The sequence below is a fragment of the Pholcus phalangioides genome, unplaced genomic scaffold (assembly GCF_987345545.1).
Source record: "Pholcus phalangioides strain wild (caught in Gottingen) unplaced genomic scaffold, Ppha-v1.0 ptg000029l_1, whole genome shotgun sequence".
NCBI classification, from domain to species: Eukaryota; Metazoa; Arthropoda; class Arachnida; order Araneae; family Pholcidae; genus Pholcus; species Pholcus phalangioides.
The window spans coordinates 280,755-395,262 of NW_028301619.1; the positions used below are offsets into that span (position 1 = coordinate 280,755).

Below are 114,508 nucleotides of genomic sequence, written 5' to 3' on the forward strand. Positions count from 1 at the left end.
TGGTTTGCTAATTGGTTTATATATCTAATTTCAAAGCAAATAATGTATTGAGACTTCCTCCAAGATTAAACCAGCAACAATTAAAGGTAAAACCAGCAACTCTTTGAAGGTTTTTTAACCGATATCACATGTTTTCTATTTATTAATAGGTCTGCATCATCCCAAATAATTTCATTGCACTTTTCCTACCCTGCAAGACAGGGGCGTAGCCAGAAATTTCGTTCGGGGGGGGGGGACCACTTTCATTTTGGGGGGGGACCAAAGTGACAGAACAATGGATTTGGCATCTTTTTCCCTTTTTTCGGTCATTTTCTCACATTTCGGGGGGGGGGGGACCAGACCCCTAAGTCCCCCCCCCCCGCTACGCCCTTGCTGCAAGAACAATGCTCTAAACATTAGAGAAAAAAGAATCCAAAAGCGCGTATGGCCACATTTCAAGCAATTTAAATCCTTTTATTTGAGACTTGCTGCGCTTGCTGATTTCTCAGAAAAGTGCAATAAATTTTCATGTAAGTGTTCACTTTAAAATGTCCATAACCGGCTCAATGCTTCTCTTCGTATATGTCAACCTAAAGTTTATGGTTTTTGCGTTGATAATACGAATGAAAAATTAGTTCAGAGACGCGTTTTCACAATCAGCAAAAATAGCGCGGATTTTATATATGGAAATGATGTCCAAACATTCCAAAAATTTAGAGTTCGAGTCGAAGTAAAAATGCCAAATAATTGAAATTGTTCGTTGCGTAAATAAAATATTTCAAAGTTGAAAATTATAGGGATGAATCTTGACCGAAGTCAAACGTCTTATAAATGTGAGAGTCATGTAAGTGAGACTTATAAATGGGGTCTCACTTAGTCTCGAATTGCGCGCAAGTGGAATTTAAAGACATTTACGCACAACTAAGCCCCTCTTGACCTTTCTTCTTTTTTCCTCCCCTTTCTTTTTTTTATTTCCATCCTAAAGTTATGCATCAAAAAGCCTATTGGAGGTAGCTTGTCATCCAACGACACATCAGATTTTCATGATGAATGTAAATCTCACCGCATCGAAGTTAAAGTCAACAAACCGATAATTTTCTTATTTGAAATCTGATTATTTATAATTTCACATGGGTTTGAAATTCTGATAACAAATCATTATATATTTAAAATTATTTAAACTCATTTTTTTCTTCAAAATTAACAGTTTTGTCACTGCGTACATGTTTTCTCTGGAACGAATAGTTCAAAAAAAATATTCTAAAATTTCTTACACTTATTATTGTTATTACACTGCTGGCCACCGTAAATGCAACACCCTGAAGGAAGCATGCAAATAATATGAAATTTACAACATGCATTAGCGGAGGTGAGATATGCAAATGATTAGAATTTCAGCGCAGACGCACTTCACGCGCGCCTGTGGCGCCACTTCAAAGCGCTATTTAAGGCTTGGAGATTTCGACGATTTGAAGTACGCAATAGTGTTTTTCTTGTGGTTTTTTCAAAAAAAACGATCAATTATGCCTCGTAGAAAACAGCGATCATCTTTTGATCAAGTATCCGGGTTCGACAGAGGAAGGATAGTGGCCTACCGAGATTGTGGATTATCTTTCAGGGAAATCGGTAGTCGTGTTGGACGAAACCAAACAACTGTAATGCGGATATGTGATCGTTGGATGCAGGAGGCTACGACGGACCGACGTGTTCGACCGCATCCACCTCAGTGTACCACTTCACGTGATGACAGGCGTATTGTGCGTATGGCAGTGACGGATCGCTCAGCCACATCACCAACCATAGCACAGCACATTCAGTCTGTACCGCATCATCCAGTGTCTGCGCGTACCATTCGACGCCGTTTACAGCAGAGTGGTCTGTCCGCAAGACGTCCATTGCTTCGTCTACCCTTGACGCAGAACCACAGATGTCTCCGCCGCCAATGGTGCGATGAAAGAAGGATGTGGACGGCACAATGGAATGAAATTGTCTTTACTGATGAGTCACGCTTCTGTCTGCAACACCACGATGGTCGGATTCGAGTCTGGAGACACCGTGGAGAGAGGATGCTGAACAGCTGCGTTATGCACCGCCACACTGGTCCTGCACCGAGTATTATGGTATGGGGCGGTATTGGATATCACTCTCGCACTCCTCTAGTACGCATTGCCGGTACTTTAAAAAGCCAGCGCTACATCTCCGAGGTGTTGGAGCCAGTTGTCCTTCCTTACCTTCAGGGCTTGCCCACAGCCATATTTCAACAGGATAATGCGCCACCACACGTGGCACGCATTGTCCAAAGGTTCTTCGTCAATCGCCAGATTGAATTGCTTCCCTGGCCAGCTCGCTGTCCGGATCTTTCACCGATAGAAAACATGTGGTCCATGGTTGCTGAACGATTGACCCAGATTACATCCCCAGCTGCCACACCAGATCAACTTTGACAACGCGTGGAAGCTGCTTGGTCTGCTGTACCCCAAGAACACATCCAAAGTCTCTTTGAATCAATGCCGAGGCGTGTGGCAGCGGTGATCTCCAACAATGGCGGCTACTCTGGCTACTGATTTTGGCAGGAACCACACTTCACAGAAGTCTATAAATTTAATCATTTGATGCTTGGTCAACATGTTATCTACAAAATAAATATTGTTGCGATATCTCTTGTCTTTCTTGGTGTTGCAATTTGGGTGGCCAGCAGTGTATTTTAAATCGGATTAGGACTAAAACATCAACCTTTATTCTTGATATATGCAGATGTGTCAACTTTTGGAATCCAGAAATCCTGAGATTTTCCCGAGGGGGGTTACCCCCCCCCCCCGGCACTCATAGACTTAATCAAAAAAATTCACAAATTATTATTTTTTTTAATCAATTAAGAAAAAGTTCCACTTTCCCCAAGGCAGGTTCTGCATTGCCCCCAAGCAGAATATAATTCCATGTCAGTCTTTCCATGCAGAATACAGAGAGAGACTCATCTACATATACTGTTCATAAAACATAAGTGTTTCCGTTCGTGGATGCTATCAGTGATTGATAATCTTGGGTATATCAACTCTTTTAAACGCTTTATATAGTTTTATTTTCTTTTTGAAGACATATGTAATCGGGGGAAACAATTTAAAAACTTCAAAATACAAAGCTGCAGACGAAAAAACTTGTGTTTACCGCACGACTGTAAATAGAATAGAATAACGATTATACAGGAATTTCGGCAACCAAGGTCATGCCCCTGATAAATGATTGCCGATAAACGCTACGTAAACAAAGAGTCACATCTTGCACACGTGCACCTCGTGCACGTGCCAATGTCTTGAACAAGTAACATCCATTAAATACCTTGGCGTTCATATTGATCAAAATTTGAAATGGAAATCGCATATTAAATACCTTCAAACTCGGCTCCGTTTCATTTTATATAAGCTCTATCATTTGAAATCGTACATTAATAACCACTTTCTTATAACATTCTATTATATTCAATGTTTCATTCATATTTAATGTATGGTCTCTCAGTTTGGGGAGGAGATTATCTAACTAATATTAAGCCTATTATTTCTCTAAAAAAAAAAGCTATCAGATGCATCACTAATGATTATGTTACCCCTCTATTTGATCATTTTCATCGATTAAGAATTCTCCCAGTGCGTTACCTCTACTTTTATAAATCCTTATTAATAATAAAAAACACCAATACTCCTTACCTCTTAACGTATCACGTACTTCTGCTCGTCTAAATGCCATCTACTCACTGCCATTAGTTCATAAAAATATTCTTAAAAAGCACTTTTGCTTTCTGATTCCGAAATTCTATAATAATCTACCCAGAGAAATCACTGAAACTACTGCATTTACTTCCTTTAAAAAACGCCTCAAACTTTACCTGCTCGAACTCATTAACATTGAGTCTCCCATTCCTCTAACATTATGCTTAATTAAATCATATCTTTAAACCACCTTCCATAATCCTGTACAAATTCATGTGTTGGCTCCATATTTATTATGTATATCGTTAATATGTTATTAATATTTTTTTTTCTTTTGTGTATTTCGGGTCAATATTAAGTCTATATTAAGAACTCATGTTGATATTATTCATATGTAATTTTTATAGCACCTCCGCTGTTGCATGAGAATATCCTTTATTATTCATATTGCAATTTTTAACATATTTATTTTTTGTTATACAATTTTTATCTGTAAGTACTATCTTTTTTGTATTTTTTCCCATCATATATCTGAAAATAATATCACTGTACTATATTTTTTAAACATATTCATTGTAACAAGCAGTATGGGACATTTGTCTCCTTGGTTGCCAATAATATCATATAAGGGGCCGTTCAAGTATTACGTAAGCAAATTTTTAGCTATTTTTGATCCCCCCCCCCTTGTCAGCAAAATTTCGTCATCAGCTCTGCCCCTCTGAATCCTAACTCATATTTTCATAAAGGGTAAGCATTATCCAAACCCCCCCCTCCCCCTTGTCATCAAAAGTCAGCAAATCGGAAATTCCCCCCCCCCCTCATCGATGATGACGTAATACTTGAACGCCCCTAACATGTATTCACACAAATTGTAAAATAAATTTGAAACTGAAATTGAAATTGAAATCTTTGCCAGTTGCTTAAATGCGGTCACGAAGACTTTTTTTATGGCTGCTCGATGGAAATGACGATGGCTGTCCTCTATGGGTGTTTTCCCTAACGACGACGGCAGTCATTGACGTCACGACAACGTGAAAGCTCGCGTAAAATCTAATTTTCTGCCAAAACCTGGAGAAATTTTAACAAATCCGGACAGTGGGAGGAAGGATGAAAAATCCGGAGTCTCCCGTCTAAATCCGGAGAGTTGGCAGGTCTGTACATGTATTATAATTGAAAATGATGGGAAAGGTTAAATTTTCAAACTTGTGACTCAATTGTGTGGCTACTTCCTCGTTACTACCTCGTCTGTATGAAGAGAATAAATATAATGAAACTACTTGCTACCATTTTTGGCGATTTTTATCATTATAAGAATATGTATTTTGAAAGCTACAACTGAAAATTCTGAATAAAACTACGCAAAAACTAATTTGTAAATAATACAAATTTCATTCAGTACAGTAACTTGATAGCATTGTTGCCGTCTTCAAGCGCAGTTTGCATTGACTGAAAATAATTTATTGTATTTTTTACAGTAATTAATTATGTTTATTTTGCTTCTTTATTATTTTCATAAATTAAAAATTAATTAAATTGAAACACATTTATACTTCAAAGAATATTTGAATAACTGTCTTCTAACGGGAAAACGGGGCTGGGGGTAGGGAATTAATCATGGTCGCAAGGGGGTCAGGAACGAGAAATGGTTGAAAGGCGGCCATGGATAAAAAAAGGTTGAGAACCACTGAATTAGACCAAGAGTGATCAACCTTTAGGCGAGTGTGGGCCACTTCACTGATTTGAAAACGTGTTACGGGTTACTGTATACTATCTGTAAATGTGCCTCGAGTCACTTAAGTCATCTGAGAATGTGCCGCGGGCCACTTAAGTCATGTGGTTATGTGCCGTGGACCACTTGGGTGATAACGAAATGTACCATAGGCTACTTGAGTGATCTAGAACTGTGTCACGAGTAACTTGAGTGATGTGGAACTGCATCGCAGGCCACTCAAGTGCTCTGGAACTGTGCCACACGTCACTTAAGTTATCTGTAAACATGTAGGGGTAAGCAGTTCTGCAACTAGGGGGGAACAGGCAGGTCTGGTGACCCGGTGCCAGACCAGAGGGAGGGGGGTGCGAATTTCATCCTTTTACCTCTCTTTCAACATTACAAGGGGAGCCAAAATGCGTACTTTCCACGGCTGAAAAAGCATCGAGTTGCGGCCCCGCACTTAAGTGATTTGTACATGTGCTGCGGGCCACTCAAGTGATCTGTACATGTGCTGCGGGCCACTCAAGTGATCTGTAAATGAGCCACGGATCATTTAAGTGTTCTGGAACAGTGCCGTTTGTCCATGGGCAAAGATACGGGGGGATACGGATGCCCCCCAGCGTCAAACGTAAAGCCAACTGATCTAATGTACAGGGTGTTTTAAAAAGAATAATCCGATTAAAAAAAATCATAACTATTCAGCTTTTATAATCCGTTTTGATCGAATAGTGTATAGGTACAAAGAGGGAAATCTCGAGTTTCACGCAGTTGCCGACAGGTAGCACTAACGCTCTTTCTTCGGCTGCCACTTCAGTGTTTGTCAAGATGGCGACTGCACAACAGAAATCGTTTTATGTTCCAAGCTTCGCGAAGTGTGAGTCCGTAACAACTGTTCATCGTGCTTTTCGTCGACAATACTCTGGTGATGAACTTCCTACCGCTAAGAGCATTAGGTATAAGCAATGGTATAAGCAATTCCGTGACACGGGTTGTCTGTGTAAAGGGAAATTCCCTTGCCGTCCCCGCATGTCAGACGAAAATGTGGAGCGCATCCGACAGAGTCTTGCACGTAGTCCATAGAAATCCAGTCGTAGTGGATGTAAACATACTCGCAAAAGTTTGGGACGAATTTGACCACCGTACAGACATATACCGTGCATCCCAAGGTGGACATATTGAGCACCTTTAATTTGGTTTGTAAAAAACTTTGATTAGTCATATAATATAAAATTAATCTTAAGTGTCTATGCTCAATATTTTTCGTAATATACGCATTTCAAATCGGGTGATTCTTTTTGAAACACCCCATATTTGCGTATATATGAATTGACAACAACATCATCATTATCATCATCGTGCCTCCCCAGACTTTCAAGTCTATCTCCGCCTATGCGTTTGTCACAAAAGTAAATATGTCGCGGGTCACTTGATTGCTGTGTAAATATGCCATGGGTCACTTGAGTGCTGTTTAAATGTGCCATGGGCCACTTGAGCGCTGTTTAAATGTGTCATGGGTCACTTGAGTGCTCTGTTTCTGTGTAATGCTTGTTATGTATAGTGCTGTCATCTGCCCCCAGATTTTCTAACTATGAGTGAAGTGTTATGATTGAATGATTTATCGTTGTAGGACTGTTGCTCTCTATGGCGAGACTTTTTAACGGGGAGATCGGCTCGCATTTGCGCCTTGAAGTTGGGAACCACAGAAAACCAACTTCAGCCGACCACCACTGTGGGGTTCGAACCCGGATCCTCGCATCACGAGTCCGGCACTATAACCACTCGACCACCACAGCGGCAAATCTGTAAATGTGTTCGGCTCGTTTAAGTACTTTGGTACTGTTAGACGGGTCACTCAAGTGATCTGTAAATGTGCCGTTTAGTTAATTTTCACAAACTTAGGTTTAAGGTCGTGGACCACATCAGATTACTCTGAGGAACAAATTTGGCCCGAGGGCCATAGATTGAGCATATATGAGTTAGACTGTAAATATCTATATCTATATACAGAGGAATCTCCCATAACGGTCATTCTCCGTCAGCTGACACTTCCCGTTAACGGATACTTTTTTGAATTACGTCAACGAACCTCAATGTATTTTAGTAACAGATACTCCCCGTAAAAAGCGAACAAAATTTTCAATCCCCAGCGTGTCCGTTGTCGAGAAATTCTACTGTATCCGGATGAACTACAAAAATCACGTTTCAACAGTTCAGTGCAAGGGTGGATGTACCCCTTAACGATCACGGACGATATATCTCGTATAAATGCAAATGGGAGAAATTCATTCTAGCTCTCCCTGTCTTTTACCTCTTTTCTCATCATCGCAAAGGTTTATTGTAACCGTATTACGGAAGTCCCCCCTCCCCGCGTTCTTTCTATAATACTGTTTGGTGATTCCCCCCCCCCCCCATATATAATGTATCTTTCTACTATATATTTATTAGAGAGAGAGAGAGAAAAAGAGAGGGTAAGAGCGAAAAACTGAAATATATACTGCCACAAATCTTTTTCCCTTTTCTGTTTCTAACATTCGAACAAGGAAGCCAGTTTTACCACCGATACTACAAATGCAGATGCTCAAAATTTGTTGCCGAAGCCTGTGCATCAATGGGTTAAAGCCATGGCGTTATAATATTTGCAATATACTCTATTATATCTCCATGTGGTTAAAGAAACGCCAGCTTCAGTAGTGTGTTTAGTCAGTGTTAATGTCAAGGCCCCCATGGGAGGGCAGGGAGGTCTAGTGCCCCAGGTGCTGGATCAGAAAGGGCACCGAGTTTACTGTTTTTATGTTCAAAATCGCAGAGGGGGCACCAAAATGGACACTGGCCCTGAGTGACAGAGTAAGTTTTCATTTCTAGGTGTCGCCCTGGTTAAAGTGAGATAAGTCACTGAGATAGAGCGATTACATGAAGCAAGAAATTATTCCGCCACCTCTGAATTGCTACTTCTGAAGGAGTAGAATGAAATTTCTCTAATTGTTTATTTAGTACCGCACGTACTCGAGAAGCGAGGCGAAAGAAAGAGGCCACTCAACGAGATGCGCGATCTGAACAAACCAGTTTGTTTTCACCTACATCTGCTGATTTTCACTATCTGCTGATTGGTCCGTTTCTCCTTTTTTTTTTTCTCTTTTTCTCTCCTGTGGGTGGATGATCATCCTCACACCCTTACATTCCAGAATCCCTCTCCAGACATTTTCTCTATCCTCTTTCTCTTTTACTATGAATGGGCATCTCCTCCTCCACCACTATGCATTTTTTTCTTCCTAATCGCAATTCTTGTAACTCGTACCTCTTCGCTCCACTATGTGAGCCCAGCCTTAGGCTATTCTCTCTCTCGCTTTCAGCTAGTGTAAATATGCATTTAGAGAAGCCCTATTGACTATTATTTTTTAGAACATAATTTCCCACTTATGAGAAGAAAAGAGATGGGCATACTTTTTTCGGGATTTATGGAAGCCAGAAAACTTTCGAAGCTCTTCAGAGAAACAGAATCTAAGTTCTTGAATTTCCGACAAAGAATCGCTTGGAGGTTTTCAGGGTAAATGTGTGTAGGAGAAAGTGGTTGTACAGATGCCAAAATACGAACACTTCTGTATATTGTTTCATTTATAATGATGCCCAAATGGCTAGGAACCCAAGTAAGTGATAAATGCTCTAAAAGGACGTTAGTCCAGTTCAAATGCGAGTGAAGCAGATGGATGATTGTATGAGAATGGGAAGAAAGAGATTTCAATGTCAACAAAACAAATTTAGCATCTGGTAAATGGTCATAAGCCGCTAGTAAGAAATGGTTTGATACACATCGAAAAGACTTAACCTGAGAAGACTGATGAGTCCATATGAGCAAACCAAGCTCCGATAGCATTTACTGATGGATAGTAGGCCTCATAAGAGATATATTTCGTTGTCTTGATGCATCTGTTGGCAAAATTATGGTATTATTGAATTTTTTTACAATTTTTGCAGGTTTCATTAAAATGTCATATAATGAAGCAAAAACTTAGATTCATTATTGAAATCATAGACATAAACGATATATTGATAACTAGGGGTTAGATAGTAAATATCGATATTTTTAGCGATACTAGAGAAATCACTCCGAGCCGATATAGCTGAAGCTACTAATATGAAATTTGGTGAGTAGTTTTATTTCTTGACGTAAAGACTCACTAAAGCCCCGTTTACATGGGAAACAAAATATCCCGGGAAGTTACCGGTAACAAGGATTTTCGCTACAACCCGTTTATATGGCGTTTAGTTCATGCCAGTATTCCCCTCTTCTTTCTGGAAGTCGCCACTGCTCACGTCTGTTGAACGGAAGTGATTGGTTCAAGAATGCTGACGAAGGAGATAACGGTAATTTTTGCGGCACAAAGGATTATGGGAGAGGAGGTTGGAATCACCCGCGATCATTCCACAACAAAGATGGGTCTCTTTTGACGGATCTCCGTCCCTCTATTTTTTCCCCTATGAGTAAAAAAAGCTGCCATGAAGGCTTATGAAGGGGTTCTTCGAAATTCGACGCTTAAGGGGGATCATGAAGGAGTTCAAATGTTACATAGAGAAATCGCACCGAGCCCAGATCACTGAAGCTACAAATATGAAATTTGGTCAGTAGTTTTACTGCATTAGGTAAAGACTCACTAAAGCCGCGTTCACATGTACAATAAAACATCCCGGGAAGTTCCCGGTAACGGGGATTTTCGCTACAAACCGTTCACATGACGTTAAGTTTATGCCGGTAATCCCCCTCTTCTTTCCGGAAGTTGTCACTGGTTACGTAGGTTGAACGGAAGTGATTGATTCAAGATGGTTGACGAAGGAGCTTATAGCAGTTTTCGCGGCGCAAAGGATTATGGGAGAGAAGGTCGGTGTCGACCTCCAATCCACCCCAAGAAAGATGGGCTTTTTTTGATGAGTTTCTCTCCCACCTTTTTCTTCCCTACGAGGGGAAAAAAGTTGTCATGTCGGTAATTACCACCAAAGCGACCCCCCAATCTTGCACATGTGAACGGGGCTTAAGAAGGGGTTTTTTTTTTCCTCGAAATTCCACCCCCAAAAAGGGTCACAGGGGGGTTTAAAGGTTATAAAGCCGAAACCGCTGAAGTGAAAAATATGAAATTTGGTCAGTACCTATTTTTATTTGTAATTTATTTATTTACAATAACCCCAGAAGGCATGAAATGCACTTATACTGGAAGAAGAAGAAGAAAAAAAAAATAAATAAATAAAAAAAAATAAATAATAATAATAATAATAATAGTCAGTACGGGAAGGACTTCGCATACGGAGCCAGGTCGAAATCCCCAATAGTGGAAGCAAATCTTGCGTAGGAGCCACATACAAGTTCTGATGGAAGACTTCCATATTCTTGCCACACGGCATCTATATCCGTGGAAAAAGCAATCCCTTCTAGCCATTGGTATTCTTATTTGGAAGCGATGCCTACGTAGGTTAACTCGCCTGTCTATGATCTCAAAGAAAGGCTCTCTCGATGGTAGATAAACAATTTGGTGGACTAGTTTGTAGCACATCTTCAGATCTGCAGCGATTCTACGCCATTCCAGTGAGTGTAAACCCAGAAATTGAAGTCTCTGACAATAAGATAGACCGCTCATGCCAGGTATTCGTTTAGTAAACGACCTCTGTGGCTTTTCGAGGAGCTGTATGTCCTTGATTTTGTAAGGGCTCCATACTTGCGAACAGAACTCTAGAGTCGGGCGAACGTACACACAGAAAGCATATGACAACGTATGCGCATCACATTTACGGTATGCCGTACGTAACATATATGAAATTCTATTAGCTTTGCAGACTATGCCATGATAATGATCAGTGAAATCCAGAATGCGGCTCATTGCAATACTTAAATCCACGCATGTATCCAATTTCTGTAACGTTTCATTACCTAGTTGGTAATATTCAGGATCGGTGCGTCTACCTAAATGCATTGATCCACTTTTTGATGATGAAATAGGTAGCTTATACTGACAACTCCACTGGAAAAGTTGTTGGCATGCAATTCTTAAGCCCCTAGTGTTTTCCACTGGAGAGAATAACTTCACGTCATCAGCGAATTGCAATAGAGAGATGGGTGACACAGCCTGAGTAATATCGTAAGTGTACAAAGTAAATAAGATCGGGCCTAACACCGATCCCTGGACAAATCCGCTTGGCACCTGACATTCTCTAGACATCACGCTGGCTACGCGAACCTGATGAACTCTGTCTGACAGCAGTTCTTGAATTATCCTCACAACTTTATCCGGAACCCCCATGCAAGCTAGCTTCCTCAGTAGTAGCAATCTGTCTACTTTATCAAATGCCTTTTGGAAATCGACGTAAATTACATCAATCCCTTGTCCAGAGTCTATAGCACTCTCCCATATATCATGACAAATCAACTGCTGCACTGGTAAGGAGCGGCCAGGAATGAAGCCAAACTGAACTGAGGGGATTAAGCCCATATCGTCGGCAAATGGAAGTAACTGATTGACGATGCATCTCTCGAAAATTTTGCAGGATATATCGGTTAACGATATCGGGCGATAATTATTCGGATCTGGCCTGGAGCTTTTATTCTTATAAATTGGACTAATAACTGCAGATTTCCAAGAGCATGGGATAGACCCGTAGTCATAGAAGGATGTGAATGCATGAAGGATGCATGATTCAGAATGTAGAGACATACTGAAAAGGGGGACAGGAATACTGATTTTTCAAAATTCAATCCCTAAGGGATGTTCAAAGGTTATATCGAGCAACAGTGGCGTAGCCAGGTTTTGGTCAGCTGGGGAGCAAACTTCGAAAAGACGCGATTTTTTTTTTGTTCCTGCTTTAGGAGCAAACTTAAAATTATGCATTATTAGAAAGAACTTTAAATTTTTTTAATTTAAAAAATGAAATTAAATTTATTTTCTGTTTTCAGTCTATGTTACTCTCAAAATTAAATTAAGTACTTTTCAACTGATAATTTAATTTTTTAATTAATTAAAAAAATGTAAATTATATTACGTTTTGTGTACAAAATAGAAACATCAATCTCCCAAAAAAAGTGGAAAAAAATTTAGATTATAAAATATAAAAAAATGAAAAGAGAATAAAATAAAAAGGGAAAATATATATATATATGCTCTCTTTCCAAAATTAATCCAAAAGATATGAAAGTACGGAACAATCTTCATGCATCTATCCAATAGCTTTCACCATGCTGCACTCTTATCGTAAGCACATATCACATATACACTACTATCACACAATCGTATATGTAACTTCCAAAACATTTTTCTATAGAATTTCTAACAAGTTGGTGCATGCTAGAAAGTTCTTTCTTATATTATGCGTGACTATAACGTATCTATGATGTCATAGTTATGCGTGGTTTGTGTTCGAGAAGTTTTGCCATCTGTTTTCTATATTAAACGTAAAACTGCTATATGCCTGAAGTTTCGTTTATGCAAATGCCACGTTGAAAGCCTGCCTGCTCTCTGCGGGAAAACTTTTCAAACGAAAGACTGGTTAGCATTCGCACCTCCAAGTTGGAAAATCGAAAAAAACTCACTCCAGTCAACCACCACTGTGCCGTTGGTAGGGTTCAAACCTGGATCCTCACAATATGAGTTCATCATAATGCCCACACAATCGAACAGTGGCTATACTATGCTACTAGATTGCAGACGCACAAGCAAAGGGTGCCATGAATCCAAAAAGGTGTGGAATTACCGATTAGGAATTTCAAACGAATTGTTATGCACCGGATTTTTGTAGTATGAATCCATAATGTTTTTAAGTATGTCTGAGGCGTATTAGGTGTTTGAAATATCACTGTCCATCTTTCTAATCGAAATGAAAGAAATGAAAAAAAATCGACACCCAGGCCTGGTCCGGGTACCTCAAGTGCAAAACGGCTTCGTGAAGATGAGATCTCGTAAACATTTTCGAGAGTAAACTCGGAAGGCTGAACTGGTAGGGGGCCTCAAAAAAACCCTTTTGATGCTCGGAAGACGGCTCTGCGTAGACCACAATGTGTTGTTGTGGGAAATAAAAATAAATAAATAACGCCTGTAATTCTGCTTTAAAAAGCGATGAGTATATACGGAGTGTCCTGTAAGTGCTAGCATGGCCTTTATTTCATCAACCGTCTGTCGTAGAGGTATGATTCCAATTTAAAAAATGCTCACCAAGCGTTCAAAACTTACCACCAGTTTTGAGAGTGAAAATACAGCGTGTAACAAAATTTGAAAAAAAAAAACCTAAATTTTTAGGCGGTCCCCGGGCTCTAACTTCCAATTAGAAAGTTATTGTCCTGTATCTCCTGAGGCCAACAAAAAAAAAAACCCATGCTTCTGACAGCAATATTCACTGAGATATTCGAAATCGAAAAACGGAGGAAATTCGGGGAGAAACAGCTTTAAATGCGAAAGAACCGTTTTACCCGCATTTAACGCTATTCTTTCTTAAATTTCCTCCGACTTTCGAACTCGAATATCTCAGTGAATATTGCTCTAAGAAACACGGATTTTTTTTTTGTTGGCATCAGGAGAGACAGAGCCACAACTTTTTGACTAGAAGTTAGAGCACATGGAGACTGTATAAAAATTTAGACTTTTTATTTTGTTACACACTGTATTTTCACTGTCAAAACTGGTACAGATTAATTTTTGAACACCTGTTGAGCATTTTCTAAATTGGAATCATACCTCTACGATGGATGAGATAAAAGCCGTGGTAGCATTTACAGGAACCCTGTATAGTGCATTTATATTATTTTATTTCAGAAATATTCAATGAATATATACTCAAAGTGCGCGTTGCGCTCGTGGCTCTTAGATTCATCGCCAACACGTGTTGGTGTATTGATACGTGCATAGGCGTAAGCAGAATTTTCTGCGTTATGCCAGTGCCGTCTTAACGCATGGGCCTACCCGGGCCTCAAGAGAAGAGCGCCTCAGAAAAATGAGAAGTAGTTGAATTTTTCGAGAATTTGGAGGTAGAGAGAGAGAGAGAGAGTATATTGTCGTATAATATAGATAACTGTAACTTCCTCTCTCATTCTCTGCATTTCAGAGCGCTATTGACCCAAGATTAGATGTTTTTTATTTCACTCACCCACTTTTAAGAAAAACCCTTCCAGAACCCCCTTTTGTGTTTTATCTTGGGTTTTCAGGGCTCAAACGATCACAGCAGTTTTCCATATTGTTATAGTCTATGACACTGCCCTATACACAAGCTAGTAGCTCTTGCGAAGACACCTGCAGATAACGTGGCATTTCTAGGTACTCTAAATCCAGCTAAGTCTCCTATACATAATTGTTATTTCTAGGAGCTCAAGCTCTACTTAAAGCACCCAAAGAAAAGGCGATACTTCTTGGAGCTTGAATCCTAGCCTTCATAGGTTCAGTGGTCTCTCAACAATAGGTTCCCACGCCTAATTTCTTCAAAAGGCACCAAAGAATCAAAGCTTTTGGTGGCCCTTCACAACAGAACGAGCATTTGGTAAACGCCATATCCTAAAACTGCGGCACCCATGGAAGGTATTTCTAGGAGTTTCTAGTTTATTCTAGTTCTACTTTTCTTCCCTGCTATCGATAGAACGATCAATAGCAGGGAAGAAAAGTTACAGCATGAAGCGGGCAAGATTTTGTCCTTTAATAAAGGTGGGAACAGAGGCTGATCTGAGCATGCTTTCAGATGAAGAGCTTGAGAGCAATTTTCAAAAATGGTAATGAAAAAGCTTCCACTTCTCTTTCGTCTACTCTCAAATGAATGTACAAGCCACTGTGAAACTGCAAGAGGCGCATGTATAAAAATGGAATTTTTTTTCTCACTCATTTTCTTGGTCATTTAATGAATGCTCATTAGTCAATGAAGGTAGAAAATGAAAAATTCTATTTTTTTAAACATTTATTTTCTCTTTTTTTTTTCCTGAGATCAAAAGTTATTTAGGAGAACAGGTGCCAATGGGGGCAAAGTTTTGTTTGAGGGAGCAATCACTACTCTGCCCCCCGGCTACGCCACTGTCGAGCAATCATAACTGAAGCTATAAATATGAAATTTAGTTATTTGTTTTATTTTATGATGTAAAGACTAAGTAAGGAAGGACTTTTCGAATTTCTCTAAGGGAGGGGGGGGGGGGGGGTCATAAGGTGCTTCAGAGGTTATATGGGCAGTCATGGCGCCTCAGCAGGGATTTTTCAAAATTCGACCCCTAAGGGAGTCATATGGGGGTTCATAGGTTTCATAGAGAAATCACGCCGAGCCGAAACCGCTAAAGCTACAAATATGAAATTTGGTCAGTATCAGGGCCGGTCTTAGACCTAGCGGCGCGTGGTGCAAAAACAGTAGTCAGCACCCCCTTCCCCAGGCGCGAATCCAGAGTGATGTGTCACAGAAGGCATTTTTTGCTAGTCATTACTGTCCCGTAAAATACGGGACAGATTCATTCTACCATATTATCAGACTCTTGGTGTGGTGATCGTCCCCATCCCCTACCTCACACCTCTTGGTTGGATATTAAAGGACGAAGACGTCAGAAAAACTTCTTCTAGAATGGGATTACTGCTATTTAACTTGTAAACAAGCATAAAAACCCAGCTTGTTTGATTTAATAAAGAGATTTAAAAACATAAAAAAAAACGAAACGTCACACATTTATGCAGGATACTCATCACAAAGGATCTATCTTCATACTTATTTTAATTGAGTTTTTTGATAAAATTCGTGTAGTGCACGCATCGCGTATGGGCTAAGATGATAATAAAAGTGGTATTTCTGCATGATTTCTTTCATATTTATAAAACTTATGTGAACTGCATTTGAAATTATCCCTTTCAGACCCAATACTAAGGAACGGAAGGGGCAGGCCCGTAACTATTCTGAGGCAACTTAAGCGGTTCCGCAAGCCGAATGGCGGTGGAGGAAGTTAATAACTCTTCCTTTTTCTGAGCATAACCATTTCAGGGAGACTCCGAGAAAAGACTTCCCCCGAGAAAGCACGCTACGGCCGTGGGGAAGGGGCAGGGCCATCTTAAGAGCATCATAACCCCCCCCCCCCAAGCCAAGTGGTTTTTCTGAGGCCCTACCGAGTAAATTCTAGAACATTTTAACTAGATCTCATTTTCGTGAGGCCCCTCTACTCTTGAGGCTCCCGGGCCGCTCCTGGGTGGGCCCCATGCGTTAAGACGGCACTGGGAAGGAGTTGTTTTTCTCTCTGTAGAATTTCTTTTTTTAACCTCAGGGACTTCAGCTTTAATCTCAACGATAACGCACAATTCTTGAAGTTTGGGCTGAACATCCCTGAGGTTAAAAAAAAGTATACAAGGATGACGTCACTCTCCGCTACCATACGAAGGTTTTTTAACAACTGGCTGTTGCGAAAATATATTTTTGGAAAGAGAGAAAATTCATATTTCCCTGCGGGGAATCAAGCCCACGTTCTTTCACATTCCGGGTGAACGCCCTAGACCACTAGACTACAGAGGCACCGAATCTCACAATCTTTCTTCGGAGCTCGTGTACACTGAAAGGGACCGTACATGGACTGCGGGACCAGACTCAGGCCAAGCTCACAACTGCTGACGCTGCCACCAGATGGCGACTTATACAAGGATGACGTCACTCTCCGCTACTATACGAAGGTTTTTAACACAACTTTTTGTTGCGAAGATATATTTTTTGGAAAGAGAGAAAATTCAACTGCCCCTGAGAGATTCGGTGCCTCTAGTTTTCCTATTTTTTTTTTTTTTTTTTTTGCGTTTCCACTTCGGATGTAATGACCCTCCTATAAAGCGAACAGAAATGATTTTCTGTAATTTCTTTCACCCTTTTACGCCGGATTTGGCGCTCCTACTAGAAGGGGTAGAAATCATTTCCCCTAAAGGCCCGTTTACACGACGCAAGCGCTTTAGTTGGTAACTTAATTTTTAGTTGCCAAGTACGATACAATGTATGCAGACGATAAGGGCCGTTTACACGGCTTTAGTTGACAAGTGCGCAAGTGCAGAAGTGATTTAGTTGGTAAGTCAGATAAGAACGGTTCTATTTTTTCCGGTTAAGTAGACGTATGCGCATGCGCCAGTGGGCGTGACCTGCCGCGCTGGAGGGGTCATTTTGCTCTCTCACGGAGGGGTTTATTTTGATCTCAAGCGTGAACCTGTTCATACTCCGTCGTCTCCAGAAGTTTCGCCAGAATTCCGCGGAAATATTGGATGGTGAGGTGGCCAGAGGACACAACCTTCAAGTTTGTTGAAAAATATCTTCGCCATGAATGTTTGTTGAACTATAGAAATGAAAATTACCTTAACAAACAAGCTAAAAATTATTCGATGTTGGAAAAAGCTATAGAATATTCTGTCGACGTGATGTCAGGAGTGTAAAAAAATTGAAGATTCAAAAATATATATCGGGTGGGGAGGATTTATATATTAAAAACTGGAGGGGGGTTTCGAATATTTCTCTCGTCCAGAACGAATTTGCTGCCATCTGTTGTAAAAATACATGATCAAATATTTAACATAAAGATGTCATCTCTATAGATTAAATTAAAAAATAATAATGATTTCGAAAATTTGGAAATAATTTTTGTTTAATGAATTTTTATTATTTAATTTTTAACCCTTAGAATTTCCCACGAATGCCAAGAATCTTCTCCAGTATTTTCGGCTTTCATAATTTATCTCCTCTTCAACTTCGATTAAAATATCATATAATCGATATTTACAACTTGGACGAGAAATAGAGAAATCTTATATTTCTTCTCGATGACTTACATAAGTTTATAATATGTTGTGTATTCTTTTTTCCCCTGTGGCGTCATCTCTCGCCCCCCTTACGTGGGTGCAGAGGCGAAAAAAGGGGACAAGCGAAATGTTTCCCTTGCGTGACCTACTTCTTGCTCAGTGTGTTGCTCTCGTGCAAGTGAGAAAAAAGTTTCCCCTTTTTTATTGAATAAATTTATTTAAGTGAATAAATTTATATTCTTTAAAAAAAATATCATATAATGTGGCTCTGATCACAGTATTCGTAAGTTCTACCTGATCATCTTCATCCATCGTTACGAAAGCTATGAGCTTTAAAAAAAGCACCTCTCTGAATGCCAGATAAATAAAAAATTATTACTATTATACTCCCGCGCGTTGTGCGTCTGTCTCTCTCCGTGGATTTGAGTAGACTGAAGCGCGCATGCGCTCACCTCCGTAAAAATTATCCAATGAGCGCCTACTTACCACTTATCGTGTGGACAGTTTCAAGAAGAATCGGTAAGTTGAAATTAAGTTACCAACTAAAGCGCTTGCCTCGTGTAAACGGGCCTTAAGGCCCGTTTACACGTTGTTGCCAAGTACGATACGATGTATGCAGACGATAAGGGCCGTTTACACGGCTTTAGTTGACAAGTGCGCAAGTGCAGAAGTGATTTAGTTGGTAAGTCAGATAAGAACGGTTCTATTTTTTCCGGTTAAGTAGACGTATGCGCATGCGCCAGTGGGCGTGACCTGCCGCGCTGGAGGGGTCATTTTGCTCTCTCACGGAGGGGTTTATTTTGATCTCAAGCGTGAACCTGTTTATACTCCGTCGTCTCCTGAAGTTTCGCTAGAATTCCGAGGAAATATTGGATGGTGAGGTGGCCAGAGGACACAACCTTCAAGTTAATAGGAAAGTCTGGAGTGTCGGGGGACTGGCCAGTGATCGGGGGCACTAAAGTGCATGGGTTTTCTCGTGTGAGCACATTTTTGTTTCTTCTCGTGTGACACAGGTAGGAACAATGCCCAAGTGCAGGATCCCTATTTAAAATGGTCAGCTAATCATAGGTTTTAATTCATTCATTTGTTTTCTTAAATGCTTTTTTTTGAAATACTGTACTATATTGGAGATTCAATTTTGCGTTTTTAGTAAAAGTAATACAAGTCTGGAAAAAAGAGGCATGAAAGGCCTCTGGCTCAAAATCTTTCCCACATCAGAAGACACCTTCAATTCCTGTAATACTCCCCACAACACAGGAAAACACTTTTGCTCTCGTTAGCAGAAAAATTTGGTGACCGAGGGGCGATTCCTCCATCATTTTTATTTTTTGCGCCCCTTCTCATTTGAGGCTTAAAAAAATTTAAGAAAAAAAGCAGTTTTGATTCCAGAGTTGCCAATAAAATATTTGGAAAAAGTGTTACCATAAAGCAGGGGTGGGTCACCTTTCTGTTCAAGGTCCAACATAACGGTCAGCTGAAGCATCATGTATTAGCCACACCAGTAAAATGAGAGAGAAATGGAAAACTCACACATTTGTACACGCCATAAATACTTATAATATGGCAAAACACACGGGCAATTTAGTCGCTAATTTTACACACACACACGCGCTGTGGACATTGTATTCCATTTCATCTTCAAAGCGTATTCATTGTTTATTTGGTTGAGTTCCCAGTAATGCATCAAAAATTAGTTTCTTCTGCAAATTATTTCATCAAATCTATTCATAGTTTGAATTTCTCTCATAAATCAAACACTTATTCCAATTTTTTTTTTCAATTATTATTTTGGCAAAATAGGCAATTTGCCAAGCGGGGTGGCAGAAGAAATAGAAAAACAAATTGCCCATGTGTGTGCCAAGTTTTATGAGCATTTTGTATGTTTGAAAAGGAGTATGGTGATAACCAGGACCCTGGTGTTGGTGACATTTGCTGCAATTTTCTGCTTTTTTTCACTGTCGGGACATAATTTTTTTTTTTTTGAGTTCTGGGACAATTTTTGGTATTTTCACGATATTTTTTCACTTTTCAAATTTTTTGACGATGGAAAAGATTGAGAAAATCATATGAATACTGATTGCATTGAATACTAATGAAGAAATATTCTTGAATTTCTTGGAAAATAAAATAAAAGATGCTTTCTGGCTTCCTAACCATAGGCATGCATACACAGGATTTCCTCTGAAGGTGTGGGGGGGGGGGGGTTCATTTTTCGTTTTTTACTGGAAAAACCCTAATCCCCATCCCTCCAGTACGCCAGTCATGACCCTCCCCCCCCCACATCTAGCAGCATGGCCCTCTGATCAGATTCTTCACGGGACTCTCAATACTGAATTTCTTGCAAAAAAACAAAAAATGATAAAAATCGTCTCATGCCCTCACGTCGGAGCCCTGTCAGCCCCACCCTTGTGAGGGCCATAACGCCACTGTTTCCTAATCGATTCATGAATTATAACTCGTTTATTAGAAAAATTGCTATTTTTTTTATGAAATCTAAACGAGAGAGAAAAAAAAATTTCTACATGATTTGGTGCGCCGAAAGCGCTTTCTTTCGACATTCGAACATAACCGGTTCTTCAAGAGAACTTTGTTTCATTATTTTGATGGAATTTTTAAAAAAAAATGTAGGGCTTTCTTTTTAAAGTAATTTTTCAAGATTTTTAGAGCAACAACATCCGGGCCTTGGTGATAACATAGTAAATTATTTTCGTCACTAACAATAAATGAATGCAGGTAATTTTCTATTTTTGGAGAGAGAAAAGCTCGAATAATGATCACAAATTTGATTTAACACCTTGTAAATTATTAATTTTAATTTGATTATTTAGTTTTACCTTGTCGGGCGCAGCTCTTGGCCACCCCTGCCGTAAAGCATGAAGGAGAGGGAGAGAGAGAGAGATATCTCGAAAAAATTTATTATTTCTCCCATCTACTCTGGGCTCAGTAAACTCGCCTCGGGAAGAGGTTCAGTAATAATACTTAAGTTAAGAAATATAATCACTTTTTTTGTTCAAAACAAAAAAACATATGTAGTGAATAACGTAATCTTTTCCCCTAACTACTAACTGATGTCCAACGATTCTCTCAATATTTTCAAATTTACCAAAGTACCAAATTTGAGTTTTCAAAAGAAAATTGACAAATATCAATTTAAGTTAATCAATAAATCGGTATCTTCTAGAGCTCACAATCTGGTTCAACGCCTAGTTCGTTCGACGCGTGGAATCTGTAACAGGAAAGAATTTTTCTTTCTGGGGAATTTTTCTATTTCTCACAGCCGGTTCGCGCATAGCAGCGATTCGCTATGCAAATGAATGGAGCGTTTTCCCATTCCGATTGGTCCAATCACTACCGATTACCAGAATCGTAAACACCAAGAAATTTTCCCTTTAGTCATTCGAAACCTGAAAACTAAAAAAGTTGAAATTTAGGTTTTTAACCAATCAGAAACGACGCGGGATTCCGGAATCGGAAACACGCGTGCACTATGTCCATACCCTTAGGAAGGAAAACGATTATGTGATTTTGTAATGTTGTGGTCTAACGCACTAGCCAAGATTGCGAGGGGAAGGTGGTTCTAGGGCAGCAAATAGGGAAGGCCGGGGGGAGGGGTCTGGTGGTCCGGGCGCTGGATTTAAACTTTATCCTTTCAGCGGGGGAAACGGATGCTGGATGCTAAAATGGACACTGGTTCTCGGTGATAGCGTAAATTTTCGTTCCCAGTTGCAGCTCTAGGTGGTTTGATTCCCCTCTGAGGGATGTTGATTTTTCTTACACCATTCCGTTTATCACCTAAGATTAACTGCTTTTTAGCGAACTTCAATCTCATCATTGCGTGTGCTCACAAAAGATGATTAGAGCAGTATTTAGTTTCGAATACACTGCATGCGGACTTATTAATATTATATTTACTGGTACAAAAAAGAGAGCGTAGGTTGATACCAGGAAGGGGTGCAATCAGCCCCACTCTCTCTAACACTATACATATCCTCGGTGGTTCACCCCTCCCTCGTTCGAGGAGTCTGTATCCGCTTATGTGTAAAAGAGTTTTAAGTACGTAGTTCACAATTTTTCTCTAAAGACATTCCTTTTACCACACACATCTCGGTTTATCACTATTCTCTTCTGCCAATCTGTTAAACAAGAAGACCCGCCCAACTGGAGCATCATATACAGGTAATTTACAAACATTGGATTCTTTGCGAGCAAAAGACAAACAAAAATTCAGGGTTAAAATCAATAGCATTATTAACACGCAATGTAAAATATTTATCTCACAATTCTGTTCAAAACTTCATAAGATCCTAGGTAAGGCTATTGTAGTGGACGCCTTTAGGTGTCAACCCGTACGTGGGAAGGGAAAACGTGTGGGGGATTTGGCCTATTCCTTGTAAATGAAAGTACTTTTTGAAGAATGATTTAATCTGATCATGAGCTGAAATACGGGGGGTGCGCATGGGGGCATTGTCCCCTCCCCAGTGTCAAAGGTGGAGTCATCTGATCTAATGTATATGTGTATATATGAATTGACATCATCATCGTCGTGCCCTCCCCCAGACTTTACAGTCTATCTCCGCCTATGAATCTGATTCTGAGATGTGCTTACCGGAATCTCTGAAGAAGTCTCCAGGTAACCTTAAAGATATTCCGCAGTCAATATCTGCTCGAGTAGCACCAAAATTAGATTTGAAGCTTGTGCGTATTCCAAGTAGACTGGTAGAAATAACGTTAACCCACCTTCCTGTTGTGTGACACATGATAATAGTTTTCGGGTCATTGTGGAATCTCTCGATGGCTCCATTAAATTGGTATGTAGTTGTAGGCATCCTGTTCGCACCCAGCAGCTTTGTAAAACATCGGAAAAATTCAGATTAAAATTCGGAACTTCTGCTCGTAGTAATGCGTTCTGGGACAACAAACTGGAGATCCAATTTGCAAGCAAAGCAAATGCCACAGTTTCAACAGTCTGGTGGGAGACCGGAATAGCTTCTGGCCATCGGTCACTGCAGATCGCAACTTAGCCATTCCTTTTGCTTGATGGAAGTGATCCCATATGTGAATATGGACATGCGAGAACCGTGCAGAAGGAAACCCAAAATCATCAATAGGAAAACGTGTGACGACCAATTTTTGATCGCCGATGCAAGTTTTGCACCATTCTTTGCAGTCTTTTTCGAAAAGGTTCGAAAAAGTTGAATCATCTGCGAATCATTTCAACAGTGGTTTTGGCACCAGGGGCGAAAGATTATGCACGTACTGTATCAAAAAGCACAGGGAAACGTTGAGATTTAACACATAAGGTGTAATTGAACCAGTGGAAAAGTCGCACTCTGTAGTCACTTTAGCAGTCCTTGGGATTACAAGCGAGCAGTATCTGATTCAGCAAATCGAGAAAGAATGCGTTTCTCTCTCTAGAGTCTTATACAAATTTTGAGAGGAAGATTCCGCAATAATCGCTCACATAAGACAAAAATTTTGCATTGAGCACTGAGAAATCACATAATGAAACTTTGCGGCATCCGCAGCCTGCCTACCGTGATAAACTGAGATACGACTTGTAAGAACCGTAATTCAACGCTGGCGTCACAAAATGGAGGAGTATGGAATGAAACACCTAAAACTTCAACCTCAATCAAATGTTCAGTCTGACTTCTAGATGCATCAGAATTCGACATAATGAAAGAATAGAGATAACAGGCTAACTCCCGCGACGGGGAAACGGTCCGACGAAAGACAGAAAACTTTCACTCACCTTTCGAAATTAGTCGAAACTGAGTGTAGTCGAACTCGAATTGCTCATTGCCCATTGTACGAGTACCGTATGTAATCATACTGTAACAATCACACTGAATACAGGTGTCCAATGTCCATCAATATATGAAAGTGGTGCAGAGTGTAAACTGAAGTAACAATCCTCACATAGGTAGCACGCAGACATAACTCCAAGTGGATGCAAGGGAATAGCATAAATAAAATAACTATTTATTCATTAACAAAAAGATATATTCTATGCAATACGAACACATAGAAGTGACATCATCACGGATCCGCAAACGGATGCATTCTGTTCTGACTAACAACCAAAAGAGTGAAAAAGGCACGCACGAGAACGATACGTTGACAGATATACGATGATGACAACAGCGCCAACATATATGCACATTCACCGACAGCGCCATCACAGATCTTCATCGAGGTAATGCTTCCAATTCTTTATGTTGTGTGTTATTAGTGGTTTTCCACGCTCTTTGTGGCGTATATCGAAATCATTATTCTTAAATTTTCGAAACCAATCTTTGCAAATTGTATTCGATGCAGCATGCTCAATGTAATCATACTGTAAATTTCCAACAGCAAACAGTACGTACATGATGAAGTTTGTTTTTTTTTTTAAATAAAATAATGAGGAGAAACTTCCTGCAAATGATATTTTTTTCTGGCGCAAAACTCAACATTTTTAATGAAGCAAAAAGTTATTGTTTGCGCTTTACACAGATGTCTCATACTACACTGCTCAAAACAATTAGGGGAGCAAGCAAAAAAGTGAAGAAAACCGTGCGAGACAGCCACGTATTGGCATACAATGGCTAGTACACGCGTATCAATGCGCAATACAGAAAAAGACGTAAAAAAATTTGGAATTAAGCTTTAATTCTTTGAAAATATGGAAAAAACATGAAAAGATGATTTAGGGCAACAATTTGGTTACATGTAATCGATAAAAAAAAGTACTGTTTAGACATGATGCATGAGTTTTAATAGGGCGTGTGGTCTCCTCGAACAGCTAAGACTGCTGCACACCTGTTTGCCATGGATGCGATGAGGTTATCGATCAGACTTTGGGGAATACTGTTCCACTCCTCAAGAAGTGCAATCTGCAAGTCTCGGACAGTAACAGGCGGCCTTGGTCGAGCAGCAATGCGTCGTCCGGATTCGGGTCAGGAGAGAACGCTGGCCATTCCATACGCTGTATTGTTTCAGCTTCAAGCATGTTCTCCACTAGACGAGCTCTATGCGGTCGGGCATTATCATCCTGGAAAACAAAGGAATCTCCAATGGCTCCAGCGTAAGGGATGACATGAGGTCGCAGTATCTCGTCTGCATACCTTCGGGCCGTCAAAGTGCCATTCCGAATGATACGCAGGTCCGTACGTCCGCCTATGCTGATTCCACCCCATACCATCCAACCAGCTCGTCTGTATTGTGACCTTTCACGAACGAATGCGGGGTTATTTCGAGTGCCCCTGTCCCTCCACACCAGAACACGTCGGGTGTCACACTCCAGACTGAATCGGGACTCGTCTGTAAACAGCACTTGGCTCCAATCATGTTGCTCCCAATCTCGATGTTCAGCAGCCCATCTTCTTCGGGCCGCACGGTGGCGTGGGGTCAACGGAATGCAGACCATTGGCCTACGTGCGTAGAGCCCTCCCTCATGAAGCCGATTACGTACTGTTTGGCTGGACACCCTTCGTCCTGTTGCCAAGAGCAACCGTCTTTGCAGCTGCGTAGCATTCTCTGTTCTGTTTCGACGGGCTGTTAACCGTATATACCGGTCATCAGTTGCTGTAGTGGCGCGTGGCCGACCTTGCCCTGGTCGACGTCTAACATTTCCTGTTTCTTGGAATCGATTCCACAGCCTTGCAACAACACTTCTGGCGACTCCAACAGCGTCCGCGACACTACGTTGTGTTTGCCCGGATTCCAGTCTGCCTATAACACGCCATGCCATGGATTCCGGTAAATCACGTTGTTGAGACATCCTCAAGTCACTTTGTCTCAAAAAAAAAAATACTGCGCAATCGAATTTCACAGTTACGGCAGTAAAGCAGACGTTTCTGCAACATCCCGATTTCTGCCCTTATCTCCTTTTTCTGGTTTTTGACGTCATGAACTTTGATTTGCATATGAAGTTTTCTTCTTCCGTTTCCTGCTAGGCTTTAAATTATGGATGATTCATTTTATGTTACTTATCGGTATACATCTTTGCGTAATTTTGTTAAAACCATGTGCTCCCCTAATTGTTTTGAGCAGTGTACATACTAGTTATTAAAGGTTGCTGTCAAACCTTTCAAATACACGAGTTAACAGATTCATGTGTGTATGCAAGCAGTACTATACGAACACCATTTATTAAAAAGAGCAGAATCATATTTATACACCCAATATACAGTAAACATAAAACTATAAATATTATCTAAAATGTTAAAATACACATATAATTCCACACCTGAAATACGTGAAATGCAGTCAAATTTCTCTTCGAATCGCAATGTCAAAATTGTGTGCACACACTGCCGTAATAAAGCGGAGATTTTTTTTCATTTAAAGAGTACAAAACTAATTAATACTCCTCCCCTTCCCCCCAGAAGGGAAAAAATGAACTTGAGGAAATTCTGCGCACCCCACTGCATACACATCTAAATCTAAATACACTGACTATCCTAGTTTCTTGACCAAACACTTATTTGTCGATGTTTCTCTTTCAGTAAATATCGCTAACAGTATGTGATGTATTTGGCTGTTTAATATAAAAGCTTGAATGACAAAACAATAAAGGTTGCTGACAAAAATATACACACGGCACCTACATAAATATTCCTACAACACTTCGAAACGGAATTTGTTATTCACTGTCACACCAATCTTTGAAACCGAGTAGTCGCATTCCGACGTTGGACCACCATGTAATGTCTCTAGCGTGGCATGTAAATGAAGGAGAAGACGTAATTTTAAAATAATTTAAAAATTTAATTACGCTAGAGAGAGAGATATACATACAACAATACTTATATTTAACAACTGACAAAACAAGGGCAGCGCGCGCAGACAAAAACGTATGATATCACTCGTAGCCACTATACCAATACCGTCTAGAGTAGATTAGGCCTCTCATTTATGTTATAAGTGTGTATGAAACAATACTCATTTGAAAATTGAGAGCTAAGGGTGGGAGAAGTACATGGTTTTTCGGGAAAAAATTTAGAAACGCGGAATATAAGTGAATTTCAAAGGTGCGGCAAAATTAGAAATACGCCCACGAATGAAATTTGATCTGAAAGAATGACCAAGTTCTCTCTGTGCATGCAGGTTGGAATAAAGTTCGAAGTCGTCAAAATCTTTCTGGCATAAAAAGGTAAAGTAAATTTATTAACATTTTAGTGAGATAAAAACTAATTGCAGTCACATGGAAATTAAAAATCATCGTTGCAACATGTATAAATCGGTAAGGAAATGTGACGGGATGAATAATCAATGAGGCTTTTCGAATAGACGTCATAATCATCATCACTCTGAGGGACAAACACTAGAGATTATAGTTTTCCAACCTTTTTTGTCCCTTCAGAACTGTTTTTCTCCCATCGCCTCTAACCCATAGGATCCTATGTTATACCCGTAGCTTCTACAGCCCCCCTGAAACTTTCCATCGCCCCCAAGAGGGCGTTAACGCCCACGTTGGGAATCACTGCACTAGATGATCCCCATAGAGATCAATGTTAAAATTGCTGATTTTAGCGTAGAAATGCGGAAATTTAGTGAGGTTTCCCACCACATCCATAATTTTAAAAATTGAATTGAATTTTTGATTTTTCGAAATATTGAGTTCGCTTAGAGATACGAAGCCCAGAAAATTAAATATAAAATAATGAGCCAGATCCACTTTTGAGGTAGATATCCATGCAATAACATTGATTTCAACTTTTTATTTATATCTTCTCAAGCGCGAAAATGAGAATATTAATGTCTCCGTATTGTCTTATATTATCCAATTGCATCAATCCATATAGTTTAGGATGTTTTGAAATTAATTATGGGCCAATATAACTTACATTGAAGAAATTCTGCAGCTTTAATCCAGTATTTTTTGAAGGGAAAACAGGCAGATCGATATCTTGAATATTTCAAGAAAATTTTCAAAATATCTAGCTCCTATTAAAAAAAAAAAAGATTCATTTCTATGTTTCTTTAATTTAGAATTGTTTCTTTCATGAGTCGCACAGGAAGTCGCCATATTGGTTACCTTGTATGTCCCTCAAGAAAGACGGAAATATCACGTGATCCAAAAAGCCTCATGGAAAAATTCCTAAACCACTAATTATTTTGAATATGTCGATTCATAAAATAATTTATTTCATTAAAAGTTTCTGATTGAATCGTTGTCATTATTTTACTGTTCCCACCAGTCACCTTCGTCAAGTTACCATTTTTACATTTTTATTGAAGCTTTTCATGCGTAAAAGTTTCGATGAAATTTTAAAATAACTCAAAAAATAATGTTCTGTTTTATTGATCAACGTGTAATCTGATCAAAACGACAGCATAAAAAAAAAGATTGAACATTAAACACTACACACTTAATGCACTTTCCTCAAAAAATTTGACTTGATGGTGAAGGAGAACAAATTATCACATTTTGGCAAAAAAGTATTGGTTTTGGGAAAACAAATTTTCCAATTGATGTCGCTTCCCTACAGGGGCGTAGCCAGAAATTTCGTTCGTGGGGTGACCACTTTCATTTCGGGGGACCAGTGATAGAGCAATAGATTTGGTCATCTTTTTCTCTTTTTTCGCTCGTTTTCTCACATTTCGGAGGGGGGAACAGACCCCCCAGTCCCCCCTCGCCACGCCCTTCCTTGGCTATATATAACGTTTTATAAATCTAGTGATAAATTTGCCAATATGGTGGGGCGAATGTAACACAAGGTTAACATCACTCTACATACGAAGAGGAAAAAGCGCCAATCGTGGAAGAAAATAACTGATCTTGGCTTTTAACGGGATTGAATATTTCAGTTCAATTTTCAAAAATCCTGCAACGCTCAGCTGAGGAAGAATTTTACTTTCATTGGTTGTGTGGTTGCGCGAAATCAACGCGTAACTATATATATATATAGATAAATATTTTCTATAACATTTTTTTTATTACGCCGATAACATGAACAGAGAATTAACGATTAGGAACAACTTAGTACATAGTACATCGTGAGTGAGATAAAGAACAAGAGCATAACTGGATCAGCACATCGCCTTTTATACATCCGGTAACATGACGTCATAAGTTCAGTTTCATTTGCATGATTGCGATGATGCCACATTGTTGTTTGTAACTGACCGTTTAACTGTTAAAAAAATGACACGTCACAAAAATTCAAAACGTTATAACTCATTGATCCCAAACTCTGATCCCAAAACGCGTAAGCACTTTTCCATATTAGTTTTTTCACAAGGAATCACGTGTAATTATTGGGTGGTCAATAGTTACCACCCTGTATGTATAGTTTCTACAAATATTTTTCTTAGAAGAAACTAAAGAATAGCAGTTTTTTTATAACATTTGAAACTGGATCTCATAAGATTCAGAGCGTTCTAGAACGTACTAAAGAACAGTTATTGTGCGTAGGTGGGCGTGGTTTTCATTTGAATTTGGTGAGAGAATTTAAATTAGAAAGGTAAATTGGTGAACTTTTTGTTTATATTCTAACTTAATAAGATAAGAAGCAATAACTGAAAAAAAGAAGAGATTAAATAATGGGAAAATAAGGCCATATTTTTATGTTTTGTAGGTCATAAATGGTTGCATATTTTTAAGATTTTTAGACATGAAAATCAGAGACCTACTAATTAGCAACATTATTCATCATTGACATGTTTTTTGGCGATCATACTGAACAACAATGAAACTGCGTCCGACACGAAAATATACAAAGATTTTGACCTGCTGAACATTATTATTACCATGAAAAAGTTCTATCGGATTTTTTTTCGGAGATATTACCATACAGTGTTGAAAAACTGCTTCACGAGCGATGTCTGTGGACAACAATGAAATTGCCGACATGAAAATACCCAATTCCAAGTGGTTTTGACCGGCTGAGAATAGGAATATTACCATGAAAAGTTCTATTGGCCTTTTTATCGGAGATGGTCATGATAAGAATCTATGAACCATAGTGCTGTAATATAGTAATATATTTGTGTTTCTCAGTTTCTCTATGTATTTTTGCTGTGTTTATACGTATTTTTGTTGTGCTTTTATGTATGTTAACATTGCATCTATATGTATTTGCGAGGTTTCTATATATTTATCTTGAGGTTTTTTGCATATTTATTACTTTTTCAATGTGTTTTAATGCATTTGTATTGTATTACTGTATTAAACGTGCATTTATAACAAAACAAACAAACCAAAGTCAATCCAGCTTTTTTATGGTCAGATTCGTGTTCAGCACACCGAATTACTGTTTTTATTCAGAACGCCGAAAATTTTTTCAAAATTTAGTGTCTAGTGTAATCGGTGACTTCTCGTATTTTCCCGTATTCGAGATCACAATTCTCCATGTACAGTCGAATCCCGTTTTAACAAATACCGTTATAGCGAAAAAATCTCGTTTTAACCAACACTTTTCTAATCCCCCAGATAATTTTTCCTAGGAACAATGCAAAAACCTGGAATACTTTATAACGAAATTTCGTTATAACGAAGTGATTTCCCCGGTCTTTTGGAGTTATAACGGGATTCGATTGTACTTTTTCTTAAGACATATGGCCAGCCTAAGCTAAAGGAATCCGAACATTTTTACTCCTTTACATTATTGTATGAGCAATGGATACATTTTTCTTTCCTCCATGCCGTTATGTATAGGGTTACCAGACGTCCTCCTTTTGGATGTCATTTCAAGCGTCCTCCTACGTTTCGGAAAATTCACCCTTTTGTCGTCCTTTTCAGATTTCTGGAATTATTATTTTCTTAGAATTTTTTTCCACTTTGATTGCAACAACTGTTTCCACACTTCATTGACATGAGCAGAGGCGCCGACATGAAGAAAACAGAGGGGCTGAGAGGTGATGGTCGTCCCGTATGTACGGGACTCAAGCGCGTAAGTAGGATGGGGATGGTACACGTGGATTGCAGGGACCGCAACTAGATGCTTGGTCACCCGGGGCAAGCCAGCACCTCCTAGAGATAGAAGGCCTCCGCAGTCTGCTTGTGACGTCAGTAAGTAGTCCATTTTCCCTTAGAATATTCAGGGAAAAAAATCCCTGTTCATCGTTGTGAGGAAAAGAAATGATTGGGCTCAGAATAGGCGATTTCTAAGTCCCACATCTAACCACTATGTGGTATTTGTGAGCCAATCAGGAAGATTCTACGACAAAATAAGAAGAAAGGAAATAGAATGCTGTGTTTCAAAATGTGGCAAACTTGCTAGGTAGTCGAAATGGCGTTTATGGCAAACAGTGCAGAGGCCTATCTCTAGGAAGTGCTGGACAAGCGCGCATTTTGACGGCTACTTGTAATGTTGGAGAGGTTTCCGAATGACATTTGCGCCCCCTCGGGTCCAGCGCCCGGGGCACGGGACCCGCCTGCTTCCCCCTAGTTGCGTCCCTGTCCTGTGCATTGCAGTTTTTTTGGAAATTATTGGGGGGGGGGGGTGTGCAGAACATGAATGTTTTTTCCATTGGCCAATAACGGGAAATTCCCAGAATTTTTTCTGTTTTGTTTTTTTTGCGATTTTGTTTGTTAAGAAAAAATCATTGTAGCGGCTGGTTTTTTTTATGTCAAAACAGTGGCGCCATCTGTTGTGAAAATTATAAAAATGGCGTCACTGAGGGTGAGCGCGCAGGCGTCTTCCTTTCTCAGTATTCGAACAGTTTTTTGATCAGTTTTAATCAGTTTTTTCACACCAAATTCTGACGATGCTAAGAAAGGGAGAAGTTATGCATGCAGTTCCCTTATTGTGCAACAGATGGCGCTACCATTGTATCGTATCACGGCTTTTAAACGTTTAGTCAGTTCGCACCGAATGATGGTAACTCGTAGGAAAAATTGGTCCACATGGGAAATTTCTTGGCATTTGTGGGAAATTTTGAGAGGTCATCAAGCAAAAGAATTTTTGTTGAAAAAAATATATAAATGCAAAACACACACAAATGCTTTTCTAGTGTAAAATAATTGACATATTTCCACTGATAGATGGCAGCACAAATTTCGGAATGTATAGGGGGAAATTTAGTCAGAAATTTTGCTTGACGAGGTTACCATCACTGTTCGCACCGCGTCGTTGTTACGATTGTATCTGGGTAATCAATAATCAAATTATTGTAATCAAGTACCAATAAATAGAAAACAGTAAAACAACTGTTTTTTCTTTCCCACATAATTGCTTGGAGAAAATGTTCAATCTTTTCATTTTTTAAAATTCTATTCTAAAACGGGACTCTCCCGAGCTAAAAATCCTGCATTTTTGCTATTCAGCCATTGTTAGGCGTTAGAACCAATATGAATTACGATATCGTTTTAATGTAAGTTTGATAGATCCCTTGAAAGTCTTTCGGAAAAATAAATTTGAATCAGGTAAACTGATCAAGAACTGAAGGCGAGATGCTTTTTTCGTCGTACATTTGCCTTCACTATAGCAAAACAGCTCACATGTACAAGGATCACAGCGAATACTACGGATCGATTAAGACATTAAGGACGGAGTCATTTAGCATATACGGGGAGGGGGGGGGGTTGCCGCTGTGGTGGTCGAGTGGTCATAATGACGGACTCGCATCGCGAGGATCCGGGTTCGAACCCCACAGTGGTGGTCGGCTGAAGTTGGTTTTCTGTGGTTCCCAACTTCGAGGCGCAAATGCGAGCCGATCTCCCCATTAAAAAGTCTCACCACAGAGAGCAACAGGCTTACAACGATTAATTATTCAATCATTACACTTCACTCGTATTTAGAAAAACTGGTGGCAGATGGCAGCACTACACATAACAAGCATTACACAGAAACAAACTTTACGTCAGGTTTCACTACACGTACACACAAATTCCCGCATGTACCAATTCGTTAGAGGTTCCGCAGAGGAATATGAACGAGGTACATGTGTGGTTTAGTAGTAGCATATACAGGGTGATCAGCGAATAAGCCTTATTTCAAAATTAAATATCTCTACAACAAAGATCAATAGAATTATGCGGTAAACGGTAGGTTTATTAGCAAAACTAAGAATGTTGTACAGAAATTTCGAAAATTTAGTTACAAAAACTGTTAACAGATGGCGCTCCGCGCTGAAAACTCTTTCTCTGAAAGGAGTCTAAAACAAAAAAAAAATAATAAAGTCAAGTAGTCTTTGCAATCAGAACACAATTTTTTCAAAATGTTCATCGTTCGTAACAATGAGGTGGCGTAAACGAACAATGAAATTTGACATCACGTCTTGCAATGTCTCAACGGAAATGGAATCACATGCAACACCAATCAACGATTCAAGCTCATCCAGAGTAGCGGGATTGTTTCGATAGACAGTGTCTTTCAATGCGCCCCACAGAAAGAAGTCAGATCGGGAGAATATGGAGGCCAATCTATTCTTGTGTCAGTAAATTTCGGATAATCTAACGCAATTACTCTATTCCCAAAGTATTCATGAAGAAAGCGAAAAACTTTATCTGTTCGATGTGGTCGAGCCCCATCTTGCATGACCCAGTCGAAAGCTGGTCGATCTTCCAACGCCAGATGTGTGCTGACAAATTGTTCCAAAATTGTAACGTAACGTTCAGTAGTAATCGTTTCTCGCACGAAGAAGGGGCCGATAATGCCTCTGACGCATACCGCAGCAACTTTAGGCGAATGCAGTGGTTTCTCTTCACACAAATGAGGATTTTCGGAACCCCAAAATCTCCAGTTTTGTTTATTTACGCATCCAATCAAGTGAAAATGTGCTTCATCTGTGAACCAGATGCAGCCCCCCCCCCCATCAAATCCTTCGTTGTCGATCATTGTGCGCCAGAGGCGCAATATCGGCCCCTTTTTCGTGCGAGAAACGATTACTACTGAACGTTACGTTACAATTTTGGAACAATTTGTCAGCACACATCTGGCGTTGGAAGATCGACCAGCTTTCGACTGGGTCATGCAAGATGGGGCTCGACCACATCGAACAGATAAAGTTTTTCGCTTTCTTCATGAATACTTTGGGAATAGAGTAATTGCGTTAGATTATCCGAAATTTACTGACACAGGAATAGATTGGCCTCCATATTCTCCCGATCTGACTTCTTTCTGTGGGGCGCATTGAAAGACACTGTCTATCGAAACAATCCCGCTACTCTGGATGAGCTTGAATCGTTGATTGGTGTTGCATGTGATTCCATTTCCGTTGAGACATTGCAAGACGTGATGTCAAATTTCATTGTTACGAACGGTGAACATTCTGAAAAAATTGTGTTCTGATTGCAGACTGCTTGACTTTATTTTTTTTTTTTGTTTTAGACTCCTTTCAGAGAAAGAGTTTTCAGCGCGGAGCGCCATCTGTTAACAGTTTTTGCAACTAAATTTCCGAAATATCTGTACAACATTCTTAGTTTTGCTAATAAACGTACCGTTTACCGCATAATTCTATTGATCTGTTAACAGTTTTTGTAACTAAATTTCCGAAATATCTGTACAACATTCTTAGTTTTGCTAATAAACGTACCGTTTACCGCATAATTCTATGAAGGGTTTATTCGCTGATCACCCTGTACATACGCTCTGGGGGAGAATTGTCTTCACAGCTTAGTTGGTCGAGAACTCGTTCGGCGCACGAGACAAGGATTCGGGTCTCCGGGAGGGGGGCGGAGATGTTTCCCCCCCCCCTGAAACACCGATCTCTTCGTGTTCGGAATGTTTTCTTTTAGCTGTTCTTGTGGTGGCACCATCTTTTGAGAAATTAGGAAAAGCGACGTTGCAAAGGGTGCGCGCGTCCTCCTTTTGAGTTTTCGAAGCTAGTAACCCTAGCCTTCACTATAGGAAGGTCATTGTAAAGGCAGCTCCACCTACGGACCGATTACGAAGTACGGAAATGTTTGTCAATAGCGGGTGGGGAGAACACCTTTCAGCCTGTCTTGCAGAATGATTACAAGGAAAAAAGTGGTCAAACCTTACTTAGCTAAGGGCGGTATTCACCGACATGGTTTAAACCTGCAGTTACAATTTTTGGATAAGAGATCAACATAGATTGGTTAAAAATCTAACCAATCCATGTCGATCTCTTATCTAAAAATTGTGACTATAGTTTAAACCATGTCGGTGAATACGGCCCTTAAGAATGCACAAACTTTCAATGGCAAAAAGATTAGTCCAAAATAACTATAAAAACATTTTTTTTTCTCATGTGATATTGGTACATTCCGTTCTTTACAAAAAGTGCTAATACTACAGAATTATGGATAATGTATTATTCAAAGTGGCATCGCCTGTAACATATGAAAATATCCGAACACCAATTTACCAAATTCAGATCATTTTTTATTGATATTTGGCTCTCACGCCCCACCAGAACCCATGCTCTCGCAGTAACAAATGAAATTTTTATATCAATTAAAACAAGGTGGTGTCTGAGCTTCACAACTGAGAAAAACAAAATTCATATCGGAGGAATATAGTCTCGTGTCAATATTGCATGTAGCAAAACTAATGTATGACTGCAAACATTCAGGAGAAAAAAAGACATTTTACAACTCGTTTACTGCTCATACTTTTATTCCTCTCATTATCATGAAACTTCAATTTCATATAAACGTAGCATTTCTCCCACTTCTCAAACTTTGCAAGCAACCAAAGTGCTGAAGAATTAGCACACAGTTTTAACTTATTAGAATTTGAACATGTAAATATGTGACTTTATGCACATAAAAAAAACACTAAATTGTTTAATTATAACTCAAGCTACAAACATATATTGTTTTAATTGTTTTCTACAATTTTTACATTGGATGATTTATTCAGCTATACAAACTTTCAACATCAAGATGCGAACTGATGTACATGTGAATTTTTTAACTGTGAACTAATATCACCGATTTCAGTAGCCCAGCTTCTCCAGTCTTCGATATCTGCCAGCCACATTAAATCAGCAGTCAACACAGTTGAATTTTTATCCAAGTGAATATGAACAAAACTTTCACAAAACAGGAGAAATGAGAAATTTATGAGTAACTTTTCCACCTGCAATACATTAACACTTTTACACAATTTCTTGATCTTCAACCTGATCATGTTAAGTAGCAGATTAGACAAAATATATACCCATAGGTTTGAATAAAATTCATGTATTAGGAAACAAGTGAAATCTTGCATGTTTTACAATCTTCAATGATGCAATGGAATGAACACATTTTAAGCTGACCAAGAAAATAACACTGAGATTAATCAGCATGCTTTACACATCCATGAAACATAAATTAAGCATTCTTTATTTGATTAAATACAAAAAATAATTTAAATTCCATAAGACTGACAAATCTAAAGGCTCAAACAGGTTAAAAATAAAAGAATCAACTTTACTATTGTGGCAAAACAAGACTTGTTCAGATGAAAGTGAATATAAAAAACTTTTTGAGTACAAGTATTTTTTAAATATAACAAATCAATGTGACTAGGAGAATTAAAAAAAATTTTTAGACCCAGCTACTAAAAAGAGTTTCATTTCTAAACTTATAGGCACAGATAATGGAAGTAATAATCGCAGAGCACAATTTTTATTTTCTAGATTAATGGTGGCCGGCACAATATTAAAATACAAGTTCATAATGCTTTATGTCTAAGGCTCTGTATTTTGTGTATTCATATGCGAAATACATTCAAAGTGACACCAGTTTGAGCTTTCAACATCATCTGACCAATGCTGAAACCCATTTCTTTACAAATGTTCACAAAGAAAATCTAAAACCACCATTTGATGGAGTAAAAATCAATAGCAAGTAAAAATTAACATGAAAAATTTCCAGCCAAAAGCCAATACTGCACTCCATACACTTAGATGACCCTTGAATGAAAACAAGATTATGTTGGCAAAGAAATTCAAGCATTTCAACTGATTAAACATTGTATGTAAAAAAAAGTTTGACAAGAAAATTTGAGTAGGTGTTTGCATACAGGCTTTTGGCCACATTAACAAAAAAACAAAACAGACAATAGTGCAAAAATGCAAAACATAGCATACAGATATATCTATGGCTGACAACAAGGATTCTTTTTCCGTATATCAGGACTATCTGTTGGAGGAAGGCTAACTGGTTTTATGTGGTCACCACCAGGAGATGGGTCATTTTCTGCATCATTCCTTATTTGCTGTTGTGATATTATGCGATAGATTTCTAAAATTTAATGAAAAACATTAATATAAAATAAAACAGAATAAAAAGAAACTCACTTTTTAAAAAAATTAATGTGATTCTCATGTATTCCCAAGAGATCCATATGATCAATCCAGGGAATTTTGTTACCGTTAGTAGATGTTCCACGCTCGAACCCAGACCTGCACAGTTAGAAGCTAGCTTCCTAACCACCAGACTGCCAGTCAATTGGGAATAGGAGTTATGATTTTTACAGTTTTAGAATAGATGAATTTATCAAATGTTTCAACACTTTTTTGTTCGAAATTTTAATTTTACCATGCAACATCTTAGAATCTGGGGTACCCAAGCAGAGATATATATGGATTATTGGGAAGAGGGATACACAGAACATTAATGAATTGGACCGACTGATCCGATTTTTTTTTTTTTGACATTTTCATGATAATCCCCTCCCAACCGCTCTTCCAGTATCTCTCTACTTATGATCTGGTAAATGTTTATTTGTAGTAATGTAGTCATGGTTATTTATCTCAAGTAAGAGACTAATTACAGTCCTATATACTAAAGCAAGTGTTTTTATTTGGCTGCTACACAATAAAACAAAGTGAAAATGCGAAAATATTCAGGTTGCACCTGGAATTTTTTCTTCGTATTCATAAGTTTATTAAAATTCATTTTAAGACAAAAAAGAGTTAAGTGGAAGAAAAATCAAGCAAAATATAGCCAATATCAACCACATAAAAAAATGTATCGAAACACTTTTTTCATTTTGAAATGGAATTTGTCCCCCCCCCTATACAAAAAATTATACTGGGACATCATAATAGTTATATGCCCCCCTAGACAAAAATGATACACTGAGGTTTCTTACTATATCACTACAATTGCACAATATTATATAACAGATAATGCTTCATGTATACAAGGGCCCAAGACTGCCAGGTTGTGCTCATGTATCAAATTTAGCATAAAAATCACATGAAATATTAAAGGAATACAAAAACATACAAACCTGTTAGAACTTGGTGAAAAGCAGCTTCTACATTAGTCGTATCAAGAGCTGAGGTTTCTATGAAAGACAACTTGTTTTTCTCTGTAATATATAAAAAATAGAAATATTCATAAAAAATTTATTAATCGCATACATTCTTTTTATTGACATTTTTTTCTCAGGGAACTTATTCCTTCCTTGTCATTTATTCCTAAATATATTAGGTGCAAGAACAAAATGCTTTACAACTTGAAGATCTCACATTAAAATAATTGCCCCGATCAAGTTAAGGTTTTTATTGAATGAATCATGTCTTCAACCTACTTCTGGCTTATCCACAGCCAAGCTCAGATGCATAATCTCATTCTGGCACATTCTGAGTGTAGTTTGGGACAAATTTTATACTGGCCAAGTCTTATTGCTTGCATTATTTTGTATTTTACCCATCCTTTCTCTAGTCAACAGATAGCAGCACTACATCAGGGTTTAAGCTACGGCTGCATTTTTCGCAAAATGCGAAAGAAAATCTTAGAATGCGAAAGTGGTAGCCACTTCCACAAAAATCCATACAGGAGGTACGGAACGAGTAGACATCCAACCATCACATTAGCATTTTGCTAAAGCTTTTCTCCATATTTTTGCTTTTTTGCAAAAGGAATTTTTTATCTAGCTTAAACCCTGCACTACATATTACATGCAAATGAATTTTTTGGATCATTAGCTGGATCTTCGGATTAGGAAATAATGCATATATGTAGGATAATTAAAATGTGCTGCTTAATGTAGAATAAAACAAATTCTGAATTTTTTTTGACAAACTAATTCCAATGATCCCAGTATTGTGAACACAAACTATATATTTTACAGGATAATTTCATTCCAATAAATTAAAGGTTTTTCCTCAGTTAAAACATTTAGAAAAAATTACATGCCAATTATACTATTATGCAGACATGCCAACATTGGCTTAAAGCTTGTCAGTAGTGATAAATGTTCGGCTTTGCCATGAAGGGGCTACCTCCCCCCAGGACAACATAATTATTGTATAATAAAAAATAACTCAAAAATGTAATTTTTAAAAAAATTTTAATTCAAAGTTCATTAAATACTGTTACGATCTGTAGGCGATAGATGGAGTGATTTGTTCGATGGCTCTCAGAAATATTGAAATCGGTTGATGCCAGTTTCGGTTTATCGGATAGGGATGCTATTGGTGAGAACATTCCAGAAAGTCCCGCCCCTCCAGACATTGGTTCAACCCCTCCGTACGGTGGCGCTGCCGACTAGGAAACTGTAAATAGAATTTTGTGGAATGCTCTATTTCTCAAAGTTTCTGTCGGGGTTACATTTAAGTTAAATGGGCCGCTCACAAGATGGCAGGCTCAAAGAGACTCGAATAGAGATTCAATGAACAGTCAGTTGTGTTTAAACTTTACGAGAAAGTTGTTAGCTCTCTGATTAGCTTGTAGATACGTGTAAATTGCTGTTCTGTAAATAAATCTGTGTTTGTCCATCGAAACGCTTCTTGTTTCACAATCCCGAAGTCTTGTAAAAAATTATCTGGAACTATTTGGTGTCAGGAGTGGGGTAATTCAAGGACTTGAATGGTGAAGACAAGAAAGATGGACATGGATGAGATGCGAGAACAGCTGAACCAACTGACGTCTGTGATGGCCCAGATGAAATCAGGCATCGAAGAAATCCAGTCAACGAGCTCAGCTATGAAAGATGATGTCACCACCTCCATTGCCACTTTCAACACCTCTATCGCTGAAGTGAAGGATGATGTCGCCTCCGTTAAGCAAAACAATGCCTGCGCCCTTGCAGGTGTGAAGGAAGACATCGCCACCGTTGAAATTAGAGTGGACGGAATGGTCGACGCCGTAAAAAAAGAACTCACCTAGGAAATGAATTCTGTCACGGATCGAGTGATTGCGGTCGACGAGAAGCTCTCAAAGAAGATACAAGAGCTAGAAAAGATAATTCGAGAGCCTACATTCTCGGAATTGTTCTCTCACGAGGGTCAGATGGCATGGAGACGACGATCCAGCTTCATAGAAAAAAAGCACATGGAGATGCCCACGCCCTGTCAAGAGGACAGGGTCCACAGAACCGTCGTCGTTGCCAAGGCAGAAGAGAAGTGCGGACCAGTGAACCCTATAGTGAGACAGATAACATCTCAAGTCTTAAGTGACGATCCTTGGAGCGACGAGAGCACCAGGAAGGCCCAGCTAGAAGATCCCGACATACGACCGATCATGGAGTTCAAGGAATCCACCAGGGGTAAACCAATATGGCAAGACGTCGCTTCTTCCAGTCCAACGACCAAGAGATACTGGGCGGTATGGGACTCTCTGGAGATGAGAGATGCCGTGCTGTACCGCAAGTGGGAGTCGGGGACGGAAAGACGTTCAGGTGATAACTCGTCCTGCCAAGGAGCCATGTGAAAGATGTGCTGAAAGAATTGTACGAAAGCCCGACCAGTGGACATTTCAGCATGATTAAGACTCTCCAGAAGGTCTGTGAACAATTCTGTTGGGACAAATCTAGGACTGATGTGCACGAGTGGTGCAAGAATTGCGACGCCTGCACCGTCTGCAAAGGAATCGCCTCTAACATCGTATGACCGCTACCGAGGACTGCCCACGAGAGCACCGGATACTCGCCATCGCTGATGGGACAGGACTTTCGCCAGCCAGGTGATCTGATGTGTCAGCAAACGATAGATGCTGCTCTTTCACCGGAAGAACACGTCCAGGGACTCTAGGAGCACCTCGAGGACATGCATGGAATCGCCAGACACAGGATCCACATCGGCTCCGAAAAGATGAACCGCTACGATATGAGGGCCACATCTCATGACTTCAAGGAAGGGGACCTCGTCTGGCTGTGGAACCCGAAGCGCCGGAAAGGACTGTACCCGAAACTTCAGATGTCATAGGAAGGACCCTACAGAGTCGTGAAAAGACTGAACGAAGTCGTAGCTCCGATACAGAAAACGCCATCTTCGAAGTACAAGGTGGTCCACTTCAACAGACTGGCCTGTTACTACATTGACAACCCGCCGAACTGAATTGTCGGGACGAACAATTCTAAGAGAGGGGCAATGTTACGATCTGTAGGCGATAGATGGCGCAATTTGTTTGATGGCTCTCAGAAATATCGAAATCGGTTGATGCCAGTTTCGGTTTATCGGATAGGGATGCTATTGGTGAGAACATTCCAGAAAGTCTCGCCCCTCCAGACATTGGTTCAACTCCTCCGTATGGTGGCGCTGCCGACTAGGAAACTGTAAAATAGAATTTTGTGGAATGTTCTTTTTCTCGAAGTTTCTGTCGGGGTTACGTTTAAGTTAAGTGTGGTGCTCACAAGATGGCAGGCTCAAAGAGACTCGAATAGAGAGATTCGATGAACAGTCAGTCATGTTTAAACTTTACGAGAAAGTTGTGAGCTCTCTGATTAGCTTGTAAATATGTGTGAATTGCTGTTCTGTAAATAAATCTGTGTTTGTCTATCGAACCACTTCTTGTTTTGCAACCTCGAAGTCTTGTGAAAAATTATCCGGAACAATACAGTACCTCAGTGGCACTGGAACCTGGGACTCTGGCTACATGAGTATCCCCTAACCTCCCGAAATGATGTTTTCTGAAGTCACCAAGTCTCTTAATAATTCATGAATATTCAATGTAATCCCAACGTGCATACACCGTTGTGGGTTGTATGTACAGACGTCTAGCAACCCTAGACCTCCCATCTGTTCTCTGCATATCAGAGCTCCTACAGCAGCTACAACAAAGCATTCCTTCAGACACAAGTTCCACGAGCTCGACCATGCACTATGCAAATAAAGCCGGGTCCGGACCCGCTGCACTGAACCACTCAAAAACCTGTTTTTAGGCCAGCGTGAGGGCGGTTTTGATGGAAAACAGGTTTGGGTATCGAGTAGAGCCAACACTTACGTAGCTCTAGTTCAATGCGGCCGTCCGTAGAAACTGGTCAAACCATAGCAGTTGACAACTCTATTACGTTAAAAAATATCAGATCATAAAAATACGCAAAAAATTATTTTTTTCACCATTAAACACAGGACAAGGTTCCCAGCAAAATCTGCTTGATCATTTATCTGACCTGAACTCTAAAAGAAATAATGAAAAATATCAACATTCTAAATTTCGAATCATTGTTTTTAGAGTTTTTTTTTTTTCCCCCTTCGCAGGAATTTTCCAGATCAAATATTTACATAGTTCCCTGACTTTTACAAGGGTCTTTCCCAAGTCTTTTACATTTTCCTTGATTACTTTTCATTTCCCTGACATTCCAGGTTGCTGGGAACCCTGCAGGATAAATTGAAATAAGAAAAATTCTTGGAAGAAAGGCCATAAAGATATGGTTGTCATGGAATACAGCAACAACCTATCACAAGAAAAAACTAAAATAGACTGCCCATAAAAATATGGTAGATTGAAATATGGATATCGATTACTCCCACCCAGCTTATATTACCTTTTGATATGGTATCTATCAGGAGGGAATTCATGACAACCAAAGGCATGCATTTACAACCCCATTAAATAAAAAAACTCCCTGCAATATAACAATCCAAATTATCCCAAACTAAACAAAACTAGTGTCCCAGAGCCAAGCGATTGAATGACGGTGTAGCAATATTTCATGATCCATCATTGATCCCATTTAGGATCTTAAATACATTCATGATACATTCCAAAGAAAACATTTAAATATATTTTATAATATAATGTAGTTGCCAATTACATTTCTTTCTCTTTTATCATACCATGTCACCTGATAGTTTAATTGGACCAATTAAGGATACTTTCAAAAACTATTTTCAGCAGGAAAAATGATTAAAGTCAAATCATTGATAGAAAAGCAAGTAACTGAAGATGAAAAAAAGTAGTTAAAAAAACATTATATAAACCAACAAACAGATAATAAACCCAGTCAATTAAAGATGCATATTTATATACCTGCAAAGGCCCTGGCTTCATCTGTAGGAACTGCACGTAAATGTCGCAAATCACTTTTATTACCTACTAGCATTATAACTATGCTTTGATCAGCATGATCTTGCAATTCCTTCAACCATCGTTCTACATTCTCATATGTTAAATGTTTTGCAATATCATATACCAGAAGGGCACCAACAGCACCACGGTAATATCTGAAAAAATTAAGTACATTATAATACAGTATATATATGTATAGTTCTAACAAAATCTTGTGCAATCTCACTGTAACCTCTTCACACCTGAGTCAAAACAGACTATTACAAAATTTTTTTGATTGTGTTTATGTCAAAATGTCCTCTAAAAAGAAAAAAAATTAAATGTATTTCTGAGGTCTTAACTTAAAAAAGATCAAAAACTATTCAAAACCAATAAAAATGAAGTACACCTGAAGCGAAGAGAATAAGCTTGACAAATTTAAAAAATATATAAATTCAGGTGCCAGCTAAACTTCTTTGGAGCCAAAAACAAGGTTTTTTTTAAAAAGTCTTAGATAATTTTGCAACAATAATTTTTTGCAACTTTTTTTGAAGCTTCTTGATCAAATACTTTAACTGAAACAAGCATCATATCAGGCTTTTGAATTTAAAAAAGGGTACTTTTTGGATGCAGATTTCATGCATTAAATCTGACACTAAATAGATGCATAATACTCACGCGCTGGTAATTGCTCTATATCTTTCCTGTCCAGCAGTATCCCAAATCTGAGCCTTGATCGTTTTTCCATCAACTGGAATGCTTCTGGTAGCAAACTCTACGCCAATTGTACTTTTGCTTTCTAAACTAAACTCGTTTCTGGTAAATCTTGACAACAAATTTGTCTTCCCAACTCCGGAGTCTCCAATCAATACCACTGCAAAATATTGTAAAAATTAAATTTGTGACAAAAAGTGACTACTATTTCAGTTAAATTTTAATTTCAGAAAATTTGTTAAGCATTTAGTGTTTCTAAGATTAAACTTTTGATCAGCAATCCAATAGGATCAATTTATAGATACAGGTATCCCTTTTTACAGTCTCCCTTTATGCAATTTTGCTACAATGAAATTTTGAAAAGTTGATTTTATAAATCAGAACCTGAGAAATATTCCCTGGAGTTCGATGTTATTTCTGAAAATGGGATTAGAAACTAAATATACGTAGTTGAAATGACAAAATCCATTGTATTTTACGATTTGAATGAGGCAAATGTGAAACAAACACTCAAATCCAATTTACCAAATCTCTTTAATCACCATCTTTTGATAACATTGACAATGCTATCAGAATTTTAATCAAAGAAATAGATTTCAATAAAACTATAATTGTTGTGTCTTTACAAGGGATATTCAGAAATCTCTTGCAGTTAGTTCTCTTATACAAATACAAAGCCACAACAGGTAAAATGTCCAATGCGGTGGCTGAGAAAAAGTTGCCCATAACAAATATGGATGTCATATTTCAACAATGAAATTACAAAAACTAGAAACAATATATATATATAATATAGGTTACAGTATATATAAACAATATATATAGGTTCAACAATGAAATTACAAAAACTAGAAACAATATATATAGGTTACATGATAAAATATTATACAATGCTCATAAAGAATAGTTATGGTTGTCTTATTCTAAGTATAGATAGCTTCTCGATTTACCCCGACATGTTTGTCGTATGTCTTTCCAAATTTTTATGACAAATGTATGAAAATATGAACAGCTAAAATATTATCCACTGTATTGAAAGGGGCCTCAAAAAAAAAAAAAAAAATGTAAATTCCCATAACTTGTGTGGGATCACATGACCTTTATTCCTTGAACTCAAATTATATTACGACTATAGGACTATCCATGACACATAATTGTCATGTTTTAAATGTTCTACTTCGACAAATTCATTTTAATCCACTGCAATTTGCAATAGTGGTTTATTTCCAGCCATTGGCGATTTTTCAATAGTTGGAAGAAAAAAAAAAAAAAAAAAATCGCAATTTTAACAAGAGTTGGCAACTTTGCAGACTTTTGGTATTATTTTTAACAAAATGAAAGGTTCCACATTTTCCCATATTTGGAATTCAAATACCCTGCATTTTTCTCAAGAAATATGGTCAGCTTATGTAAACGGGGATAAAATCGAATTCCATTCATAAGGTTACCAAAGAAACGTCTGATGAGAGAAAGAAGAGAGTTCTAAAGTATTTCTTTTAACTACTCTAATACGAGATCTCATCCTTTTGTACGGAAAGAAAAATAGAGTTATTAAATAACCGCTTCCCTTACAAGCGATTGGCAAGAAGTTTGGATGGCTTGTTTGACGAATCAGTGATAAATATGGTAACCATGTCTTTCTATAACTTAACCACATGTTAGTAAACGGAAGGAGATGAGAAAAAAAGAAAAGGAAAAAACAATATAATAGATAAGTGTATATATGAGATATACTTATCTATATTATACTCTTTTATCTGTTACACTTACAGAGTAGGTACAAAGTAGATTTCTCTTTTCACACTCACCTACCTATTCTTTCGTTCTTACATGCATACAGTAGAAGAGATATATCACAGTAAAAAAACTTTTTCATAGGGTTGCAACAAAGCTTCACGATGAGAGGAAAGAAAACAGCATGCCTGAATTTATTGCACTGGCGTTTGGACGCAATATTACGTCCTTGATCGTAAAGTGGTTAAAAGTTCTGGACTGCCAAAATTAGATATATGTCCAGGAAAATACGGGTCATATGGTCACAGCCCTTTTATCTAGCCACTTTTTATTTCCGTTTTTATCCGCGGGCATGAAAATAACTAACCGAAAAATGGAAAAAAATCAGACAGGTTTAGCATAAAAAAACACATCGGCATATTTCGCAAATGCACCACTATTCCGCGATCGTACGACTTTTTTCAGTGAAGAGCCCTATTACTAAAATCACGTCGCTTCTTGGCTTTTAAACAATTCCCATTACCGTAATTAGGCGCATTTGTGTGACGTCACGACCGGCAGAACCGATTCCAAACAAACATGAGCTGCGCGAGATTATAAAGGAAAACGCCATAGGACGTAGGCGAGTCTGTTTAACGCTTGGCTTACAAGGTACTGGCGAGAAATTCAGATGATCTCTATTAGACGAATGGGCGAAAAATATGGTAACCGCGTCCCAACCTAACCGCACGTTAGAGAAAGGTAAAGTACGAGGGAAAAAAACAAATGAAAAGAAAACAGTATATTATACTGTTTCCAAGTCCAAGAATATGATGTCACTCCGCTATCCATACGAAGGTTTTTAACAGCTGGCTAATGCGATGATATATTTAGGAAAGAGAAAATTCAACTGCCTTGCGGGGAATCGAACCCACTGAAAGGAGGTGGGTTCGATTCCCCGCAATGGCAGTTGAATTTTCTCTTTCCTAAATATATCTTCGCATTAGCCAGCTGTTACAAACCTTCGTATTACATACAGGTAAGAGGGATAAGAGTAGTTATACGAAGATCTCTTTTGCTCATACGTAGGGTGACCATACGTCTCGTATTTACCGGGACAGTCCGGTTTTTTTAAAAACTGAGTTCACTTGAATTCGTTACCTCTATCAAAAACGTTGGTACAGGTAATCTTCATAACTCATTAAGTACGAGTTTCACGAGTGGACATCATTTTTAGTGATATATATATTTGTATTTTCTTTGAATATTATACGTTTTGTATAACACTTCGAGTGTCTTACTAACTCACCAGTTCGAGTTCCAGAAATTGAAGTTTAGTTCGGCTTTTTCTGCTGGCACGAGGGAGCTCCCTATTCGCTACCTATTAACTTTACCTAAACATCGTAGGGCAGTGGTTCTCAAACTTTTGCCACCCGTGGCTTGAATGCCTAATTCTGCGGCTCCCCATAATAGTTTAGTGGATATTTTCACTTATTAAAAAACACTTTAAAGCATAAATAGGCACACAAATGAATATCTCCAGCTCGCCGCGACACCTCTGACGAAGGTTGAAGACACTCCTAGTCAAAGCCGCTTGTAAGTACTCTTAATGCAGCTTTGCTCCTAGTAGACGCGACGCACACTTTGAGAAACACTGTCGTAGGGAAAGAGCATTTAGTTGCCAATAACTCTAGTAGTCTTGATTGTGATTGAGATTGTGTCCCAGAAATTTTTCCAAGCATCCGAAAACGTAAAAAAAAACGTATATGCGGTTTCAAGGATTTCAGTTCACAATTGATTTCATTAAACTGGACGGCCCGAAAAAAAGTTGAATAGATTTTTGAGAAACAAAATATTCAGACTACTCGAATCACCACAAACGAACTCATTTGGATTATGTTTTCAAACTTGGAAAGGGGGAGGTCCGAAACAGCTATTTGGGGCGTTTATGACAATTTTGCGCCATAATTGGCAATTTCGCCGTAATTTGGCGATTGTTTGGCAATGTCCGTATTTTTAAACCTGAAAAACCAGACACTAATATTCCTCTGGAACCTCTAACGTATTTTTAAACAAAATTTTCCGTATTTTTCTCCAGGAAATAGTCAGCACACTCATACGTATATAGTAGAAGGATAAGTCATATGTCGGGAAAAGGGCACTAATAATTGTATAGAAATAAAGGAAAGGTAATAATAACTTCGTAGGGTTACAACAAAGCCTTATGGTGCTGAGAAGAAAGGAAAGAAATTAGAGCTTGTTTAACTTTATTCCACTGGCATTTGGACGCAATATTACGTCCTTGATCGTAAAGTGGTTAAATTATTTTTCTAAAAAACATGATGAGACTTGTGAGCTCTTGAAATGAAACTTCTCTGGCGAACATGCAATGTGAAAAATATAATAGTTCGTGCCTAATTATCTACGAAAGCTTTTTATTTCTCGCATGCTATCTGTTTACTCGCATTTATCCTAGTAGCATTCATGCACTTGATTTCTGCATTGAATCCATGAATCCAGCAATCATTGATTCCATAATTGAATCGAACAAACTATTTTCAGGTCCTTCCCCCTTCCTTCCATAAAAAAATGGAGTGTTTTGTGCCCGATTGTAAACACTTCAGTGAGAGAGATGATTGCAGCTTATACAGATTATCAAATGATGCAAGCGTGAAGTAGTGGGTTAAAAATATCGGGAGTGTTTGAGTCTTTTACCCATGACACATTTTTTGAAGTTCAAATATATTTTCACAACCAACATGACAATCATCCATTATAAAAATCGGGAAGAAAAGACGTAGTTTAGAATTCGCCTTTCCTCTGCCTAATTCTAGTGAAAAGAGGGTTTTTATTAAAACTAAAAAAATAACTTAATTTGCCATAAAACGGGTGACCGCATCTGCGCGGTGATCGTTGAGAGGTTTCACTATATTAGATATATTAAACCCAGAAGAGAAAAATACTTTCATTCATATACATTTTACAATACAACATGTATTGTGTAATGTATCTACCCCGTATACAAATGAAAATTATAATTTTCTTGCGACTTTGCTTATTTGACCAAATGAGCTTTGCTGGACTCTGTTATAGTAATACCAAACACGGTTCCCACTGCATAATTGTGCCTTAAAGGACAAACAATTCACTATGTATCAAGGGTAACGACTATGTTAAATAATAAATAAGTCGAAGTACCTAGCAATAAAATTAGGCCATTGGCGGTCACCAGACTAACAAAAAATTACACATGAATTTCTAGGCACAAAGTTGGGACCACTGCTTTATAGAATAGGACAAAGAAAATTTCTTTTATTTCTCCAGCACCAGTTGCCCACAATTGCCATCTAAACCAAGATCTATGGTAGATTATGAAATGATTTTCTTCCATAACTGAGAGGTATGTTCTTAAACAACTCAGTAAGAGGACCCAGTTAAGGTAGCTATGTGTTTATGCGGTCACTATGGCACTACCTTTCTTTCACAAGTAGTAGTACTTAAAAATCATTGACAAGAAGCGAGCCAGTTTTGAAATCATTAAACCTCAATGTTCTTTGAGGGCACTTATGTATTCAGGTGGTGCTGTGATTTGTTTCAAATAAATTAGCAAATCTTTGGCACTTATTTAGCGACTTTGACGATTTAAAACTTGTGGCGTATTTAGTGACATCATTGGCGATTTAGGTTATTTGGCGACATTAAGAAATAAATCTTAGCCGATCGCGGGAATCTCAAGGCCATGATTTTCGGGAATAAAATTCGGGAAACTTGCAAAATGAAAATAGGAGTTTCTCGGTAAAAAAAATCAGACCACTTATTTGGTGACTTTTCTAAACTTCCGGGATCTTTCCCTCCTATCTTGACTTTTCCATGATGGTAGGCCTAGACATCCTGATGCAGGGCCGCAACTGGAGGAGGGCACCGGACCAAATGGGGTGAATTTCTCCCTTTAATTGCTATAACATTAAGGGGGGCATCAAAAAGCGTGCTGACCAAGCATCTAGTTGCGGCCCTGCCCTGACGTAGCCAATACAAGGTGTCCCAGAACTCTACCACAAAATGGAAAGTGATTGTATACGTCACGAAAATTTTTCCAATAAAACCTAGTTCCCTTGGGAAAAATCAGTTGTGAACAGTTCCAATGGATCGCAAATGACTTTATTTAGAGTGTGGTGGCATGTAATTTAAGTGGCACCCGAAAAGGGGGAAAAGGTGCTAAAATAATTCTTCGAGAAAGTAGGGAAAAATATTTCACTCACTAATACCGTTGAAGAGCAGGTAGATTATTTCCCTTCAGTAATTTCCTGCGAGACTGGAAGAAACCTTTTCTCTCACACGTGTACGAAATTTGACGATCCTCATAATACTGTATAAACAAGATTGTCAAATTTTGAAGTGGAATGATACACGTATCACCCGTAATAAATGGGTGGCAACCCTGGGTCCAATTGCAAAAATTGTGTAATATAGCCACGCTCATTTTGGCGGTAGAGTGCTGGAACACCCTACATATATAATATAAGGGTGTGAACATAGTGCGTCCGTATTTCCGATTCTGGCAATACGCGTTTGTCTCAGATTGGTTAAAAACCCGAATTTAAACTTTTTTAGCTTGAAATTCGGGTTTTTAACCAATCGGAGACGACGCAGGTTTCCAGAATCAGAAATACGGACGCACTATGTTCACACCCTAACCTGCCAAGTACATTGGAACCTATTTGCTGATGCAAGAGAAAAAAAATACGAGGTGATGGCATGTGTATAGAATGATCTTATCCTCGACAGGGCTGAATATGTAGTATCGCGCCAGTGTTACATGCCTAAAACAAAGGATAAAATACTTCACCATTAAGGCTGAAATCCACTCGCGAAAGAAATGTTCAAATATTTGAATCGATCGAATAAAACAGAGCGCGCTGTTGTGGCAAATAGATTGAAAACTTGACAGCCGTGGGCCAGAGGAAGTTTGACTACCATGATACCGGTCGCAAAAGCCTTTTTCCCCCTAACCGACTCTACAAAAAACACGTATCAATTTGTAGGATACGGAAGCACCCCGCAATGCAGTGGTGTGGGGGGAGGGCATTCTCTAGGGTGATCAAAAATTTAAAAACAATTCAAAGTCGTACATGCTTCGATTTAAAATGTTACTTTTCGAAATTTAAAAACTCATCTCAGAGGTTTCCTGTAGGGCGGTAGTTCCCTGTAGGTGTTAGACGGCGTACTCCCCTGCCGCAATAGTAGAAGGAAGTTTCGTGTTCCCCAAAAAGAACTACCCAAATGATATACCATACTTGAGGGAATAAAATCATGTCTAAAATGGTAAAATAGTAATTCCACGTGGTCTGCCACAGCAGTTCAAGTTCTAGATATCGGAAAATCGTATCTCAGTCTCAAGGGTATTGCGAACGTGAAAAGGTTGTGAATCCATGTTCTATTTAACTAATGACTCAAATAATCGTAGAACTCGATCGAAAAAAACAAAAATTACGAATGATTCTTTTCACCATATTACAAAATCGCATTATCAAAAATTATATTAGATAATCAAAGAATGTAAAAAGTGTTTACTACAGCATACGCTGAACATATTTGAATTAAAAATTTCTCAACCATTATTTGAAACACACAATACTGTACTTAACGCAATCTTTTTTTATCAACCTTCAATAACATTCCATTATATTTATTGCGCATTGTTATCGAATGAAAAAAGACCTCGCATTTTTATATCGTAACCCTTTAAGAACGCAACTCGATTTCGTAATATTTCTTCCGCTGACTGAAGTTCTTTCGAAAAAAATTGAGGATTTCAAAAAAATACAGCCATCTTTTCTTTGTGGCATTGCGTAAGCAACTCTACATCACAGTTGATAAATGCGTCCCGTAAAATACAATATTTTACGCGTTACTTTATATTTGCATTCTTTTCAGAAAGAATGAGCTTATTTTCGGGATAAGAATAAGTCCTTAAAATGTTTTTCGCCACACTTTCATCTTCAGCTGTTGGATGTCTACAAAAGACGCTAAAGTGCATCTGACTGTTCATTAATTGAACAATTACACTTCTCGCTTCACTCCAATTAAAAACTTTGGAGTACGCCACTTCAATGTGCGTGACGTAATAGTATACTTGAAACCCATTTGAATACTATCCTCGAATGCTCATACCATAAAATAAAAAAACCATTCACATGAATGCTGACTCTTGGAGAGTCAAGGACCCTGTTATCTCAAACTAAATGAGTTCTAAATTCAATTCTTCGTGACCAAACTCGGTGTCAAGACCACAAGACAATTACATAATTTTTCTCAGTACAGTCAAACCTCTATCTAGAAACTGACGGGACCGAAAAAATTTCGAGATAGAGTTTGAGAAAGTTTTTAGTAGGAAAGTGTGGCGTGCTTATAAAACACGCCATAAATGGCTAAAAATTCGATTGATAAAAACTAAAAATACCGTACTATATTTTACTATATACTAATGAAATTATTGGTTAAGTTAAACAATGTTCAATCACACTGTGTGCAAATATATTAATACAATATAAATACATTCAAATTTTTTGTTCAATTCAATTTCATTTACATACCTTATTTAAAATAATCCGTACGCTTAGATGGATGCATAATTTTTGCTCTTGGAGCATTTACAGTTCCATCTATACTAGCAAGAGCTGCAAATATTTCGGGCCATATCTTCTCAATTTGCTTCAGAAAATGGTGCAGAGTTTTTACAGCATGCGTTTAATCATTTTTTACTGTTACTTCTTCCTAGTGCATCTGGAACATCTGTATTTTCGTTACCCGAGTCAGCTATACATACAGTAATAATTCCAGTATCAGTCAAAGTGCTGCAAGTTTGTAGTGAACACAAAATCGGAAAATGAAATTTCTAGCTTGAAGTGTATAGTAATGCTCCAATGTTTTGAAATTTCATTTTCAAAATTGTTCTGAGAATCGTTGAAATTCAAGTGAACCTCCACATCTGATTCTTCACTGAGATGACTGATTCCAAACCCGCAGCTTTCTTGAAGCAATTTTGAATTGTCTGTTGGCCGGCTTCCAGAATCGTTACGTTTGACTTTCTTACGTTTAATGACTTCGTAACGTTTAATGCTATGCTGAACAAGTCATCCACATGGCATTCACCCCATGTCAATCATAGTATCCACCTATGATTGACAAGATCCATGAACACAATGGGTTGTAATACAAATAATTCTTTATCAGTTTCTTTCGCGTCCGAAGAAAAGCAATATTTGCACGAAAGAAAAGGAATTTCCATGTTTTCTTTTTTACTATAATTGGGCTTGGCCTTCGAGATAGTTTTTCGAAAATTACTTCGAAACAGAGGTGAAAACGCATTGATTTAGTATATTAAATGCAAGGAATTTCATTTTTCGAGATAGTTTCTCGAGAAATAGAGTTTGAGAAAGAGGTTTGACTGTATAACGAAAAGCTCAGTACATACAGGTGATTCAGAACTTTTGGTAAAACATTTAGGCTTGGGGGTGATGGGAACAGAAGTAAAGAAACAAATAAATGCAATAAATTTCTTATTCACACTGCCGACTTTTTGACCGACTGATGTAAAAAAATCGGCCGTCATAAACTTCGAATTACTTGGCACGCTTGAAAATGTGAATTCGCAAACCATAACCATAATTGGTAAGCTGGGGTCCCAATTGCCACTGCAGTAGTGGCCCATACCCACTTCATCTGGTTTCGCCATCTGCTCAGCGAGTTTGCGTGAAGCCATAGCGTTTTATGCAGACTTATTGATAAATATACTTTTCTTTCGAAAGTTAGAGCCCTTAAGGGCTTTGCATTAGCAATAATTGATTTACTCGACGCATGATCATTCGGTAGAGGATAGCGCGGACAAGTGACTGCCAGAGTCATCTCAAAGATATATGATGTGTCCGTGTTGTTTTAAAATAACTGCGTAAGGAGGGGGGGGGGTGTTAAAAATCGGAGTCTTAAGGGTCAACAGCGCATGTACTGTTATCATTAGGCATTTTACATTACATTATGCGAAAATTGAAAAATATAAAGAATTATTTACATAGCTATTATCCACCAAGAAAATAAGACTGGGGACTATATTTAGTTTATTTACATTGGCGACCTCTCTCTCGAAGGGTAGTTTCTTGTCCAAAATTTTTTGCGTATTTTTGTTAAAAAGGTATTTTTATGTGAGAAATTACTAAAAAAATTACGTGAAATTTGAAGTATTTTCACTCAACAAAGTTTAGAAGAGTAAAACCGAACTTTGATGCTTGAATCACGCTATTGGCGAACACTGCGCACACATACTTCCAGCACAACTCACTTATGAAAGTTTTTTTAACTCGCCATAGGTAAAAATGGTACTGAAATGCCGACAATGGCGATAGACTGGGGTTGGGCTTGGTTATAGTTTTATTAAACGGCAAACCCTTTAAAATTTAAATATTTTCTACAATTTTACAAGTTAGGATGTTTAACACTAGGTTCACCGGGCGGGTCATTTTGACCCGTTTCGATACAAGAGATAGGTATTTAAGAAATTTCGGTAAACCTAGTGTTAAAGGCTAACATACAAGATACGGTTTTGAACAATACCTATCGCTTTAAGCAATACGTACTTGCGAAAACCTGAAACTGATTCTAACCTTGAGCTCAGTATACAGTACTCTCGCTAATCCGGCACATATCGGACGAGGGTGTGCCGGATTACCGAAAGTCAATTGAAAAAAAGCCCATTTAAATATAAACTGCGCAATGAAATTTTTTTTTCTCAAATGCTCGAAGAATACTCGACTAAAAACGTCGGATTACTGACGGGCCATATTATCGAAAGTCTACTGTATTTTAGCTTTTCTTGACGTGAGAGAGAATACGTCTTTTAAACCTGACGATACTGGGAGCGATAGCAAAAAGTTGCGTGACGAAATTCTTTGAACTGTTACGATCTGTAGGCGATAGATAGCGCGATTTGATCGATGGCTCTCAGAAATATCGAAATCGGTTGATGCCAGTTTCGGTTTATCGGATAGGGATGCTATTGGTGAGAACATTCCAGAAAGCCCCGCCCCTTCAGACAGTGGTCCAACCCCTCCGTACAGTAGCGCCTCCGACTAGGAAACTGTAAGATAGAATTTTGTGGAATGTTCTATTTCTCGAAGTTTCTGTCGGGGTTATAAATAGTGCGGCGCTCACAAGATGGCAGGCTAGACAGGCTCAAGGAAACTCGAATAGAGAGATTCGATGAAAAGTCAGTCGTGTTTAAACGTTGAGAGAAAGTTGTTAGCTCTTTGATTAGGCTGTAAATACGTGTAAATTGCTGTTCTGTAAATAAATCTGTGTTTGTCCGTCGAACCGCTTCTTGTTTTTCAACCTCGACGTCGTGTGGAAAAATTATCCGGAACAGAACGCTCATATCTCAGGAAGTACCCAACGCAAGTCAAAAGCAATGGTATCGTCGAATGCACATTGCAAAAGGTGCATTCAATGAGAGAAAAAGATCTCTTCGGTTTTAGTATCTCTTCCCATCTGGGTACAAGACCCGCTGCCCCGATCCGTAAATTGTTTTTCTCACTATATCTCGAGCAGTTCACAACTAAAATAAACGACATTGATATCGTTTGTTAGCTATTCTAAAGACAAAGCCAATGATAACTACCACGCGATTCAAGGCACAAAACGTATTCACGTCAAAATTTGCCGCGTGTCTATGACACAGCCTAACTCAATTTTTTTTAAGATGTTAGAGAAAATGGGCTACCAGGATATCTGAAACAAAGGGGAACTGGACCCATTTTGAATAAAAATTTCAGATGAGTGAATGTCTAAATATAGCTGTAAAAGGCTTTGTAACTTTGTGTACACGAGATTACTGGTAATCAACAATTCCACTGATTCTTGCATTCTAAAACAAGATTTTTAACAATTTCAATAGGCCAGTGCTATGCATCAAAATAATTTGTGGAGTTTGAGATTTTTCTAATGTGTAGCTTAAAAAAGAGCCAAGTCATATGCAATGTAAGAAACAGGCGATCAAGCAGAGCAAAGAGTTGATGATTTAGCTGGGGGTTCTTAAACTGTGCGCCGCGCACCCTGGTGCGTCGCCAAAATTTGTCCGAGGCGCTGCAAAGCGACGGCCCCTGACAAAGGACAAACTGCTCTGGGGGAACAGCTGGTGGGAAAAGTTTGAGAACCCCCGATTTTGCCTATATGATTTTGAACTAAACCCCCAAGTTCTCGATAAGGCAAAGTATAATAAGTCAGCATGCCTAGTTGGTACTCTATACCAGTCATTTCATATTATATAGGCCTATTAATGTCTAATGCACCCCCCCCCCAGTTATGTGTGGCTCCGAGTCAGGGTTGTAAAAACCAGAGTTTTTTTTATTAAAAAAACCCAGCCCGGGCGGGTTTTTCTAAAAAACCATTGTTTTTGGAGAAAATGGGAAAAATTGAATTTCCTTTTTCCCCACAACCTCAAAATACTCAATTTAAACATGTATGTACAGTATTGTGTAAATCTTATATTATGTCTAAATATACATTTTGGTGCTTGTTAAACTATGTATTTGATCAATAAAACTGACCATACATTAAGGAATAATTGTTCACACAAACACCCACTTCTGCATAATTGTATCTGAACCTTGAGTTGTATGTAGAACTGCAGCAAGAAGATTGTGTTTGTGGTAAAATAAATGAATTTTGGATAATGAAAATTCTGAGAAATCAATATGGTGCCTGAAATTTTCTCTCCGAATTTTTCGAACCCTGCAGAAAATGCATCCAAAATTCTCCTGATCTGTCAAAAATAAAACCTTTAGCTATGTAACCAGAACCATAATGTTTTTTTTATTGAACCCAAACTATCAGGAGCTAAAGTCACATGCTTCTCTCTTTCTTGAATTCCTCGCTGTTGAATATCCCTGCTTCATTAAATTAAATTCTGAAATATTTTTAAAAGAGCAGTAATAATTAAAAAATGATCTGGTTAAGAGGAGGTAGCAATCATTCTGAGGATTCATTACTCTAGAGGTGTTTTCCACTTGTCCGAATTAGCCATTTTTGTTACCTTAAAACTATAGAATAACGAATTATCATTAAATACAAATGTCAATATTATATATATATATTGAATATTACTTTATACAAGACAATCTGTCATGTATAGCAACAGACCTACAGAATGCCTTCATCTGGCTGACGATTTTAACAGGCTAATTTTCGGGGTTGGGCTTATGAGCATCTTGAAAAATCAAGCTAAGGCTTATTTTCTGGTTAGGTCTTAGCTTCGGAGAAAAACTACTTTTTGTTGTGTTTCACTTGGTGTTCATTACCAATGTTCAATTTAAGAATCCCACAAAGTTATTTTCTTTTCATTATGAGATAGTTATTGTCTCTTGATATTTAAATTATGAAAGTCATGTACCTGTATAAAAAATTATAAAAAAGTAATGCAAACATGTAAATATTTTTTGAATGAAAATTCAGTTTACATACATTGGCTTATTTCTTCACAGAGGCTTCAATTTATTTATACAAGGATTTGTTGTGTGTGAAAAATTATTGTATATTATAAATAAGCAATTTCTTTGGATATGTTTACACATATTACATATCTAAGTTCATGGTTACATTTTCTGTTTGTGGTTTCTTGTAACATTTTAATATGTGAATCTTGCACCTAAATGCTTGCATAAAAAAAAAGGGTAGAATTATAAAAACATGTTTGATTCCAAGAAATTATCACATTTTTGCTCCCAAAAAATCTTAAATACTTCAAATATACATATTCTAAACACTGCACTATGTAATTTTTGGAATACATAAACCATAAAATAAAATTTTAACCTGAAAGCAATACATTTTCGTCAAAAACAAGCAATTTTCCCAAAAAAACCCTGCGTTTTGGGCTAAGAAACCCAGTCCCCCCCGGGGGGGGGGGGAGAAATGGGTATCTACCCGGGGAGCAAATTTCACAACCCTGCTCCGAGCAGCATCAAAGTTCACAGAATCAGCTCATGAAATCAGTAAAAATGCAATTTTGTAATTATCTTGAAGCTATAGTGATTCATAATTCGTTTAAATTTGTTGGTTGCAAATATGTAGAGGGGCAAAATATACCCAGAAAGTGAAAGAATGCAGTACAAGCGAGTGTGATAATTCAAATAAAATTTATTTCTTCATCATTATTGCAGAGTTACAGCAGGCTCAATGTTACGAGCATTTGTTAGAATGCAGAACTAACAACGCTGTTGCACCGACTGTCAAACATTCTGGAAAATGATTATCATTTCACATAAGTTGCCAGCAGCAACTGATAATTCTACTACATGGTTCATGTCACTGTCAGCTGGAATCTAGTACACAAGGTTTTTATGGCATCCTACACAAAGAAATTAATTATAGATAAAAATTGTTTAAAGAACAGCAGTTTTGGTCAGAGCCAGCAGTGCTGCGAATGCTCAGTAGCCACAGTAATTTGTGGCACGGGTCCAGGAACCTCCAGAATTGGTTAGAAGTCAATTTCCTACATAAAACTCAAGACGAGCACACACAGGTTCACAACACTTCCTATGCCACTGCATGAGCTACTACATCACGAGTATGCTTGGGACCATACGTTCCTACATGGAATCTTGTTCTTATACTATTCCAGACCTCCCTGCCAAATTCAAAAGATGAATTCTGAATCACCCTGTATATGCTGTAGGACTAGCTATTTTTTGCAACATCTCAGACTGAAAAGCCTTCAAAATCATATTTTATCTCTAGTAAAAAAACCTTCCAGTGTAAGAAAAAACATTACGTAACTTTCAATGCTACAAAATTGAATTAGTCAAACCCACTTATAACAAAGTTGGAAAAAACACTGAATTTATTCATCATACGTGAACTTATATCTATACTGGCTGAAAAACTTATGCGTTTGAGCAAAATGAAACAATTTAAATGCACGATACATATTTTCCAATATAAGTTGACTATTCCTAAAATAAGTAGAGATTATACTAATCAAGGTCAAAATGTGTTAATAAAAATATTACTTATTAAATACCCAATCCACCTGGCAGGAAAGTGGTTAGTATGCTATAAAACACATAAAAGCACGAAATAAAATAAATGAAAAAATTTGTTTCTTTCTCCATGTTATGATTGCGAACGTTGAAAGTTTTGAGTTGAAATAATTTATGTCTAATAAACATGAAAATGTGTTTCTTTTGCCAAGCGCCCAGTTACGGGAATGGTTTTTGTCCCTCTTTTTTTCGAATCATTTAAAAAGAGCTTTTATGAATCTCTCCTTGTAGATTTCCAGTTCATCTGAAAAAATCTTCAGTTCCTCTTTGCGCTTTTCAAAATCATTTGATACCAAACTTCAAGGCAATTCAGAGAGAATTGCTTCATTAACTTTTTTTTTTCATATTTGCCTTTCATACAACAAATAGCGCTTTTACTCTTGAAATTCACAAAAAATCAACTCGCACAGGCCACAAAGCAGAATATGCTGTAATCTGTGATGTACATTGCAGAACAATCAGTTCTAGTGCAGAACAATCTGAAAGAATTTTAAGAAAACACTATTATGTAAAAAACACTATTATGGGAACTTTTACTGCAGAACATTTCCAGTCAGCCGAGGGCTTGTTGCAGAACAATGCAAAACATTCTGCTTTGGGACGCACAGGATACCACACATCACAACCAATGTCCAAATCTAGCTAAAGATCAGCAAATAAGCATTAAAAGTGTTTTGTGATTCTCGGGGAAATAACCTGTCTTTCCTTCCTAATTAAAGTTTTCAGCAAACAAAATAAGGTTTAACAGAAAAATAAAATAAAAATAAAACAAGAGGATTTTACAGTAGCCTACTAACCACACATTGCAGAAAGGTAAGTTTACAGATAAGACATGGGTAAGATCAGTGCCATAACTAGGCAGGTGCAACCGCACAGGGCCCACTTGGAAGGTGGCCATTTTGGGCCCAAGAATGGGTCAGAAGGGGCCTGAATGCAAATTCTTGCACAGGCATGGGGGGGGGGGGCATTGCCCACCCCAGCGTCAAAGGTGGATTCGATCGATCTAATGTATATATGTATATATGAATTATCATCATCGTGCCCCCCCCCAGCAATAATGACATTGCCCCCCCCTAGACTTCCAAGTCAATCTCCGCCTATGTGCACAGGAATGCTAGTTATGGCACTGGGTAAGATTACAAAGACACTCGTGAAAACTCATTTTGAAAACCGGTTGAAAATTTGTTATAGACATACTTTACTGAAATAATGTCCATTGTAAGCAATCAAAATAGCATAGATAAGTAAAACAAAATTCTCAGCACATGGAAAAACTTTGTTATAGGCCTATGAAATTTTGTCATGTCTATGTTCGTTATAAGCGGGTCTGACTGTACGATTTCTAATACTCAAATATCTGAGTGAAACTTTAAAATCAATTCACAAAATGTTACGATTACAAAATTCAACTAAAAAATAATACATCTATTTCAGTTTATTGAATGGTCCAGCAACAAAACTCACACTTAACTAGTCAACTGGGTATGGTGAATGTGTATCATAGCTTAACAAATCTGAAAAAAAAAATTGGGCAGTAGTCAAATTTTTAAGGAGAGAAAAGCATTTTTTTTTAAAGTAAGCTTTTCCTAAATAATCGTTTTTCAAGTGACCCAGGACTTGATAATCTACTTTTCAAAGAATTTTACATTGTCCTCAGTATAGGACTGGGCGATATTGAAAATTTTACATCATGATACATCGTCAACGTTACATCACAACATAATGATGTATCGATGTATGCAAAGCTGCCACTCAAAAAAACTAGAAAAAGTAGGACAAGGGGGACCACCACCAAAGATTGCATAATCAGTCTTATAGGGGGTAGGGGGAGAGAAACTCGAAATTTTTTTTTTTCATTCAGTATCCTATAAGACTAACTGCCGCCAATGACGAATGACTTGGTGCCAAAAACAATAGGCCTACTAGCAACCACAGATATAATTCTCTTTTCTCTTCTCACCATATACAGGTATATTGTGAGAAGATTAAGGAGTGGGTGGGCATATCACTATTTCGTAATCAGTCCACTACATTGTTTAATAAAACTATCCGCAGAATAACATAGCACCCGAAGGTGCCATGGCACACCATTTAGAAATCAAAGCCCTGCCATCATCTTCAATATAATTTAATTTGAAATATATCTCACGACCCTATCACTGGCATAGGTGGGAGAGAAGAGGTACGCCGAGATTGCAATGGTGTTGTTTTCAGTAAAAAACCCCTTGGAAGAAAAGGAAAAGATAAACCCCTCCTTGAGAAAATTCAACATGCATTACTGCCCCTACCTACCAGCAGGACCGTCTTAAGAGCATCATGGGCCCCCGAGCCAAGTGGTTTTTCTGAGGCCCTACCCGGTAAATTCTAGTAAATTTTAATCAGATCTGATTACTATGAGACCCCTTCACTCGATGCAAGGGTGGGCCCATGCGTTAAGACGGCACTGCCTACCAGTCACTGACAGATTAAAAGAAGATACGACCATCTCTCCAATGAGATAAAGAAAAAATTTAATTCTTGGGGGTATATCCCATACCACCACCACCCCACAAAATTACATTAATCAGTCACTGCTTCCGGTGCCATGGCACACTGTTTGGAATCTACTAGAGTATAACTATTTTAACAAGCTCACATGAAGGTGAGGATCTATGGGGTGGTGATCACCTCCCCTCCAAGTGAAATGCAATGTTACATGGCATTATGATATTGTACTCAATCCATTGAAAATTACCTATAGACGTTTTTGATTAAATAACAAATTCAAGAAAACTTCGACTGAAAAATGGGAACTCAAAAAGTCAGGATGAAAAAAAAATATGGGACAAGAAACAGGACATACGCCCACCTTATCCAGAGCGACCAACTTCTAGCAATTTGTAAGATCCCCCAACAGCAAGCTCTACACAACCCATGCTCACGTGTATGTGTTGAAACAATGAGCAAAAAATCTGAAAACGTGCATTCTAATTTATGCGAGGCAGAGTTCAAAATAACTGAATATTTTCCCCCAAATCCAATCATACCCACTAAACACTAAATTTATAAATTTATCAATATTTCTCTTTATTTCCATGTCTACTCCCTCCCATAAGGAATGCGCTATATTGGCATCGTCATTTCAACTTCGATGTTTAATATCAATGGAATCCAATGTAAGAACATTGTAAGAAGGTAATGGCAAAGCGCACTCACTATATCAGTAATATCAATGTAACATTGCGCAAGCGCACTTGTTATATCGACATCATCATTTCAACTCTGATGTTGTTACGTCGGATTCCTCAGATATTAGACATTGAATTAACGATACATCGTCGTGTTGAAAATTGGGATATTCATGTGGACCTTACATCGGTGATCCGCCTTACATAAATTAATACATCGCCCAGTCCTAATCATCAGACTAACTTAATGATCAGACATAGAACAGCTTAGGCACCAGTACCAATTTTTTAATGGTGACCTGCTTGCTTGGGATTTATCAAGCCCAATCATGCAGATTTTCACAAGGAGTCCAGCACATATAAATTGAGCACCCACGTGGCGCAGTGGTAAGATGTTCGTCTTCCAGTATGAAGTTGGCAGTCAGTCCATGGATTCGATTACAGCCAAAAGAACACTAAGAAAAGTTCTTTACCTATCAAGCCTGGGGCAATCACTGATAGATGGCACCTTTATTTCACACCCAACTACACTATTTGGAATTTGCCATGTGGCGATATATGACCGGAGTTGGTGTGCAGTGAAATAGCATATATAAATGATAAAAACAGTCTACAAGGGTTAAATCGGGATTTGACAAATTGCAAGCGCCTGGTTCCCATGGCAACTAGAAAAATCACTATTGGTGCCTAAAGTTTTCTGTATGTGATTGCTAAATAAATCTATATATAAAGTAATATCTCTATTGCGGACACTAGTGGGACAAAAAAATTATCCATAAAAAAGGACGACAGTTAATTATTTGGTTTGAAATGCATATTTTTATTATACAAGGGGAAATTATTATTTGGCCATAAAAGAAGGGAGACCACATCTGAGGGATGTCTGTTAAGAGGGGTTTTACTGTCAGAAATGCCACTGACGTGTTATAGCACGTAAAATACCTAATCGTGCTGCAAGTGTGATTGTACTGAATAAATTTTTCCTAACCAAAAAAATAACCAAAGTGGAAATTTTGGATTTTCATCAGTGTCCCAATTCTGCCCTCCCTCGAATTATTATCTACACATTTTAGTTGCTTATATTCATTAGATATATTATATACAATAAGTTATATTTATATTATATTACTTTCCTATATTTATAGAAAATAAGTAATAAATATTATAGCCAGAAAAAAAATATCTAGTCAATCCTGCTTATAAGGTTGTTTGAAAAACCATGATAATACGTTAAAAGTGGGAAAATACTTTAAAAGGAAATCATAATGAGAATTAGAGTTAAGACCACGAAAATAAGTCTTACTAAGCGGGAAAACGATCTAAGTTAAAAACGTTCTAAACGGGATCGACTATATCCTAAGAATATACATGAGTTTTCCAGCAATACTCAGAGGGATTCAGAATTCAGCTATATCAAACTGCGACTTCTCCTGACTAAATTACTACAGTTACACGACTAACACAATATTCAAGTAGCGATCTATAATTATTGATCTCTAACTGATAAAAAATCTTTCCATAAGGCATAAACATTGACGTACGCAAAGAGGGTTTTGGGGTTCTAACGCCCCCCCCCCCTTTAGCCACGATTATAGTGTTATTTTGCAGGAAAAAATTTAAACCCCCCTCAGAAAGAAAAAAAATGTGAAAACCTCCCTCGAGAAAATTCTGTGTATGACTATGATGGGCATAAATATAACTGTTCAAAGTTTATTTCACACTGCAGCAAGTTATAACTATTTTTGAAAAATTAAAACGTAAATAAAGAGAGCAAAGCAACTGCCTCACTGCAAATAGTGAAATGAATGGTTCTGAAGAGTTTCTTGGTGATTTCCCAAGATGGCAGAAGGGAGGAATTTAGGGCTGGGACGGATTTCGAGCACTTTTCTCTTATATGAATTGGGAACATTAGCGATTTTTTACGATAATTTGCCAAGGCTGTCATAATGACGTCGAGTTGCCATATTTGTTCTAGAACTTTCTTTTTCAGGATACCAGGCAGCGCTCTAGTTTTTTTTGTGGTGTTTTGAATGATTTGAAAAACAGTTGGGAGATTATATATACGGAAGGAAGAGAAAATGATCGGATGTAGTGTGGGGGTCGGATTAATTACTGGATCTCTCTCAGGTTGTACCTTTATTACAATATTTATTCCTTTTTTCTGCATACAGGATATGCCCCTGTATACTTTTTATTTATTTTTCTTATTTTATTTAAAAGAATCTGGATACCCTGGTTTTAATTTACAATACATAGAATATATTTATACAACATACAGGGCCTTTGTTTATTTAAGAGTGGATACCTTATATTGTTTTGATGTTTAGTCTTAGTGATATTTTCATTATAATTATGCTGGTTGGTTTCAGCATTTTCATGTTTGATTGAACGTCAGTGGCACCCTACAGCTAAATATCATATTTATTAACCCAGAAATAATTTATAATGCAGATCTTATTTATGTTTCTACTATTATATTTCTTGTGTGTGATATTTTTCATATTTGAATGGGCTTTTATTATTGTTTTGTATGCTGGTGATTTTTTTTTTTTTTTGGCACTAAAACAAACGACCTTGCTGTCTAACGGCCTTGGTGACTTTTGGTCGGGCCATCTGACATGTTTGGTGCCAAAAAAGTCGCCAAGATGAACAGTATATCAAAGCTGTTCCCAAAAATGTTTAGGCACCAGCCGAATTTCTTAGGAGTTGAACATGGTTTTTATTAAAGAAACATGGTCCTAAGCAATGTTTTTTCAACTCTTCTGGAGCTTCATAACTTCTCATGTTGAAAGACATTATGTAACAATAAAAAAATTTTGTGTTATACACTGACTCCAATTTAACAATCACATGCAAAATTTTAGGTGCCTATACCGATTTTATAATACGTATCATGGTGACCTAGAACCTGGGATTTGTCAACCTTATGTACACCTATTGTAAAGAACCACTGCCCTGTATCAAATGCCATTATTTCTTCCCTGCCTACATGAATGGAATGGTCCTTAACCTCTTGTGCTCCATGAACCCTTCATACCAATAAGACCACGGAACCCCTTTTGCTAATAAGACGAAGACCACCCCTTTACAGAATAATATTCGGTACATAATGTAAAAACATTGTTTTCTCATTGAAGCTCGCAGACCCCTGAAAACTACATAGCAACTCTCAAGGGATCTGTGAAATCCTTGTACAGAACCACTGGCCTACAACTTTGATCTAGGAATATCAATGATGTAGGAATGAATTAAAGCCAATGGCAATACAAATAATTTAGTTTAAACTTGATTACTTGATGGAGTTGCTAATACAGCGAGACCTTGCTACACAATGATACTGAATATATTGATAAATCCCTTAACATTATTTTACAAGTCGTTTGAAAATATGTATAGTCTAATGTGAATATCCCTGCTGACTCTTGATATAGCGATAATCTCTCTACAACAGAGGTCTTCAACCTTTTTACAGTCGTGAGCACTGCCCATACCCATCAAAAGAAGAGCACCCTTACGGCAAGTTTAACATAAGAATGCATGAAATCAGGATGATTTCAACCCTTGAATATAATTTACACAAGATGTTTAATTGCAATGTTAATCAAGTGCTTGCGAGCACTCTGGGTGTGGTGCTCCCGAGCAACAGCTTGAAGATGCATGCTCTAGAATATTTTATCTCACAGCGTCGATATCAATATCCATAAAGTATCATTATATTGAAGTTTCATTGTAGTTTCTTTTCTAATCGAAATTAAGTTTTATTGAAATTCAGTGGAGTATTATTAACTATCATATTACTTTATTAACTATCTTATGTTTAATCCACCTTCAGTACTTTTGAAACACCGATCTTTTAAAAAAAAAAAAACAGATCTACAAGTGTCAACAAAGTGCACTTTGCCACATTTAAAAACCAAGGAAACAATTCAATGTATCAGAGCAAAAATGAAACCTAACAAGTGGCTTAAAAACTCATTTACTAAATTATACATTCATATAATTATATACATAACAGCAAGGATAGATCTAACCCACACCCACTTTCATTAAAATGCTAACAAATTTCAAAACAATTTTTTGTGAAAAGCAACATATAAATATTAAAATGCTTACCTTTAAATAGATAATCGAATTCGTCGTCTTTGGTGACCATTTTATATTATTTTCCCTATTACAGTTCCTTGGAGGCTTTTTTTACCGGATAAATAATTAGCTAAAAAAAACGGTGGAAAATCTTTTTCGTGACGAGATTCCGTCCGTCACCACACGTTAATTTAAAAACCACACTTCTAATTAAAAGCAACTATAATTATTATAATTATTAACTGATAAATCTAGGCGTTTGAGCCAACTTCCCTAGTTACCACCAATTTTTGCGTCACCGTAACGTAATAGATTATTTTAGTTTCCTAATATAATATTGCATTGCTTTTCCTTTTCGCACTTTCAAAAAATAAGTGTACAACGATATTCGTCAAGGTAATTATTTCCGAACTTGAAAAACCTACAACCATGGCAAAATTTTATTCAAATTATATACCAATTATCACGATAGAAACAACAATATGGCTGCTCACGAACGAAATGCCACCTCCCTGTTGCTGGAGCGCCACCGCCACCAACTAAAAAAAAACTCTTTGGACAAGAAACAAAAATCTAATCTCAATACTTGATTTTATTATACAAAGCTTTCAGCTTCTGAGACTGTTCTTTTGATCACAATACCGAAAGATAAAAGAAAATAGACTGACCATATTTTCTCGGAAGAAATATGGGAAATCGGAATTCCAAGGAAAATACGGGACCGTTGCAAATTATCACCAAAAATGACGCCACAGCCTAATATTGTTAAAATCACGGAGAAATTACCGATGGTAAGAAATGAAGCACTACTGCAAATTGCAGTAAATTTAAATGAATTCCATGGAATAAAACGTTCATCATGACAAACAAAAGAGATCAACATTCTTAGTTATACTAGTAGACTCTCGACTATCAGACCCGCGACTATCCGGTCTCCATACTATCCGGCCTAGTTAAAAATTAATACATAATGATTCCCCGTGATACCAAAGCTGCACAAAATTCGGTTTTGGTGTGTATTTACGCAAAATCGACCATTAAAATCACCCGCATTGTGCTAGTCACAGCTCAACACTGGTTTTGGGTAGGTTAGAGCCTAAGTGGAGGGGCATTGCGTCATGAAAGAGGGCTAAAAGAGAGAAGCTGTTATTTATCAAGAACTTTTAGAAAAAAACTAAAAACTGTGAATTTTAACTTTTAATCTTAGGCCTACCTTTTGATATTTGTGTAATCATTTATCAATTAACAGTCAAATAAGTTTAAATAATTTTTGTAAGAAACAGTTTAGTTTATGTTGAAATGGGCTCATCAGATTCGAAACAGAGAGGGGCACGCTTGCGCACGCACCCTTAGTAACATCACTTCTCTTAATTTCCACAACAGACAGCGTCACTATTCTGACCAGTAGAACTGGCCACAACAATAATTTTTTTTCCAACTGAAACAAAACTGGTAAAAAAAAGTAAAAAAAAAAAAAAAAAAAATTGGGAATTTCGACGGCTAGTGGGGAAAAACCACTCATATCAATGAAGAGGTACATGTTTCAAAATGGAAAAAAAATTCCTTGGGAAAAAAAAAATAATAATTCCGAAAACCTGAAAAGAAGAACAAAAGGGCGAAATTTCCAGAACTTAGGAGGATGTCTGGTAACCTATGTTGAAAGCGCATGTATTCATACTGTTCAGTGTACATGGTTTTATGTTTCCGTTTCCTGCAATCAAGTTAGACATAATACACACGGCTATCAATTCTGGTTTTACTTTGCCTCATATATCGCGATATTTTGAGAAAAATCGAGAAATTAATAAACTTTTCCAAATGCACAGCCTCATATCTTTTTGAGTACAGACAGAATCAGCGGTTCGCCAATAACACTAGTCTGCAGCCAAAAAGCTTCCGAAACAAAAGTAGCCGAATATTACTAATTCAAGGGTGCTGAACAAGAATCTGACAATAAAAATTTCAAATTGGGTCTAGTTTTTGAGATAAAGTGAAAATTAAATTTCAATGGTAATAGCATAAGTAGCATGAAACATAACACATCGCATTGAAACTGCGTTATAAACAAAAATAATAAATAATTGCCAATTTCAGTGATTTTAGGGTGATATTGGGGTGGCAATTCCAAATCTAGGATTGGTTTTGCCGAACTAGCTCTAGTTTTTGGGATAATGCATACTCTTAACAATGGGATTTATATGCTGCTTATGTGTAACTACTGAAATGTAATTTTCCATTTATCTCAAAAACTAGAGCCAACCTGACAAAACCAATGCCAAATTCAAAATCAGGAGCCCCGATATACCCTAAAACCATTAAAATGCCTGAAGAACATGAAAAAATATTTTTTTGTTGAGCAGTGTAATATTTAGATATATACATTTTTTCTCAATAATGCGTACACATTACAAAAAACCGTAGCCAATTCAACTTTTTCTTTGTCATATTCGTATTCATCACATTGAATTAATTAGGAAATGGCTATTTTCATCTCGGAAGCAGAAAATTTTTGAAATTTTGTAGACTAGTGTAATTGGTGGCCGAGGAACTTGAGGCATCACGGTACACATTCGCGACAGTACTGCGCGTTGGTTTTGGGTCCGGGCTGGCGTTTTTAGTGTTATAATTGTTGGAATTTTGTTCTTTCCGCATGTAATTCTGGTTGTACTTTGTCCTTATATATCGCGACATTTTAAGAGAGAATCAGAACATTTTCAAACTTTTCAAATTGACAAACTCGTATCTTTTCGAGTTTTTGAGATACATACTCGAAGTACAAAACGAGTTGTAAAACATACATTCCTCTTCAAAACTGTACTTAATTCACTTGGATGGAATGATTAGTCTCAGAGATATAAAACCATTTATGGACACGTGTGTCGAATTCGGAATATCGAAAATCATTTGTTCACTTTGCGCGTGCGCATTTGTCGACATCCGGTGACGACGAATACAAATACCGTATAAACATTCACATCATAGGTGTGAACTTGCATCCGTTCCATGGGCCAGAACCATTTCTTTGAGACTTTTGACGATCGGTCAAAGCATAAAATTATGTGTGAAACAAAAACAAAACAAACCGTATAAACATTCACAGCATTGGTGTAAACTTGTATCCTTCCCATGGGCCCGAGCACCCCCCCCCCCAACATTTGCCAAAATCTTAATGGTATCCTGTGGGAATATTAGGTTCGAGCCCCACCCTGTCATTATGAGACTTCCCGATATTTTTTGTGTGGCACCTCATAATATTTTCAAGAACTTCACGCCTGTGTTAGTTGGCACCAATGTTTGTTATGATCTCCATATCTCCATATGTACCTATGTAAATATAAGGCTTGAGGTCCCCCTCCCAATATTTTTGAGCCCTCGTGATGTTTCTAATAACTGGTTGCCTGTGGCTAAAAACATTCATTGAAGCATTAATTTGTATGCACATCCACAGCTAAGCCACCACCTGCGAATTTTTAACCATGGAAAGAACCATTAATCAAAGAGAATAACTTCGCCTGAGAAACTATAGAAAAATATTGACAACGTGATGAGGACAAATAACAAAGTACAAAACACCGATATATGCTTCGGACGTTACTCATGGGTGCCGTTATCAAGGTGGAAAAACAAACACGTTCTGTTCCAAACGAAAAACGTGATCAGCAGAATGGAACACGACAACCATACCTACCTATCACGAGTTATCCATAGGAGAGGGACCACGACAACCATACCCCATCTATACATATAAAATAACATGTCCTTGACTGGCTGATTCATCATCGAAGAGCAGAAACCACTCAAGCTATGAATATGAAATTTATTCAGTAGTTTCATTTCGAGATTTAAAGTCTCACTAAGAAGAGGTTTTTCCAAATTCGATCCCTAAGGGGGTCATAAGGTGGTTTAAGGGTGACAGAGAGAAATCACGCTGAGGCGAAACCGTCGAAGCTATAATCATGAGATTTGGTGATTTTAGTTATATATTTATATTTGGTTTTATTTTATGACGTAGACTAGCTAAGAAGGGGTTTTTCTGAAATTCGACCCCCTTTGAACGGGAAATCTTAATGAGAATTATACTTAGTGGTAGGACCATGAAAATAAGTCGTACTAAGCAGGAAAACTTTCTAAATGGGGACGTTATAAGTGGGTTCGACTGTATATTGATTACAGTGGTGTTGGTTTGGTGCTGTGTCAATAAATTCAGTGTTACTTTCGAAAACAAAAATTTCATTTATTATAGCACTAATCAGGGCCGTCTTAAGAGCATAATAGCCCTAAATACCTGTGTCTTCCCTGTCCCTCCCAATACCTGTGCTTACTAGTTTATTATACTTACTCTTGAAATTTGTAAAGAGATCTTTTCAACGCGAGACCCCCCTTTTCATTTGAGGTGCTAGGGTGGGCCCATGTGTGATGGCACTGGCTCTAAATGCAGGGCCGCAACTAGATACTTGGTCAGCCGGGGCAAGTACGCATTTAGGTGCCCCCTCGTAATGCTGAAGGAGAGGTTAAAGGGTAAATTTGTGCCCCCTTGTCCTGCTCCCCCTTAGTTGTGGCCCAATGTCATCAATCTATTCTCCTAAAATCCCATATTTTCGAAGGGAAAAACAGCCCAATTTTAATTTTGTTTAGGCGCGTATACACTAGCGAGCCGATCTTGCAACGCACGACCCCCTGCAGCGGTTCTAATCCGCTCGTGGGTACACAAACTTCCTTTGTGTTCCTTTCTTTCCTTTGTATTCGTTAAAAAAACCGATTCCAGGTGGGTCCAATGAAAACAGCTGTAGAATCGTTCACAACACCGTACAAATTACTGAACAACCGATTGCGAATGCTTTCATTGCATTATCCGCGCGCTAATGTAGCCTATACGTGCCTTTTCATGGACATGAATGAATCCAGAAAACCTACTGGAGTTTTTTCCCTTAAATTTTTCGTATGACAATCTCTAAAGAAGGGGATCAAAAGGGAAAAAATAATGAAAAGAAAACCAACCTGAATTTGGCATGTACGTACAGCATTTGTTGTGCACGACAAAAATATGAAATGAACATTCACAAATGTTTGTCGTAGTTATCATAATATAATTTATATGTTATACATACTATCTTCGTCCATGATTTTAGTAAATACTACGAATTTTTTTAACTGAGCTACGATGAAAAAAACTGCACATATTTTCAAAAATAGGGTCGCGATAGAAAAATTACTCTAGTGTCCTAGTGTCTCTCTCAATAAGGATCCTGAAGAAGGCCGTAGCGGGAGAGGGGAAGGTGGAACAGAGTATCCGTCAAACCGAAAGATACCCTGCCACATCGCCATATGGCAATATCGGCTCATTGTCCTCACGGACTGGATATACAGGGTGGTAACTATCGACAGCCCAATAATTACACACGTGATTCCTTGTGAAAAACTAATACGGAAAAGTGTTTTCCGTTTTTTGATCTGACCCATAATTAATGAGTCATAACGCTTTAAAAATTGATGACGTCACTTAAAAATCCGGCAAAATTCACCAAACGTACACCAAATGTATAACTTGGCGTTTTTTTTAAACTGCAGAACGATATAACCCTATACAATCGAGAAAGTAAACCAGTTTTTTTCCATCTTTTGTTGTGTTCACACTTTTCAAATTTTTAAGTGGATGTTAATTATTACGATTTTATATAAGGTTGCAGATGTTTTTGAGTTCATCCATAAGATTAAAAAAAGATACTGCCACCCCGAAAATTCTGAAATTTTGCTCAAATGTGTTACTCGCCATGTTTAGTAAAATGAACTTCGGATTTCGAAGTTAACACTAGTATTTTTTGAAACGAATATTGAGATATTGAATATTTTCTCATTCAATATTTACGTCCAAACGGATGCAATTTTCTTGGATTTCTCTAAAGCTTTTGACAGGGTGCCCCACAATAAACTTCTACTTAAGCTCCAAAACCTTGGCCTATGTGATCAACACCTTAAATGGGTGGAAGCCTTCCTTACCAACCGCAGAACCGTTATCTCCTTCAAGAGCCAGAACTCCATCTACCACACACTACACAAAGAATCTGACCACGCATTTCTCTAAAATAACCTCAGTATTGTCTCTGACTGGTGCTCGTCCTGGCAACTTCAAAAACAGTTTTTATGAGAATTACTCACAAAAGACTTCCCCACGTTTCTTCTTACACTATCAATAACTCCTTGATCACCGAAGTTTCTAATTATAAATATCTGGGTGCAATTATTTCTGCCTACCTCCGTTGGAATCTCCATGTTGATTGCGTCTTTCACATAAGTGTCTCCATAAACTTTTTTCTTCGTCGGAACTTCAAAAGCTCCATCCGTCACCTCATACATCTCTGCTTCCAAACCTACATCCTTCCTGTACTCTCATATGCCTGTGAAATCTGGGACCCTCATACTCTCTCCAATATAGACGAATTAGAATCTATTCAAAATAAATCCGCCCATTTCATTCTAAACTGTTAGTCATCCTCTTCCTCCGTCACTGAAATCAAGCGCCAACTCAATATGCAACCGCTTTTTACCCGTAGATATATCTCTCAGCTATCTTTCCTTTTTAAAATTCTTCACGGCCATTTTCATATTGACACCTCGAATTTTCTAATTCCAGCTTCATACTTTTCAAAAAGAATTAACTATTCACAAAAATTGAAACCCATCTTTGCATCCACAGATTGTTTCAAATTTAGTTTCTTTCCTCGTACAATAACCGACTGGAACAACCTCCCGCCAAACATTATTGATTATACAACAGTATCCGATTTTCTTTGCAACATCAATCGTCTCTGTCTAACTTCACCTCCGCATTTCCTTGTATAGGCCTCAGCCAATCAATATTGTATAAATAAATAAATAAATTTAAATCATTGAACAGAGGGTCCGGTTCCCCCTTCTTGAAATGTGAAAAAATGGCGGAAATTTATGGGAAAACCATAGTAAATTATATTGTTTAACCACTTTGGTTCCCACCCTCGAAACACCAGTTGCCTCCTCTGAAATATATTTCTGGCTACGGCCCTGTCATGCGGTCACCCAAGTATGAATGTCACAGTTTGAACGTCTCAACAGAATTCACCAGTTATTATACATACTGAAACGACCGACTAGCTAAGGATGCCACCAGCTTACCTAATGCGGATCAACATGTACTACCACGTAGCCATGTACAAACGAACTACTTTGACAGTGGCAAGTACAATGGGATCGTAGCATCAGGAAGGATAAATACGGCATCCAATGACGTGACGGCTGGAGTAGCCTATATACGGTCGCGTAAAAAATTATTATGGCTACGGAACAAGGCCGGTTTCCAGCTTATTACAATGTTTTAAAAATATCTAATAACGATGGTTGCGATTGTAGTGAGGTCCGATCTCTTCACGGCATTACTTAAGCCAGCGGTTCCCAACCTTTTTCAGTCCACGTACCTCCAGCTGGTTCGGTTCTTTTCCGCGTACCCCCAACCCCGAATCCTATAGAATTCCTCCCCCCAATCCGTTTCACCCATTACAAATTTCGAAAACTTCAAAAAAAGGTACACGTTAAATTAAATAGTCAATTTTTTTTCATTATTTAGCTTTTTTATTTTCCAAGTAAGCAAACAAACTAACACAAAGATTGGGGAAAAAATTTGATATTTGGGACTGTATTGAATAACAAAGTTTGAAAAATTAAGATCAAAAGAGGATAAATACAAACTCAAATCCGGAGCTGCGTTCAATTTGCTTCTATATTTATTTTTTATGTAAGCATACGAAGAAAACGTCCGTTCAACAACCTCCGTGCTAACAAACGGCAACAAAAACACTATTTCTTTTCTAAAAAGTTGAACGTAATCGTCACCGCAGCAAGCCCATAAACTGACTAGGTCAGTGTTTCTCAACCGCCGGGCCGCGGCCCAGTACCGGGTCCTGACCTCATTCATACCGGGCCGCGAATGATCAGCCGTTTCATTTCTCTTCATTCAATTGCCGTTAGTCTTGTGTTTGACTGGGCCTTCCACTCACAAAAATGAATGAAACTGGGTTGTGGGCTTGCCAAAGTTGAGAACCACTGTTCTAGAGCAGTGTTTCTCAACCGCCGGGCCGTGACATCAATCGTACCGAGCCGCGAGAATATATTCATTACTTTTTCATTTTTCAAAGTATTGTATTTTCACGAATAACTAATTGGTTTATTTCACTATAATGGTACGTATTATTTTAGTTTTTCAGTCTAAAAATCATACAAAGGAATGTAGCGGCGCATGCGCTACTTCGATCTTCGTCTATAAAATGAAGATCGTCACTATTCTTGTGGCCTTTTTACACTTAACCTTCCCGCTGGTCGGATGCTGCTAAGAACTAAAGATTACCATAATAAAATTAAGAAAGATGATAGTTATGAGAGATTGGTGTGGAAAATGAGAGAAATAGATCCTCTAGCGCAGCGGTTCTCAACCTTTTTTGACTCGCTTTTTAGTAAAATAATTCTATGGCGGAGCCCCGTTTTTAATTATTCATTAAAGTTACTGATTTAATTTTTACTATTTAAAAATATTTATAATTGTTTTTTTAAATTTTAATGGGTTTTTTTTTGTTTTCCTAGAGCGGCCGCGGAGCCCCTGGAGAGTGCACAAGGACCCCAAGGGCTCCGCGGAGCAGCGGTTCTCTAGCGAACAGAGACAGTGTTGTTAAAAAAATAAACAGTTTGCGAAGCAATTTCCGAAAGGAATTGAAAAAGCTTTGAGTAGGTATCTTGATCCATTCTGAGAAAATTATGCCAATCTTTTGGTGCAAATCTCAATTCCTGTAATAATGTAACGTGCGAATATTGTTGCCTTTTTTTTAACCAATCTTTGCACCACGTTACCCGTTTTTTTCTTTTTTTTTGAGTTAATGACTTTCAGTGCCATAACCAATCCAACTACACCCAAAGCATCATCTGTGGAAATCATACTAGAAAATTCCGAACTTTATAGACTATGAAAAAATCCGAACTGATCAAAAGACCGCGAAGACAGAGATCGAAGAATGAACATATCCCCACAGATTGTCTAGAACCGGTTCCAGAAGCTTGAATATGTTGAGAAAGAGAAACCTGCCGAGCGGATCACAGAGATCGTAGAGGCTATAGCTCAGCTCATGTTTGGGCTGAGCGAGGAACAAGTGGCAGCAATTCAGGAGAATCTGACCACAAAACGATCCTGCAAAACTTTCTCCCTTTTTAGGAAGACGCATGAACTGTTCGTGAGGGCTAAGAAGATGACGTCGGAAGGGGAGAAGATCAACGCCCGAACAGAGCTGATCGACAACTTCTACTTGATGACTGTCATCATTGATCCGACCCACTGCGAGATAGTTTGCAAGAGATACAAACAGGCGAAGAAGGAGCCGGAAAAGCGTGCTGAGGAGACCGGGAAACCCATCTTCTCGCCGGTCCCTTTCCCGCCATCGGGAAACTCTACGATGCTGGAAGAAAATGTGGCATCTTCAGATGATACCCTCACTTCGCCCACCTTTCCCAGCGAACCAATAGAAACGCCACCCAATGAGGAGGTCTCAGAAGCTCCGCCTCCAGCTCTAGCGGACCAACCAAAACGCAGCATGGTCGCAGAAGACGCAAGGTTCCGCCTATCTATGTCACAGCCAATGGTAAATGGAGGACACTGGCCAGGGAACTAGACGCACTCTGCCGTCAGACGATCATCTTGCCGTCACCAGGCACTTAAATGAAAAGGGAATCGAGTTTCACTCGTTCACCCTAGAAACTGACAAACCCGACAGTTATGTCGTAAAGGGCCTAGACCCTTCTTCCTCCAATGGGGACATTGGAGGAAGAAGGGTCCTCTCCTTACAGGAAAGCGGTCATGAGGCGATCAAGGTGCAGCAACTACGTAGAAGACGGGATGGAGCCAGTCTGCCCATCTCAAAGCCGCTTGAAAGTTAAGACTCTTAATGCAGCTTTGGCCCATCTGGAGGGTAGATATGCCGAAAATCCGATTCCGCAGCGATCCTGAACCTTACGACTCTAGACAAACTTCAAGTTAAGGTGGAGAAGTTGTGGCCCAGAGGAGCAGTTACGCATCATGTGTTATAGATGCCAAACGTAGGGCCACCATTCTTCGGGATGCTCCGCACCTGAGAGATGTGTAAAATGCATCCAGCTACATGCCACTAGAGACTGTCGAAATGTACGAGGGGGTCAACAAACCCCAGTGCACTAATTGCAAAAATTTCCGCACAGCGAACTATAAAAAATGTGAATTTTCTCCATACAGCAAAATATACAAGCAAGCTGAGAAGTCGAAACCCGCTCAGGGGCCTCCATAGAGCAGCGAAACAGGCTCCGAAGCTACCAACATCAGCCGAAATCCTGGAAACAACCGAAGCTGCAACCTCTTACTCTCCAGATATCAGTCTGTACGGTTCAGAAATTGATCCAATGGACAACTTTCGTCTAGCCTACCAATATGTTATGGCTAAACTAACCGAAGATAACGGACTTACGCATAATGAAGCTTTCACACAGGTACGACAAGCCATCTGCAGCATCCAAGAATGGGTAAAAGCAGCCTTATCGACCCCTGGTACCCATGGAGATGTTGAAGGAAAGGAGCTCCGAGAAAAGTATAAGCAGAGATTAATTCCTAACAACTTGTCTCTCTCCGGCCGTCCCCCTTCTATTATATATTTATTTACCTATTTTTACTTATTTTATTTTTTCTTCTAGTAAAAAACCCAAAAATCTCCAAAAAAATTTTGAAAAAAATAAAAATTTCCTCTATCTCTTTCAACCTCTGGACTTTATTTTTCTATTATCATTTTTCAGGTCAACAGCCAATCATGAAACGGCGAACTCTGAGCCAATGGCCTCATTGGTCTCGGGGTATCTTTTCGTTGCAGGTGCTGACAGGACTCGGCGGCATTTTACTTGCGAAAAATTACGAGACGGCTGGAGCTTCAAATTTTAATTTCCCAAATTTGTCCTTACGCATTATACACACGGACTTCCGTGGCCCATACCTAAGACTGGGAGAGCGGTCATTGAAAATTGTGCCGCGGGACACCAGCGAATTCAATTCAGCTCAGCATATCTTGCTCAACCTTAAGTGCAGCCCTTCCTTGCTGCTAAAATTATCTTTGCGCCTAACGATCTCAATAGCTTCGCGGTTTAGTCGGGAGCAAAAGCTGGTTAGAGAGTGACCAGCTTGGTCGGGAGTAGAAATCGTGTCACGCAGTGTCTTGGAACTGGATGTCCCTTAAAGGCATGTTCAACGACAGCAGATTTTTCTGTTTGCCCCAGGTGGCAGTGACATTAATATTCGGCAAAGAGAACAATCCGGATAAAGCGGTTTTTCCGCATTTAACGTTCTTTCCAAATTTTTTTCAATTTCTTGAATTAAAAAAATATCTGAGTATTGCACTTTAGAAACGTGGTTTTTTTTTTTGTTGGCACCAGGAGAGACAGAGCAACAACTTTCTAATTGGAAGTTAGAGCACTGGGAACGTATAAAAATTTAGATTTATTTTGTTACACTGTATTTTCACTCTCAAAACTGGTACAGGGTAATTTTTGAGTGCCTGTGGAATAATTTTTAAATTTGAATCATACCTCTACCATGGACGGTTGATGAGATTTGTATTTCCCATTGCTTAATGCATGAGAAGGCGAGACCTTATTTCGGTGTACCTGAGACTGACAAGCAGAAGAATTTTGAGTGATATTTTCAATTTTTTTTTTTTCAAGTTCCTTGGAGCTGAAAACCAGAACCAAGGCATACCATCCACAGTTTAATGGTTGCGAGAAGAAAATTTTCGTTAATCAAAAAGCGCCATCAAGAGCCACACCGATGTCCCACGAGCAGTTCTTCCCAGTTTCATGCTGGGAATACACGCAAGTTTGAATAGAAATATGAAAACTGCATCTGCAGATATGTCGTATGGATGTTCACTCCATTTGGCTGATGAATTCTTTCGGAACTCTTCCAAAGATATAATTGACATTCTTTCGCTCACTTCATAGCAAACTTTTTTGGACAGCCTGAAACCTTATATGCATCCAACTCCCATGTCAAGACACAACTCAAAAGCATGCTTTATACATTAATCTTTTACCAGCCAAATTAAGATTCCAATTGATTTTCTAAATTTTTTGTTATTTGCTCTTCTGATCCTTTATAGTACGAGATATCAACCATAAAAATTCATGAAAATTTTTTTTGTCTTGTATGGTTTCTGGACTTGCTCATGTCCACACAGAAACATTAAAATAAAAAAAAACTAAATTTTATTCTTCCTTAAAAATAGGAGATTTAAAAAAAATAAATTTATGGCATAAATGTGCTGAAATGAATGTTTGTTTTGCAAAGTAAGTTTGGAATCTCATGCATTTGTTGAAAAAAATAAAGTGCTTTCATGTAAGAAAAATATTTTTTTATAATTAATAAAATCCATGTTCTCAATTGGGAACATTGGCTGTTAAAAGGTTAAGACCTTCCAATAGTCAAGTACCAAGTATTTGTCAGAAATTATGCAGTTCGTCGACCAGCAGCCATATTAAAGGTTCACATTGTAGACTTCTATACTTTATAATGGCGAATAAGCACCTATTTTCATTGACAGGCTGAGCTGCCTATGCTTAATGATCTCAATACTTAAGTTCAAGAATCTGGTGACAAATCTAACAATGCAGTGATTACACACTCTGGTAGTCATTTTTGTTCAGTTGACAGTCTTTTTTTTCCTGATCAGTCCACTACAAAACTCAAGGGAAAATATTTGTGGTGGACTAACTGTAAAAAACACAGTGAGCTGACATAATCAGTACAACCTAAGGCACAGGTGGCCACCAAGTAATCTTAATTTATAACAGCCTTAAAACCTGAAAAGTTTCAATAACCTTATTTCACATTAAGGTTCTATAAAAAACAGAAGTAGAAAATGAATCGATACATTACTCTATTCAATTTAAAAAAAAAGAAAGAAAAAGCTTTATTTTTGAAAAAAAAATATACAGGTATAAATTTCAGTTCTTAAAAAAAATCATGTGCGATAAATACAAATTCATAATGTTTGGCTTCTCAAAGATTATACATACTTTGAGCAAATCACAAACTGACATAAAATTCTCCAAGTCAATTGCAATATTCAGGATTGAGCGTTAAAGAATCCAAGCTTCTTTAAATTTTTAGCAGTTAAAAATATTTTGTAACCAATGTAAAATACTGTTAAATTCATAGCGACAAAAGTTGAGCAAAAGTCCAATATTTGGCAATTTTAATAGAAAATGGAATGCGAGAAAAGCAATTCCGTTTGAGCTCTCAAATAAAACACAACCCTCATCTTGGAAACCTTTAGATTTTCAATAAGAAAAACATTTGTGCATTGTATGCAAGAATTAGCTTCATCACACATTAATTCAATTGGGGCGAAAAAATCTTTTGAAAAGAAACTAACTTGGTCCAATGGCACACTTGAAAGTTACAAACATTAAATGATAACAGGTATGCTTTAACTGGCTTGAAACAAAATAATGATAAAATAAATGAAAATGTATGGTAAATTTCTATAATATTAACAGCAGTTAGTAAAAGTGCACACATTATTTCATTTGTCCTCACAAGATTCAATTTTGTTCTTTGTGGAAAACATAATTCAAATATAACCAATTTTTTTTTATTTTCATTAGATCTGGTTAAAAGTGAACAGTAAAACTTTTGAGATTTGATTCCAAGCATCAGAATTTGTCAGAAGTGAAAATTTTTTTTATGGAGGTTCTCTCAAACAAATTTCATGATTCTGAAACTTTAAAAAACTATATGGAATGATAACTATTCATATGAAAATTTTGATGGCAATAAGATTTTTTTGTACAAAGTCATATATGATCCATTTCATACTGAATTTATAATACACTTTCATGAATCTGAAACAGTGGAATAACTCATCAGAACAACAAAAAAAAAAAAAAACAAGGCAAAAATATCACAAATTGGATCTTTTCCAACTCCTCTAAATGTTTGGCATTTCTCTAGCCATAGACACTCATAGATTTAGACTTAGTCAGTTTTTATGCTCAGAGTTATCAGAGTAGTTTTACAAGGTCAGAGTCATCCGAGACAATCAAACCAACAAAGTTCTAGTCTAGAATTATTGGAGATAATGGAATCTCTGCAGAAATCTAATACATGTCAAAAAAAATGTATTATAAAGAAAATGATTTGAACAAACGTTTCAACTTCTCCAAAGTGAAAAAAGCTGTACAAAAATTTACACCAATAAAAAATATGTATATATAATGCCCAAGTAATTTTTAATTAAGTTTTCTGAAAAAAAAAAACTATATATGGGACAAAAAAAAAAAAAAAAAAAAAAGACAGTTTTTCATATTTAAATCAAAAACAGTTTTTATAGCACAACAGTTTTCTTTCTAATTGGAAATAAAGAAAGGTTACCAAGGTTTTTTAAAATGTTGCTCACAATGAATGGCAAACAAAAAGATGCCAAAATCCTTTTAACCTGAGAATTTTGGAATGTTAAATGCAGAAACTGGAAATCCCTATAATTTGCACCAATTGCACTTTTTTTTTCAATAACAGATTATAATGCACACATATGTAGTTTTCAATTTCATGAACTTCTTGCCACACATTATATCTGAAAATACTAATGTACATACTCTTATCACTAAAACAAGAAATAGTTTTCTCAAAATGCATAAGAAATTTCTTCCAAACATATCTATAGTATATTGTTTACCATATACAAAAAAAAAAAATAATTTAATCACAAAATTTTTTGTTGAAAACTATTGCTTGTAATTAAAAACTGTTAGCCTTTTGTGCTCAACTTTACAATGTTTCATGACAGTTATGTCACATTTACAAACAATTTGCTCACAAAACAATACTTTCAAATAAATATTTCTTTTTACATAATCACTTTGAATTATTAAAAAAAAATGGCACATGTGCTGAGGGTTCAATAATGATTTTAAGGTGAAAGACATAACTCCCATTTAAACTTTCTATGAAGAATTCAAAATTATTAGATACACATCTGATATTAAATTTTAATTTATAAGTAACAAATGAAGTAACACAAAATTTATTATGCATAGTGATCATTATCAACACTGATGAGCGACTAGAATACAAAATCACCAGCTCAATGCTGTAAAAAATGCAAGATGACTGGAAATTCAAAAGAAAATACCATTTTGACTAAAATTTCTAAAAAATAAAGTTAGACCCTTCAATCTTTCTTTCATTAAGATATCACTGAAAGCATAGTTTTAAAATTTTTCGCAGCATATTGAAGCTGGAGAAAAATCCACACTTTAATGTAAATGAAATTTGAAGAAACACAAGCATGTTTTGTTATTCAAATCACTAAAGATCTTGGAAAAATTCCCATTGCAATGTAATCATTCAAGATCTGAAACAAAATAACAAACATTAGAAGAAAATAAAAAAACACTCATTCTTGAGTTAATTTCCAGTCCATAACTCCCAGCAAAATTGCATCAGTGAATAATGCGATGCTTATTCTTGGATAAAATACACTTCATTACACATTTTCAATGAAAAATGCTTACTTTGAAATATAATAAATGATTTTCATAAAATACCATATAAAGAGTTCATAGCACACACAAACAGGGGTGTTATAGCATTTTACTGACAAACCATTGATCCCAGAGGTATACTCACGTGATGAGAGAAAAAACATAGCTAATCCAATAAAGCTACTATACAAGGTGCATAGCTACAAGCATGCACCACATTTTACTGCTGAACCATTGATCCTAGAGGCATAATTCCAATTAGTAAAAGTATCCAAATAATGTGTAGAACTCAGATGCATCATTCATGTTGTAAGGGGTTATATAGTTATTAAAATAAAAGAATTTTTATGCAGACACCCTGTGCTCATAAACCCAATAAGAAAGTTGTTGCCCTGTCTCTCCCGAGGCCAACAAAAATTTTTTCCATGTTTCAATAGCACAATACTCACTGAAATATTTGAACTGAAAAAAAAAAAAAATTGAAGAAAATCCTGTTTTTCCCAACTTTCTCCATTTTTTGAATTCAAATATAAGAATATTGCACTTGGAAAAACAGAACTTTTTTCCTTGGCCTCAAGAAAGACAGGGCATAAAAAGTTATACCCTAAAAAGTACAAAAAGTTAATTTTTTTTTATTTTAACTATATAACTCCTTGCAATACTAGTGACCCATCAGAAGTTTGGATACTTTTTCTAATTGGAAATATGTCTCCAGGATCAACGGTTTGCCAGTAATTTGCGACAATGTGAGTTGGCTATGCATATATATATATATATATATACACACACACATAGAATGTGCCTTGTAGGCAAGTTGCTTTATGGAAAATATGATAAATTTTATATTTGAAATTGTTATTGACCTTCTGGAAAGACAAGTCACTTGAGGATCACACTGTGGGTACATGCATGTCTTTTCTCTCTCTCTCTCTTTTAAGCCTTTGTTATTATTTTGTACTTTTGCCTTGTGTTTTATCGAATAAAAAAAAATTACCGGAAAAAAATTTTTTTACTATCTCAGTTCCCTTACCTCTTGAATTTTTTCTTTTGTCAAAGCTGGAATCAAATATGTGAATCCCATATCTGTCAATTTACTGCCATCTAAATTCAGATGTTTCTCATGTAAAAACTCCTAAAACAAACAGAAGGGAATAAATAAAAAAAAAATTATCAAATTATAACCTATCAGTTGGGTTTGCATACAGGTCTCTCAACATCTGCTTTGATTGGATAGCCTGCACATACGATATCACCAATAGATTGATCACTGTTAATTAGTTCTACTATTTAAAGACTACTAAACATTTCTTGATGGGACGCTTGATTTGTGGAAGTTCTGAGAGGATAATGACACCAAATATTCAAGCAAGAAAATAATCTCATTTCAGAAAAATTAGAACGCTTGAACAAATTGGTGAGCACTGCTCAAGTTAGAAAACCCAATTTTGCTGTATAGTAGGGGATGAAATGTTTTCCAGCTGGATTGTTCTGCCCAGTTTGATATTTTTTTTCATTCTGTAGATGTTATGTAGGTTCCAAATATCTTGGGTGCCATTATTTCTTACACATTTTTAAGGGGATTTTCAACATGGTGTCCAAGATGGCTGCCATTTACCGATTTCCTTAATATTCATGGCATATTATTGACCAGTATGTCAAATTATATGTTTTTTGGGGTCAAGAAATAGGAATTTACAATCAAAATAAATGTACATTGAGTTTTTCAAGTGTTTCATGCGATGTGATGCAAATAAAGCACAAGAATATGAATTACAGTATATCATCAACCATTTTCAATCCACTGCTAGATGAAGGTCTCTTAAATTTTGAACCACATTATATATAGTGTTTTATTAATCAATTATACACACAAAGACAAGTTTTAATGAAGTAACAAATAAAAAATATTGAACAGAATCATTAGAAGCAGCACTTGTATCTTTATGTATTGCATACCTTCTTCTGAATCACCATTGGTTCTGTACAGTATATCATGATATTAATAGTCCTTCTCATTGCCACAGTCACTGCATTTGCAAAGAGCCATGCAAACAAGAGAATTCTTTAAGCCAGAACATTTTCCACTTGCACACATACCCTTAGGCCCCTTTCACACTGAGCGGATGCGGACGCGGGTCCGCATGCCCTTTCAAACGAGCGCTGAAGATGCGGACGAATCGCCCGCATCTTTAGTTCGAAATTCGTGCATAAAAACTGTTTTTTCGCAATTTTTGTAATTATTTTTCTCCTTCACCCCTGATTCAGTGCCCATAGGCAGCCTAGAGGCATTCTTTGGTGGTTTTTATCATTGAGCCTAAAGATGCCTCCATTCCGATCCTCACAAGTAGTCGATGGGAGAAAATATTTTCAAAAAATTTTCGAAAAATATGAAAGAAAATTCCAAAAACACATCCAATGTTCGAAAAATCCAATCCAAAAACATCCAAAACATTCGATGTTCCAAAAAAAAAAAATTCAGCAAATATCAAAGAATTTGCAAGTATAAAAAAAGGGAGGGGTTGGGACTTTCAAAATGTCTGTGCTTAGAAATATTCACATCACAATTCTGTCTTAGGCCGGGATTACACTATAGAAGTTTTGTAAAAGCTCTTTGATAAAACGTGAAAAATTCAACCATTAAGATCACCGGTTGCATTTGCTTGAATGCAATCGATGCGCCTATTGGTTGAATTTTTCAACTTTTATAAAAGATCTTTTACAAAACTTTATAGTATAATCCCGGCCTCAAGTACGGATTACACTATAAAAATTTTATAATAATTCTTTTAAAAAAGCAACTAATAAATTTATCGGTTGCACTTGCAATTTATTAGTTGCTTTTTTCAAGTTTTATAAAATAACTTTCATAAACCTTTTAGAGTGAAATCCCATCCTTAGATTAGTCACTTATGAAATATAAAATTTCATTTTTTTAAGTTTACAGACTAAATATTGAGTAAAATACACTTGTGGGTATCGAGGGAACCACCAAAAATATTCAAGCGCTAGGGTCTTCAAACGACTTAATCCGGCCCTGGGTGAACACCGTACGTGGATAACGTTGTTTAATAAAAGTATTTTTTTAAAGTTTAAAAAAATTAAGATTAAAAATTTAAAAAATAACAAATATTTAAAATAATATTTCAAATATTTATATTTTCAAATAATTTTAAAAATTTAAAAAGAAAAAAATTAAAATTTTTAAATTAAATTTAAAAGTTATTAAAGTATGTAGTCAATTAAATATTCGTAATGAACAGAACGGCTTATAATTTTGGTCCCGTCAGTGGCCGTTGTTGACAGGTTTTATTGTATAAAATTGTGAAATATGGACAAAAGGCAGTTAAAGTTGCTATATCTCCATCTCATAAGAAAACGAAGGGATACACGTATGTAGGTACATTATATTAATGAGCAGAGACCATCATATGGTGTTTTTAAGGGTATTTATGGCAAATAATTAAAAAAATTCCGTGAAAAATCACATTCAAAAAGTAGCCAAAGATGCGGACGAATTCGCTCCGCATCCGCATCGTCTGTTTAGCTCCGAATAAACCTATTGTCAAAACTTCTATGTGCGGATGCGGAGCCCGCACTTAGGTTTTGACACATGCGGACGACGTCCGGACCCGCATGAACATTTCCTAGGTGCGGAGATTTTTCGGCTCGTCTGAAAGGTGCAGTATATTCCAATTGTTAAAACTTCTTCCGGACCCGCATCCGCTCCGTGTGAAAGGGCCCTTACACTTACATTTGACAAGTTCAATAACTCCTTTGGGTACAGGTATCCCCAGACATTTGACGAGAAATTGCTTCGCCATTTATTTCCAGCCTATTACCAATTAATGGGACTATTGTTGGTCGAAGGTTTTTATAGCCCTTTCAGACGATGCAAATCAAGTTGGATCATAGAATATGTGGATTTAGTGCTGCAAGGGTTGGTGGTAACGTCTCCTCAAACCTTTTACTTCTGAAAAGATGCCATCTTAACTCTGGAATGATTGAAAAATTAGTATCTTTCATATAAGTCAAGTTGGTGAATTTAAGGACAACAATACCCCCACTTATTGGTAATAGGTGGGAAGTAAATGGAGAAGAAGCAATTTCTCCAGTCAAATGTCTGGAGATACCTGCACCCAAAGGAGTTATTGAACTTGTCAAATTTGAGTGTAAGGATATGTGTGCAAGCGGGAAATGTTCTTGCTTAAAGAATTCTCTTGTTTGCACTGCTCTTTGCAAATGCAGTGACTGTAACAATGGGAAAAAATATTAATATCAGTACAGTGACAATGGTGATTCAGAAGAAGGTATGTAATACATAAAGATACAAGTGCTGCTTTTAATGATTCTGTTCAATTTTTTTTTTTTGTTATTTCATTAAAAACTTTTCTTTGTGTATACTTGATTAATAAAACACTATATAATGTAACTCAAAATTTAAGAGACCTTCATCTAGCAGTGGATCGAAAATGGTTGATCATGATATACTGTAATTCATATTCTTGTGCTTTATTTACATAACATCACATAAAACCCTTGAAAAATTCAATGTACGCCTCTATTTTGATTGTAAATTCCTATTGCTTGACCCAAAAAAACATAATTTGACATACTGGTCAAGAATATGCCATGAATATTAAGGAAATCGGTAAATGGCAGCCATCTTGGACGCCATGTTGAAAATCACCTTAAAAATGTGAGAAAAAAATGGTACCTAAGGTATTTGGAATCTACATATCAACATCTACAGAATGAAAAAAATATATAAAACTGGGAAGAACAATCCAGCTGGAGAAACATTTTATTACATTTCAAAACCTATTAGTATGCTTCTAGTTTGTAGACTGCAAGCCTCCTGATTCATGGTCAGAAATGAATACTTCAATTATTTCAATACAGCAATTTGTTAATCCTAAATAAGTCTAATAAGTTATTCCTATAAGTCTTCCTAAAGATGTAAATATAAGTTTACATCTAATAAGCATAAGTTTACATCTAATAAGCATAAGTTTACATCTAATAAGCATAAGTTTACATCTAATAAGCATAAGTTTACATCTAATAAGCATAAGTTTATGCTTAAATATAAGTTTAAGAAAACATATGATAAATGAACTAATATGCTTTAATTTTTTTTGTACTGGGACTTGTTTATTTTTTTAAATTACACAAATGCAATAAATTAAAAATAACATGTCCAATTACTGTCTCCATACAATTGAGAAATTCACAAAAGATAAGCGAAAAACCACTCATTTCATCATCAATTTACACATGAAAAAGGGAGAAAAACCTCAAAATTAAAACATAATCACCTCACTAATATATGGAGATAAGGGTGTATAACTTATGTCATCCTGATTACATGCTTCAGCCCATGGTCTGGAATGCTTATCATTTATTTCTTCTACAAGCGCACTCATGTCCATCTGTCATGTAAAAAAAGGAAAAAATTCACAACTATAAAGTAGTAAAATTATAATACTATTTGTAATATATTTTAAAGGTAAAATAATTAATGAATATGAAAAGTAATATTTTTATATGATGCCATAGTTTGAATGTAATGTGCTACCTTAGCAACAGAAGATACAGCAATCCCAAGAAAGTCATGGCTTATGTTGAACAATTCAGATACAATTTCACTTATTTTACCTTGGGCTGAAAAAAAATATTAATTAGTTAAACAGATATAATCGAGGCTGGTTTGCATTTGCAACATTACTAGCAGAACATATACACTGAATGACATTTGCATGTGAAGTTGTGTCAATATTATGAAAAGCTACGATGATTTCATCTCTTGCTCACAGTACTATTCTTAAAGGCAAGTACATTCCAAGCATATGAGAACAGCAACAAACCAATTACCACTTTGCCTGTGTATAAATATGCATTCACCCCCCTATATAATATTGATATAAGGACTAGTATATTCTGACAAAATTTCAATATTTTACTGATTTCCTTTATAAATCATGCTTAAAATTACAATTACAGCAAGATGCACCTGAAACGAGCACACTTTCAACAAGAGTCTAGATACAATGAGGATAGATGTATTTGGTTTGGCAATGTGTTAATTATACTCAAATTATGCTGCATTTAACAAGCAAGTTTTACTCAGTATTTCTGATTCAAAAAGGAAATTAAAAGGAGAAACTTAAAAAAAAAAACCATAAAATAAGATAAAATGAAAAGTAACTGCAATAAGAAAACAAATTTTTGAATTTTTTTATTATTCTCACAGAGTAAGGCATCCGTTCTAGAACAGTAGAACAGTATGCCGCGCCCATCCTGAGATGCCATGATCAGCTACTGGGGGGGGGGGGGGGCGCACCACAATGGCATGCCCCACTAATAATTGAATGGTATGATAGTCATTAAACCATATCTACCTATTTCCAATGAATTGTTGGTGAATTCAAATTATTTTTTACTTAACCAATCAAGTTTCAATGTACATAATACCAATGTTTGACTGGTTATTTTCTGATTTCAGCTGCCATGGAAAAAATTATGATATACATAGGGTGTTGCAAACAGAAAAAGTTTGTGAATCACTGCATAAGGGGATAATGCACTTGACCAGGGGTGTCAATAAAATGGTCCACTGAAAAGCCTTTCACACCGTAAGGAGACTTGATACCTTTAATATGGGGTGAAACACACTATGCTCTAATAGAAATATCATTAAAAATAATATTTAACTATTGGTTTATTTCAAAATTTTTTACACATTTTTGATTTTATCTGCTAGCCTGTGCTGGTAAAAACTTTTACAAATCTTGGATACCTATTTCTTTTGCAGATTTTCAAAAAAAAAAAAAAGCTTGAGTGCACAATAAAATACCATGACATCAATTTAATTGAATAAAACATGATTCAAAATAAAGGAAACTGATCAGTTCAAGAAATGAAGCATTGAGGTTTCATTGAATCAATCTTATTTAAAATTAAATTTCAAATATTTTTAAATTTTATTTACAATTTCAATGAGTCCATGAAATCTCAATTTTGCTTCATTTAATGAACTGAACAGTTTCCTTTATTTTGAATCAATTTTTATTCAATTAAATTGATGTCATGGTATTTTATCATATGCACACTGTTTTTAATGTTTTTTTTTAATTTACAAAAAAATACCCCACCCCGACGTTCCTAGAAGAGGCCATCTACACTCTTTACTTTTTCCATTTTTTTCTTTCTTTACTCTGTCTGTTTTGTACGAGTGTGTGTTTGTTGTAGATGAGGACGATCATGCATAATTATCCTTCTTGCAAAGAGAAATTAAGTATCAGTTGATTGCGATAAGATTCAATAATCCATTGTTGAAAATCATATCGAAAGAACCTCTAACATTAGTGGTGACCGCTGACCGCAACAGGATAATGGGATAAGTGTTCTTAATATGGAAATCAAATCTTTGAAGGCGCTCGTAAAAAGTGCTAAGTTCTTTGTTCACGAGATGCTGTACGAGTATTGAAGCAGCATTGGTGGATGATTCCAAGCAAGTGAATCATGAAGCTTCGTTGAAACAATTGACTGATAAGTTCAACTGCTTAGAGACTGCAAACACAAATTGGCATAATGTACAGAGTAGGTTGGAAGTAGAAATAAAATGCACACATAACTATAGTACATCTAATGTTGATATTCGTGTATGTGATCATGTGTCATGTTTTAACAGTATAAACCTTTTGTATGACGTTTTTTACACTCAGTCTCTTCTCCTCTGCTCTTATCTATTTTTATCCAGGGAGCTATACTTATCTAGAGTTTTTGAATAAAAAAAAAAAAGTTTTTAATCCAGTGGTGATTAAAAAAAGTCTTTCTAAACTAGAATCTCCTTTTTTCCCAATTACCTTAATATTAACCAAGATTCTGTTGTCACAAGCTTCTGCTGAGAAAAAAAAAAAGATATATTTCATTGAAAAGAGGGAAATCTACTGTGTGGAAGAGTTAAACTAGTACTGATATATAAATGTTCTATTGTATTAGCATTGTTTTAAAAAACTTATTTCCTAATGTTCAGCTCAAGTTGGTTTCAATTCAGTGAATTTTCTTTACAACAGTTTTAAACAGAAACAAAACTTAATTACTGACTCGGCTACAATAAGCTGTTAAGCACACATTAAAAATCATAAGATTTTATTTATAAATCAATACAATTTGGAATGTATTAATTTTATTCCACTTACTTGTATCTCCATTGTCAACCACATTGTATATTTCACCTGATTTTCCATGGAAACACAGATGCCAAATAGCACGGCATACATCTAGTACATGGACTGTGTGCACCTTCAATCCTTTGTGCCATAACAACTGCAAAGAAAAAGTTTAAAGTTATAGAGCAGTGGTTCTTGACTTTTTTACTAGGTTGCATCACTGGTGAACTTTAATAAAATTCTTAAATCCCATTGAATGTGAATTTACACTCTCGCAACCCCTTTGATTAGTGAAAATACACGAAATCATAACCTATATCATGAAATATTTTCCAGCGGTCATCTCTGGTTTAGAACCACTGCATGAAGGTTTAAAATTGACAAGTAATTAAAGTTCTTACTTTCATGGTCTCACCCAGATGCTTATATACAGCTCCAATGACAAGTCGAGGAACTAAAGAGGAAAATAACAACAGACATTCAAATTGATTTGCAATCCAGTTACAACATTAATGCGAAATAATAGTCTTTAATAAAAAAATGAATCCATGTTGAAATTACCTTCTTCAGCATGTCTATTGAATTTTAAAAAAGAAGTTACAACACAGTTGAAAATGATAAATGACTTGGTAAGAAAGAATAGTCTAATTTCATCAACACAAAACTGCATATTGTGAAATACCATTTCAGGCAAAACATAATACACAGGTGAATGTGACCAGTTCTGCCAAACAAAAGCCATTGATAGAGGAGTCCAAGTGGAACATGAAATACCCTACCAGTCCCAGGGTGTCTACTAAATACCAAAAGTGCTCACCATTCAGTGACTTTTTGATGACTTTTCTGTGACCTTTTGTCATTCAACAAAATGATCCAATCTTATCTCAAACTATTTTTGAGTTATAGTGGATAAAAGATTGAAGGGAAAAAAATGAGTCCAGTCTGAAAAAACCCAAAATTGTGAAGTTTTTAAAAAACCTACACGCAAACTGATCACATATTTGAAAGAACACAAAAAAAATCCTATAAGATGACACCAACTTCATTGAAATATCTGGATTTAATGGTAAGCTATAAGTGCTGAAAGATTGACAAAGTTTGAAATTGAATTGTCACCAAAATTTTAATTGCCAATTCTGCAAACACCCTTCTAGCTACAATCAAACAAATTTAACAAAAACGTGTCCATCGTACCAGCTTTTGAAAGAGCTTGCAATAAACCAGATCTCTGTTCTGGTTCAGGAGAAATTCAGCCTTTTGTTTGCAATACATCACTGAAATCAGGGTTTGTCGAAGTAGATATTTGATGAAAATTCGGAATTAATAGATACAGCTTTTGGAGGCAATTTGATTGTGCAGGAAAAAGTTCCACAAGGTGACATATCCACAGGATATCTGTATTTACTGGTGAGTTTGAAATGCTGAGAGATTGGCGAAATGAAAAATCAAATTGTCACCAAAACCTACTAAAATTATTTTGACGAATGTATGGTATATTGCAAACAAAAAGCTAAATTTCTCATGAATCAGAACACTGATATGGTTTATTGTATGCTCTTTCAAAAGCTGGTGCAATGGACAAGTTTTTGGTAAATTTAACTGATTGTAACTAGAAGGGTGTTTGTGGGATTGGTGAAAATTTGATTTTAAACTTTACCAATCATTCAGCGCTCGTAGCTCACCATTAAATCTATATATCTATTTCAAAGAAATTGTTCTCACTTTATGGGATTTTTCAGTTCTTTTCAAATATGTGCTTAGTTTGCATGTAGGCCTTTCAGAAACTTCACAAATTTGGGTTTTCAGACATGACATTTTTTTCCATAATCGATTATCCACCATAACTTGAAGTTGCATTTGGGCTCGTCTATAACCCCCTTTCGTTTAGCAGAACATGTCACGTTTACCCTGTATTATATCAAGCCCCCATCAAAGCAAATTACAATTACTTTTACATTCTATTTGATAACATGAAATTTAGTTAATACAAAGTGATTTCCTTGGTCTCCTCCAGGAGAGATGAACTGACCTAATTTAAATTAAATTGTAGTCTTAACAAATCTACTGTCTTTTATAGTGCTAATCAACTCATAGCATTTACTGCCATCTATTGTGAGTGAAACGAATCAATGGTAAATGAACATTTTGGATATTGTTAAATCTTAAAAAAAAAAATTGTGGAAAAAAAAGTAGATAAAAAAGTTGTAAAAACTTTTATTTAAAACAATTTTATTTTTCCTTTAGATTGCTACATTTATAGGTGACTGGATGCCTTGCCACTGGTGTACATATGTAGGCCTATGTATCTAAATCTACTCAGTAAATTTAGTTTATTCAACTTACCAATACCCTGCTTGTCTCCAACACCATATACAATGGCAGGTCGTAAAATAACGTAATCAAGCTCCGGAATAGAAGAAAGTTGTTTTTCAGCATTAAGTTTATGATTTGCCATAAACGTCCAAGGTTCTGCTTTTACATTTTCCTTTATTGGGACCTGGAGATTATAAGCATAACATTCTTTAGCAGAACCAAACAAACTTCAATATGAATATGACATGAGTTATATATTAAAAAAGGTTCATCTATTCAATCCTTTGGTTTAATGCAGTAGAGGGAGGGGGGGCGCCTTTTCTACAGAAAGAGAGCAGTTTGCAAGTTTTTAAGAACAGTTAGTGAAGATTATAGAGGAAAAGCAGGCCTAGAAATGAAAATTAGAAAAAAAGTAGGAAAAATAGGAAGACCATTGACAAAAAATAAGAGGGAAGAAATTGAATTTCCAAATTACTGTGGCATTTAAAAACGTTGTGCCTTTGAGATTCACACCTGATTTAATTATAGTGCATTAATATATGTTAATATCTACTAATATTTCAAGAAACTCAAGTTTTAACAAATTTAAAAATCTTTCATTTCCACAAAATGTGGAATCAAAAACAATGTATAATATATATAGCAAAACTAAAAAAAATTAATCAAATTTCTATTGTTACTTGAAAGGTCGAATTAATGATCGTGACCCATTTTCCCTCGTGCTTTTTGGGGAGGAACCCCGTCTAGGTACCATAGAAATGTAACACATGCATGCTGAACTCATTGCCCAAGGGCCAAATGTGGCCCTAAAGTCATCTGATGTGGCCCACGACTTCAAACCTAATTTAATAAAAATGAATTAAGCAACACATTTCCAGATCTTTCAAGAGACCCTGCGGCACAGTTTCAGGTCATTCAAGTGGCTCATGTCACATTCCCATATCACTTAAATGGCCTGCGGCACAGTTCCAGATTACTCAAGTTACCTGCGCTGCTGTTCCACTTCACTTAAGTGACCTGTGGCATATTCCTAGATCACTTGAGTGATCTGCGACATTGTTCACGAACACTTAAGTGACTCACAACAGAGTTCTAGACCACTCAAGTGACCCTCTGCACATTTACATGTCATTCAAGTGACCCTCTGCACATTTACATGTCATTCAAGTGACCCACAGCACAGTTCCAGTGTACTCAATTGACCTAGACATATTTACAGGTCAGCTTACGTGACCCGGGAACAGCAGTAGCGGCACCACTTATGACTTTTTTATGCTTTTGATATAGTGTAGCCTTGCTGCGCGTGCAATGATAACCCCTCTTCTACTACAATAAAATTTCCGCATCTACTTTTAAATTGCCTTTACCCTAATGTTAAACTCCTCTCTATATACAACATCCTCTATAACAATATTTTTAAAGCGATATAATGCTATTTTTTTTAGAGTTGCTGTTTCCTTCTTTTTTTTCAAACACTTTTCTTCAATGTATATTAATATATATTATATATTAATTATATTTCACCCGAAGGATACAACAATTAAAATGGCCTGCATACGTTCATGAATGTCTGTTGTTTTTTCAAAGACAACAGCAGTCATCAGTAGTATGAACACCTAGTATGCCTTAAAACCATCCAATGCATGGCCCTCAGAGTTATCTGATGTAACCCAGGACGAATAACAAAACCAAACAAGTGGCCCACAAACAATCAAATCATTTAAGTGGGACACATTTCCAGATTACTTCAGTGGCTCGCCGCACATTTCCAGATCATTTAAGCTGCAAATGGCATACATCCAGATCACCCAAGCACATTTCTAAATCACTTGACCCACGACAAGCCCTCAGTTTAGTTCCAGATTATTTTAAGTGGCTGGAGGCAGTGCCGTCTTAATGCATGGGCTGGCCCTGGAACCTCAAGAGAAGAGGGGACTCACAAAAACGAGAACCAGTTGAAATTTTCGACAATTGGCCAGGTAGGGCCTCTGAAAAATTACTTGTTCCGGAAGCTCATGATGCTCTAAAGACGGCTGTGGCTGGAGGCACATTTACAGATAATTTGAGTGGCCTGTGGCACACTAAGATCACTTGAGTGGCTTGCAGAACACTAATCACCTAATGGTCTGTGATACATTAATACTTCAAGTGGCCCGATGCATTTTTATATATTATTTTAGTGGCGCTCTTGACACATTTCCAGACCACTCAAGTGGTCCATTACACACTTTCAGAACATCCAAGTGACTTATGGCACATTTCCATATGACTCAAATGGCCCGCAGCAAATTTCAACTTAACTCCACTTTTTAAAAACGTGTGGGGCTACTTCATTGATTTGAAAATGTGTTGCAGGCCACTTAATTAAGTGATCTAGAACAGCGCCACAGGTTATTTGTGTGATCTGTAAATGTGCCGCAGGTCACTCAAGTAATCTGGAACCACGGGTCATTTAAATAAGGTAAGAATGTGCAGCAAGCCACTTAATTCATCTGTAAGTACCAGGGCCACTTGAAGCAGGCCATATTTAGGTCATGGGTTGAACACGTTATGCTTTAAAATAACATAAAAAACACCCGAAGGTTATTTTCTGAAGGTTAAAACAAACTGGGTTCAGCTAGCAACTAATCAGCTCATCTCCCCGTGAAACCAGATGTGGCCCGGGCTTTGTCCCATTAGGGATGAACGCTCGTTATGGGATCCCGGGAGAGAAACCCTAGTCTCTCATGGAATCTCTCGTGTGTGGACAGAGCCTGTCCCTCCTCCTTCCCTTTTTTTGCCTTCTTATTTATGGCAACCGATCTGTGAAAAAGATTCATTTCCCCCACTGGCTTATTTTTAGCACATTGACTGAGTGCAGTGGCGAAACGATATGCTGGTCGTCGTCTCCTACTCCAATGGAACTGAAAAAAAAATTCTATTATTTTTCAATAGCGAGTTGTGATGTGAATAAAACATGCCAAAAAAAGAGGGAGAAAAAGCAGTGGCATTTTGCAGTTTCTCTGAATTTTCATAGCGAGATGTTGGCTGTAAACAAAAGAATGGAGGGATAAAATAGGAATAGTAGAAGGGAATTGAAGTAAAAAAGGACAATTGCGACGAAAGTAGGAAAATAAGACATTTCTGAAAAATAGGAACGCTGCAAGGCCTGAAAAGATTGTTCAAAAAGGTTTTAATGGAATCTGTATACTAAACACATACACTAGATATCGCATATGAGAAAATAAATTTACATATGGCATACTCATCCATAAGCAATATGTCATTTTGGTGAGCATAATAAAGCATTATCATCCCATAAAGTAAAACATCAACCTATTGCTGTGATACAGATACACACAAATGGCTTAAGAACAATACAAAATCACTTCAATCATGCTTATATCTGCCCTTCGTGCTCAAAAAGACTTAGACTTGTGATATCCGGACGAAGAGTACTTCACAGTGTAATTTTCATAAATACCATATTAACTTTCTTGTAGCTGTGATAGCTATGAATATAAAAGAATATTTTCACTTGTTGGTTTCCTTTTGCAAATGATGCAGTTTATTGATTATGAGAGAATTTTAAAGCTCTGGAATTACACTGAAGAAGTCTACAGACTTTAAACTTACATGCTTGGAATAGTTGTCAAACACGAGAAATGATAGAATGGGGTCCACAGAAAAAATAACATCTATGACAAATATACATATTGCTAGAGCTAAGCAAGCCTCCTAAGCATTTCCTAGAATATGCACACTTTCTACACATTTCTCGAAATACTACCGACTCTTATGCATTCCCAGGTGGTACATGAAACATGAAAATTGGAGAACTGCTGGTCTATAGCATCTCTACTTAGACTGCATGATTAACAAAAAACAACTACAGAACTAGCACAGTTTGCAAACTTCCCAGTCGATTAGTATACTTAATGCTATATTCTAAAAGGTTTTGTCCCTTCACTTCTCTAATTATGAAAAACACCGCGCGGTTGCTTCTCGGAGAATGTTGAAATCTTCCCACTGTCTATAGATCATTATTAAATCTAATAACTTTTCCGCCTACAATATTTTTTCCCCTCCATAATACAAATACGCCACAACAGGCAAAATGCCCAACAAGGTGACTGATAATGGCCTGCAACTGGAAGAAATAATTTTCCCCCAATAACTCATGATGAGAAATGTTGCTATATTTTGACAACTTCCGAAGTAGGGTAACGATATGTCTCCAAATAAGTTGCTTGAAACTCTGGGTTCTATGGCACAAAAACTGTTCGTCTTAATGTGTACCATCACCCCTTTCATTTTGGCAAGCAAAGGTTAATATTTTTATGAGTGTGTTTGCTTCTTCTGGAAAGCAGATTTACGTTATGAAAATAAAATTATGTTATTAAAAATAAAATATATATAATATTGAACCGACACTTTTTGACAAAAAATGATTGCTTTTCCTGTACAGGAAAAAAGAAGGTACAGCCATAAATCACATTTATAACCATAACCACACCCTCATCAATAATGCTTTTATTTTCTTTATTGTGTGTAATATTTCTATATAAATGAAATTTATGAAGATATTTCTAGATATCTATAACTAAAAAAAACTAAATTATAGTTCAAGAACATACCTTTTCACTAGAGCAGACATGACCATCAGATACTTCAATGTACCTTTGCACTTTACTCTTTGCTGCTTCTTTTGCACAGTTCAGAGACAATTTTTCAATACCTTCTTTATAAACCTAATTTAAACAGTTTTACATCACTTTTATTCAGTGAGTTATGATATAAAGTAAAGAAAATAAGTATGTCCATAAATTAAGAATTTTATGGTTTTTAATGATTTTTGCCACACCATGGAAATTTTTATGCTCACAAGGCATGATTAGACCAGCATCTAGTTTATTTCCGAATGTGAATGTGCAACATTATTTCATACATCTTGGTGGAGCTTGGAGTTTGTGCACTAACTCATTGGTGAATGACTTCTTGCAGTCATATTGCCGCTTCTGTTGTACCTCTATATCAGGAGAGATTCTAATAAGGACAAACCGGGTATCAACACCTGACACTTTGGAACATTCTTTGGTACATGAATGAATGCTGGGATTCCAGGCCACCAGACGTATCCCATTGTAGAGATCTCTTTCAGCACAGATTCATGGCAGAGTCTGGAACAAAGTGCATGTACCTAACAGTCTGAGTGCATATTTGGTGTTGTGTATTATTTTTCAGAGCTACAATCTATACTTCAAATAGTGAGTGAAGCATAATGATTGAATATTTGTACCATTGTAGGCCTGTTGCTCTCTGTGGTAAAACATTTTAATAGGGGATTAGCTTGCATTCGTTCCTCAAAGTTGGGAACCTCAAAAAACCAAATTCAGCCAACCACCATTGTGGTACCAGTAGGGTTCAAACTCAGATCCTCGCAATGCAAGTCTCTCACTATGACCACTCGATCACCATAGCAGGTAATCATCCTTTGGTACAATAGACGAGTAATTTTATCAACCTTGCCTACCATGCCCTGGGAATTTTAATGAACAAAGGGGGGAAAATAAAAATGAAAATATACATATAAAAATAAAAAAAATTGATATCTTCTGTGAAACAAAATAAATTTACTTTTGGAGCATGCAAAAAAACTTGAGTAAAACTCAAAAAATTTAAGCACAGACACATATTTATTTATTAATGCACCCTCAATTCACTCCCTTGATAGCATCAGTATCGCTTGATTAAGGAAAATTCCAGGTTGTAATCAGTTCTTTGCCGGCTGGATTGTGTGAACACACGGAACAGCTTATCTTCGGTAGTTATGAATTATACTATAATAAAAGACACTTCCAAAAAGATATATTTAGGGCATGGAAAAATAAAGCTTTCTTAAATTAGCCATATTTTCATGGGTGGTATAGTTTTTCTCAAGTTTTTCAGTTTATTTATATACTTTTCAAATTTGCTGTTACTGTATACAGGTAAAAATCACATCCACATTTGTCTGAACCATTTTCTTTTGTTATTTAATTTAAGCCACCTCGTCAAGCAATTTTTATTTATATTTTTATTCTGCAAAAATATCTGAAAAAACTTTATAATTTGCCCAAGATTTTACAATAGGAAATTTCATGAAGAATAGCATAATTGCACAACCATAAACAATTCCTAGGGAAGTGATGAAATGAATTAATGCATATACTAAGCAAGCAAACAAAGCATTTTGAAGAATTTTTCTGAAATCCATAAACTTCTTTGGCAGTGACTTAAACTACTGTATAAGCACAAGATGAGACTTGACTGCATTGCATCATGTCAGATGATTCTATTCTAAACTACAAGAAGCCAAATGTGAAAGCTCAGTCACTGATGAGCAATTTTTGATGATGTGCAATCACTTTACCTAAAAAACAATGAATAGAATCCTCCAACTTGACGTGGCGCAGCAGTGCCTCATCTTGTGCTTGAGACTTAATATATTTGTACATAAGCTACTCTTCCCCCTGTTCACTTGAGAAGCACCAAAACAGGGATAAAAAATTAAAACCCTGTGTTGAACTGAAAAAATACATTTTAATGAAAAAAAGTATGTTTCCAAGGTATAAAAATTACAACAACAAAAAAAAACTAAAACCTCTAAAATCTATTTTTCTTTTGATTCTCCAAAATTTATAGAGAGCTAGGTCATCATACAGAGCGCCATCCTGGTTTTTAACAACCACTTCACCATGGAGTAGCTGCATTTTTACCTGTATTGTTAATATTTAAGCCAAACACATGAGCACATAGAGGTACTATTGTATTGACAAGTACAACATCCAGACAGTAAGACATTTGATTGAAGGCTTTTACCTTTCCTTGTAGGTAGAGTGTCTGGCTAGCACTTTCTTAAAAGGGAGAGAAATACATAAATCCTTATTTGACAGTACGTAAATGTTTCATTAATGAATAATAGAAATCTTCCAGGGTAGAATTGTATAGGCAGATGAGCAAGTCCCAGGGAAGATTTTTGGGTATACTACTTTAGCGTTAACAACATTTACAGTTGCAAACCTATTCATAGATTTGTTTAAAAAGCACAAGCTAGAACCATTCTCTTGAAACATTTAATGTTTCTACAATGAAGCATAACAGGAAATTGAAATTTTACAAAAAAATAATGTATTTCTACACTTTGTTTAACATCTTAATTACTACTTGGAAAATTTAGATATTCTGAAAACTTTTCCACTTACTACATTAGCTAGTCCAAGTTTTGTCTCAGCAGCCAAATTGATAACAAAATCATAAGGTGAGCTGTCATTGAATACATTCTCACATGATGCTAATAAAAAGACAAAAATTGAATTGATAAAAAAAAATCATTTCTATACATTCCGATCAATCATAAGATGCTAAAATTTTTGCTGGTGGATATGTTAAGTACTGGTAAACAACAACACTCATAATGAAATGGTTATTGCTTCATGAACAGAGTAACAGTTTAGCTGTCACTGTTGGTACTTTCTTGGAACTAAAATTTTCAGAGTTAAACCCACATGACCTGACAATGCCAGGTCAACTAACAGATGATTATTGATAGTTAACTTATATGCAAGCAGTTATGCGCATAAAAAATAACAATTATACAGCACCACCAATTAACATGCCTGCATGTGTAAATGTGAAAATGAATACATTAAAATAATTATGTAATAAACATGAAGGTGAAAATATCTGAGCACAATTTATAAAACTGAAAGAACCTGCTGATGAAAAGAGCAGACAAGGCTTAAACTAGCTAACTGAATCAATTCTTAATCCAGATAGATATTTAAGCATCTGGAGTCTCACATTTCAATGTGTCACATACACATTGGGCACAACCGTTAAGGGGTCATTCAAGTATTATGTCAGCATCGATTGGGGGGGGGGGGGTTCCCGATTTGCTGAGTTTTGATGACAAGGGGGAAGGGGATAATGCTTACTTCATCAACCACCCTTTATGAAAATATCAAATATTGTTAATGGCATCTTACTCGGTATGCGAAAAAGGAGAAAAACCTTTTTGATAGTTTGTAGGCACCTGAACTAACATTCCCCCTATTAGTAAGTCCCCTACAAAGCTACTTTAGTGATCTCTAAATGTTTTGTGGATCCAAGTGATCTGGAACTGTGTCACGCATCACTCAAGTGATTCATATTTATGCCACAAATCACTAAAGTAATCTGGAAATGGGTCAAGGGTAACTTGAGTGATGTAGAACTGCACTGGGTGCCGCTTAAGTGCTCTAAAACTATACCACCTGTCCCTCAAGGGGAGGGACCTACTAATGTGCCACGGATCCACCTCTAAATGTGCCACGGATCGCTTAAGTGTTCTGGAACTGTGTCACAGGTCACTTAAGTGTTCTGTGAATTACCACAGGCCAACTTGAGTGATCTGAAAATGTGCCATTGGCTGCTTAAATGCTCTGGATTTGTGCCACGGTCACTTAAACGATCTGTAAATATGCTTAGTTCATTTTCACAAAATTAGGTTTTGTGGGAGCAGGCCACATCAGTAACCCCCAGGGCCATATTTGACCCATGGGTTTACCATATGACTTAAGAGGGTGGGTCGCAATGAATTTCTTGAAGATAAATTTTGAGTTCTTAGCCTTCAAATAACATTGAAATTAACAAATTGATTAAAATACCATATAAAGGTATTTCTTCCAAAATTAAAAAAAATCAATTTTTGATCATGGGAGGGGGCCCATGAACTCCTATGCCCCCCACGTCTCTGATCCTACTACTACTATGCGTTAGGAGGAGGGGGTAAAGCTGATGAAATTTTGCTGTGACAAGGGGGGTCAAAAATGACTAAAAATTTGCTCTCGTAATACTTGAACGCCCCTATGAAATATGAAATTCTATCGTTAAGGGGTCATTCAAGTATTATGTCATATCTAATATGAAATTCTATTCTATTATTGTTTAAAAATTTTTGATATTACCTGGGCTGATTAGATTGGCACTCTGGAATTCAACTAATGGGTTTTCAAAAAGTTTCTGAAAGAGCAAAAAAAAAACAATTTCCTGAATGAATTTTTAAAAATATAATCCGCCCATGCACTAACTATGGCAGAGATAGATATAAAAAGCTGGGGGGGCATGATGATAATGCCAATTCATATATAAGCATATACTGGCTCCGTCATTGATGCTGGGATAGGCATTGCCTATCTGCTGTAGCTCCACCCATGGCACCAACATTTTGCTTCTCTTCAACCGTTACACATTCTCACCAAGAAACTTGACATAAAATTGAGGTTTTAATCAAATTCCTATAGCTAAATTTTCAATTTCATATGTATGAATGTATGAAAGTAGAAATTACTTACGGCCATCATAAATGAGTTATTCATTTTTAGTATATCATTATGGTATTCATTCATAAAAGTGTGAATTCCTTTATCTTTGCTTTCTTCATTTATAAAAATAAAGGAATTAATTTTTAAAAGAAAAAGATCATAAATAATTACTACTAGTACATATTACTACAAGATTCATTGAAAGACTGGTTATTTGTGCAGATGAAGAGCACAAGGAAGAAAATTCATCTGTGCCCCCACGTGGACTCGAATCCCAGTCTCTCGCTTGTCGGATGAGTGCTCTACTGTCTAAGCTATGCAAACACAATATTTGAACCTTAGAGCGTGTATATGTTGAAAGGCTCCTCACATGGATGGCAGCAGCAATCAACTAACAGCTCATGAATGACATAGGCAACCAAATGGCCACATGCATATAGAAATGTCCTCTCCACTTAATACAAGATTCATTGAAAGACTTTGATGAATTTTCTTTAATTGTAATCTTCACACACACATCTCCACAAATAACCAGTCTTTCAATGAATCTTTATTAACAAGTGGAGAGGACATTTCTATATGTAGTACGTATTAGTTATCCACAGGGTTGGGTTTTTGACATGACAATCGTCAAAAACTGGTTTAAACCGTCGAAAATTGTCAAAAACCTAAATGGATGCTTTTGGATAATGTTTTGAACACAATAGGTATATAACATGATGAAAAACTTACTTTTAGCATATTACAATGCTTTATTTTTAAACATTTATTTAAAAAATTAAAACAAAATATTAATTATAATTTGCAATTTTGAATTTTTTGACACAAAAAGAGTACAACATATGAAATATAATTTTATGGCTCATTTTATCTAAGCTACTCATTGTCTGTTTTCAATTTGCTTGGCAAAATAGAGCTGTTTATTCGAAGTATATGTGATAGGAGATCAGGGATATCGCTTCTCTGCCTTTTGGCTAAGATCAAGGTGTAGGAGATCAGGGATAGGTTTCTGACCTAAGAAATTAGCTCTGTATTGAAACAGTCAAAAACTTATTGTAAATGATGTAAAATAGTTTTTGTTAACCTGATAGATATGTTAAATAACAAAACATATGCGTTTATGCAGATTAAAGCGTTTTATATTTTGAATTATAATTACTGAGCACAAAATATCTATTTTGATATTTTAAATTTTCTGATCTGCCAAAAATTGCACTCCATATTAAAAATTCTCATGCAGCATCTGTTATGTTTCTTTTTAAAGAGCTTTTTTTATCATTTCAATTTGTTAGTCAGTGTCCTAAAACTTTTTTTAGTGAAAAAAAAACAATTGGCTTAGTGGCAAATAGGGGAAAAAAAAGAAAACTCACAACTCTGCTGAAAAAACTTTGCATATATATTAGAAGTTACACCACACACAACTAAACTTAATGAGAAAAATGGTAAGGAACACCGGCTCACAAGTCTCAATTTCATTTGATAAGAACATTCAGAAGTGTTCTCAGCTCTCTACAGCATTAACTACTTATCTGAAAAATATGAAATTTCAGGAACAACTTCAATGAAGTGATGGAGAGAATTTTTGAAGCCTATTTAAAGACAGAAAATTGATTCATAGCTTTTGATTTAGAATCACTATGCTTGTAGAGTCGCAAAACACGTTTTAGTAAACTCAACTTCATACTCTTTGGTGAAAAATAATGATGGAAATAGTTCTACTGAAGATGTTAAAATACCCTGCCAATGTACCCCCAATGATACTCTGTTTGCAATGCTGAAACTGAGTTTTTCACTTGCTGATCTGCCACCCCACGCAAAAAAAACCACATCAGCACCCCCTCAGGTAAGAGATTATAAATATGAATCAATCTATCCTTTTATTTTGTCATGATGAACTTGCTGCATGGGGTGGCATATCACAGGTGTGAGTACAAGTGAGCCTAAATTTGGGTCACGTGGCAGCATTAAGAATGAACCGCATTTAAATTATACAACAGTTTTAAAAAAATCAGTGAAGTAAAAAAAAATAAATTCATGATCATAAAAAAAATAGAATGAAAAAAAAATAAAGGCAGCATTCTCTCAAGCTGAGTTCGAACCAGTAACCTTAGATTTGCTAATCTCATGCCCTACCACCCGAGCTACCAAGTAGGTATACCATTTTTACGTCTAATAAAATGAAACTATTATACAACAATTTTCACACATCTGTTAATTACTATAAAAAATTATGCCAAAGAAATGGCAACCTTTTCTAATGGCAACACACACATGCACATTCGGACAAATGTTTTACTGTCACAAGACGTTTCTAAAGAAAATGCTTGGTTATTATGAAATTTGGCTCCGTAGACTAAATATTTTTTTGATTTGTCAAGCAATGCACTAGAGTTTAGAATAGGTAACTTAGTCTAACTTTTCAGTTCGGGTTCTTGAAGAGAGAGAGACCACATTAAACCGATATAAGTCATTCTCACAAAATTAGACAAAAATGAAAAAAAAATATCAAAAATAAATGTCAATCAAAAAAAAATTCTTAGGGACACGTCTTTACCTCGATAAATAAAAAAAAGCAGTTGGTTCAAAATTGAATGGTGAAAATTCATTTACGTTTAATCACATTAAGAGATAAGTAAATCTGAAGTAAAATTTTGCCTGTTTCAGCTCTTGATTAGATAGTTATACTTGACACTCTAAACATGTTCTATTTATTTGGGTAGCTGTTTTTCAACTTAAGCACTGATACTTTGAGCAATTTTTTTTGTTCAATACATTTTTATTCTATTTTTTCATTTGTGCTTCTCATTTATTTTTCTCATTAATTTTATGGGAACAAAAGATTTCTAATTTGTTTCTGTTTTGCTAAAGTACAAGAGGCACTCTCAAAGCAAAGTTTTCAGATGAAACATTACTGCAGCTACATGTTGCAATCAACACATCTGGTATTTTTAAATTTTTTATCGCCCCCCCCCCCCCACCGCATGATCAAATCTTCCTTCTGGTTACTTAATGCCAAGAGAAAGACATTTCTACGTATTTTGCAACACTGATCAAAAACTAAGTATGCTGAAAAAATGCTTTTCAGAAATAATAGAAGTCTCTAAACTTAAGCATGTGGTAAAAATAAAAATAATTTTCAATTATATATTTCTCACAAAAAAAGTAGCCAGGAGGAGATTTAATTAAAAAAAAACTGCACGTCTTTTTACCTAAATAAACCTTATTTGTTAAGTAATAGCTACATTCTTACAAATACAAATAAATACAAATACAACGCCACAACAGGCAAAATGCCCAACGAGGTGGCTTCTTAACCTCTTCAACACAAAAATTGATTGGTTCAAGTCCTACAAACAACACCAGTTGCTACCTGTTTTCCAAATGTAACAAATACAAAAAACCAGGAAAAGTTTCATTTGGCTATTTAGCCATTGATGAAAATACTTAAAATTGTAAAAAAAAGATAAAATATGAAAGCATACTAACAATAAAAATACGAAATTATATTGAAAATAAAAATATATTTGTTTTAAGACAGTTATCATTGTAAAGTTTGAAAAATGGGCTGAGGACAGCCAGGAGGAGGACATTTTCTTGAAAAATTAAAATTTGTTCAAGCAAATTTTAAAAATCTATTGTTGAAAAAAAAATTATACAGTTGGCATATGACAGACAGGAATATAAAGTTACCAAAGAAAAAGTTCTATGGCAAATATATTTAACATAAACAGCTGGGGATACAATTTAGTGAGAATGACTATAGTCTATTCATGACTGACATGGTACTGTAAGTCTTTATCAAAATCTAAATTTAAAAAGAAAAAGTGACTTCTTGAAAAATTATGTATTGTCTTTGGGATAATGATTGTTAAAAAAAAAGGTTTAAAACTACTTTTCCATTTAATTTAAAAAAAAAATCAAAGATAGGATTTTTTTTGCACAGTTAGAGGGCTAAGCTAGAAAATCATTACCTTATGGTGGTTATTTAGCCATGCCATTTGAGGAGGTACCTTGTCCACCACTCTAATCTGTTACAATCAAATAAAGAAAATTTTAAATAACCTGAACAATCATATAGAACATTTTTCAAAATTAGACAACAATGCAATTCAATACTCTATAATTTATTCAACACCACTTAACAAAAAATGGTGAAAATGGAGTTTGGTTACCCTTATTGTACGCCAAGACCTCAGGTTGCAAACCTCGTGCAACTCAATGCACAACGTAAAGAATGTTTTTTTTCCTCCTCCTTCCTTCAGTGCATAGTAATAATCTAAGTTATATGCCACAATAATCTAAAAGGTATTTACGCACATGCTTTATATCCACTAAATTGAATGGACAGTACACTGGTATGATCCAATTTTAAAAAACCCATGAAAATGTAAATTTACCGGCAAAATAAATTTCACTGAACTTGAAGTTCATGCAAAGCCTCGGCCCTAAGAAACAGTTTAACAATGTATAGGCTAAATAATGAGGGAGGGAAATCGGAGGCTAAATAATGAAACGCGACTGTAAGGAAATGTGCTATGTAGTTGTAATTGTGTTAAGGTGTGGGTGGCTGTAGACACCCATACTTTTGCAGTGTTTTGTTTTTATTCTTGTTTTCAGTTTCCATTATCAATGGAGTTGGTTGATCTTAACAGTAGGATCATTTACTATTCCTGTGTGACGTCATGAGTTGGTCCTGACGACCTTGACCATGATGCCAGGGGTTGTTCCCTTCGTTTTTCTATGACATCACCTGAAACCAAAGCCTGGGATTGGTTGGCTCTTTTGGCTGCCGAACCTGTTGTGCCATGACTGCCATGGTTTTTCCCCTATATAAAAAAGGTGTGCCATTGCGTCGACGTTTATCTCTGTTCATGCACTGTTGCTTGTTACCTCCACGTTACGAACTGAGCCTTTTTTAAAGTCAGTGAAGCCAATTTCTAAACTTTAAAGTTTTATAAGATGGCTGACGAAGCAGAGACGTGGCCCGGTATGTCACAACTGCGAGCAGAAAAGATACAGCAGCACCATAGCGCGATGAAAGCAAAATGGCAAAGTTCAACAATACAACAGTGCAGAAAAAGTTTTGGCCAATCGCTAACATACCTGCATGCAAATATGCAAATGAGGTATAAAAGAGGGAACCTAGTAAAATGGCTACAGCTACAACCATAGATGTGATTTTTCTTTCATTTTTTCATGTCGGCCCATGACCCCTCATCTCCGAATATTTTTAAAAATGAATACGAAATGCAACCGCCTACCGCAAGGCAAATGTATTGAAATATTTGTAAATCAGTAAATGGTAGCAGAGCCCAGCTTTGCGAGCTGTTATTATTGTCAACTTGATGCACCCGAGCTACATTTGAATTAAATCAGAAAAAATTATAAAATAATACTTATGTGACAATTATTTATTAATATTATAACTATGCCGTGATTAATATTTCACTAAGCAGATTTAAATCCCTAGTAGACAAACGACACTGTAAAATCCTGTCAGACCAGGCAAGCACAGAGAAAATAAACAAACGTAACCAAAGTGCCACATTTGGTGACTTTCTGAGGGTATCTAAATTCCATGCCACCCAATATGTGATTAAGGGACAATAATTTTTTTCCCTTCAAACAGAAAATTAAGGAAAAAAACTTTTTCAAAAGTGATCTACTGTGCCCCATCCTCCTATCTACCATACAACCAGAAAAACAAATATTACAGTCTAAAATTCACACTGTATGAATCAAACAAATAAAGACATACCTTTGAAACACAGTGGTTTGTCAAAAGAAAATCAACTAAATGACGTCCAATAAATCCACAACCTACAGAAGAAAATAGCAAAAAATACAGACAGGCCAATGCATAGATTTTTATATTTTACCAAGACAATTTTTAAAAATTAAAAATACAATAGTTATTGCTATTGGTATTTAAGACTTCCCTTATTTTGGTTGAAGGGGTGAAGAGAAGAGCTACGCATGCTTTCCGGGACCACTAGACTACAAAGGCAAAGAATATCTCAATCTTTCCCTGGAGCTCTGTGCTCTGAGTGCACACGTCCTTTTGAACATCTAAATGCAATCACTCTATTCCTCAGTCACATCTTCTTTGCCTCACCACCTTATGAGTGTAACTAGTATATCTTTGCAAAACCTTATTCTACATACGTTGGAGTTTGGACCACAAACTATCTCTAGACCATAGGTTTTCAATTGGTGTCCCGTGAGAGTTTTTTTGAGGTTCCATGAAATCAAACATTACAAAACCTTAAAAATCCTGAAATCTAGAGATCTTTTTGACGAATTTTTTTTTTGTCATTCATATTTGTAAAGCTATCTTTATTTTGAACTAGCCATAATACCCGGATTTTCTTCAATTGCTGGGAGGATTAAAAAGTGACAAACCATTATAAAGGAATAAACTGTAATACTGGAAGTATCAAAGAAGAGACAAACCATTGTAAAGGTATATGCATGCCTGAAACGCATTGCTAGAGAAAAACGCTAACCAAAGTAAACATTCTGAAAGTAATTGCTAAGGCCAAGGAACCATTGTTGCCCAACAGTTTTTCGTCCATTTTCGGCATTTTCCCTGCTCTAATGAACTTTTAAAGTAGCCTATTGTTCAATCCGGACTGTTTGATATATATGCGAAATTTGGCAACAATTGATCTAAAATTGTAGATTTGAATAGAGAACACACACAGAAAATCAATTTTATATAGGCTTATAGATTTTGACAATGTTTATAAAGATCATTCATTTGGATGACAAATATACAAGAAAAAAGCAATTCCTATAGTTTTCTCTATCAACCTCGTCAGTCACGGACTGCAGACATTTGAGCTATGGAAAGAACCCAAGAGAGACACCGCACTGTAATTTTTTTTCTCAAATTATTTTTTTGCCCATTACTAAAAAAATAAAACATATGGGGAAATTTCCCAAGAGTGACCATCGCTGTATGTGATTAAGGACACTAAGTTTTGACTCTACACCAAAGATAACCCACAGGTGATTTCACTATCCAATCAGAGCTTGTTATGTATAATCAGGTGCGAAAGCAAAGAACATTTGGCAGCCTGAAAAGAATTATGCACTCTCTAGCTCAAAACTGCTCTTTTCCCAGTCTATCTATATTGAATTCTTGAACTAGAAGCTGGTTCCAACTCTGTGCGGCTGACAAAACACCATAAATGATGTTTTCCACTTTATCTGGAAATTAAAACTTGTGAAAAAAGATGGTTTTATGAAATTTTATCAAAGTAAGGATTTTGGAACAGCAGAGCATACATACACCTTGTTTATTGAAGAAATATTCAAAATTTCTCCCAGTTCCATGGAACTGCCTCGTAACCACAAAGGGTTCTACGAAATGGCTTCATAAGGCGGTTCTCACACAGGGAAACTAAAGTTGCCTCAACTTGAGAGTTGAGTTGACTTGAACGAGTCGCCCATTCTCCCTCACATGGCGCTAGTAAAAAAAATCCAAAGCCTGGGAAACTGAGTAAAAACAGCACAGTCTATAGTTTTCCTTCTTATCTTCTGGTACCATCTTGTTAACCAGAATAGGAAAAATATAAATTTAACAAAAATCATTAAATAGAAATAAGTAAAACAGTTTCTATTATATGAATAGGACGGAACATGATTTATTTATTCGCCGTCAATCAACTGCTTTTACAAGGGGACACCAGTATTATTTGATAAGGGACAATTTTAGGTTATGGTGTCGCAGAGAATTTTTCTCTAATAGGGTTGTTAATGAATGGAATAGCTTACCCCGGAGGTAGTAAATTCTAACACAATTGACACATTAAAAAAAAACACTATAAACATGTTAGGGTAAATCGAGAAGCTATCCATACCTAGAATAATACAACCATAAATACATTTTTTGTGAATTGTATATTTTATCATGTATATATTGTTTATAATTTTTGTGATTGTAATATATGACATCCATACTTATTATGGACATCTTTTTCTCAGGCACCTTGTTGGGCATTTTGCCTGTTATGGCCTTGTATTTGTATTTATACCAGTGAAATTGCTACAGAATTTCAGCTCACAAGTAAATACACAATTTCTTTATTTAAATTGATATCGTTTTGAAATGACAAAATAGTAAAAAATATAATTTTTTAGTACAATTTCATTTGTTTTGAGTGATTTCAATAGAAAAATTTTTTTCAATAAAATGTGTTTTTCCTCAATGAATATGCCTCTCAGTATGTATGTTAAATTTATTATATATTAATTTATTCTTTATTAGTTAAAGTATTGTCACGTAGGATTTTGAGTAGTTTCATGAGATGAAATGGCGAAAGCTATGGTTCTGAGAGGCAAAAAATAAACTGTAGGCAAAACTAGAGGCGAACAACATAAATTGTTTATATTTCAGGAAATGATTTTCCTGTAAATACTCCCAACACACAGATAGATGTTCGCGTACGTGACCTAAATTAGACATTCCAAGCAAGGGGAAAAATCAGGGAAAATCCTTATAGAACATGTACTTGATTAGGTACGTGTTGTGAAAGTAGACCGTATTTTGAAAATTCCTAGAGATGCTTACACAGGGCCGCCGTCTTAAGAGTATCATGGGCCCCAGAGCCATGTGTTTTTTTCTGAGGCCCTACTTGATAAATTCACTTGGTTACTCTTGAAATTTTTTACCAGATTTAGTTTTTGTGATGCTCTATTTTCTTTTGAAACCCCCACCCTGGGAGGCTGTGCCTGGGTGGGCCCATGTATTAAGACGGAACTGTCTCTACCACAGGCCTGTCATTTAGGGGGGTCCCCCCCCCTAGCTTTCAAAAACACACTAGAAATGGTATGTATACAGTGAGTATGTTCTTTGTTCCCCCAGAAAAAGTTGAAATGACTGGCCTGGTTTACCATTTCATTCAGTGGTGTCGGAGCCAGGGTTACTATGGGTGCGAAATTGAAATTTCAGATATGAAACTAAAGACATGCATCCACAGTTTCGAAACACTTCCGATGTCAATGATTTCATTATAATCTCAAAATAATATCAATTTAAATAAAGAAGTTGAGTATTTACCCATGAGCTGAAATTAGATTGCAATTTCATTAAATGCTTTTTGGGCGATCTTTTTTTTAATATCCTTTTGACATTTTTTACTCTGGATGTTTTTTAATTTCCGAAACGAATTTTAAATTTAACGCTGGGTCACCCATCGTCCAAACTCAAATGACGAAAATATGAAGGAATGTTAGCCGGTTTTACAACAAAAGTTGGCATGCGACTAGAATGCCAGTCACCAAGCGACTGAGTTGCGTTGGATATTTTGTCGCCAATACGCCAATTTCCTTGTGTGAGGGTTTCCATAGCGATATACATATTTGTCTCCTGGATACGGTTTCTCATATCAGTCACCAGACTTTAGTTTCCCCATATGAGGATAAGGTTCATATGAGAGCTTTCAGGTTATAAACCTCTGCTCTAGACATGAAAAAAAGGTTTATCTGATCAACAGTCTTCATTAACTGATTTAAATATAGTCTAAACTTGTAGACGATACTGAAAAGGATAAATACAAAAACAACGCCACAACAGGTAAAATGCCAAACAAAAGGTGACAGATACATCTATATATATATTTTTTTGCATGGGAAGGGTGATTTTGCAAGTATTAAAAAAAACCATACATAACCCTTACCTACAAATAACATTTTCTTCGAAAAATTTATCTGACGTAACATAATTATCTGAAATAGTAATTTTCTCAGACCTCACAGGGCCACAACTACGGGGGTGCAGGTGGGACTAGTGCCCCGGACTAAAAAAGCGCAAATTTCACTCTTTAACCTCTCCTTCGACATTATGAGGGAGCGCCAAAATGCGTGCTTGCCCCGGCTGACCCAGCATCTAGTTGCGGTCCTGACCTCACACACAGTAGTATGACACGCCTATTGAAACATGATTACAGAAAAATGATCCAGAAGAGAAAAAAAGGTGGAGAATTGGAAACCATTAAGGTTTCAATGCATTCACAAGCACATTGTTAAAATTTTAAGAACACGTATGTTCGGTTTTTATTTTTTCGTAGCATTCACAAAAACATCAACTTCATGAAGTGTCAATGATCAAGATCGAAAAAAAGCAAAATTTGACTATGAATATGCCATTCAGTTCATCAATACCGCATGCTAAGGTCACAAACTAATTTAATTTGATGTTTATAATGATAACTTACCTCCTAATATAAGGACTCGATATTTTTCATTCTGAAAATCAGATGCCATAGTGAAATTCGAAAGGCAACACCTGAAAACACTTCCGGCCGGCGACTGGCAGCTGCTGTACTGACGTGTGGTAGAACCGTAACTACGCAATCGCTATTTCTCATATCTGTTGCGATTATTTCGTTCATTGTACGAGGTTTTATTTTAGAAAAAATTTACCGACCATATTAGCTCGAAGAAAATACGGAACATTTTGCTTCCGAATACGGGAAAATACGAGACATTGCCAATTATCGCCAAAAATAGGCTAAATTGCCAACTCATGCTAAAGCCACAGATAAGTCGCCAATAAAGCGCTACTGCAAATTGCCAAGGAGGTTATAATACAAGGATGTGACACAACCCCAGTGGCGGATCCAGGCAGGGGCGATGGGGACGATCGCCCCAAGAGCATTCAAACTTCACGGCCGGTCTTAGACCTAGTGGCGCCCGGTGCAAAAACAGTAGTCAGCGCCCCCCCCCCCGCCGGATGAAATCCAGTGATGTGTCAGAGTAGGCAATTTTTGCTAGTCATTATTGTCCCGTAAAATACGGGACAGATTCATTCTACCATATTATCGGACTCTAGGCGTGGTGATTGTCCCCATCGCCACTCCCCCCTCTTGGTTGGATATTAAGGGACGTAGAAGTCGGAAAAGCTTCTTCTAGAATGGGATTACTGCTATTTAACTAGTAAACAAGCATAAAAACCCAACTTGTTTGATTTAATTACGATTAATTGGGGTAAATCGAGAAGCTACTTAGAATAAGACAACCATAAATACATTATGGGCATTGTATAGTATTTTATCATGTGTATATATTGTTTTATAATTTTTTATTGTGTTTTTAATTGGGTTGCTGTATTTTTGAAATATATGACATCCATATTTGTTGTGGGCATCTTTTTCTCAGACACCTCGTTGGGCATTTTGCCTGTTGTGGCGTTGTGTTTGTATTTGTATTTTTGAGATTTAGAAACATTAAAAAAGCAAAACGTCACACATTTATGCAGGATACTCATCACAAAGGATCATACTTATTCATACTTATACTTCATACTTATTTTAATTGAATTTTATGGTAAAATTCATGTAGTGCACGCATCACGTACGGGCAAAGCTAATAATAAAAGTGCTTAAATTAAAGTGAAATTACGTATGATGTCTTTCATATTTATAAGACTCGTGAACTTCATTTGAAATTATCCCTTTCAGACCCAGTACTAGGAAACAGTAGGGGCAAGCAAACACCATCTAAAGCACCGGGCCCTGCAACTTGGGCAGGCCCGTAACTATTCTGAGGCAACTTGGGCGGTGCCCCGAGCCGAATGGGAGGGGGACGCGCTTGTAACTCCTTTTTCTGAGCATAACTATTTCAAGGAGTCTCCAAGAAAAGACTGCTCCCGAGAAAGCACGCTACAGCCCTGGGAAGGGGCAGGGCCGTCTTAAGAGTATCATGCCCCTTACGGACCAAGTGGTTTTTCTGAGGCCCTACGTAGTAAATTCTAGAAAATTTTAACTGGATCTCATTTTCGTGAGGCCCCTCTACGCTTCAGGCTTCCGGGCCGCTCCCGGGTGGGCACCATGCATTAAGACGGCACTGGGAAAGGTTTTTTTCACTCTGTAGATTTTTTTTGTAACCTCAGGGACTTTGGCTTTAATTTCAACGATAACGCACACTTCTTGAAGTTTGGGCTGAACATCCCTGATGTTAAAAAAAGAATATCTAAAGTGAAAAGAAGCAACCCAGGATCTAAAAGGATTATGCATAATCACTGGTAAAAGTGATAAATGCTGCAAAATTTATCAAACTTATTGAGACGATAGGTGTTTGTGAGACTTGTACAGAGCGAACTGTTCTGAAAAAGAGAAGGCCGCTCCCGGGTGGGCACCATGCATTAAGACGGCACTGGGAAAGGTTTTTTTCACTCTGTAGATTTTTTTTGTAACCTCAGGGACTTTGGCTTTAATTTCAACGATAACGCACACTTCTTGAAGTTTGGGCTGAACATCCCTGATGTTAAAAAAAGAATATCTAAAGTGAAAAGAAGCAACCCAGGATCTAAAAGGATTATGCATAATCACCGGTAAAAGTGATAAATGCTGCAAAATTTATCAAACTTATTGAGACGATAGGTGTTTGTGAGACTTGTACAGAGCGAACTGTTCTGAAAAAGAGAAGGCCGCTCCCGGGTGGGCACCATGCATTAAGACGGCACTGGGAAAGGTTTTTTTCACTCTGTAGATTTTTTTTGTAACCTCAGGGACTTCGTCTTTAATTTCAACGATAACAAACAATTCTTGAAGTTTGGGCTGAACATCCCTGATGTTAAAAAAAGAATATCTAAAGTGAAAAGAAGCAACCCGCATGTTTGTGCATACAGGATCTAAAAGGATTATGCATAATCACCGGTAAAAGTGATAAATGCTGCAAAATTTATCAAACTTACTGAGACGATTGGTGTTTGTGAGACTTGTACAGAGCGAACTGTTCTGAAAAAGAAGTTCGATCTATGGTTCTGTTATTTCGAATTTGCTCAGCTAATCGTAACTTCCAACTGTTCTTCCTACATCTTTTAATGGCAACAAAAGATCACTCAATCTGGTCCTGGAAAATCTCGCATTTCTCTCTTTCAGATGTTATCTTCCCATTTCCTAAGAACTTTTAGTTCCAGAACTTCTGTTTTTTTGTTTCGCGGAGCTAATCAAAATGTTTTCCACTGTGCCTCAAATCGTAATTAATATATAAGCTTACCTTGCAGTTACAGGCAGCTAGATTAAGTTCACACTATGATTCGTATTCCCAAATAATGTATAACACAGTGGAAAAATTGCATGTTTTAATCAACTGGTACACTATTTAATTAATAGATCTATTTG

The 114,508-nt window shown here is 36.9% G+C and overlaps 2 protein-coding genes across 2 annotated transcripts; both read right to left on the minus strand.

Moving 5' to 3' along the window:
- Window positions 1-35,626: 35,626 nt before the first annotated feature.
- LOC149067543 (ras-related protein Rab-11A-like) lies at window positions 35,627-66,557 on the minus strand. The gene is made up of 5 exons (XM_089252425.1): window positions 66,035-66,557; window positions 43,921-44,116; window positions 43,225-43,418; window positions 38,258-38,338; window positions 35,627-37,263 (listed from the first exon to the last, which is right to left on the minus strand). Exons 1-5 carry the CDS (start codon window positions 66,072-66,074, stop codon window positions 37,118-37,120), a joined length of 657 nt encoding a protein of 218 aa, XP_089108551.1. The 5' UTR covers window positions 66,075-66,557; the 3' UTR covers window positions 35,627-37,117.
- A 12,405-nt stretch (window positions 66,558-78,962) lies between these two features.
- Window positions 78,963-111,703, minus strand: LOC149067544 (uncharacterized). The gene is made up of 13 exons (XM_089252442.1): window positions 111,599-111,703; window positions 107,137-107,198; window positions 105,350-105,406; window positions 101,022-101,076; window positions 99,279-99,367; window positions 96,672-96,785; window positions 92,086-92,239; window positions 90,144-90,196; window positions 89,773-89,899; window positions 87,147-87,232; window positions 86,887-87,000; window positions 82,602-82,703; window positions 78,963-81,441 (listed from the first exon to the last, which is right to left on the minus strand). The coding sequence occupies exons 1-13, from the start codon at window positions 111,645-111,647 to the stop codon at window positions 81,388-81,390; spliced, it is 1,116 nt and encodes a 371-aa protein (XP_089108568.1). The 5' UTR covers window positions 111,648-111,703; the 3' UTR covers window positions 78,963-81,387.
- Between the last annotated feature and the right edge of the window lie 2,805 nt (window positions 111,704-114,508).

Excerpts from the sequence above, each read along its gene's own strand:
- LOC149067543 (XM_089252425.1), bottom strand. The coding sequence starts at position 66,074 with ATGGTCACCAAAGACGACGAATTCGATTATCTATTTAAAG. Across the intron at positions 44,117-66,034 it reads ATTCGATTATCTATTTAAAG|TGGTATTGATTGGAGACTCC; the intron begins GTAAGCATTTTA and ends AATATTTTGCAG. Across the intron at positions 38,339-43,224 it reads TGAAGCCAGGGCCTTTGCAG|AGAAAAACAAGTTGTCTTTC; the intron begins GTATATAAATAT and ends TATATATTACAG.
- LOC149067544 (XM_089252442.1), bottom strand. The coding sequence starts at position 111,647 with ATGGCATCTGATTTTCAGAATGAAAAATATCGAGTCCTTATATTAGGA. Across the intron at positions 87,233-89,772 it reads GGTTGACAATGGAGATACAA|CCCAAGGTAAAATAAGTGAA; the intron begins GTAAGTGGAATA and ends ATTTTTTTTCAG. Across the intron at positions 81,442-82,601 it reads CAAAAGAAAAAATTCAAGAG|ATCTTGAATGATTACATTGC; the intron begins GTAAGGGAACTG and ends ATTTTGTTTCAG.